The following is a 141,870-nucleotide window of genomic DNA, read 5'->3' as shown; positions in this document are numbered from 1 at the left end:
GAACTCCGGGCGATCAGGCTGTGCCTCTCCAAGTGGTCTCTGGGTCTGCAGGGCCGCCCGGTCAGGATCCAGTCCGACAGTGCCACGGCTGTGGAGTATGTCAATCATCAAGGGGGCACACGGTGCTCGGCTGCAGCAGCAGAAGTCACGCACATCCTCCAGTGGGCCGAAAAGTACGTTCCGGCTCTGTCGGCCGTGTACATTCTGGGGGTACAGAACTGGCAGGTGGACTTCCTAAGTCGCCAAACTCTAGACCAAGGAGAATGGTCACTACACCCGGGTGTGTTTCAGAGTCTGTGTCTGAAGTGGGGGCACTCCAGACGTGGATCTTCTGGCGTCCCGTCTCAATCGGGAGGTGTCACGGTTCGTGGCCAGGTCAAGAGACCCGTGGGCAGACGAGTCAGAGGTGTCATGGGGGGGGGGGTGTCACTATCGCCTAATCTACGCCTTCCCTCCTCTGAAGCTTCTTCCTCCCCTGCTGCGCAGAGTGGAAGCCGAGGGGATACCAACAATCCTGATCGCTCCGGATTGGCCTTGCCGTCCCTGGTACACGGATCTGGTGCGTCTGGTGGCAGACGTTCCTTGGCGTCTGCCTCTGTGAGAGGATCTTCTGTCGCAGGGTCCTATCTTTCATACTGCTTTACAGTCGTTGGCTTTAACGGCGTGGCTGTTGAGAACCAGGTGCTGAAGGATAGAGGCTTGTCGGACTCTGCGATCTGTACCATGCTGCGGGCGCGGAAGTCTACTTCCCGAAAGATTTACCATCGTACGTGGAAGGCTTACATCTCTGTGTGAGGAGATGAATTGGCACCCTTGTACATACGTGATGTCCCGGATTCTGCTGTTCTTGCAGCGTGGAGTAGGCTCTTGCCTTAAGTACGATTAAGGGGCAGATTTCGGCCTTGGCTGTTAACTTTCAGTGACCCCCTGGCGGCGCACTCTGGTGCGTACGTTTGTGCAGGGGGTTCAACATGTGGCCCCTCCTGTGCGTCCTCCACTGCCTCCATGGGACTTGAATTTAGTCCTTTCAGTTCTTCAAAAGTCTCTGTTTGAGGACATTCGGAAAATCCCTTTACTAACTCTTTCCCAGAAGGTGGTTTTTCTGGTGGCAATTACATCGGTCAGGCGGGTTTCTGAACTAGCGCTTTGTCTTGCAAGGCCCCTTACTTGGTCATCCACAGGGATATTCCTTCCTAAGGTGGTTTCAGCCTTTCACATTAATGAGGACTTTGTTCTTCCATCCTTATGTCCTCGGCCGGCGAACCCAAAGGAGGCCACGTTGCATTCCTTGGACTTGGTTCGAGCTCTACGGGTGTTCCTGTCTGCTACGGCTCCTTTTCAGAGGTCGGATTCACTGTTCGTGTCAGTGACTGGTCCTAAGTAGGGTCTGGCGGTCGTACTTCAGGCCTATGCCCTAAAGGGGCAGGCGCCCCCCTTCCCGGTTACGGCGCATTCCACCAGGGCAATTGGTGCCTCTTGGGCTTTTCGCCATCAAGCGTCTGTTTTACAGGTGTGTAAGGCAGCGACCTGGTCGTCAGTCCACACCTTCTCAAAGTTTTACAAGGTGGATGTGAGTGCATCTTCGGATTGTTTTAGGTTGAAGTTTCTCTGTTGAGGAACTCTGGTTTGTTTGGGGGTGAAGTTTGGTTTGCTGTGTTTTCCCACCCCTCGATTTTTGACACTGCTTGGGGACGTCCCTAAGGTCAATTGCTGCTCTCTGTTCGTCCATGAATGGAAGAGAAAATAGGATTTTTGTACTCACCGTAAAATCCATTTCTCTGACTTCATGGATGGACACAGCACCCTCCCCGCCTTTGTTTGTACTGCTTGTTTACAAACTGAGGCTGCATGATGCAGAGAGAGGGATGTACCCGAGGGACTCGCCCCCTGGGAGGTACTGTACTGTGTGGAGTGTTTTAACACTTAACATGCTGTTTTTCTACCTAGTCAAATCTCCTAAAAGGGAGGATCATACCCTAAGGTCAATTGCTGGTGTGTCCGTCCATGAACTCAGAGAAATGAATTTTATGGTGAGTACAAAAATCCTTTGTTATAATAAAAAAAAAAACATGTCAGAGTGGCCCCAATCCTCTTGTTCTGGGGTCCCTCGGCAGCTGTCTCGGCTCCTCCCTGCAATAGCTAGCCCTCTCTGGGAAGCTCTCTCCCGAGGGGGTTCGCTTGTGGGCGCATTCCCTGTCATGCACGCTGCGTCCATAGACAGTGACTCGGTTCCGCCCCCTGGCAGCCGTGTCATTGGCTGCGCTGCTATCCAATCAACGGCCAGACTCTGTGGAGAAGAGGATGCCGTGGGACATGCTAAGCAGGTGAACGGGCTCAGGTAAGTTAACGGGGGGCTGTTATTGCCAGGTGTTTTTTCACCTTGATGCATTTAGATGGTGAAAAAACACAAACCTTTACAACCCGTTTTAATGTCGCATTTATGACACAAACGTTTCCAACTTGGTTGAAACCGATGGTATTTATGCTGCTCCAAACTTTCCTCTCAATACCTCCCCATCTATTAAATGTATGCACGGGAACAAGCAGCACACAGATGCAGGCATGGATGTAAAATCCGTTTTATTACAGCACCAATTTGAAAAAAAAGGGACACCCTTTTAAAATCTACATTAAAACAAAATGCAATGATTTGCGAATCTCATACCCAACCTTTTATTTTTTTCACAATAGAAATGTCAAATGTTTAAGCTGAGAATACCATTTTAATACAAATAAAAGGTCATTATGAAATTGATGGCAGCAACACATACTCAGTCATGACAGGACAACAAAAAGCTGCCCAAATAAGTGGTACTAATAAGGAAGAACTTTTTTTTACAACTATTTTAAAGCGGTTGTATACCCCGCTTTCACATTTTTACCTATAGGTAAATTTACAGTCGGGTCCATAAATATTGGGACATCGACACAATTCAAATCTTTTTGGCTCTATACACCACCACAGTGGATTTGAAATGAAACGGAGATGTGCTTTAACTGCAGACTTTCAGCTTTAATTTTAGGGTATTTACATCAAATGAACGGTTTAGGAATTGCAACAGTTTCTATATGTGAATCCTACTTTTTAAGGGACCAAAAGTAATGGGACAATTGGCTGCTCAGCTGTTCCATGGCCAGGTGTGTTTATTCCCTCATTATCCCATTTACAAGGAGCAGATAAACGTTCCACAGTTCATTTCAAGTGTGCTATTTGGAATCTGTTGCTGTCAACTCTCAATATGAGATCCAAAGAGTTGTCACTATCAGTGAAGCAAGCAATCATTAGGCTGAAAAAAACAAACCCATCAGAGAGGAAGCAAAAACATTAGGTGTGGCAAAATCAACTGTTTAGAACATCCTTAAAAAAAAAAAACGCATCCGTGAGCTCAGCAACACCAAAAGACCACGGACCACGGGTGGATGACCGAAGAATTCTTTCCCTGGTGAATAAAATACCCTTCACAACAGTTGGCCAGCTCAAGAGCACTCTCCAGGAGGTAGGTGTATGTGTGTGTCAAAGTCAACAATCAAGAGAAGCCTTCACCAGAGTGAATACAGAGGGTTCACCACAAGATGTAAACTATTGGTGAGCCTCAAAAACGGGAAGGCCAGTTTAGAGTTTGCCAAACAACATCTAAAAAAGCCTTCACAGTTCTGAAACAACATCCTATGGACAGATGAGACCAAGATCAACTTGTACCAGAATGATGGGAGGAGAAGAGTATGGAGAAGGAAAGGAACTGCTCATGATCCAAAGCATACCACCTCATCTGTGAAGCATGGTGGTGGTAGTGTAATGACCTGGGCATGTATGGCATCCAATGGAACTGGTTCTCTTGTATTTATTGATAATGTGACTGCTGACTAAAGCAGCAGAACGAATTCTGAAGTGTTTCGGACAATATTATCTGCTCATATTCAGCCAAATGCTTCAGAACTCATTGGACGGCACTTCACAGTACAGATGGACAATGACCCGAAGCATACTGCGAAAGCAACCAAAGAGTTTTTTAAGGGAAAGAAGTGGAATGTTATGCAATGGCCAAGTCAATCGCCTGACCTGAATCCAATTGAGCATGCATTTCATTTGCTGAAGACAAAACTGAAGTGAAAATGCCCCAAGAACAAGCAGGAACTGAAGACAGTTTCAATAGAGGCCTGGCAGAGCATCACCAGGGATGAAACCCAGCGTCTGGTGATGACTATGCGTTCCAGACTTCAGGCTGTAATTGACTGCAAAGGATTTGCGACCAAGTATTAAAAAGTGAAAGTTTGATTTAATCTGTCCCATTACTTTTGGTCCCTTAAAAAGTACATATACAAACTGTTGTAATTCCTACACCGTTCACCTGATTTGGATGTAAATACCCTCAAATTAAAGCTGAAAGTCTGCAGTTAAAGCACATCTTGTTTGTTTCATTTCCAATCCTATGTGGTGGTGTAAAGAGCCAAAAATATTCAAATTGTGTCGATGTCCCAATATTTATGGACCTGACTGTACAATGAGGCTTTCCTGTAGGTAAAATGAATTTCTCTTATAGTCAAAGGATGGACACAGCTCCTTAAGTCTTGACAAGTGGGTTATGTTCCCTGTTTACAGGAGAGGACTAGGCATAAACATGTTTTTTTTTAATCGGATAGTTTTTTATTGAAAGACATACATATAAAAACATATACAACATTTTCACTTTTTTTTTTTAATAATAGGATTTTTTGTACTCACCGTAAAATCTTTTTCTCTGACGTCCATGGACGGACACAGCTCCTTAAGTCTTGACAAGTGGGTTATGTTCCCTGTTTACAGGAGAGGACTAGGCAGAAACATGTTGGATAATTAAATACATGTTACACTAACAGAGTTGAACAGTCCCTCCAGACATAACAATCCATACTGCAGCTGCAGCCTCAGTTTCATTCTGCCTAGCAAAGGAGAAGGACGTATGGCTCCCTTTGGGCCCAGCGCCCTGAGGGGAAATTTCCTTTTATTTCATTTTATTTTTATCTTTTCTTGAAGAATCTTCTTTCAACTGTCGGCTGAGAAACAGGCTGGATAAAATAGATCCTTGTAGTCTACTCAGTCCAACCAGCAAGCGTGGGTGGCACACCTTTGCAAAGAGGCTGGGTCTGCCACGCCATACCCCATGGCTCCTGGGGGGGCCAGTGAGCTTTGCTCCCAGGTCCACATATGACTGGGCTGTGGTGTTGTCTCACTCACAGTGGACTGGGCCGACAGCTACCTCTATTGCGGTTGTAGTTCTGTCAGGAATGCGTCAGCATGTCCTCGCTCGGACGGGTAAGTACAGTTCCTCCCGCTTTGGTGGGTTGGTACGGCTGGACATTCCTGGGGTCCTCTTCCCCTCCCTTCCCTGCTCCTTTCCCTTGCTGCATTGCTAAGGCACGCTGTCCGGGGGGGGGGCTTTCCTGAGGGGGCTGTGTTATCTGGCATTTTATTGTTTGTTACTGGGTTTTCCTGTGAGGGGTTTTCACTGTATAAGCCTTCTGAGGCTTTTTCTTTGTTTAAAATGCAGCGTTTTGCCGCTGTTTGGCCAACGCTGGCGCCATTTATTGGGAGGTTTTCAATTACATTGAAAACTCCCATTGCCGGCCATTTTGTCGTAGCCGCGCCATGTGCAGCGGGCGGCCATCTTTGTGCAGTCCTGACCCCTAGTGCTGTATCTACGGCGCACACAGGACGCTGCAGTTCCTTCATTGTTTCTTTCCTCTCCACACGCCATGTGCTGAGAGCGGTCAGCAGCGCTGGACAGTCTCCTCCTGAGGTGAGTACCCCAGGTCAGCGCAGCAAGAGCGTCAGTTTTTATGTAAAGACAGGTCTGTTACATACACACTATGTAAATATCTTTTTATTTGGAGTCAGTATCTGGTCCTTCCCCAACATGTGGTGGCAGCAGCAGGTGTTAGCATCTGGGATTCCCACAGAGACTTGATTGTTAGCCCTGGACACTTTTGTACCAGGGTGGGGACAAACTGCGGACGGGGGTTAAAAAAGTGCCCCCCTCTCTACGTTATCCCCTGGGGAATGCTCTGTATTATTGTAGATAAGGAAATATGTCACTTTTTTGTGTGTCATCTTTAAAGGTCCCACCCTCAGGGGGGTACTTTTGTTTTTTTCTGCTATGGAGCCACGGACCAGGTGCCTGGGTCAGTGCAGGATAAGGCATTCATGGGTGCGCTTCTCACTGCTGTAAGGGACTTTCTTAAGCTGGATAGTGCAGCTGGGTTTCTGCCGAGGGCTCTGTCTTTTTTTTTTTTTTGGATCACACAAATCAGATCGCTCTGTGAGTGAGTGAGAAACTTATATCACGCAACACATGCAAACTGAATCGACTCTGGGCTCTGTGTAGTTTCTCTCCTTCTGTGCCCTTTGATAATTTCTAAGATGCAGAATGAGAAAAGCCGCTGAGGTAGTCCCTCACCGCCTGGCAGTTCAGTGCCCCTTTTGAGGAGAGCCCTTTCAGGGGGCTTGTTCTCCGTTGGTGGACCCTCCGGGTGTCATGTATAGGTGACCATTCTCCCTATTGCGGGAGTCCCCGTTTGTATGGATCTGGCTGTTAGAAGATCCGAAGTACTGGCCCTTGCCATGTTTTTTTTTTTTAAAGGTAAATTTTTATTTTGAAATTTTTGTACATACAAAACAGACAATACAACAAACACACATCCTAGGCGAACATCGCCTGGTACATCATTTTACAAAACTTTGGTAGCTGGTACACATTGAGCATTTTCATAAAAACACACAGAGAAAGGTGGGAGAAAAACAACAGAATCGTTAATTTACTCACTTAGATCTATTCAACGGGCAGAGGTATCAGTCAAAGTTCAAGGAGCAGGAGGTATGGTGCTCTCGGAATCAACCCAAGAGCCCCAGACCTTCAAGAATTTTTTTGGACACCCTCTGGCCTCATATGTCATCTTATACAGCGGTATAGCACGATTGATGGTGGTGAGCCAGAAGGTAATGGTAGGTAAGGATGGAGACTTCCAGTGGAAGGTTATAGACTTCTTAGCATAGAACAGTACTATCCGCAGGAAGGTTTGCATATTCTTAGATATAGTCTCGTCATCAATGTGGCCCAGTAAACACCTCAGAGGATTACATATATTGGGTATCTCAGTCAGCGAGCTAATGAAGGCCGTGACCTCCGACCAGAACTTCCTAATCGGAGCACACTCCCACATCATATGAAAGAACGTGCCATCGGCCGCGCCGCATCGGGAGCATAGCGCTGAGGGGATTCTGCTGAGTTTGAACAGTAAGCATGGTGTGAAGTAGGATCTATATAACAGTTTGGTCTGTATTACCTTGTCACGGGACGAAATGACAGAAGGGACCTGGAGGGGCAATACCTCCTGCCAGATCTCCTCCGTCAGTTCAGGGATGTCGGCTCTCCAGCTAGCAGCCGCTTTGCTCAGCCTTTGAGTCGTAGTGTGCAGGAGAGACCCATAATATGTGGAGACTAACTTGGTGTGTGAGGGGTCAGTTAGTAGTCGCTCCAACCGAGAAAGCTGGATGACTATTTTACGAAGGCCAAACTGCGTTGCTGCAGTGTGGCGTATCTGTAGGTAAAGGAAGTAAGCCGTGCGTGGCAGATTATAGTCTCTACGAAATTCCTCAAAAGTACGAAACACATTGCCTGAGAACAGATGTAAAATAGTTTTTACCCCCCTTTTCGACCAGTATCCCCCATCCGATCTACGGAAAAATTCCGGAAGGTTCGGATTCCCCCACAGTGGAGTGTTCGGTGAGTATGTATTACTGCTGGAGGGGACTTGCAATTTAGTGAGTTTAATAATCCGTAGAGTCATAGCTATAATACTCGTTCCCTCCCGCCCCCCAAGGGACATACGATGAATCACATTTTGCAGGGATTCATAGGAGGTGAGGATGGCTGCCTCCAATGCAGTGGCTGCATTGTTGGCTTCGGGGTAAAACCACCAGTGTACGTGGGCCAATTGAGAGGCAATATAATACATTTGAAGGCAGGGGAGGGCCAATCCGCCCTCCAGTACTGGTAACTGAAGGGTGTCCTTGGCAATCCTGACCGCCCCCCCTCCCCACAAAAAGGAGGTGAGGATGGAATCTATCTCTTTGAATTTATTTTTTGTGACATACACTGGCGAATTACCCAAAACATACAGAAATCGTGGCAAGAAAATCATCTTAAAAATATTAATTCTACCCAGTAATGTTAATGGAAGATTAGCCCAGGTTTTAAAAGTAGTTTTCAAGCGCCCTATGAGGGGGTCTAAATTAGTCTTGACATAGGAGGCCATGGGATGTTGTATTATGACTCCCAAGTACCGGAAGGAGCTGACTATCTGTAGTGGACAAGATGGTGGTAGCCGGACCGGGCCCTTGCCATGTTTACCATGCTGGGGTCTGTCTTGCGGCCTATTGTGGCTACTACTCTGGGGTCTCAGTCGCTCTCGGAGTGAGCATTTTGCACCAGACAGTGGAGGAACACCGTCTTTCTCCCGAAGATATTAGGCTAGCGGACCTGTTGGTCCAGGGCCTCATATAGGTCTGTGATGCTTCATTGAATGCTGCGCCCTTGTTATCCAGGGCTTTTGTTTCAGAGATGGTTTTATGCATGCGGTGGTGTAGTGGTTAATTCCATTACTTGTCAGCAAGAGTCATTGATTCGAATTCCGGACACTGACACCAATCTAGCTGGAGCTTACATTGCTGCTCCCTATGTCTGCGTGGGTTTCCTCCCACCCTCCAAAGACATGTGTGCATACACTTTCATAATATACATACACACTTTGTGTATGTATTATTAAGGGGGCCGACAAGGGCTCAGCTGGGGGACTAATCCGTCCCTGGGTGCGTAAGCCGATCCCGCCGGCACCCAAAATTCCCGCCAATGTAGGTCGTCTTCCCTCCCTACTCTAGGTGGGGGGCGGCTTACAGGTTCACAATTCAGTGAACCTCCCTGCTCTCTGACCATTGGGTCTGCGAGGTGGTCTCTTCTGAGTCCTAGATAGGCTTTACACCTATCCACAGAACAGAGTTATTTTCTCGTGTATTCCTCTCCCGGCTTGTTGGTCTGCCTGGGCAGTGTGGGACTTGCTAAGCTGTGGAGTAATTTTACCTTTCCTGCAGGACGGGAGGGTTGGGGTTCTCTATGGGCCCCCGGTCCTGAATATTTTGCATGTGTCACAGAATGTCCCATTTTGCATATGTCACAGAATTTTCTGTGCTTCTCGATGAGGGAGGGCTTCTGTCAGCCTGTGGGCCTCCCTTTTGATCTGGCGTCAGCACCAAGGGTTTTCACCTAGGATCTCGCAATTATCCTAACTTTGTTGGGACAGTGAGGCTCTGCCTCGTGGGCTACTTGAACGACCTTCTTCTGAGAGCAGCTTTTGTCTCAGTCCTAGTGGATGTGTTTATAGCCATTTAGACCCTCTGAAGTTTGGGTGGGTGCTAAACATTTGGAGCCGGTCCTGGTTCCGACTCAACGGTGGAGTATCTAAGGTTGATCCAAACTCCTCGGTGGCGAAGGTCCTCCTTCCCCTGGAGAAATTGCAGACTCTTCAGTCTGCAGTGAAGGTATTAGCATCACGCTATCGGTCTTCTCTCCGGGTACATGTAGGTCCGGGACCTGCGGGTAGCCTCCTTCGAGGCGGTACTGTTCCACAGGGGAAATACTGTCCAGGTGGTAAAAATTGTCTTGTCTCTGGAATCGTCAGATTCAGGTGCGCCACCTAGTCGGAGTCTTTACCGATTTGGTGCCAAATTCCCCGGCTCTTCAGTCCGAGAAGTTGTTTTCTTCCTTCCAGTGGTCGGTGTTTACGACGGATGCAGGCCTCACAGGTTGTGGGGACACCTGGGGGGGTCCAGTTGGCCCGGAGTCGCTGGACTTGCGTGAACCTACGGCCTCAACTTCCTGAATGTGCCCGCTCTCGTCTGGTCTCAGTAGCTACCCAGGGTCGGGCCTGGTTAGTACCTGGGTGGGAAGCCACCTCGGTGCTGTGGACCCTGTCTACCGTTCATTATCCTACTATTTGGGTGATCAGGCTTTGATTCTCCTCGTGCTGCGAGGAGGTTGCAAGGTCGTCCAATCTGGATCCAGCCAACAACGCCACGACCGTGGCTTCAGTCTACCATGGGCATACCGGCAGGCGGACTACTGGAGTTACCTGATGCGGGGGCCAGGGCTCGCCTTGGCCTTTTCTACTCATGGATCTCCTGGCCGCTCATCTCCACCGCAAGGGTGTCGAAGTTAGTGGCCAGGTCTAGTGCTCTGGTACTGACGCGTAAGTCGCGCTGGTGACCCTGTGGGGGTCTGTATCGGCGGCTTTATGCCGTTCCTCCATTGTTGTTGTTTCTTCAGCTGCTCCATAGAGTGGAGGCTGAGGGGATCCCGATGTTCCTAATCGCTCCAGAGTGGCATTGGCCTCCTGGTACGCTGATTTCGGGCGCCTCATAGCCGAGGTACCCTGGTCGTCACCAGGGCGAGAGGTCCTTCTGTCTCGAGGTCCCATACTTCCTCCTGTTGTACAGTTACTGACTTGCTCAACATGGCTATTGGTAGCCAGACTTTAAGAGACCAGGGTCTGTCCGACTCGGTCATCTCAACCATGCTGAGGGCACGGTAGTCTTCTTCCGGAAGGATCTACAGTTACACCTGGCAGGCCTACATCTCTTGGAAAAGATGAGGTGGCGTCCACAGACGTACTCTATGGCCAGGGTCCTGCTATTTTTACAGCTTGAAGTGGATCGCAAATTGCCTTTAAGCACCGTTTGGGGGCAGATTTCAGCCTTGGCTGTGTTATTTCAGTGGCCCTTTTTGGGGCCCGTTCCCTGGTGGGTACCTCTTTGTGCAGGGGGGTTGTCATATTCTTTCCCCTCTTGGCCCATCTCTTCCCCAATGAGTTTTGACTCTGGTGCTCTCGGTTCCTCAGGAGCCTTCCTTTTGGAAATATCAGAGATTTTCTCTTAACACTATCTCAGAAGGTGGCCCTTTTTCTCTGTAAGGGGGTCTCTGAGTTGGCGGGCTTGTCTTGTCTTGTCTTTTCCGGTCGCGGCACCTTCGACCAGGGCACCTGGTGCTTCCTGGGTTTTTCCGACTTCATGCGTCAGTGTCACAGGTGTGCGGGGCGGCGACTTGGTCGTCCGTTCATGTTTTTTTTTTTAATTTCCTGGTTGTTGTGAGTGCATCTTCTGATGCTTCTTTCGGCCGCTAGCTTTTGCAGGTGGCCGTTTAAAGTTGCACCTCCTCCGTTGAGGAGCTCTGCTTGTTTTGGGGTGAAGTTAAAATTGGTTTTACTGATATATTTCCCACCCCTCGTTTTGACACTGCTTGGGGACGTCCCACTTGTCAAGACTTAAAGGGTCACTAAAGGAAAACATTTTTTTAGCTGAAATGACTGTTTACAGGGTATATAGACATAATAGTTAACTGATTCCCTTTAAAAATGATTAAAAACAGATAAAAACCAATCATATAATGTACCTACAGTTTAGTTGTGTTTTTGCTGTTGTTTCCTGGTTCTCTGATGTACAGAGACAAAGAGCCAATAGAGGGCAGTGATGCTTTGTAAAACGAAACTGGATTGGTGCTGACACACAGTAATCACACCTCCTTGATTAGTCACTACAGTGAGAAATCTCCCAGTACTGTGGTGATCAGGAAACAGACAACCAGGAAGTGTCCAGAACAGAGAGGAATTACAGCAACATCAAAGCAAAAACAAACAATGAGGACATGAAACCAGGACTGCAGTAAGGTAAAGGAAGCTATTTAGCTAAAAAACAAAAATCCTTTAGTGACCCTTTAAGGAGCTGTGTCCGTCCATGAACGATAAGAGAAAATAGGATTTTTTGTACTCACCTTAAAATCCTTTTCTCTGACGTCCATGGACGGACACAGCTCCCACCCCTCCTTTTTAGGTTTGTACTGCTTGTTACGAACTGAGGCTGCAGTGAGGAGGATTATGTCTGGAGGAACCACCCCTGGGTGGGGCTGTTCAACTCTGTTAGTGTAACATGTATTTAATTATCTAACATGTTTCTGCCTAGTCCTCTCCTGTAAACAGGGAACATAACCCACTTGTCAAGACTTAAGGAGCTGTGTCCGTCCATGGACGTCAGAGAAAAGGATTTTAAGGTGAGTACAAAAAATCCTATTATTTCCTAAACCTGTACAGTTTAGGAGATATTCACCCTGCATGCAGCTGCTGACGTCAGCATTGCATGCGCTCTGAAGGTCCAGCGGATACTGCCACAAAATCAGAGCTCTTTGCCATAAGGAGGACTCACTACCGTGCATACTCGAGAGTGATGTCACCGTGGCTCTGGCCACTGACAGCTTTAGAGCCATGTAACCAGAAGAAATGCAGAGGTAACATGTCAGGCGATGCCGGCCTTTCGTTCTAAGGCAAGTATTTCATAATGCCTCTTATCTTACAGGTGTTTTTTTTTTTGCAGGCATACGACCGCTTTAACCACTTCAACCCCAGACCATTTGGCTGGCCAAAGACCACAGAGCTTTTTGCGATTCGGCACTGCCTCGCTTTAACTGAGAATTGCGTGGCCGTGCATCGTGGCTCCAAAACAAAATTGAGGTTCTTTTCTTCACCACAAATAGAGCTTTCTTTTGGTGGTATTTTTTGCGCTATAAACAAAAAAGAGCGTAATTTTTTTTGGGGGGGGGAGCAATATTTTTTTTTACTTTTTGCTATAATAAATATCCCCCAAAAAAATATAAAAAAAAAATTCCTCTGTTTTCTACATATTTTTGGTAAAAACGCAATTACTAGTAATGACGACGATCATGACTGCGACATTAAAGGGTCACTAAAGGAAATTATTTTTTTAGCTGAAATGACTGTTTACAGGGCATAGAGACATAATAGTTAACTGATTCCTTTTAAAAATGATTAAAAATGGATAAAAAAACAATCATATAATGTACCTGCAGTGTAGTTTCGTTTTTGCTGTTGTTTGCTGGTTCTCTGATGTACAGAGAGCCACTAGAGGGCAGTCAGCCAATAGAGAGCAGTGATACTTTGTCTAAAACTCCTCAGCACCAATCCAGTTTCGTTTTACACACAGTAATCACACCTCCTTGATTAGTGACCACCGTGAGAAATCTCCCAGTACTGTGGTTATCAGGAAACAGGCAACCAGGAAGTGTCCAAAACAGAGAGGATTTACAGCAACATCAAAGCAAAAACGAACAATGAGGACATGAAACCAGGACTGCAGCAAGGTAAAGGAAGCTATTTAGCTAAAAAAAAAAATTCCTTTAGTGACCCTTTAAGGCGGACACATCAACACTTTTGGCGCTATTTTGGGACCATTTACACAGCGATCAGTGCTATAAATATGCACCTATTATGGTTTAAATGTGACTGGCAGTGACAAGGTTAAGTGTGTCCTAGGGATGTGTTCAAACTGTAGGGGACTGGGCTACGTGTGTCATGACACTGATCCAGATTACAAGAAGCTGTGTACACTGTCCTGTCACTAGGAAGAATGGGGAAATGCTTGTTTACATCAGCATTTCCCTGTTCCTCTCCGTAAGACCATCGCGGGTATCCCCGCGGACATGGAGCCCGTGGGACCCACGATCACACTCGCACCCACAATGCAGCATCTTAAAGGTGACGTACAGGTATGTTGATATATGCCTGTACGTGCCATTCTGCCGGCGTATATCGGTGTGAGCTGGTTGGCAAGGGGTTAAGCTAAAGAGTTAAAAAAAAAATTCTCTTATCGTCCATGGACGGACACAGCTCCTTAAATCTTGACACGTGGGTTATGTTCCCTGTTTACAGAAGAGGACTAGGCAGAAACATGTTAGATAACGGAAAATTAAATACCTTTCTGTAATTTTTCTTTCCTGGTGCCTGTCCATGGCAGCATACATATGGTTGGTAACCACAGGCACCAGGAAAGGAAAATTACGGAAAGGTAAGTGTAGCGCTACCCCCGAAGGAGCCGCTGATTAGTTCGGGATCTACTCTCTATTTGCTCAACTCGCCCCTGTTTAATTAGCTCGAACCCTCCCTTGACACATCAGAAACCTGGTAGAGAAATATTGTGACCCCTGCTGAAGTCACAATAGCAAGCATGCAATATTCAAGGACAATAATGATAAAGAATTACCTGTAATGGCAAACGGTCTCTCCAAGCAAGAAAAAGGGGTACTCCACACAATGAATATATTTGAATGCAAGGGGTGAGTTTACTGTATAAAGACTCAGAAAACAACTGGTGCAAGATTTGTACATAAACGCAATCAATAGTAATAACTCAGTCTGATTGCAGGAATCAGTAGTCAATGTAAGCTAATGCGGTTTATCTTTGAACCTAGGAATGGTACCATTCATTAAACTTAAAGGAAGTCTATGCTCACGAGTGGCCCCTCGGATAAGTCTACAGATTAGTCAATAACTGTGTTGCAGCCGGCAACTGAGTAAACAACAATGTCTAAGACAGCAGGGGTGTTGGTGAAGTGATCGCCCGCCGGCGTCAACTCCCCCCTACGGACCACTGGCACGATTTACCAGGCCTCTAAGTTTCAGCTATGGGCCAATGGGTATCTGTGGCCTGTAAAGTGGTACTGGGTGTCTATAATAGCCAGGAAGTCAGAAACTGAGCATGTACTCTCTCACCGACAGGCCGACCCGCCTGATTTCTATTTAGAAAGGGACGTGTAGAGAAGACACTGCTCCGCAGCACAAGGGATCCCGGACGAGAGTGCTCCACTGTTCCTGTAGTCAGCTGGGCTGCCCCTTCGATCTCTGGGAACACAAGTTCGATGCTGGGGGTCTTGCTTCTATCTAGATGGCTGGTCTCTCCGTGAATAGGTCCAGGCCCTGGCCTTGTGGCGCGGCTGTGGTTATTAGCAGCTCCGCTGAGGAGAGAGTGCCGATCCCAAGAGAGTGAAGTTAGCTCCTCCCCTCCCTTAATTAACTTCCCATGTCCATTCTGACTGCATGAGTGGAATCGTCACATGTTCCAATGGTACGGGGCATTGCGAGGGGCGTAGCCTGTTCTCTTCTCAGAGTCAATGGAGTCCATATCTCCTGTCACTCACTAAACGTGAATGTAATATCAGCGGGGATGACCTGTCGTGAGACTCTGACAGGATGACCCCGCTACACACTCCCCCCACCTGAAATCTTTGGTCTCCAAAGAAGACAAAAAGTATGGATCCTGGTACATATAAAAATGGGGGGAACTAATGCGCAAACCAACCTAACCAGAGCATAGAGAACTAAACAAAATAAAATAACTAATAAACCTGCTAAGCAGCAGCCACAACTAATAGTGTTCACACACTGATAATGATTAAAAGTAAGGGGGTGTAGTGGCGCTTGCTGGTATTAAAAAATGTTTAGATATAAATAGTGCTGCTAAAAAAGGGTGTTCAAAGCAATAATAAGAACAATTAAGGACAAATCCTATTAGGCGAATCCACCAAATGCTGTGTATCTAAATATGTACCACTCCAAATAAAACCCACACAGCATCAATCAATTAATGCGGAGTGTGATAGGAGTGAAATAATAATAGAAGGTTACCTGTTAAGGTAAAACAACGTGCCACCAAGAGCACAATACTGATGAAATGAACAATGAACAGTGGCCTGGATTCAGAGAGAATTTATGCCGGCGTATCCATAGATACGCCGCGTAAATTAAAATCTGCGCCGGCGTATCTTCTTTCTGTATTCAGAAAGCAAGATACGCCGACATTAGCCTAAGATACGACTGGCATAAGTCTCTTACGCCGTCGTATCTTAGGGGGCATTCTCACACTGGCCGCTAGGTGGCGCTCCCGACGTTTTCGGCGTAGAGTATGCAAATTAACTAGTTACGCCGATTCACAAACGTACATGCGCCCGGCGGTAGTTTTTTACGTTGTTTGCGTAAGGCTTTTTCGGCGTAACGTTGCTCCTGCTATTAGGTGGCGCAGCCAATGTTAAGTATGGACGTCGTTCCCGCTTCGGAATTTGAATTTTTTGCGTCGTTTGCGTAAGTCGTTCGCGAATAGGGCTGAACGTAATTTACGTTCACGTCGAAACCAATGACGTCCTTGCAACATCATTTGAAGCAATGCACACTGGGATATGTACACGGACGGCGCATGCGCCGTTCTTAAATCACGTCAGGTCATCACATATTAGCATAAAACATGCCCCCCCCCCTTCCACATTTGAATTACGCGGGCATATGCCGGCCCCATTTATGCTACGCCGCCGCAACTTACGGAGCAAGTGCTTTGTGAATACTGCACTTGCTCCTGTAAGTTGCGTCGGCGTAGCGTAATTACAATACGCTGCGCCGCCGTAACATAAAGCGCAGCTACCTGAATTTACCCCAGTATCTATATATAGTCATACACAGACATGACCATTGCAGCAAAAATATTCATAAGATAAATAATGTAAGTTGTGAATAAACAATAAATAATGTAAAGTGCTACCTCAATTAAAGTGCAATGTGCAAAATAATATTGTATAAGAAGTCCAGTGAAAGCAGTCTTTGCAAGAAAATTCCAATTAAAAATGTTCAAAAATAATGCATACGTGCAAAAAATCCAATCCAAAAAAATATATATGCAGTGAAAAAAAGTGTCTCATAGGGCCAGATTCTCAAAGGCGTTACGACGGCGCAACACCATTAGCGCCGTCGTAACACCTCATCTGGCCCCGGGTATCTATGCGACTGATTCTCAGAATCAGTTGCGCATAGGTACCCATTAGATCTGACATGCGTAAGGCTGTTACGCTGTCAGATCTTAAATGTATTTTTTTTTCCCGCCGCTAGGTGTCGCATCGTCGCTTTTCCCCGTCGTCTATGCAAATGAGGTAAGTACGGCGATTCCCGAACATACGCGAGGTCGACGCAGCGAATTAACGTCGTTTGCGTAGCGTACCCGACGCGTAAGGTTGCCCCTGCTAATTAGCAGGCGCAACCAATGTTAACGATGGCCGTCGTTCCCGCGTCGAATTCAATAAAAATTACGTCGTTTGCGTAAGATGTCCGTGAATGGCGCTGGACGCCATTTACGTATACATCTAGGCAAATGACGTCGGGGCGACGTCATTTAGCGCAATGCACGTCGGGTAATTTACCCGACGGAGCATGCGCAGTACGCTCGGCGCGGGAGCGCGCCTAATTTAAATGGTGCCCGCCCCATTTGAATTGCGCGGGCTTGCGACGAGCAATCTAACGCTACACCGCCGCAAGTTTACAGGTAAGTGTTCTGAGAATCAGGATGTAAACCTGTAGACCTGCGGCGGTGTAACGTAGATCTCATATATTCCGCTGCCCAGGAGCAGCGCGAATGTATGAGAATCTGGCCCATAAAGTATATCCACCAAGGGATCAAACACAATGAAGTGACATAAATAATAAAACCATGCCAAAGTGTCCAGTGCACAATTGTGCAAAATATAGCAAATCCAAACTTTAGAAGAAACTGAAAATAAAGTTTCAATCACTGATTTATGAGTGTATGAGTGATCAACCAATAGTCCATAATTGATGCTTCAGTGTATGATGATAAGCACACGTGCTTGTAAATAAAAAACGCCAAAGGTCCCACAGTGCAGATAGAGTGAGTGGGCCAGATTCAGATACATTGGCGCATATTTATGCCGGCGTAGCGTATCTTATTTACACTACGCCGGCCCAGCGCGGAGAGGCATGTACTGTATTCAGAAAGATATTGCTCACCAAGATGCGCCAGCGTAACGTATTTTCAACGGCGTAAGGCAGCGTAAGTGTAAGTGGGCATCACCCCATGCAAATGATGGTCCGACCGTGTCGCAGAGAGATACGTCGGGCTTATCTTAAACGACGCATGCGCTGTGACGGCGACGGATTGTCTGCCCCCATCTGTGCATGCGCACAACTGCGCCCGGCGCAACCCCTAAGATATGCCGGCCCACTGCCTACGCCCAGTGCATAAATGCGCCCAGAGATGCGCCCGTCAAGTGCAAAAGTCAATTTTGCCACAATAACAAGAGAAAAAAAACACGGAGGATTAGCAGCACCGGACATAAATAGATACTATAAAGCCACGATTATTGCACGTATGGTAGAATGGGGGAATAAAGATAAAGAGAAAGAAAGAAAATGGATTTGAATGGAAAATAGTATAAGTAAAACAAGACTGCACAAAAATGTATGGGTACCACGAAAATATAGAGTGTTGGATGAAGATACACATGGAATAACAAAAAATGTTTTCAAAGTTTGGGATTTAATTTATAGACAGAATAAATGGACTTATAATTCACCTTTAATTTCACTCACGGAAACAAATTTTTTTATCCCTGGGAAAGGGACTCGGTTGGGAACTAAAATGGGAGCAGCACAAATAAAGGACATCATGGAGCAAGGAAAAATAAAAACATTCCGAGAGATAAAGGAAAAGAATATATGGGACATTAGCGAATGGGAATATATACAACTAAAACATCTGGTAAAGTCAATACCCTCGCCTATAGAAGAAAAAAAACTAACAGCCTTGGAAAAACTATGCTGTATAAAAACCCCATTACGGCATGTTATATCAAAAGTATATCAAACCTTGACAGAATTAGATTCACAAGGAAATCCATACTTTATAGGAAAATGGGAAAAAGAAATAAACAGGAAGTTTGAAGACCAACAAGTAGAAAGAATAATAGCATCCGTATATAACACCGCAACTGATATAACAACAATCAAAATGAATTATAAATGTATCGCGAGATGGCACAGGACACCTGAAATTATGCACAAAATCAGTAAAGATAAAATGCCATTGTGTTGGAGAGAATGTGGACAGATAGGAACAACTACACACATATGGTGGGACTGTCCAATGATAAATGAATATTGGCAGGAAATTCTGGAGTATATTGAAGTGATAACTGGGAAAAAGGTACCTAATACCATACAAGCGTGCCTGTTCCATGAATCAAAAGAGTCAAATAGTAGCTATAAGAAAACATTAATTCCACCATTGATAAATGCCGCAAAGGGACTGATACTAAAAAACTGGTTAAGTATTAGAAAACCAGACATAAAAGAATGGTTCGAAAGGGTGGAAAACTATAATAATCTGGAACATCTATGTAGCTGTGATGAGGGCCAAATTTAATACATATGAAAAGAGATGGAAGCTGTGGAAAGATTTTAAATTAACGGAGCAATATCTGGAGAAAATCACAGTAGACAGCAGCTAAAGAAGAAGATTAAAAGGAAAAAAAAAAAAAAGTAAGGGACAAACCATCAGGGGTGGGGGGTGGAAGAGAGTGGGTAAGGTTTATATTAACTGAATTAAAAGAGATTATGTAAAATAACTAATAATAATGAAAAAAAGTAAAAATATATAAAATAACATTTGAAATACCACAAATGATGCAAAACCAAAAGTGGAGAAGGAATTATGAATAAAATCATGAGCAAGTCTCTTGCTGTGGTTGAGTCTGAGGTGGAAAAAAAAAAGTGCAAAAGTACCCAAGCATTTTTTCTTACTGCTAGGACTTTTGCTTTTTGTTAGAGGCATGTCTGCACCAGGTGCTAAAAGGAGGAAGCTGAATTTCTCCCCTGCTGAGAAGGCTGTGATTATAGAGGGCCTGGATAAATATGGCGCTTGCCTCTATGGGGCACAGGCTGGCACTACCAGCAAGGTGGAGAGGGATCGTATTGTCCTGGAAATAACAACCCAGGTGAATGCCCTTGGCGTTACGGCTCGGAGCACCAGGGATATCAGTAAAAAATGTAATGATCTGCGGCGTCTTGTGAAGGAGAAGCTGGGCAAGATGTATAGACATGCCAGTGGCCCAGGAGGAGGACCAGCCACCAACCTAACCCTCACTGCCGATAAGATCATCATTTCCAGGTGCCTGGATAGGGATCTGGTGGAGGGCCTGGAGGGCTTTGATTCTGTTGAACAGCCCTTGAGGACAGGTAAGTGTGTTTTTTTTTTTTGTTGTAAAAGTTTTTATTAAGCGAAAAACAGTTACATAAAACAATGCAGATAAATATGACAGAAAAGTCAGCGCAAATGTCTGCAAACATAGAGAAATTAACATTCTATTTTCAAATTACCCATACAATGAGATTGGGCAAGAGAAAACAATATAGTCGTTGTTTAAGACTGTATGTCACAGAGCGATCATAAATAAATTAAAAATAGGTATACATCACTGACAATTAGTTGATGAAGAATAACAGTCAATAGATAATGTAAATAAAATAAATAAGCCAAGATAATAATAGTCATATACTCAAGTAGAGATAAAAGTGTAATCAATTAAGGCGGAGTTGTCCGCAATAAAAAAAATTTAATAAAAATAATGACACATTATATTAAGGATTTCTAAATAAGTAAAATAAGTAAGAGAGGACAGCAATTGTGTCTTTCTGGACCTTCTCTCATTGTATACGTATGGACAAGTGAGTAAGAGTTAAAAGGTAAGTGTGTTTTATCTTCTCTCTGGTGTGTATCATGTGTGGGGGGGCAAGGGAACATGTGACAAGTATGTGGGTCCACCAACATGTGAATGTTTTGTGTCATCCTCAGATGTCCAGGAGGTAGCTGGGCCGTCGTCGGCTGCTGGGCGACCGACCCCATCCCTGGAGGAGAGTGACCCACCCTCACCTGTTGAGGAAGTGGAAGAGGAGCAGGTCACTCTGGAGGATGGGTTTTATATAGTGGAGGAGACCCCCAGACCTGTTACCTCCCCAACCTCCTCCCCCATCAGGGATAGCCCCTCAAGGGCCACCCTCCCCATCAGGGATGGCCCCTCAAGGGCCACCCTCCCCATCAGGGATAGCCCCTCAAGGGCCACCCTCCCCATCAGAGATAGCCCCTCAAATGCCACCCCATCCAGCCTGCCCCAAGCCTCCTCTGCCCCAAGGAAGGCGACCCGGAAAACCAGGGGTGTCCCTGAGGAATTGGAGGAGAATTTGGCGAGGGACAAGGCCCGCCAAACCCACCACATGTCTGCATTAGTGGGGGACCTGCACAAGGTGGCAGAGAGTCTGGCCTCCTCGGCTCAGACCCAGGCTGCCTGTGCACTTTCAGTGCAGCAGGCACTCACCGAGCAGAAGGGACATAATGTAGAATCCCTTTCTAGCCTGCAGGACATGAGTGCCAATTGCGCTGGCATTATGACATTTATGGGGGATCTTCAGGCCTCCACATCTGGCCTAGTGACAGAGGTGCGGAGCCTGGCAGAGGCAGTCCAGGCCAATACGGCTGCCATGCAGGTGGAGGGAAGGAGCCTGGCAGCTGCTGTACATGAGGAGGGGAGGCAGGCACGGCGCCACCAGCGCAATAACACCACCCGCCAGCTGCGGATGCAGGCGGTGACTAACACCTACCTCCGCCGCATTGCCCTGGCATTAGAGGGCAGCCAGGCAGCCAGGGACAGACCGGGGGATGTCCCTCCACCATATAACCCCCCCACCTGAGGCTCCCCCTAGGCGACTGCGGACCAGGAGCCTAGGCACTAGGCGCAGCCCATGCCAGGGCAGATGATTTATTTTTGTTGTTTTTCTGTTCGTCTTTTTTTGGTATACTCAGGTGATGAGTTTTGTTATTATTTGCACTCAGGTAATGAGTTTTATTTAAGTTATAATCCCCGCACCCTGGCTTGTTGGGGAGATTTTATCCCCACTGCCGTTTGAATGGTGTATGAATGTACAGCAACATAATTGGAGCCTTGGCATGGCGTTGCTGCTCCCAAGTCCTGAATGGTGGACTTGGGCTAATCCAATGTGATGTGGATGTGGGATGTGTGAGCTAGGGACCACAGTGGTGTGCATGCGTGCATTCTCCTTGTGCCATGATGAATGTGTGTGTTTAACGTGCAAAGAAGCGTTCCACGAGGCATCTCCTGACTGCTCTTCCCTCAGCAGACGGGGTAGCCTCGGGCAGGGGGGACTGTGTGGTTCGTGGGTCAGGTCTTCACGTAGGTCAATCTCCAGGCCCTTTCTCATGGCGTAGTTGTGCAGAATGCAACATGCACCGATGATCTGGCACAAGAAGTTTGGGGAATACAACAGGGTCCCCCCAGACTTATCCAGGCATCGGAAACGGGACTTCAGGATGCCAAATGTGCGTTCCACCACTGCACGGGTACGTGTGTGTGCATCATTGTATCTTCTCTCTCCTGGGGTTTGTGGATTCCGGAATGAAGTCATGAGATGGGGTCCAAGTGCATATGCAGAGTCACCTGGAAGGGAAAAGACAGGAGGATGTTAGTCGTGCATGTGCCCCTCGTGATGTCTGCATCATGGGGGCGGACAGTCATGCCTGACTCCCATGTCACTCACCAACCAGCCAGCTGTCTCCATACACGTTCTGTTCAAATTCTGTTGGGATGGTGCTTTGACGGAATATGTAGCTGTCATGGCTGGCCCCTGGGTGTTTGGCACGGACATGTCATATGAGGCATTGGGCATCGGCTATCACCTGTACGTTGATGGAATGCCAATGCTTACGATTGCAGTATATGTGCTCTGTGTCACGGGGGGGCCGTAGTGCCACATATGTGCAATCTAGGGCCCCCACGGTGCGTGGGAATCCTGCAATTCTGAAGAAATCCGCCATTGCCTTCTGCCGCAGATGCTCATGGGTGGGTCTGATGAAGTGGTGGGACATGCGTCTGAGGATTGCCGTGACAACCTGGTGCACACATCTGCTCATGGTGGATTGTGACAAACCAGCCACAACTCCACTTGTTCTTTGAAAATATTCACTTGCAAGGAAATGCAGTGTTGCCAGTACCTTGACCAGTGGCTGCACTGCATGTACGCGGTGTGTCTGGCTGGTGATGTCATCATGCAGGGTTCTGGATAATTCCAGGATGGCATCAGGGCTGAATCTGAAGATGCGATACACCTCCGAATCCCCCATGCCAAAGACGTCTATGCGCGTTCGGTATATCCTCTCCCGTGCCCTCCTACGTGCCCGTAGACGCAGTAGTGCTATGACCACGGCTGCCCCTGGCATGTTGGCATACAGATGTGTTGTCCTGCAAGTGTGGTTGCTCAGCTCGTCTGAAATGGTGCTGCTATAGCTGCTCTCCAGCTGACTTGAGCAAGTCTGGTGCAAAGTTACCCCTGCTTTATGAGGGGTAACTTTACGCCAGATATTCCACTTACGTGCACCGCGCGTAACCTGTGCCGGCCAAACGTACGTTTCTGAATCGGCGGATCTACCTCATTTGCATATTTGAATACGAAAACAATGGAAGCGAAAGATGCGCCCAGCGTAAATATACGCCTACGATACGCCGGCGTAAAAAAGTTGCGTCGGTCGGAGGAAGCCTATTTTACGGCGTATCTAGTTTTCTGAGTTTTCTGGGTACGGCGCATAGATACGACGGCGCAAATTTACACTTACATCGCGCATCTCGTGATACGCCGGCGTAAGTGCTATCTGAATCCGGCCCAGTGTTTTTACAAGCCCCTTATCTTAAAGAGGCTTAATATAAGCCTATAGTTGTGCTGATTAGGCTGGGAGTATGTCTCCCACAGGCAGTCTGCTGATCCAGCTCTCCTCAGTCGGATCGTGACACCACACGTCACTTACTCATAGGATCTTATGAGTAAGTGACGTGTGGTGTCACGATACGCGTGAGGACTGAGGAGAGCTGGTGGTGACGTCATCCGCTCGCGGCCGCCAAGCGGAGACATTCTCTGGACGATACGATACATGCTGATGACACATCTTGTGTTTGTGAGTGGAATCTGCGTTTTTTATAAATAAATTGTCGTTGGTTTTATGCTATGGAGGCTTCCCTGTTTTTTATTTGAGTGCCATCGCTGGGATCTGTGAGCGTTCAATTGCAGGATTGGATCAGCAGACTGCCTGTGGGAGACATACTCCCAGCCTAATCAGCACAACTATAGGCTTATATTAAGCCTCTTTAAGATAAGGGGCTTGTAAAAACACTGGGCTAGATTCAGGTAGCTGCGCCCCTTCTTACGGCGGCGCAGCGTATCGTATTTACGCTACGCTGCCGCAACTTACAGGAGCAAGTGCAGTATTCACAAAGCACTTGCTCCGTAAGTTGCGGCGGCGTAGTGTAAATGGGGCCGGCGTAAGCCTGCGTAATTCAAATGTGGAAGGGGGGGGCGTGTTTTATGCTAATATGTGATGACCTGACGTGATTGACGTGTTTTACGAACGGCGCATGCGCCGTCCATGTACATATCCCAGTGTGCATTGCTTAACATTGGCTGCGCCACCTAATAGCAGGAGCAAAGTTACGCCGAAAAAGCCTTACGCAAACGACGTAAAAAACTACCGCCGGGCGCACGTACGTTTGTGAATCGTCGTTACTAGGTAATTTGCATACTCTACCCGAAAACGACGGAAGCGCCACCTAGCGGCCAGCGTGAGAATGCACCCTAGGATACGACGGCGTAAGAGACTTATGCCAGTCGTATCTTAGGCTAATGTCGGCGTATCTTGCTTTCTGAATACAAAAAGAAGATACGCCGGCGCAGCTTTGAATTTACGCGGCGTATCTATGGATACGCCGGCGTAAATCGTTGCTGAATCTAGCCCACTCACTCTATATCTGCACTGTGGGACCTTTGGCGTTTTTTATTTACAAGCACGTGTGCTTATCATCATACACTGAAGCATCAATTGTGGACTATTGGTTGATCACTCATACACTCTGGAAATCAGTGATTGAAACTTTATTTTCAGTTTCTTCTGAAGTTTGGATTTGCTATATTTTGCACGATTGTGCACTGGACACTTTGGAATGGTTTTATTATTTATGTCACTTCATTGTGTTTGATCCCTTGGTGGATTTACACTTTTTTTCACTGCATATATATTTTTTTGGATTGGATTTTTTGCACTCATGCATGATTTTTGAACATTTTTAATTGGAATTTTCTTGCAAAGACTGCTTTCACTGGACTTCTTATACAATATTATTTTGCACATTGCACTTTAATTGAGGTAGCACTTTACATTATTTATTGTTTATTCACAACTTACATTATTTATCTTATGAATATTTTTGCTGCAATGGTCATGTCTGTGTATGACTATATATAGATACTGTTCATTGTTCATTTCATCAGTATTTGTGCTCTTGGTGGCACGTTGTTTTACCTTAACAGGTAACCTTCTATTATTATTTCACTCCTATCACCCTCCACATTAATTGATTGATGCTGTGTGGGTTTTATTTGGAGTGGTACATATTTAGATACACAGCATTTGGTAGATTCGCCTAATAGGAATTGTCCTTAATTGTTCTTATTATTGCTTTGAACACCCTTTTTTAGCAGCACTATTTATATCTAAACATTTTTTATTACCAGCAAGCGCCACTACACCCCCTTACTTTTGATCCTGGTACATGCTTTCAAAGTACAAGCGGAGAAAAAGGGTTGTTAGAACATGTAAGTTAAAAGACTCTGAGCATCATTCCTTACCCTATTCAAAGCTAAACAACTAATTGACTGGCATAAACTGGACAAGGGACTCTCCCACCAATCGTCGGGGGTGGCAGGCTGTCCTGTCCATTATCTGCCAACACTAAGGTGCTAGATTCAGATGTGTCAGGGGGTGAGCAGGGGTCGACCTCCACTAAAGTGGCAGCGGGAGGATCACTCAAAGCATCGGATATTTTTGAGGTGAGGATGGCTTCCTCAGAGCACTCTCCCAATTGGCTATAGGTCAGTCTCTTTGGAGGATGGATGGCTCTCTTTTCCTTGGGTTCTTCTGACACTACAGAATTAGGGAGAACTGGGTCTATATGAATGTTCTGAGGGGCAGCATTAGGCTCTGACTGTTGAGAAGGCCATAACCACTCTGACCCTATCCATTCATCCGTGAACTCTTCATCCTCTGAGTCTGGATGCAAGACTTGAGATCTAGTGATTGGCCCAGAGGGCTTGTTTCTCTTCTGAATTCAGTGTTCCCAACATATTCAAAAGGGTCCTGTTAAAACGTTCAGGTTGGGCATCTCCCTGGGGATGGTAAGGAGTAGTTCTGGTTTTAGTTTAAATTATTTTTATTGTTTTCACATAAAAGAAAAAGAACTTTACAAACTTTCTTAAATTTTTTTTTTTTTAAATCAACAACCGTTATAAAATTCATAAGTTCTTCTTACATATAACATTAACATATACATATTACATACTACAAAAATACAATTCAATTTGTGTGGGTACAGAGTTAGATCCATCCTTATAATACTATATCTATGATGGTGTTCTCCATACTATGGCACATTCCCCTCTCTTCTCCCCTCTCTCTCCCCTTCTTTAATCCCCCCCCCCAAAAGGGGGGGGAATAAAACACCCCCTCTAAATTTAAGCTCTCTCCTCTTTTAGTGAAAAAGAGGGAGCAGGAGCGAGGGAGTTCTATCCAAGTATTTCCATATAGTCCGTACCTGCTCCCCCCCCTGCACCCAACCCATCCCTTTATATATATATATATATATATATATATATATATATATATATATATATACCCATGTGTCTCTTGTCGTCAGACCAAGAAAATAATAAAAAAAAGGGGGGGAGTTTCCCTTTCTCCTCCTCCCCCTCCTCTCCTCTCTTCTCTAAACCACAGGGAGATTACCCCTTTTATAGTGCAACCCCTACCTATCCCCATATCCATATATGTGTCCTTACTAAGGAAATGAAATGGTGGACCTTCTGTCCTCCCAATCACTTCATATTATGTGAGGCAAAAAAATTAATAGAAATGGGGTAAGGGCAGCTCTGTATTCTTTCCTCTGACCTTCCATAGCATGGAATAAGCATTTCCAATGATACATTCCTATCTCCTTCCCTTCAATCTGTTTCATTAGGCCTAGTACCTCCACCCAATATGTTTGGATAAATCTACATGGCCACCAAATATGGGCATGATTTCCCTCTTCCTCACATTCCCTCCAACACAGGGGTGATGTATCATAATTTATTTTATGCATTTTAGTGGGGACATAGTACCATTTGGTCAATAATTTATAGTTAATTTCTTTCACTTTTGTATCCTTTGAGGTGGAGTGTACATAGTCCATGACCCTCTTCTTCAACCTCTCTGGGACTTTTTGGTTTAGTTCTATCTCCCATTTTTCCAGAGGGTGTGTTAACCTATCCTCATTAGAGGATATCAACAACCTATATATTTTAGAGGTCATCCCATTTCTGCTCATCCCTCCTTGGTCTATCAGTCTCTCCCAGGGATTTAATCTTTCAGCACTTCGTAAGGGTTTTGGAAGGGATTCAGTAAAATGTTGGATCTGCATATATCTCCAGCCATCCCACTGGGATGTTCCGTATTTCTCTCGTAATTCTTCTAATTGGCATAGCCTATTCCCTTTTAAGACATCCTTTAACCTTAATCTATCCGAATGGGTCCACTTTAGGTATAGTTTATTATTTTTCCCCGGTGGGAAATAATTATTTCCCATTAAGGGCATCAATGGGCTATTATATTGCCCATTCATATCCTTAGTTACTTTATCCCATATCTTCAATGTTTCTGTTGTAATTGGGGCAGAAGTTTTAGGGAGATCTCTATATTTTTTCAGAATCCAGATAATCTGACCCAGCTCCGTTTTACTCATATTCTCTTCTAGAGACACCCATTTCTTATGTGATGTATTATGGACCCAGTCTATAACTCTTTTTATTGCTGCGGCTTCATAATATTTCTGGGGATCTGGGAGTAGTACCCCCCCCCCCCCATTATCTTTTGATCTACTCATTGCTTTATAGGAGATACGACTTCCTTTTCCCTTCCAAACACATTTTTTTATTAGGCTTCTCAAGGTTTTAAAATATGCCCCAGGGATACAGATTGGTAGGCTCTGGAAGATATACAGAACTTTCGGAAGTGTCATCATTTTAATTACGTTTATCCTTTCTAGCAATGACAATCTGTATGCCTGGTATCCTTTCAGATCCTGTTTGATTTTATTCAGGAGGGGGATATAATTATCTTGATATAAATCTGTTGTTATTACTGATAAATAGACTCCTAGATATTTCAGTCCCTTTTCTCTCCACATAAAGGGAAAATGTGCTTTTAATTCTCTTTTCTCTTTTAGGGATGTGTCTATATTCAGTATCTCTGTTTTTTCCATATATATTTTAAAATTAGAGACCTTCCCGTACTCATCCATTTCTTCCATAACTTTTCTCTGTTCCCTCTTATAGAAGCTAAACGAGGTTCCAAAGAAAGCACAAACAATAAAGGGGAAAGTGGGCATCCTTGGCGTGTCCCATTATGTAGCTTGAAGGCCTCTGACAGAGTCCCATTCACCTGGATTTGAGCCGTGGGATCTGAGTACAATGCCCCTATCCATCTCATCATTCGTGATTTCAGGCCAAATCCATGCAGTGTCTGTAACATATATTCCCAGTTGACTCTGTCAAAGGCCTTTTCGGCATCTACAGATAAAAAAAGGGCCGATTTCTTTCTCTTTTTAGCTTCATGTATTAACAAAATTGTCCTTAATATATTATCCCTTGTTTCCCTTCCGGGGACAAAGCCTGCCTGGTCTGTCTCTATGCAGTCTGGCATATATAGCTTCAGTCTTTCGGCCAAAATCCTAGCGTAGATTTTTATATCTTCATTAATCAAGGAGATTGGCCTAAAGCTGGAGCATAGTGTTGGATCCTTGGCTTCTTTTGGTAAAATTGTCATATGAGCTCCTAGCGCTTCTTTACAAATTTTCATCCCCTCCCCAATGGAGTTCATATAACAGTAAAAATGAGGTGTTAATATTCCAAGAAATTTTTTATAATACAGGAATGTATACCCATCCGGTCATGGGCTCTTCCCATTTTTACTATTTTTAATTGCCTGTTGAATTTCTTCTTCGGATATCTCATATTCTAATTTATTTGAGTCTTCTTCTGATATAGCAAATAGTTTTATTTTCTTGAGATATTGTTCAACTTTCTCTTTCCTATTCTGTGTTTCTTCTTTATCCTAACTGTCGCTTACTTTATATAGAGATTGATAGTACTCAAGAAAGTTTTTTACTGATCTCTCTAGTTGTATGTTTCAGAGTCCCCTTTTTATCTTTTATTTTTGCAATATAATTCCGGTGTCGTCTAGGCTTAATTGCTTCTGCCAATAGTCTCCCAGACTTATTACCAAATTCATATTGTTTTTTAGCTGTTTTTAGGAATACTCTTTTTGTCTCCTTTTCCAACAGATTCTTCAATAATTCTTGTTTTTTTGTTAGCTCCTCCATTATTTTACTATCAATTGACTCTTTATGTAGGATCAGTTTTTTTTCCGCTGCCCAGATTTTTCTTCTTTTTGCCCCTTCTGCTATTAATCTCCCTCTCATAAATACTTTATGAGTTCCCCATAGTGTAGATGGTGCAATATTGTATATATTATTTTCTTCAAAAAATAAATTTAAATCCCTTTCCAATGCATCACTAACATTATGGTCATATAGGAGTGATTGATCTAATCTCCAGGATCTCTGCCTAACCGGAACATCTTCTAAATCTAATAGGGCCATCACTGGGGCATAATCCGAAAGGGTTATGGATTTCACCTTTACTTTCATTACCCCTTCCATGAGTTGGTGGTCTAGAAAGATATGATCAATTCTCGAGTAGGTGGAGTGTACCTGAGAGTAATATGTGAAATGTCTTCCTTTAGGATGAAGGATCCTCCAGATTTCTACTAATTGTTGTTGGTGTAGTTTTCTTTTAATAACCTTAAGAGCCTTTCCTCCTGAACGTAGAGAGAGAGGTTGAGTATCCAGGGCTGGATCAAACACAAAATTAAGATCGCCTGCCATAATCACCCCCCCTTCTCTGAATTTTTCCAATTTATTCAACACTTTTCCAAAAAAGAGACAGGGGTGTGTGTTAGGGCAGTAGATGTTAACTAGAGTATACGTTTTATTAAACAGAGAACCCTTGACAAAAAGATACCTCCCTTCAGAGTCTGATTCCATATCTTTTAACACAAAGGGGGTATTCCTATCAAATCCTATTGCTATACCTTTAGATCTTTTATTAGATGAATATCCATGAAACCATAGTGGGAAGTGTCTAGAATTTAATCCAACCCTAGAAGACCACTTAGAATGAGTCTCCTGTAAAAAGATAATATTTGATGCCTAGTTTTTCAGTTCTTGCAGTATTTGATATCTCTTGGGGGGACTATTTAACCCTCTAACATTATATGTGATAATTTTTAAGGGTGCCATTTTTCAAAAAAAAGATTGAGTATATAAAATTCAAGTATATACATCACAGAGCTTATATCCTTTGTATAATATTTTCCATAGGATGGACCATTAACTGTACCCACACAATAACAAACGTAACTAAACATCACAAAAAATACCTCTCCCTTTCCCTCTCCCCCTCCCCCCACCCTCCATTGAAAAACAATGTTACGGTCAGCCAGGTTGGGGCCTATTGCTAGACCTGGCCAGACCTTCCTAGGGGTCTGTAGATGCCAGTCCACTGCCAAGTCCTCCCCGTCTCCCCCCCCCCAGAGCAAATCTCTCTTAATGACCCAGACTCTACCTATCTGCTACCCTATTGTTTATTTTCTTCCCTATTTCCATTACACTTTATTCCATGACTCGTTCCTAAGCTTTCCCCATTTTGGCGTTTTTTTGTTAATATATGGTAATTCCATCTTGGTACAAAATTCCTTCAGATCTTTTGGGAATCGCAAGACAGCTGATATCCCTAGGTTTTTAGCTGTTAAACATGCCGGGAATCCCCATCTATAGTAAATCTTTTTCTCTTGTAGCTGATTAATCAAGGGTTTCAGAGCTCTTCTTCGCGCCATTGTTTCTTGTGATAGGTCCGTAAAGAAAAGCAGCCTAGATCCTTCGTATTCACTATCTTCAGTGTTTCTCATACCATACTGAACTTGTTGTTTATCCTTATATTGGGAGAATCTTACTATTACATCTCTCGATGTTTCAGAAGGAGCTTTCATGGATTTCTGTACTCTGTGTATTCTGTCAAAGGCTAACAGTGTTTTTGCTTCTCTTTTCCTTATTTTATTAAATACTTCTCGGATCACATCTTCTAGGTCTTTATTTTCTACCGACTCTGGTAGGCCTCGGACCCTTAGATTATTTTGTCTGCTTCTATTTTCTTGATCCTCCAGCTTATATCGGAGGTTCCTCATTTCTATCCAGTCCCTATCGGCTCTTTCCTGTAATTCCAGGATAGCTTTTTTGTGTTCATCTAATTGTGCTTCCGATTCTTCGACTCGTGTTAGTACACCTTTAATATCTGCTCTGGTTGCATTTAATTCACCTTTAATCGTACATTCCAGGTATTTCATCAGCTCAGCCATGTCTTGTTTGGTAGAAGGCATTTGGGAATTATCCATTACTTTTCTACTCTCCATCTCCAATATTTACTGTTGCTCTTCTTGAGGGGATTTTATTTCCTCCCTATTAAGATTTCCAGCTGTTAAACTCTCTAAAGGGGGGGCTAATTCTTCCGTCTCCTCCACCTCTTGTTCTGCTCTTTGATCTATTTATCTACTGTTTTATTCCGTAATTCCATGGTCTGATATTTAGTTATTAGGTTTTTTTATTTTCCTTTCCTTTTCTCTCCTTTTCTTCTCTCCTCCCTTCCCTTCCCCCCTCCTCCCCCTTCCTCTCCTTCCCTTTCCCTGTCCTATACCACCCCTACCAGTACTCAAATTAATTGGTGAATTTATTTAATCAGTTTATTTAATCAATCTCAAAGTGTGAATATCAATTTTTTTTTGTGTTTGCCTATATATCCAATCTAATGTTGTACAATATTACTTCCTTAATACCAGGTATCACTACCCCTTATCTATCTAATACCCCTTGCCCTAAAAATCTATCTATTAAGATATCTATTAAGATATCACTTACAATCCCTTTTTTTCTTTAAACCCTTATATGTATAGTTATTGCAACAATTATACAATTAAACACCCAATTATTATATTAAAAAATAAAATAAAAAAAAACTCCCACCACGTGTATGTGAATAAGATTGTGCAAGCAAAATGACTTCAAGTGAGGTAATAGTCCATATGCTCCCAGATATCTTAAAGAAAACTTCTTTAGAAGAGTGAACTTCACAGCGAATATCTTCAGAGAAAAGGATAGTACAGGGCTGACACAACCTTTTCTCTGAAGACATTTGCTGTGAAGTTCACTCTTCTAAAGAAGTTTTCTTTAAGATATCTGGGAGCATATGGACTATTACCTCACTTGAAGTAATTTTGCTTGCACAATCTTATTCATTCACGGATTTGTTTATATACATTTATATATTGTTTTCATTCATAAATAACTTTTTTTATGTTTTATTTCACGTGCATTTTTAGTCAATTGTTTGGTTTCAGTGATGCTTAGCAATTGACCTTATGATTTTGTGTCACCTTCACTTATTTGTGTCACGTATAAAAAAAATTTTTTGGTATCACATCAGAATTTTTACACAACAGAATTTGCGCTGTACCTCTTCTTTTCCTTATTTTGCCAATTATTTGTATCTATATTTTTGGTACTGGCAGCATTTTCAATTTTTGTGTAGCGCAGTGTTTTTTCCGTTTTTTTTACATTGGGGCAGCTTGTCGAGGTAAAGTTTTCCGTTGGATACACCGGATACAAGAACGGCAATATCCCTTAACCTCAGCCCTCATTCCGGGCCAGTAGAACCAGCTGAAAAGTTCTTTCAGGGCCCAAATGACCATGCTGGTCATGGAGGGCGGCCAGTACAGTCTCTCTATGCCTACTGGGCAGGAACATTTGCCACTTCTCTTCGGGACCATCAGAGGGGCCCCTTCGGTAGACCACCCCTTGATGAAGCTGCAGCTTGTCCCACTCTTTATGTAGCAATTGTGCCTCTTTCGAACAACTGGTCAGAAGTATCTTCGGGTCTCGATTTTCCAAAGCCTCCAAAACTAATTTACCCAAAGGATCTTCTTTTTGATCTTGCCTTAGTTCCTTCTTGGTTAACTGAGGCAAGTCACTCTTCTTTATTTCAGTCATGTCGCAATAACACTAAGGCCCCGTACACACGATAGAATCCATCCGCTGAAAAATCTCAGCGGATCGGTTTCAGCGGATAGATTCTATGGTGTGTACATTCCAGCGGATATTTCCGAATTCCAGCAGATAAAAATTTGTAGACATGTCTACAAATCTATCCGCTGGAATCGGAACCAGCGGATCGATCCGGTGGTCTGTACAGACTCACCGGATCGATCCGTCCGAAGGGATCCCCTGCATGCGTCGCAATGATTCGACGCATGCGTGGAATTCCTTTTATGACAGCGTCGCGCACGTCGCCGCGTCATCATCGCGGCGACGGCGCGACACGTCATCGCGAGGGGATTTCGGCGCGGATTTCGATCCGATGGTGAGTACACTCCATCGGATCCAAATCCGTGGAAATCCTCGAAAGGATTTATCCGCGGATACGTGTGATGTACTAGGCCTTAGGCACTCCTGCTGCCAGAATTCCTATCTCTTCAACTCGGGACCCTCCTTTTGTCTGTAACTCAGTCCCTTGGCACAGTGCCCGCACTCCTTCGGAGGATATTTGAGTCCATTCCTTCTCTGGGGTATTTGGACCATGGGGTCTCCTGGAAAGGGCACCGGCATCCTTGTTTCCCACAGCTGGTCGGTATTTTAAGCCGAAATTGAAACCCGAGAGTGCTGCTAACCATCTATGTCCAGTTGCATCCAATTTGGCGGTGGTAAACCGGTAGGTAAGAGGATTGTTGTTGGTCCTCACCTTGAATTCAGCTCCATATAGATAATCTCTCAGTTTGTCGACTACAGCCCACTTTAATGCTAGGAACTCAAGTTTATGAGTGGGATAATTCTCCTGCTCACATAAGCCACCGAGCGCAGGGCACCGCTGTGTTCTTGATACAACACTCCCCCTAGCCCCTCTCTGCTGGCATCCACATGTAGCTAGTAAGACTTTGAAGTATCAGCATAGGCCAGAACAGGGGCAGTGGTGAGATTTTTTTTAAGTTGTACAAATGCCTCCTCGCATTCCGGAGTCCATTGGCTGCAAATGGATTCTTTGGGTTTTCGGGGCCCCGGGTGAAGTTTCACCGGCTTTGCAGATCCCGAAGCGTCATCCTCATCTTCGGTTTTCAGTAGTTCATTTAGGGGTTTTGCGATTTTCGCGAACCCCTCAAAGTATCGCCTATAATAAGAGCAGAATCCCAGGAATGACCGCAGCTCAGTCACATTGGTGGGTCTGGGCCAAGAGGTTGCTGCTTCCAGTTTTTCTGGGTCTGTTGATATTCCGTCTGCAGAGACTATGTGCCCCAGGTACTGTACCGACGGCTGGTAGAATTGGCATTTCTCTCTGGACAGCTTCAAACCTTCGCCGTGTAGCCGCTTCAACACCTTCTCTAATCTCCGTTCGTGCTCTTCCAGAGTCTTTCCAAACACAATGACGTCATCCAAATACACCAGTACCTCGATCAAATTCATATCACCAACAGTCTTCTCCATCAACCTCTGGAAAGTGGCTGGGGCACCCGAGAGTCCTTGAGGCATGCGATTGAATTCGAAGAAACCCAGTGGGGTGATGAAAGCCGTCTTCTCTCTATCATCTGGGTGCATGGGAATCTGATAATAACCACTCTTCAAATCCATGACACTGAACCACTTAGCTCCTGACAGGCTCTGTAGTGCATCCTCAATCCGGGGGTAGTGTACTGGTCAGGAATGGTCCGTTTATTGAGGGTTCTATAATCGATGCATAGTCTCAGGGAACCATTTTTCTTTCTTACTACTACTATTGGAGAAGCGTAAGGACTCCTGGATTCCCGAATAGTTCTCGTCCTTTTCAGCTCCGCAAGTTGCTCCCTGAGATCTTCCAAATCCGTCAGGGGAACTCTTTGGACCCGCTCCCTGAAAGGCTTGTCTTCTTTTAGGCGGATTCGATGGGTGGCGCTCTTGACACATCCAACATCAAACTCAGTCTTGGAAAAAATCTACTGCCATTTACCAAGCTGAGCTTCCATCCTCTCTCTCCATTCCGGTGGGAGCTCAGCACCATCAAGCTGACAATTTTCCTTAGGGTCTTCCGTCTTTTTGCCATCCACCAGATCCGAAGGGCTAATGGGGGTGGCTTGATGTACCCGGCCCAGTTACACCCTGGCCGGCATCCGCACAGGGTTAGAGGTGGGGTTCCGGATATTGACGGACACCCATCCATGGTTTTTCTCCAGCACCTTCAACGGGACCACTTCAGGTATCACTTCCAACCCCTCCGAAAATCCCACCGGGTCGGGCTCGAGGACAAGGAACGGGCCTGGCTGCGACCAAGTGAGTTTTATTGAGGCCCTGAGGCAGGTCACTTCTCCAGGCTGTAGAGTTCTTGTGGATTTTCCCAGTTGCCAGATCCTCCCCACTCCTTCTTCAGGGGCATTCCTCTCCATCACCAGCTGGTGGAACACTCTTCTCAACATCGGGTGGACCCTCTGAATCGAGGCCTCTGCCGCTCCGGTCAAATGAGTCAAAAGTCTTCGGACTAGAGCCGTGTTTGTCCTTATAATGAGGGAGCTCTTATGGGCCCCTGGAGGCCGGGGGCAGACAATGGCCAGGGTATCGAAAGTCTCAGCGACCCCAGCAATTGAGGGGTCGCAAGTCAAATGGATCGGCAGATTCCCATCATAAGGGAAACTCTGAGTCCCAATGCCCCATATTTCCAATTCTTCTAAATTCTGCAGAGGCAGGTGAGAAAGATACTTGTCGTAGAAGTCCCTGTACATGAGAGTTACTTGTGCTCTGGTATCCAGAAGGGCCCTGGTGTAGACTCCCTCTACTTGTATAGGCACTAAGGGGGAAGGCCCCACTAAATTCTCCAGAAACTTCAGAAACATGGTTTTCTCTTTCTCTTTTCTAACTCGGACTCTCACCTTTCTTTGATGACCGTTTCTTTTGGACCCCACACAGTCACTTGGGCGGGGATTGGGGGGTGTCCTGGGAGGGGTTTTTCCCTTTGATCTTTCCATCTCATGTCTCACATTGGAGCCAACTGTAATAGGTGGGTCCCCGGTTGACTCCCTCACGGGGGCCCTCTGAAGTTTTCCGCTGGCTGGAAGGCTGGTTGGTAAACATTTGCCGGACTGGGGCAAACTTCTTTGGTGTGTCCTATTCCCCCACAATTGAAGCAGGCATTAAACCTTTTTGGCTTGTTTGGTGGATTGTAGGGCCCGTGGACGGGCTTCTCGGCCTTATCTTTTCTAGGTTGATATGGGGAAAACCCTGCTTGACCAGATAGGACAGTTATTATTTCCATCAACTGAGACACTTTCGTCTCCAGGAGTTCAACCCAAGGGTCACTATTCTCAGTGGCCACCACACGCGCTCGTGCAGGAGTTTCAGTGGCTTGGTTATGGCTCTTTTGGTCTAAAAGGTCCTCCTCTTGTCGAATGACCCGGATCAAATCAGGATATTTTAATACATTGCTTCCCTTTTGAATCCTCAATTGGAGAACAATGGGATCCATAGGCTGGGCTCCCCTCACTACCTGCTGGAAACCTGTTTCATCCACGTCCTTTGGCTGTATACCCTTCTTCAACAGCATCCGGTGCAAAATCTTATCCAGGCAAATTCAGATAATTTCTCTCCCTTCTTTTGGAAACAGTGTTCCAGCTGGCAGCGGAGCTCACTGATGTCTTCAATCCTCCCAAACACATTCTGTAAGACATCCAGATAATCTTGGGCTGTGCAGTCGGATTTACTGAGCTTGAGATTACGTATAGCCTCTAGAGCTGGCCACCGGAGGCTCTCCATGATCCTCTGTTTCTTGTTTTTACCTGGGATCCCCCACTCTTCCAGAGCTTGGGTGGCCTGGTCCATCCATTCTTCGAACCCATCTTCTGAAGAGGTTACAGGATGTCTTCCTGAGAAAGCTCTGAGTTTTCTATACCCTGTACTCGAACAGTCTGCAGAATCTTTTTTGCATTGGGCTACGATCTCTCCTAGGACCGCACACAACTCTGGATGGAGGTCTTTAAAATGTGTTTTTGCCCCTCCCTGGACCAGTTTTCCGGGGGATCCACTGGGGGTCGGGGCGCCAGAAGAGGAAGGATCATCTGGTTCCTGTTCAGGGTGGATCAGGAAAAGGTCTTTGCTATCAGTGGTCTTTACATTAGGTATTTTCAGGAAGTCTGGGACTCTAGTTCGCCATTCATATAAGGCATAAGTGTGTGGGTTTAGCTTGTCCACCTCTATTTGGATCACCCAGAAATTCCAGCCCTGGGACAGGGTTTCTAAGACGGTGCGTGCTTCTTTCCTGTCCCAAACTTCTCCCCGTACCACAACCACTAAACTTTTCTCTAATGAGACACATTCACTTTGGCACCACTTGGTTGCAGTGATTGTATCCATGGTTGTTCTTGATAAGAGCAGGGTTCAGTCTTAAAGGGGTAGTAGGTGGTTTCAGACGTAGAATCCCGGACGAGCCCCCACGTGTAGCGTTACCCCCGAAGGAGCCGCTGATTAGTTTGGGATCTACTCTCTATTTGCTCAACTCGCCCCTGTTTAATTAGCTCGAACCCTCCCTTGACACATCAGAAACCTGGTAGAGAAATATTGTGACCCCTGCTGGGCTGAAATCACAATAGCAAGCATGCAATATTCAAGGACAATAATGATAAAGAATTACCTGTAATGGAAAACAGTCTCTCCAAGCAAGAAAAATGGGTACTCCACACAATGAATATATTTGAATGCAAGGGGTGAGTTTACTGTATAAAGACTCAGAAAACAACAGGTGCAAGATTTGTACATAAACGCAATCAATAGTAATAACTCAGTCTGATTCGCAAGGGCCCTTGCAGGAATCAGTAATCAATGTAAGCTAATGCGGTTTATCTTTGAACCTAGGAATGGTACCATTCATTAAACTTAGAGGAAGTCTATGCTCACGAGAGCCCCCTAACGGACAAGTCTACAGATTAGTCAATAACTGTGTTGCGGCCGGTCGGTGCACATAAAAATTTGTAATCCATGGGTAACAGTTGGCGGAATAAACTGAGTAAACAACAATGTCTAAGACAGCAGGGTGTTGGTGAAGTGATTGCCCGCCGGCATCAACTCCCCCCTACGGACCACTGGCACGATTTACTAGGCCTCTAAGTTTCAGCTATAGGCCGATGGGTATCTGTGGCCTGTAAAGTGGTACTGGGTGTCTATAATAGCCAGGAAGTCAGAAACTAAGCATGTACTCTCTCACCCGACAGGCCGACCCGCCTGATTTCTCCTCAGAAAGGGACGTGTAGAGAAGACACTGCTCTGCAGCACGAGGGATCCCGGACGAGGGCGCTCCACTGTTCCTGTAGTCAGCTGGGCTGCCTCTTCGATCTCCGGGAACACAAGTTCGATGCTGGGGGTCTTGCTTCTATCTAGATGGCTGGTCTCTCCGTGAATAGGCCCAGGCCCTGGCCTAGTGGCTCAGCTGTGGTTATTAGCAGCTCCGCTGAGGAGGGGGTGTCGATCCCGAGAGAGCGAAGTTAGCTCCTCCCCTCCCTTAAATAACTTCCCATGTCCATTTTGACTGGCTTAGTGGAATCGCCACATGTTCCAATGGTACGGGGAATTGCGAGGGGTGTAGCCTGTTCTCTTCTTAGAGTCAATGGAGTCCATATCTCCTGTCATTCATAGCCCCGCGATGCACAACTTCACGACAATGCCTAACATATTTACAAACGTGAATGTAATTCCAGCGGGGATGACCTGTCATGAGACTTTGACAGGATGACCCCACTACATAAGTATTCAATTTTCCGTTTTCCTGGTGCCTTCCATGGCAGCATACATATGGTTAATAACTCGCTCACAGGGAGGGTAGCTGCCAAAATATTTATTACTTTCGACTATAGATCAGACAGCTCATGAAGCCCCTCTGCTTCTCTAGTTTTATTTTTTATATTATCATTTTTTTTTTTTTTTATGTCGTGGGGAGCAAGTGCAACCAGGATTAGACCATAGTAGGTCATGAATGAGGTAAAAGATGACCATTTTGTCGCCTGACAGAGAGTTTCTGGGGGGGAAAAAAGCGCTACAGTTGCCCAGGAAAAAGCAATTCACTGTGTAGAGTGAATACTTATTGATTTTTGGAACCGGAGGACCACTAGCTTGATATGTCCACCGAATGAGATAACTGATCCAACTAGCCAAAGTTGTCCTTCGTGTTTATATATTTCTAGATCGTTTAGGGATCCAAGAGGAAGCCTGATGATCTCACGATAAGTCTTGTGTTAGACTACTGCAATGTCTGAGAGTTCTTGACATATCCAGCTTGTGTAATTTTGGGGATGCTGAATCTTTCCCTAAAAGCTGAAAGCACCCATTCCTGGTCAAGGTGGTTTGTAGAGGGAATTCTAGACACGAATTGCTGAAATTTATCGGAGGAGCACCCTGCTTGGAAGAACGTAATAGCGAAGTCCATCTCCCTTAGGGTCTGGATTCCTGAGACTCTTCAGTCAGCAACGATGGTGACTAAAAGAAAAGGAATTTGCTTTGAAAGCAATGTCTTCTACAGAGCAATCTTGTGCTTATGCAAGCGGTGGAGCCGGAGCCGCACTACTAGGACGTAGTGATTCACCCAGAGATCTTAAACTGAGAACTGTTTTTGAGAAAAAAATGCTCTATCAGTGGATTTTAAACCCATCTGATGACTGGCAAGGCTAAAAAGACTGAGACCTGAACCTCCAGGGAGCTAAGTCCCCGAGTTAAATCTAACCGGGATGCACATAACTGAGACAGCTAGTTTCAGCGAATTTAAAAACCTTCTACCAAATCCTGCCATAGGTACTAATGGTGGAAGTTTTATCGGTTTGAAGCAACCTTTGTAAGACTCCATGGGAGCAACCTAATTATACTGGCTTTTCGTTGCCTAACTTCCGGACGCTCAACTCCAGGATCTCTGGAAGTGGATGGAAGAGGTCTTCCCAGGACCCACGTTTAAGCCTGCCTCTCTTGGCTCTCCTCAGGCTGACTCCTCACCGAACAGCTATCTCGCTTGGGATCTTTCCTCAGAACTTGGGGACCCAGTCAATCAATGGGGCCCAGCCATAGCTTCAGTTGCCCAGGGCAAACATGGTCCCGGAACCAAGAACACCGCGTAGCACGTGTGCCCCGGCCTGGTAGGCCATATCGCTGGGGCCCGTGATGTGTGGTCACCCAGAAGGTGGCAGCCACACCCAGAACAAGAACCCCGCCTAATGGCGTCCGCTCCAGAAGTACCCTCCCCCAGCATGCCCCGCAAGGGAAACCCCTCCCGATTGGCTGCTGGCAAGAGGCACTCCAGCCTGAACTCCTCTGCCGCCACCTGCCGCCTCGGGGTGGAAAAGCACCTCAGGAACACAGAATGAACTGACAGCACAGCCCAGCCAGAACAGAGGCCCAATTTGCACAAATCACTTGGATGAGAGCTAACTCTCTCATCCCCCTCTCCCCCGCCTGTGTACTGAAAGTACACAGGCGCTACATTTATTTTTTATATTTCAAATAAAATATAATTTTATGAGATTCAAGATAGTATTGCATTTTGGTGTTCTGTAACTTTTACACAACTTTTTGGGGATTGTAAAATGGGATTCCCAATATAGAGGCTCAAATGTCCACTTCCAATGGGTTTCATCGCACAAAGGGCTTAAAAGAGAAGTAGGGTTCCCCCCTCATTATACTACCGCTGTGCACTGAGAACCGAGCCATTGAACACTGCTGATGGCTCAGTTTGCAGATCCCTGAGTGGAGAGCTGCTGACTGTCAATCGGCAGCTCTCCTCTCTGCTCCACCCTCACTGGAGTGCTGAGCTGTAGAAGGGCGGGCTCAGTCTCATCAGCTCCCTGAGAGTGGTGTCAGTCTGGCGGATCCAAACTTTATTGCCGTGATGACGCGTTGCCTGGACTGATTCTAGTGACATCAGCGGAGAGCAGACTTCAGACCGCTTTCTGCTAAAAATGGGTCACAGGAGTGCAAAACGAATTGCACTCCTGTGACCCACAGGAGTAGCCCAGCCAAATGAGCTCTGGCTGGATTTTTAATCATGGAGACATTAAGCCTCTTTGTGGGATGAAAGCAGTTAAGTGGAAGGTGGACAGGCGAGACTATATGTTTTGAATCCTCTATCATAATAACCACTTGCAGACCTGCAGCAGTACATACACTGCAATGCCTGTTTTGGGGTTTTGGAATTGCACCCTGTGATTTGACCCAGCGGGGCTCTCAACAGATCCTGGCTAATGATTCATGCCCAGGACCTGCTGATTGGCTGTGTCATTCACAGACCAGAGCCCTGTGTTAACAATCAATATAGGGTTCTGAACAGAGGGAAACATTGCTTTGTTGTCTCTGCAAAGCAGGGGTAAGGAACAAATTCGTAGTAAAAATCAGCACACATTACACATGTTAGGCATACAATTCCCTTGATTGCCCGTAGAGGTTAACCCCTTCCTGGCCAGTGTCAGTGTAAATTATTAGCACTGATCACTGCATTAGCGTCAGTGGCAGTTCTCACAAAATGTAGATTGCCTGCCGCACTATTACACTATAGACATTTACCAATATACATTTTGGCCTAAATGTATGAAGAATTTTGTTTTTTTATTTGTTTTTGAACTCTCTGGGCCAGATTCAAATACAATGGCGTATTTTTTGGCCGGCGTAGCGCATCCCATTTGCACTACGCCGACGTAACATAGTGAGGCAAGTACAGTATTCACAAAGCACTTGCTCCGTAAGTTACGTCAGCGTAGCGCAAATGGGCCGGCGTAACCCCGCCTAATTCAAAGTAGGCATGTAGTGGGCAGGCTACATTTAAATTAACCGTGACCCCATGTAAATAAGGGCCGTTCGTACGGTGCATTCGCGCGCATGCTCAGAATCATGTCGCAAATACTCCCTACGAAACGACGTCGGCTCAATGCTTTTGACGTGAACGTAACCTACACCCAGCCCCATTCACGTACGCTTACGCAAACGACGTAAAATACGACGGCTGTTCCGTCGTCCATACCTTGCATGGGCTGCGCCATCTTTTTGGTGGTTTATCTTTACGCCGGCGTATGTCTTACGTAAACAGCGTAGCTTACTGCGACGGGCGTACGTACGTATGTACGTACGTTGTGAATCGGCGTATCTTGCTCATTTACATATTCGATGCGTAAATCCACGTACACGCCCCTAGCGGCCAGCGTAAATATGCACATAAGATACGAAGGCGTAGGAGACTTACGTCGGTCGTATCTTAGCAACAGTGAGGCGTATCTCATTTTGAGACTGCGCGCAAAGATACAACGGTGCGCATTCAGACTTACGATGGCGTATATACTGATACGCCGTCGTAAGTCTTTCTGAATCCGGCTATCTGTCTTTTTTTTGTTTGTATAATAAATATCCAGTGGTAATCAAATACCACCAAAAGAAATCTCTATTTGTGTGGAAAAAAATAAATCATAAACTTTATTTGTATACAGCGTTGCATAGGGATGAGCCTGATGTTCAAGTCGAACGTAAGTGGGGTGTGGTGAGACCAGGATTGAAAATGTCCAAACCTATCTGTGTCAAATAGACTCATTCCTTCTGTACAAACCTGTACATTTTGTGTGCCTATAAGAAAATCCCCAGAGAGAACCTTTAAAACTTCTGTATTGGCCGGTTAACCCCTTTTCTCACTTTCTTTAAGGGGCATAAGAAATCAGAATTTAAAGCGGTGGTTCACCCTCCTTAACATGATTATAGCATTAAATTTGGCATCGTAGCGCGAGCTACAGTATGCCGGTCTTAAATTTTTAATCCCCGTACTCACTGTGCTATGGATCATTGAAGATTCCGACTCCCGCGGGGAATGGGCGTGCCTATGGAGAGGGAGGATGATTGACGGCCGGCTCTGGCACGTCACGCTCCCCGAAGACAGCCGGAGTAGGTCTCGGCTCTTCACGGCGCCTGCGCACAGGCTATGCGCAGGCGCCGTGAAGAGCCAAGCCTATTTCGGCTATTTCCGGAGAAGCGTGACGTGCCAGGGCCGGCCGTCAATCACCTTCTCTCACCATAGGAACGCCCATTCCCCGGAATCTTCAATGATCCATAGCACAGTGAGTACGGGGATTAAAAATGTAAGACCGGCATACTGTAGCTCGCGCTACGATGCCGAATGTAATGGTAGTAAAAAAAAAAAAAATTTTTTTTTTTTTAATAGGGTGAACCCCCGCTTTAACCACTTCAACCTAGGGATCATTTCAGAAAAAAATCAGAACTGTCCCTGGGGATGAAAAATTAACCCTTAACAAATCGTCCCTGATTGTGAAAATTTAATCAAAAGTTTTAACCTTCCTCAAATCGTTTCCTCCCAAATGCAAGATTAAAATATCAGGTGCTGGCCACTTTAAATATAAAATACCGAACTCACTAAATAAATCTGACAAAACCATTCCGCACTTCACATGCCACGTCACTTTGAAATCTGTTCGGTCTAAACCCAAGTTCTTAGAATATACTCTCTCATCCGCTCTCTTGCTGGCCCAATGTACGAATGAATGTCCTATAATCCAGACTATTTTCTGGGGACCTGAAAGCATTCAAACAAAAGAGTTAGAAGGAACATATAATAAAAAACGATCTGATTTCCATACCTATTTTCCTGATTAAGCCTTCACTGAGACCTAGTCTAGCTGCTTCCGTTGCTGCCCCCCGAAAGAAAAAGCCTAACAAATTAAATGACGTGGAGCCTATAGGCAGTAGCCTTCACGTCTGAGCTCCCAAACCTAATTCCTTCAAAATGACCATAGCGTCCTCAAAGGAAGCATATGAAACAGACAAAATCTGGTCCTGTGTTTGGTCAATTAGGGAATCACCTGAAGGGAATGACACATGATGGATGAGCCGGTAAGAGTTTGGTTCCTTTTTGGGAACAATTCCTAAAGGGGAAATCATAATATCTGAAAAAGGGGGGTCCCTAAATGGGCCAGCTCCCCTACCCAAACTAATTTTGATAGCAATTTTTTCTAACACTATAGCTTCTACCGTTTATTGATTTTAAATTGTGATGTATCTTGCACCCTGACCCTTTAAAACTTGGTAAAGAAAAACCAGAGAAAAACCCTTTAAACGGGAGATGTGCTGTCTGTTTGTCTGGGAATTCCTTGAGCCAAGGGGCCATTACGTGTAGTTTCAGCGGTGACTCCGCCTTTAGAAAAGGATTACTTACCTGCCGACTGGTTTGAAGATGATAGTTTCTTGAAACACTTGGAGATGGGGGTGAGTACCTGCACAAAATACGCACTCGTGTCTGTACTTATACAAGTTAGGCCATCTACAGTGGTTTTTATTGAAGTTAAAACAGACCCCTTTTCTATAATTGGAGTGTGATGCTTGGTTTGGGGGAGCGGCTTGTCTGACAATTATTGGCCTTTGGGGAAGAAAAAGATTCAGCCATAGGCAAATATCCTTAGTTCCCCATTGTAATGACGGGTGTACCGCCAATTTTTGTCTAAATGATCTGTCATAAACAAACCAAGCCGTACCCCCAAAGTTTTTGTAAGCCTCCAAAATTATGTCCAAATGCTGAAAAAGATCCAGACATTTCTCCGGATGTCTTTCGCATATCACACTAACGAATATGAAAAAGGCTTGCAACCAATTTTTTTAAGTTTTGTTAATCGGCCGTCTTCTATCCTCTTCAGATTTATCATCTCTTCCACCTGACCTCTGAAGAAACTCTTTTGACGAGGGGAGTAATGATAATATATCCAAAAATTCCCCTTGCCAAATTTTCTCCTTGATGCAGATGGATAGAATGAAACCAAAAGGAGACAAGATACATGGCAACACTTCCTTCCTACAAGTTTCAGGAACATTTGTGTTTTGTAAAGGAATCTTATCAGCTGTAGAAGAAATCTGAGAATTTGTCAATGAAAAAACCTGAGAGTTAGCATTAACTCCACTAGATGGCGCCCAAACCGTAGCCAAATTTTCTTCACTAGCAGATGACATTGCAGCCAAAGGAGCAGTATTGTTCAAACAGAAGGAGAGAATATATAGCTAGATTCAGGTAGCCGGGCGCATCATTGAGGCGGCGTAGCGTATCGTATTTACGCTACGCCGCCGTAAGTCAGAGAGGCAAGTGCTGTATTCACAAAGCACTTACCTCCTAAATTACAGCGGCGTAGCGTAAATGGGGCCGGCGTAAGCGCGCCTAATTCAAATGAGCATGAGGGGGCGTGTTTTATGTAAATGTTATGTGACCTGACGTGATTGACCTTTTTTACGAACGGCGCATATACGCCATCTGTGTACATATCCCAGTGTGCATTGCTCCAAAGTACGCCGCAAGGACGTATTGGTTTCGACGTGAACGTAAATTACGTCCAGCCCCATTCACGGACGACTTACGCAAACGACGTAAAATTTTCAAAATTCGACGCGGGAACGACGGCCATACTTAACATTGACTAGGCCAGCTATTTGTTCGACTAACTTTACGCCGGAAAAAGCCATACGTAAACGACGTAAAAAAAATGCGCCGGGCGCACGTACGCTCGTGAATCGGCGTATCTAGTCATTTACATATTCTACGCCGAACTCAACAGAAGCGCCAACTAGCGGCCAGCGGAAAAATTGCACCCTAAGATACGACGGCGTAGGAGACTTACGCCGCTCGTATCTTAGCCTAATTTAAGCGTATCTGGTTTCCAGAATACGCTTAAATTTACGCGGACGTAGATTCAGAGTTACGACGGCGTATCTACTGATACGCCGGCGTAACCCTACCTGAATCCAGCTAATAGTTCTCTCAAGTGGGTATACCAAAACACTTTGGATGAATACAAAAAGACTTTATTCATTTCAAAAATTAATATTACAACAATTAAATTAATCAAAGAGTAGCAAATAGATTGTTCAAAACAAACTGGTTTTCAAAATAGGACAACGTTGTCATACAATTTAAAAACAAGGGGAGATTGCAGCTGCGCATACCTCATTCACACCAAGGATACCACATGCAAGCAAAATAATTGGATTAGCACATACAGTATTAAGGAACCTACTCATCAAGGAATACCACTGTCCCTAAACAGATGGGTGAGGGGGTTCCGACAGAGAAATGTGTATATAGTTCCAAAAGGGCTTGTAAATACGTGAAGTATTATTGTGTAATGAGTGGAATGAAGTACAATCCTCATTACAAATGAGTTGGATGAGAAGTCTGGCTATCAAGCAGTAGTGCAAGCCACAGAGGGCTCACATTGATTACCGTGCTGGATGGCATTGCAAAGGGCAGGCAGACACAATAGACCCACAAATACCACCCCCAGGTAAATCAAAAGGATATTGGACAGTTCAGAACCAATCTGCAAATTAAAGCGTGTATACATAATTGCATATGTAGCGCCCCCATGCTTTTAGCATGGGCACTACGCTTTAATTTAGTGGGGAACGGGAGAGTTACCTTGCTCCCATTCAATGTTTGTCTAAATTTGATGATCTCTGTCATTCTGGAAGTTCCACTGGGTCAGACTGTGGTCAGGAAGTGCAGTGCCACCCCTGGCCGGCAGCTGGCGCTAGAGGGGTTCTGGCAGAACAGATCTTCTCCCAGCGGCCAATTAGAGGATGTTTTCCCTCGCGGGAATGCTGGGGGAGGGTATATCTGTGAGAGAGGTCATGTGTCGGAAACTTTCCGCGGGGTCCCCGTTCCAGGTGCGGTACCCACCTTCAGGGTACGCGCATCCATGGACCCCGCCGGTGTGGCCCACCTGGCCAGAGCTGAACTTGGCAGCGAACCTCTTCCTGATGAGAGAAGGGACCCCAGTGCTCCACTGGGTTCCGAGGCCTACTGAAAAGATCCTAGTTTGGGATCAGGTGTCCGGACCACTGACCTACTGGGAGGATTCTCTGTCCTTATTTACTTAAGTCCTCTATAGAAATTGGCCCATGGCGGGGGGCCCTAGAGACAGGTCTGTGTGAGAGACCTGTTCCTCCCAGTATTATTCAGAGTGACGCTCCGGCTGCCAGGCCTATCATAGGGGTCTGTCCGGGAGCAGAGTGGCGACGTGTATACATTTAGTTTAATGCAGAGCAGTGTATTGCTCAGTTCTATATCCAGGCCTGATATTGCATGGTTCTATTTCTTCCTTCATCAACCTTGACCTTCCTAATGTATGTTGATGTTGGCCGTGTTTGGCCTGGACAATAAAGCACTGAAAACTCTTTATTGGATGTCTGGACCTCCACTCACTGTTGCTATTCTCACAGTTACACCCTTAGACGCTGCCAGGGCAACTAAGTAGGCCGGTCCCAAATCATTTAGCGGCTCCTCCGCGGGTAGCGCTACACATGCAGCCATGAAGTCTTGAAAAGGAAGGAGCTCCTAGTATATATATAATCTGGCTTCTATGGTTTTGAGGTGCAGGGGGTAGATAAATGAGTTGATGGCTCGTCCTATCCACAGCTGAGAGAGTTGGATGAGAAGTCTCACAAATTGTGGTAATACAGTCTTTAACAGATGAATTATATAGCTGGCTAGGAGAGCACTGCAATGTCCAGACACAGGCAATGATATCAAATTGTTGTCTCCTGTCACAAGCCTGGCAGCCAAAGTGTTATTTTAGATTGCTGAGAGGAACAGATCTCTCTCACAGTACTGGCTCTAGGCCTCTGCCACAGGCCAATTACTTGAATGAGCTAAATGGACGAATTGAGCGAATCCTCCCAGTAGGTTTTAGCATAGGTCACCAGATGACAGCAAAGCGTACCTGTCAGCATTCCAGTCACCAGATCCCCGATTGGTTCGTTCAAGCCCTGTTTGACAACCTGCCTCCAGGTTCTCCTTAAGCCAACCCCCCAATTCGAACGGCATCCAGCCTGGGATCCTCTCAATAGAACTGGGGACCCAGTAAGTCACATAGAGCTCCGCGTAGCATTTGACCCCTGGCCTGGAAGGCCATCGCCGGGTCCGTTGGATGCACGCACCCTAAAGGTGGATGCCGCACCTGGAACCCGTGGGAAGAACCAATAATGATGGCGTCTGCCACAGATATACTCTCCCCCAGCATGCCCCGCTAGGGAAAACTCCTCTAATTGGCTGCTGGGGAAAATTGCTCTGCCAGAACCCCTCTAGCGCCACCTGTCGCCCAGGTGTGGAAACAACACCCCTGGAGCGCAGGCTGACCTAGAGGACATTTCTGGAATGACAGCAGCCCAAATTTGACAAATTGTGAATGGGAGAAAGAATAACTCTCCCATTCCCCACTAACTTTAGCGTAGTGCCCATACTGGAAGTAAGGGGGCGCTACATTAATATAAGTTTAGAGCTACAAAGGAATAGATGCAGAAGGGAAGGGGCATAGAGGAGAGGAGAGGAGATCGGCTCAGAGCACAGACTACAGAAATGAGAGGATGGGGAAGATGCAGAGACTCTGAACACACAGCGAGGTAACAGAGAGATGTAAACTGACCACGCTGTTATGAATCGGCAGCCATGATTAGTCTGGTTAGTACACATAGTGGAACACAGGAACAGGAAGGATCAACTGGAGCATTTTTTTAGGGATTCACTGCTGTATTATCTTTAACTTGTGTTTTATTGATTTTTTAAGAAACTGTACTGGTACTTGTAAAAGATGGCGATCAGAGTCTACCCATGACAAATGAAATATCAAATACATTGGGTAAAAATATAGGGGAAGATATATACATAGGGCCAGATCCACAAAGCACTTACGCCGGCGTATCTCGAGATGCGCGGGGTAAGTGTATATATGCGCCGGCGTAACTATGCGCCGTATCCACAGAACTAGATACGTCTGAAACTAGACTTCTTCCGACCAATGTAACTTTCCTACGCCGGCGCAGCGTGGGTGCATATATACGCTGGACATATCTGGCGCTCCCATTGATTTCCTATTTAAATATGCAAATGAGGGAGATATGGCGATCCACGAACATACGGGCGCCCCGTGTAAGCTGTATGTCCAGCCTAAAGTTACCCCGCATAAAGCAGGGGTAAGTCAGCAGCAGACTTGCACAGGTCAGCCGGAGAGCAGCTGCAGCAGCACCGTTACGGACGAGCTGAGCATCCACACTTGCAGGACAACACATCTGTATGCCAACATGCCAGGGGCAGCCATGGTCATAGCTATACTACTGGCTTCACAGGCGCGTGGGAGGAGGGCACGGGAGAGGATATACCAAACGCGCATGAACGTCTTTGGCATGGGTGAATCGGAGGTGTATCGCATCTTCAGATTCAGCCCTGATGCCATCCTGGAATTAGCCACAGCCCTGCATGATGACCTCACCAGCCAGACAGATCGCTCACATGCAGTACAGTCACTGGTCAAGGAAAAATAAAAAAGAACAAAAAGCGGCGCCCTCTAAGCGTAGTATGAGGTTTAATATGGCAAACAAACAACAACAAATCATATGAGGGATTACTCACAAACTAACACTAACAAACTATAAATTTTGTATGTTTAAGCCCTTTGTTATATTAATTCTCTGTGAGATTTTCTAGAAATAATGTTCCTATTGATTTTCGTTTGCCCGCTCTTCGATTCCCCGCTATGTTAAGCTGATTTCCGGGTATGGTAACATCAACCAATCAGCTCCGTCCGAGCTGTTCTTCTGTCCCTCACCAAAGATGGCCCCTATAGAGCCTGATGAAGAGACACGCATGTCTCGAACGCGCGCATCACCCTGAGGTTTCACCCGGAAGTGACGTACGAAGTGACGTACGACAGTTTTGCGCTCCAGGGCTGCGCTCCACCGCGCCGAATGTGGCGTCTCGTCTTCCCCCAGTACTAGTGCTGTAACACCATCCGGGGATCCCCAGAGACACCCCCCACGGCCAGTATCGTGTGGATTAACCATCCCGCTGCCTGAAGCCTGCATCAAAGACCTTTCCAGCAGAGTCTACACTGCCCGGACGTCAGCCTCAGATGACACCAATATTTTAATACCTGTATTCCCTCTACTTTTGTGAGTAATCCCTCATATGATTTGTTGTTGTTTGTTTGCCATATTAAACCTCATACTACGCTTAGAGGGCGCCGCTTTTTGTTCTTTTTTATTGTTTCTCCAGAATTGCTTCTTCTTGACAGCTGGCAGCCCTCCAAGCAAGAGAGTATTTACCTAATCTATAAACTTTTGTGCTATCGTTCCATGAATTTTTCAATGGACTGAACTTCTATCACAAAAACTTTAAAAACTTTATTTTTATTTTTCATTTTTATTAATTGTTTTTAATACATTTTTTAAATTCCTCATTTTTCATTAATATCTTGATGGATAGCTGAATTGGATCATTGTCCTACTCCAAAAATCCTCTCCCCCCTCCCTTTTCATTATTTCCTCATCCTTCAGCTTTTTTCATAAGTTTCACCTTTTTAATACTCCTATTCCAAAACGTATATCTTCATCCCCTTCATTTCATAATAGTGAGCGCTTGATTTTATTTGTTTTTAGTCACTGGTCAAGGTACTGGCAACACTGCATTTCCTCGCCAGTGGATCTTTTCAGCAAACAAGTGAAGTCGTGTCTGGGATGGCACAATCCTCCATGAGCAGATGTGTGCACCAGGTTGTCCCCACATCCTCATCACATTGGATTAGCCCAAGTCCACCATGCAGGACTTGGGAGCAGCAATGCCACGCCAAGGCTCCAATTATGTTGCTGACCATTCATACCACATTCACACGGTCGTGGGGATCACTTCTCCCCGACGCTTGAGGGTGACACCCCTTTGCCGGCAGGAGTGTCACCCCCACATTCACACACCAGTCACACTGTAGCCTGCACTACTGACCGTGTGCTGGGTCTACAAACCAAAAAAACTCATAACCTGAGCATCCAACAAAAAAAAAAACACTCATCGGCCCTGTCGTGGCCCAGGTCTGGTGCCACGGCCCCGGCTCCTTAACTGCATGTTAGGAGCATCAGGTGGGGGGTGAACCAGGAGGAGGAGGAGCATCCCCTGGTCTCTCCCTGGCTGGCTGCCTGCCCTCCAACGCCAGGGCGATGCGGGTGAGGACCGCATTGGTCTCGGCCTGCAGCAGCCTTGACTGCCTCCCCTCCGCCTGGATGGCAGCAGTATTGCTCCGTATGGCCTCAGCCAGGGTCTGGACCTCTGCCACGAGGCCTGCTGTGGTGGCCTGCAGATCCCCCAGGCAGGTGACCACAGCAGCACAGTTGGCGTTGACATCCTGGACACTCTCATTGATGTTGGCAGAGGAGGCCATGCTATCTGCCACTCGCCGCATCTGGACGGCAACCTCACCCAGATGTCGGGTCTGGCTGGCCTATTTCCTCTACAGATGTTCTTGGAGGAAGTCAGACACCCCCCTAGTCTTCCTGGTAGCCTTCCTGGGGCCGGGAGAGGCTTGGGGCCGTCTAGAAGGGGAGCACCTTGAGGGGGAAGACCTGTTGAGGGAGGACCATGAGGGGCTATCCCTGATGGAGGTGGAGGTCTGAGTGGTCCTGGCCAAAGGGGGAGACTCCTCCAAGTAGAGGCAAACCACATTGTCACTGGTCACCGTCTCCTCCTCAACCACCTCCTGAGGAGAGGTGTGGCAACTCCCCTCCACCGATGACTCACGGCTTCCCAGGGGGTCAGACTCAGACTGATGTTCGGGGGATGGTGTGGAATGACCACCGGCAGCAGATGGCCCAGCTCCCTCCTGCACATCTGTGGATGACACAAAACATTCACATGTTGGTGGAGCCACACACTTGTCACATGTTCCCTTCCACCCCCACACATGCTACACACCAGATAGGAGATAAAACACACTTACCTGTCCTCAAGGCATCCTCAATGGAGTCAAAGCCCTCCACTCCCTCCACTTGATGCCTGTGGAGACACTGGGCAACCACCTGCTCATCAGGAGTGAGCATCAGAGTAGTGGCTGGTCCCCCTCCAGTGCCACTGGCATGAGTCCTCATCTTGGCCAGCTTACCTCGGACCAGGCGATGCAGGTCATTTATTTTTTTCAGGATGTCGTTGGAGGACCTGACCTTGTATCCCAGGGCATTGACATCTGCCGCAATCTGCATCAGGATCTCCGCCTTCCTTGCCCTAGTGGTGTTGCCACTCTCTGCACCATGGAGGTACACATCATACCTGGACATGGCCCTGATGATCACATCCTTCTCCAGGTCCGAAAAATTAAGCTTCCTCCTCTTCTTCCCAGAAGCTGGAGAAGACATGGCTCAAAACCAAACAGCAAAAAGTACCTTGCTTCAGGGGGGGAAACAAGTGGATGTACTTTTGCGCTCGATGGGCGCATGTCTGGGCGTATTTAAGCCCTGGGCGTATCTCAGTGGCTACGCCGGGCCGAGTTGTGAGCATGCGCAGAGGGGTGCCGGACAGACGTCAACGTCACGGCGCATGCGCCGTTTGTTCGGCCCTTCATTTGCATGGGGTCACAGTTCATTTAAATGGAACATGCCCATTTCCTTCCTACTTTGAATTACGCCGGCTTACGCCTACGAAATTACGTTGCGCCGGTGCAATGTTGGAAGAAAAAGCTCTGAGGATACGGTGCTTGCCTCTCTGAGTTGACCCGGCATAGCGGAAATGAGATGTGCTACGCCGGCCTATATATGCGCCGATGTACGTGGATCTGGCCCATATTGTACAGGACGCCAGGTTTGGGTCCTGGATGGACGCTTTGTTGCGCCAATTTTTGGAGTCTGGTCCCTTTAAAGCAGTGGTGTAGGATTCAGGAGGTCACACAGAGGGGATGAGAAATTACCGCAAATTAAATCGAATCCTGGGCTGTTCCTGAAGTTCGTACCGCTCTCCCAGACTTTTTGCAAGCACCCATCCGGGCTGTCCCTGGAGCCTGTGGCCACCCAGCTGGGCTGTTGCTGGAGTCCGCAGCCGCCCACTCAGCCTCTTCGCAGCCGCCCATTCAGTTCACGGCATGGCTGGGGGACACAGACTAGAGGTCAGCTAACTGGTGAGGAATGTGAAGTGGGAGGGGCTGGAGGAGACCTCAGATTTTGGCATAGGTGAGAGAGATAAAAGGGAAAGAAAGGAGAGCAAAGAGAGAGTGGTACATCCTAAAATTTACCATAAGGTTTTTTAATACTGTACAAGTGGAAGGGATTTAGGGAGCGCTAAATATCTGTGGGTTAGGGGCGGAAAATCCTTGTCTTTCCTTGGGTGCTGACAACCCATGCTACGGAAATAATTTTACTGTTAGGGGTCCCCACAACTTGGAAAATTTTATCAAGGGGTCACGGCATTAGAAGGTTGAGAACCACTGCTCTAAAGTGACATTCAGGAGGGAAAGAGCCTCCCCTTCTGACCCCTGTTTTTCAGGCACACAGGGGGTTAAGAACTCCCAGGAAATCAGCTTAAAGGACAGGAAGTGCTGATAGAGGGTGTGAAGGAGTTTGGGATTGAACCTGTCTGCAGAAGCTGTGCACTACTGAGAAGGACTGGAAGTTCTACCTAAACCGTATGTGCCTTTGTTTTGCTTTATTTGCTGTGCTGAAGGAAAAACTTTTTTAAAAAGACTTTTTAATTTATGCTGAAGACAAGCAGGACGTTTGCTTTGATGCTTTTCCCTGTGTGCTGAAGAAAGCGTTGTTTTGTTTGGTCACAAATAAAAACCCTTTTTTTCACTGTTTCGGTTTAAGCACTTAATCTCGCAGAGCTAAAGAACCCCCAAAGTTCACAATATATTCAACACGAATTGCCAGAAACAAGTGCCAGCAGAAATCACAGCATTGATTGGCTAAGTGGTGGTAGCTTTGGTAGAGTCCCAATCAGAGTGAACGTAGAGAGTGACCAAGGTTCAGGTTATAGTTATAGTCAAGCCAGGGTGACTATACTTTAAGAAATTTAGAGTGAGTATCTTATGGATCACGGTATCCATCACCCCTGTGCTTCAGCATTGCTGCAGTTGCATTCTTTATTTATTTTTAATGTATCTCTTACCTCATCTACCTAACTTGTAGATTGAGGATGCCAAATGAAGACCCCCTGATATTCTGATTCAACTGCATTCTGAACAGATTAGTCTCTAGGTGTGATAGAAAGGAATTCTCTTTTGACTCCATGGCAGGGCTTTTTTCCCACTCTCTACTGTTACTTGTAAACCCAGAAGCCCAGCTTCTGGGTCTACAAGTGACACTACTCCTCTCCAGGCAGCTGCACTGAACCCCCTCTGTCCTGCACAAGCTTTTAGTTTTAATAGTTTTTTTATTGATAATTCTACAAGAATAACAAAAATATATAGAACTTTGTAGGTATGCATGTAAATAAAGCAGGTCATACCAGTGGTGTATTGTGCTGCCCTAGGCCTGACTAAACTCATGCGCCCCCTAATTTAAATACGACCCACCCTTCCTGTCAAGGAAGCCAGTAGCTTCTTTGCAGCGCATTAGGAGCGGTGAATACACCGCTCTTAAATCGCCCCTGCCCACTGAAATCAAAACGCCGCCCCCCGCAAAGTGCCGCCCTAGGCCTAGGCCGAGTCGGCCTAGGCCAAAATACAGCTCTGGGTCATACAATAAGACACATCAATCATTTAAACAGTGTACACTGGCGTATGGATATCAAAATGCTAGATATGAATGTACTGTTTCAGAATATACATTGTTCGGAATATTAGTTAAAAAGTGTATGTGTCTGCGCTGTGAGTTAAACTGGTGTTATAAGTGAGCGAAGGGAAGGAGAGGGGGGGGGGGAGGGGTAAAGTGATGTGAACTTGGGAAGTGAAAAACTATACAGACAGAAAATGGAAGGGACCTTGGTGACAATCTATAGGTACAGTCCTAACTGGACTGTGTTAAAAATCCATGGTGAAAATGCTTCGGTGAAAAACCATATGAATAATGGAAAAAATTTGAAAATTTAAAAATGAAGACAAAAAGTATGCACAAAGAAAAGTCCCGAATTAGTCCAAGTAAATACAAAACAATTCCAGGTGAAATTAATGGAGTAAGTGGATGGTTAAAAGTGAAAACAAAATCCAAATGCACATGGGTGGAAAATGTGCAGTCTGATCAAATCCACAAAAGCATGCAGCCCACACCATAAGTGATCTTGTCAGCTTACCTCCCAGCTGTCACTTAAAGCCAAAGATAATTACCAATGCTCCAAATTCCTGTTAGGTAGCTGTCACTCTGTGTACTCATCGGTGATTAGCCATACATAAGGGAGAAAAAATATGAGGTGTAACCTGGTTCTCCTATCACATATGAGGAAAAAGGGTATAGCCAAGGTGGGTAAGTATACACTTACACTACTTACACAACGTGTAAGAAAAGGGAGCCTATCTCCACGAGCGCCGAGCTCGTCTCTCTGACTTCTCTCCGTCTCAGCTCCAATCCCTCAGTGTCCTCCAAGCCGATTGCTCGTGGTAAGATGGAAGAAACCAGGGTAGGGAGAAGTGAGAGATGGGGGGCACATCGCGTGAATGGTACAACAAAAGTATATGGAAACACAAAGGTGCGGTAAAAAACTCACATGGAGCAGTGATGGAACGATCGCAAATCCACGAGCGCCGCGCTCGTCTGCCGGAATATATCTCATGCATAGGAAGCATAAAACCTGAAGGGAAACACCTCCCCCATCCCCCAGGCACCCCTTCTGGGATCAAACTGCTGCACAAGCTTTTGAGAGCAAATGAGGAGGCAGGGATGTACACGCGCATGCTAGTCTGGTGGCAGAAAGTCCTGAAGTCTTTGCCCACCCCACAGCTACACACTCCACTTTTCTACTGAGGCAAGCTGTAGCTGTTCTCTTGCAGCAGCTGTTCTTTATCGGGTACCTTCAAGGAGGGGGATTTGGTTCTGGAATTAGAGCTCTGTACTGGGAGGGGAGGCAATTTGGGAGGAAAGAGGGAGTCATTTTTGGTTTAAAGTGGCCAATGAGATGTGCACTCCTGGACTCTGCACTCTGTACATTGCCCACTCCTGACCCCTGAACTCTGTACATTGCCCACTCCTGACCCCTGCACTCTGTACATTGCCCACTCCTGAACCCTACGCGCTGTAGGTAGCGCACTCCTGGACCTTGCATGTTGTACATAGTGCACTCCTGAATCCTGCACTCTGTACGTAGTACACTCCTGAACTCTGCACATTGTATGTAGTGCCAGGGCTTTTTTCAGCTCAGCTTCTGTCTACAAATGACACCGCTCATCTCAAGGATTTCTTCCTGCCCTGAACATGCTTGTGAGAGCAGAGGAGGGGGCGGGGGGGATGCACAAAGCTGAGCTAGTCTAACGGCAGATGATTCTGAAGCCTGCACCCACCCTACAGCTATAATCTCCTACTGAGGCTTCTGCAGCAGCAGGCTCTGTCAGGGGAAGGGGGGGGGGGTCATTTTTCTTTTAAATGGCCAGTGAGATATGCACTTCTGAACCCTGCACTCTGTACCTAGCACACTCCTGGACTCCATGTCCTGAACTTTGCACTTAGGATGTAGTGTACTGCTGAGCTCGGTACGTAATGCGCTCCTAGTATTTAATGCCCCTTTAAGACCCTCACACTCTCGTGCAATTTGGCCACACTTACCATTTGTTGTGAGGGAGGGGGGATTGAGTTTCTGCACCTATTCTCTGGGGGAAAAAAAGCCATGCTCCATGAAATCTATATGCCCTTAGCTAGGACTTTCCTTCTCTTGTGCTCCTTCTTTGCTTTGCAAAATCTAGGGCGGCCTTTCCGGTGGTTTTCCTTGCCCCAAAGTTTAAAGTGTTTGTTAACCCCAAAAATAGATATCCTGGTCCCTTAAAGCAGATTAAACAGCATAGTGCTTGTTCTGTGTAATCTGCCCCCCTCTAAACTGTAAAAAAAACAAAAAACTGAACCTGCCACTTCCTGTATCCCTTCTCTGTACTGACCATGTAGATCAGGGCTCCTAAACCCTCACCACCGCGGTCAGTGTGCGTTCCTCCATCATACGCAGCCCTGCTCTGCTCTAACCTCTCCCTCCACCTTATCCCCCAAAAAATTGAATGGTCACTGGCAGCCCCTCCAATATATTAAGGCAGAGCACACTGTATATAACTTTTCCAAAAACGAGCATTGTAAATGGCTATTTAGAGCTGTCTTCAGGCTGGTTATGTGACTCGTGGCTGCTGTACAGCTCTGAGATAAGGCATCTGGAGGAGAGGCCGAGCATCAGAGGGAGATCACAGCCCCTCAAGCAGAAGCCATCCATCGGAGCTGAAAAGCGGCCATGGGTCATGTGACCGGCCTGAAGAAAGCTCTAATAGGTATTTACAATGCTAGTTTTTGAAAAAGATATATACAGTGTGCTCTGCCTTAATATATTGGAGGGGCTGCCAGTGACTACTAAGTGTGCATTAACGAACACTTTAACCTTCTACCCAATGCCTCCCCTTGTGTGGGAAGTTTCCATGAAGCTTACCCCTTCTCTCCTTTGCAACTCTGTGGAACCTTATCTTGGTTTCTTAATTTCAGGAACCACCATCTTGACTCCTTTTTAGTTAATTTTACTTTTATTTTTATTTATTTTTTTCCTTGAATTGCCTCTTCAAAGTAAGTTGCTTTTGTTGCCAGGTTTAGTCCTTTGGGCTGCTCTTCAGCTGCAGGCAGTCCCCAGTTTTTATATTATTGTTCACAGTGGACCTATTAGTCCTGTGTTGCCCACCCCTCAGCTAGACTGCTTTTGGACATCCTAAAAGTAAAAAGATGGTTTGGGATGAAGTAACATTATTGCACTTTCTGCAAAATCATTTTCTTGGAGCCCAATGAGAGAGACAGGTCTCATCCCTCTGTGTTTATAATCGTAGTTTTGGTAATGTTTTGCTTCTTAGCTGAGGTATGCAAGTAGTAGGAGGGGTATCCTAAACTGGTGTTCAGATGTTGTTTGCCAGTGTCAATCCTCCTGTAGGCAGCGGTATAACGTAAAGGTGAAAGACTTTATAAATAGACCCCGCATTGGATGACACTAGAGCCCTCTGCAATCAAAATTTGCAAGGAGTTGTGCACATGTGTTCAAAATGTCAGTGGATGTAGAGATCCTTATGGGCAGGGCAGGGTGTTTGATGAAGAAGACCTAATAACAAAAGGGGGTACCAGGTTCCAATATTACTGGCACCAGTTCCATTCGATGTTTATAGAGTTGAGGCCCCCAGAACCACTAGGGGAGTAAGGCTGGTGTCATCTGTAGAAGCAGGACTGTCCCCTATGCATCTCTCTGTGGACATGTTGTGGCCTTATAGTTGTAATGCAACTAGGCTCAAGGTGTAAGGCAAGTCTCTCAATCCCAAGGCATCTGGTACCATGTATCAGATGGCTAGAGGTGACCAGGTCACTATAGGCAGTGCCGATCCTGACCTCCCTGGGGCCCTAAGCAAAATGACATGGCACATTAAAAATGAGAAGTGGGGGGCACTGACGACAGTGACATGTCACATTAAAGAAAGTTGAGAAGTGGGGGTGTTCTGCTGTCAGAAATGACTCAGCCAGCGAGTTTAGAAGCGGGGTGAGGGGGCGAAAATGACTTCTCACCAGACGGGGCCTCTAGTAATTTGGGGGGCCCTTCGCAGCATTGTAGGGTCCTAAGCGGCTTGCATAGTGAGCCTATAGGGAGGATCGGCCCTGACTATAGGTGGTCAATTGTAACAGACCAGAGACAGTGACAGAGTTCCAAAAAGATCCTTGCAAGCAGCAGGATGTTGATTCCTCTTGCAGTAACCCAGCAGATGATGTTAGCACTCAGTCTTAACCCTTACCACAGTTAACCTGTGATGGTGGGAATTTGAAATGGCACCTAATGGTGTGACTAGTGAGGCAGATCCCCATGCTTCAGCTCAACTGGCCTTACTAATTGAGTCTTCAAGAACAGAGTCATACCCGGGGCTGCATCAAAACTCCTGACCTGGAAAGCACTCCACGGCTAAAGTAACCTGTACACTCTGATCTAGAAAGCACAACATTGCAGAGCCTAGTGCCTAAAGGTCCCATTCCGCCCTGGATCACACTGGGTACGATTTGGAACGATTTGAGATGCGATTTGACATGTCAAATCGCATCTCAAATTGGCGGCAATTGTCGGCAATGGCACTGTCCTAATCAGTGCGACACCGCTCTGAATCTGCGATTTCAAAAAGTAGTTCCTGTACTACTTTTTGCGATTTCGGGCCGCGATTTACATTAAATTGCGTCCGAAATCGCGGTAAAATCGCGCATTTTACCGCGATTTTGAATTCGCAGCAGTGTGAACCTAGGCTCAAAGCTAGTCCTGCACATGCAGTTCAGCAGGGTCTGGGTATGGCCACCAAAACTAGGCTAAGAAAAAGTCGACCCAGATAGCTGCTACAGTATATACTGTAGATCCCAGCTCATGCAGCACGGTAGCAGGAAACATGGTTAAATTGAATGGAAGAGGAAAAGTGCAAAGAAAATTTGGTTTTATTACTTAGTAAGCTAGTCCCTTCTCCTGGACACTTTCAAAAACTAAGGTTTACTGGGTAGAAGCATGCTTATACTGGGGTCTGGTTTATGATTTTTCTGTTTGCCCACAAAAAAAAATCCTCCTATAAGCAGTGTGCCACAGTGGGCAAGGAAAAAATGTTCAGATTTTATAGGACCAAAACTCTTTTTACAGCTTACTTCTGGAAAACTTAAAAATGGAATTAGGTTTTCTAGCAATGGCTTCTCATCACTCTTCTGTAAATGGCAGTTCTGTGGAACATCTGGATTGTCCCATGGACTGTTTCTCCACCTCCATTGTGAATCACTGCAGCTCCTTCAGTTACCATTAACCTCTTCTCTTTTTTTTTTTTTTTTTTTTTATGTCTGAGCTTCACTATTGATTGAGGCTGCCCATTCCATGAAAGGAAAAATAGGGATTAGTGAGATGTGGATGGGAAATACTGAAGTTTAGCACGTAATGTTCACTACATATACTCCTGGATCTACTACTTGTTTTCACTGATGGGTGTTAACTTCTGCCTATCCATTTTTTTTTTTTTTAAATGGATAATGGTCAGTTTAAATTGCTCAGGCTAACTTGAAAGGAAATGTGTTTTGAGACACAGTGATCTCTGCTATTGCTAACCACCTTTTTAAATGTCAGTTGATTGGCTATTATGGAGATCCAATAAATTTGGTCGCTGAGCAAGTACCGTATTTTCCGGCGTATAAGACGACTCGGCGTATAAGACGACCCCCTAATTTTCCAGGAAAAATTTTGATTTTGGGATATACTCACTGTATAAGACTACCCCCTTCCTTCTAGTCTTTCTGGAAGCTGAGGGGGAGCCAGAACCGCTGACAAACAGGCTTTTTCAAATCTCACTGTGCCATTACATTCCTCACTGTGCCATTACATTACATGCCCAGACTGTGCCATTACATTACATGCCCAGACTGTGCCATTACATTACATGCCCAGACTGTGCCATTACATTACATTACATGCCCAGACTGTGCCATTACATTACATTACATGCCCAGACTGTGCCATTACATTACATGCCCAGACTGTGCCATTACATTACATGCCCAGACTGTGCCATTACATTACATTCCCAGACTGTGCCATTACATTACATTCCCAGACTGTGCCATTACATTACATTCCCAGACAGTGCCACTGTGCCATTACATGCCCCCACATTGCCACTGTGCCATTACATGCCCCCACATTGCCATTGTGCCATTACATGCCCCCACATTGCCACTGTGCCATTACATGCCTGAACTTGTTGCCCCCCCCCCCCCAGTGCAATAACACTCACATTTTTTTCCCCAGCGGTGACAGTCTCCATACGGCGAGCGCGAGCGTGAATGATTTCAAAGCCGCGCCTTCACTTCAGAGTGTTCTGTGATAGGCGGCACACAAATCTTCCCAGCAGCGCCTCTGTTCTGTTTCCGCCTATCACGGACGTCTTGTCATCTCGTCCGAGGATGAGAAGGCATCTGTGATAGGAGGAACACAGAACAGAGGCGCTGCTGGGAAGATTTTTGTTCCTCCTATCACAGAACACTCTGAAGAGAAGGCGCGGCTTTGAAATCATTCACGCTCGCGCTCGCCGTATGGAGACTGTCACCGCTGGGGGAAAAAAAGTGAGTACTGAGACCGTACCCGGCGTATAAGACGACCCCCGACTTTGGATGCATTTTTTTGCATCCAGAAAGTCGTCTTATACGCCAGAAAATACGATATGTCAATGCTCCAGGTCAACAGCTTGGGAAGTTTTGATGCAATGGGAATAGGACAGTCAGGCATTTGGCAAGGATTGTGCTTAAAGGTTAGAACACTCTTAAGCCCTGTACACACGGGCCAGAATCTCGTCAGGGAATTTTTTTTTGTTCTTTTGAAAAGCAAGAACGCGGTGACGTCATCGCATACGAAGAGCATGCGCTCGTCACGTTCGATGCCATCACCGCCATCTTGCTGCACCCTACCTATGCCTAGGAAGCTACCGTGCATGCGTCAAAGTCATTCCGAGCATGCGCGGGTTTCCACAGCAACAGGTAAGTATACAAACTTAGAATCATGATGAGAAAAAAGAGAACATGTTCTCTTTTTCTCGTCGAGATTTTAGGCAGTTTTCTTGACGAGAAACATGAAAGCCTCGTACACACGTTCGGTTTACTCGGCAAGAAAGCTCTGCCAACAGAGCTGGTTCTTGCCGAGAAAACCGAGCGTGTGTACGAGGCTTAAGACTCCGGGGAACACATTCAATTATTTTATTTTTTTTATGAGAGAAAGCAGTTAACAATGAAAATGGCCACACCATTTGGCCAGTAGAACAGAATTGACAGCATACAAATTTTTCAGTGTAGTTTGAGAACCAGGTATCAGTGCTTCTTGGTCGACGGATGGACATTAAGAAACAAAAAGACAGATGGTGGTCGGTCTAACAACTATGGGGGAACACATCCTTTAAACAAAACAAGTACAACTGATACCAATAATATCCAATCCTGAAATAACAAGTTTTCTGGCTCTGAATGCAATAATTTTACTTCATCCTCAGATCTAAGGTCAGATCAGTAGCCAGATCTAAGGTTATGACTCTCTAGGCTGTATGCACATTAGTGGTATAAAAGTATTAAAGACAGCCAGAAAAACAAAATTTTCAGAGGGTCAGCAGTGGCAGTATATACCATTCACAGCAGGTCTCCTTTTAAAACCACTTGACTTGGAGATCTCAGACTCCCAATTGTCCTTATATTTCCTGCTATCCTAACATCCTTTTGTACTGTAGATTCAGCACTACAGAGAGGAAACCAATTTGTTATTCCTCTCCTGAACATCAATATGCAGAGTCAATATATCCTGTTTATTAGAACAGTACCATTCTTCTCACCAGAAAAATAAAACTGCAGCTGTGTAACACCCCCCCCCCCCCCCCTCAGTTGGGTTCATGGCCTTCCTTCGCTATAGGTACCCACAGGACACTTGGCACTTAAAATGGATTTCCACAATTTGAAGATGACTTAGGCACATTTCTGTTAAAGGGAACCTATCATAATAGAAATATTGGAGCTTCTCCTAACATGGTGATTATAATAGTGCAGGCTCAATGCTGCCACCCTAAATGTACTATTTAGCCTACCACTGGCTTAAAACAAGGATCTTTGGCAGAGTAATGTAGGAGTAGGTAATAAATAGAGTAAGGTAATAAGGTTTCTGGTTTAGGTTTCATTAAAAAGCTGCAAGACCTGTTTGTGTAAGCAAGGATTATGCAAAGGCAAAATGTGGGAAAGCTAGGGGTGGCCATTGCTGACCTCTGAAAATGCTAGCTGCCAATGCAGACCCAGTACTTTCAGACATGGAAAACATGGAAATCGATGGACAGCCGCACTCCGGATAAACTTGAGAAAGTTGTCTTTATTGATAAAAGTAAGACATGTACATCCAAAGATACAGTCACATGAGGGGACAGCCGACGCGTTTCACACACAGTGCTTAGCCATGACTAAGCACTAACTGTGTGCGAAACGCGTCGGCTGTCCCCTCATGTGACTGTATCTTTGGATGTACATGTCTTACTTTTATCAATAAAGACAACTTTCTCAAGTTTATCCGGAGTGCGGCTGTCCATCGATTTCCATGTTTTCCATGTTTGCCTAGTGCATTGCCAGCACCTTGGACTCCTGGGAGGTTCCTCCAACTGTCTGCTAAAGATCCACCTGGAACGGTGACTCCCTTTCCAGTACTTTCAGAGTTGCTGACATGGACAATGTAGATCAGGGAAAATGTTGTCAGAAGTTCTAATCTGCATTATTCTATTGGATCCATGACTCAGTGTGGAAGCCAGATGATTGACATTATAACCAAGCAACTGGCATTTTCAGAAGGAGAGGTCAGCAATGGTTGCCTCCATGGTTCTACACTGATGCTTGTAAAGAAGGCATCCAGAATCTGGCTGCAATTGTATAAAACCGAAATCTAACTGAGCGCAGTTTTAGTGTTTCCAGGGCAGGATTTACATTATTTTTACTGTCTAGTTGGTCAATATAAATCTGGAGATCTCATTTAGGCTCGGTTCACACTGTTGCGATGCGGGAACCACCGCGATTTCTGTGCGGGTTCCCGCATCGCAACTGGATCACAGGCATTTCTCACTGACGGCTGCGAACTGCGGGTATCAATATAAAGTTAATGACACCCCCAAATCGGTTTGCAGAACGCAGTGCAAGCTGTGGAATTGGATCGCATGGGTTCTGAATACACATGTGATCCAATTCCAGTGTGGACCAAAAAAAGGGTCCTGCGTCATTTTGGTGCAAATGCAATGCAAATTCAGCCATACAAACCTTATGGCTGAATTCTCATCACACAGGCATCACATGTGATTTGCACAGCAATGCAGTGCGAATCGCATGTGATCTCTGGCATTGCATAAGTGTGAACTCAGCCTCAAAGAGAAGTTTTCAGGGAAGAGCTATTGGTGATACCATTGCTTTTGGGCTCCAGGTTTGTCATCTTGATCCCAGGTTTGCAACCTGTAAAATCAGTGACCTAGCACCATCCTGCTGCCAGGGAAAATGACCTGTATACATTTTCCAGGTTGGAACATATGTATTGACACAAGGGTGAAGACTACAGTTCTGGACCCTGCATTTTAGAAAATAAGGCAGATGCAGCAGCTCACAAATTTCTACCTAGGTGTCTTGCAAATTGGAGAAACATAAGGCTTCCTGTCCACGGCCTACACTGGCAGCTCCTAAACTTTAGAGTTTACAAGCTTTTGACGTTTTTTTGCCAAAGCTCCTAAACTCAATTGCATAAAAGCCTATGGGTCAATGTACACATAGGCCTTTAGCAGAGTTTCGGAGCTGCCACGTTAAGGTGAGCTTCAACCTCCCTCTCCTGAACGCGGAAGAATTGTGTTCAGGATAGGACCGCTTTGACCGCCGGCCGTGGTAAATCGTAAAACACTGCAAAATCGCAGCAAGTTTTTGCTAACTGCAAATAAGCCAAAACTGAATTTCTGAAAAGACTAGTTGCCTGGCGGTGCCTCATTTCACTTCCTGTAGTCATAGACACACAACCAATATCCGTTTCCCTGGTCTCCATTCATGTTCTCAGTCCTCCATTGGTATGTTTATTCAAAACAGCTATTTCAATTATGGGTCAGCACAATTGGCCTAAACATGTTATATCACTCAGTGACTTCATCAATGATATTTCCCTGTCTGAGTTGCCAACTTAAAGTGATTGTAAAGGTTCAGGTTTAAAAATAAATAAATAACATACTTGCCTCCACTGTGCAGTTTGTTTTGCACAGAGTGGCCCCGAACGTCCTTTTCTGGGGTCCCACAGCGGCTCCTCCCTGCAAGAGCTAACCCCCTCTGGGAAGCTGTATCCCGAGGGGGTTACCTTGCGGGCGCACTCCCGTGTGATAGTCGACGGCCATAGCCGCCAAGTGTATCACTCGGCCCTGCCCCCCGGTGTGCCGCGTCATTGATTTGATTGACAGCAGCGGGAGCCAATGGCTGCGCTGCTATCAATCATCCAATGAAGATCCGCCTCAAGCTGGGGGAAAGAAACGCAGGATCGCGCCCAGGAGATTCGGGGCTAAGGTAGGTAAAATGGGGGCTCGGGGGGGCCGGTGACCTCAAGGTGTTTTTTTTTCACTTTAATGCATAGGATGCATTGAGCCTTACAACCCCTTTGAATGAATGAATGAATGAAAACTTATATAGCGCAACACATGCGAACTTAATCGCCTCTGGGCGCTTAAGCCCCTTTAAACCCCTTTAAGCTGGGTATACACATTTCAAAGCTCGGCTGGTTCAGTATGAACCAGACCAAGTTCAGTACATGTGTAGCCTTGTCTGTCCACCAGCTTCTGTGGAATGGCCATGTTGAAAAATCAATGCTGATCAGTGTATTCTGATAGAATGGAGTCCCTGCTGTCAAAATACTGCAGTGGGAAAGATCTCAGCATCCACATGATGGGAATCTGTGAGTATTTTCTATGTTTGACAAAAAGACTAAAGCCCCATACACACTATTAGATTTTCTGCAGATTTTTGTCTTCATATTTACTAAAACCATGTAGTGCAAAGGCCTGCCTGATTGCATACAAATTGAAACTCTTAGGCCCCTTTCACACTGGGTGCAGGTTAATACCGCCCGCAATGCTCCTCTGCATAGATGCATTACGGGCGGTATTACCGCGGTTTCCCATTGATTTCAATGGGAAGGAGCGGTGTAGGAGCGGTAAACACCCCGCTCCTTCACCGCTCCAAAGGTGCGGCTAGCAGGACTTTTGGAGCGGTCCTGCTAGCGCACCGCTTCAGTGTGAAAGCCTTTGGGCTTTCACATTGAAGACTGCAGGGCATGATTTTTTCAGGCGGTATAGCAGTGCAATTTTTAGCGCTAAACTGCCTGAAAAACGTGTCAGTGTGAAAGGGGCCTAAAGGTTTGACCTCATATTATATGGTTTGGGTAAATCTGAAGATAAGCTTTAGCTACATTCTCCAAGATGTTTCTTGTTCTGGTTGCTTCATTCAACCAGGCAGACAGCATTTTTAGAAGCAGACAAGCAATAGCATGTTAATAATTGATGTTTTATGTCTGTTTGCCTTATACAGATACAGAGGGGTTATTTACGAAAGGCAAATCCACTTTGCACTACCAGTGCACTGAAAATGCACTTAGAAGTTCAGTCGCTGTAGATCTAAGGGGAATATGCAAGAAAAAAAAATCTGCATTTTAGCTTGCACATGATTGGATGATAATTTAATATCAGATTATGAGAATACATAACATCCTACAGTTGAAAACATGTATACATCTACACGTCTCTCTTATATGAAAACATTCTGTTCAGAATTGTCTTGGGAAATAGTTTGAGTAGTGTCCGGTAGCTGACCAAGCAGCAACTGTCAAACTTCAGGTGACTTTTAACCCTTTCATCTCAAGCTGAAGAGTTAGACCCAGTGTAAATTAATCTATATAAGTAGGACAATTAGCTGGATTCAGGTAGGGGCGCGCATCTTTGCGGCGTAGCGTAGCGTATTTACACTACGCCGCCGTAAGTCAGAGAGGCAAGTACTGTATTCACAAAGTACTTGCCTCCTAAGTTACGGCGGCGTAGCGTGAATAGGCCAGCGTAAGTGCGCCTAATTCAAATGAGGATGTGGGGGGCGTGTTTTATGCATATTAACTGTGACCCGACGTGATTGACGTTTTTTTACGAATGGCGCATGCGCCGTCCGTGTACATATCCCAGTGTGCATTGCTCCAAAGTACGCCGCAAGGACGTATTGGTTTCGACGTGGACGTAAATTACGTCCAGCCCTATTCACGGACGACTTACGCAAACGACGTAAAATTTTCAAATTTCGACGCGGAAACGACAGCCATACTTAACATTACTAGTCCAGCTATTTGATGGAATAACTTTACGCCTGAAAATGCCTTACGTAAACGGCGTATCTTTACTGCGACGGGCGCACGTACGTTTGTGAATAGGCGTATCTAGTTATTTACATATTCTACGCCGAACTCAATGGAAGAGCCACCTAGCGGCCAGCCTAAATATTGCACCCTCAGATACGACGGCGCAGGCTGTCGTATCTTAGCTAGGTTTAAGTGTATCTCAGTTTTAATCTGCACCGTCCTAAGTTTAAGTGTATTCTCAGAGTTACGTTGGCGTATCTACTGATACACCGGCCTTACTCTTTCTGAATCCACCTAAATATGTCTTCTCATTTATGATAATTTGACAAAATATTTCGATTTTTACATAAGACCAGCTGTGACATGTTCTCTTAAAATCTGTTAAAGATTGTGAATGGCCTTTACTTTGCCCTCATGTGTATTAAGTGAATGCAAAATCCTGCTTCGTAGTCTTAGAGAAAATGCTCAGATTTTTTTCTGCCTTGCAAGCAATTATTTTATTACCAGCACTGTAATAATACAAAGGTGACGCCTGTTTTTGTATTGACACAAGCTCATCCTCTTCCTCTTCCATCCACATATTAGCTTGCCCCTTTGTCCTGTCTGAGAACTCTCTGCCTTAGTTTCCTCTGTGTGTCACCAACCATGGGTCTCTGCGTGCTGTGGCTGTCCGCTGTCCTACTGGTATTACCAGGTAAGTGCTGCACTGGGGGGTCTTGGGAAGCATTATGTTCAAAATGTATCTGAATCTAATATTTCCATTTTGGGAAATTGCTCATCTGCTAAATGACCTATCTCATGAGAAATCCATCACAAGATCCCTGCACCTGGTTCCCAGCTCTGCCTACCCATTGCGTACGTTTTATACATTGCTCCGAATGCAGAAAAATAAATGAGACCCTTTCACAAGGAAAGCAGGGCGGACATTCCTGTGGAAAGAAATTTGAAATGAACGGGCAATTCAGATCACCATTAACCACTAGACAAAAACAGTGGCCCGGATTCAGGTAGATTTGCCCCTTTCTTGCGGAGGCGCAGGGCAACGTTTTTGCCCTGCGCCCCCGCAAATTTACTGCGCTACCCGCGATTCACGGAGCAGTAGCTCCGTAAATTGCGTGTGCGCTGTGTAAATTTGCCCTGCGTAAGGGCGCCTAATGTAAATGATTCCATAGGGGGCGGGAATCATTTAAATTAGGCGCGCTCCCGCGTTGAGCGTAGAGCGCATGCTCCGTCGGGAAACTTTCCCGACGTGCATTGCGGCAAATGACGTCGCAAGGACGTCATTTGCTTCAAAGTGAACGTGAATGGCGTCCAGCGCCATTCACAAATCATTTACGCAAATTACGTCAAAATCGAACGTCGCAACGCGGGAACGTCCGGTATACTTTAGCATTGGCTGCCCCTGCTATTAGAAGGGGCAGCCTTACGCTAAACACGCCGTACGGAAACAACGTAAATTGCGTACGCAGGGCTCGCGCAACATTGTGAATCGGTGTTAGTATGCAATTTGCATACTATACACTGAGCACAATGGGAGCGCCCCCTAGCGGCCATCGCAAGAATGCAGCCTAAGATTTGCGTGGCATTAGAGCCTTATGCCACGCAGATTTTAGGCTGTAGTCGGCGTTACGATGTTCCTGAATCAGGAGCATTCGTAACGCCGGGGCAAGTAAGCAATTGCGCTGTGTAACCTATGGTTACGCAGGCGCAATTGCTTCTTGAATCCGGGCCAGTATTTTTTTTCTTTACCAAGGGCATCATATTTATTGGTTGATTTAAAATAGAAAAATAGCTGGCAACTCCAATCCGTAAGAAATATTTATAGGAAAACAAAAGAACGCATTTCAGCTGAAGTGCCTTGGTCACTGCATCATATTTATTGCCTTTGAATGAACAGATCTAAAGTAAACACTTCGGGCCAGATTCACAGATGAAATACGCCGGCGTATCTACTGATACGCCGGCGTATTTTCAAATTTCCCGCGTCGTATCTTTAGTTTGAATCCTCAAACCAAGATACAACGGCATTTGGGTAAGATCCGACAGGCGTACGGCTTCGTACGCCGTCGGATCTTAGGATGCAATACTTCGGCGCCCGCTGGGTGGAGTTTGCGTCGTTTTCCGCGTCGGGTATGCTAATTAGCTGTTTACGGCGATCCACGAAGGTACGCGCGGTCGTCTCATTCTTTTAAGTCGTCGCTAGTCGGCTTTTCCCGGCGTAAAGTTACAGATGCTATTTCAATGGCTTATATTTAGACTAGCCATGTTAAAGTATGGCCGTCGTTCCCGTGTCGAATTTCATTATTTTTTTTTTTTGCGTAAGTCGTCCGTGAATAGGAAAGGACGTAACGCACGTCGCCGTTCAAAAAATTACGTCGGTGCGACGTCATTTCGTGCAAAGCACGGCGGGAAATTTCAAAACTGAGCATGCGCAGTACTTTTGGCGCGTGAAACGCACATAATTTAAATGATACATTTGAATTAGGCGGGCTTGCGCCGGACGGATTTAAGTTACGCCGCCGCAAGTTTACAGGCAAGTGCTTTGTGAATCAAGCAGTTGCGCTGAAAACTTGCGGCGGTGTAACGTAAATGGGATACATTACGCCGCCGAAATTGTACATGAATCTGGCCCTTCATTTGGAAGACAGTTCATAAGGCAGCAACGCACTAAACGGCATTTTGCCTATCAAAGCTGTGGTTGCTTTTGTAATGGCGCTGTTCATTTGATCCAGAAAGAAGCAATCTCCAAGTTTTATTGTGAAAATTGAATTTCATTTAGTAAATTACTTTGACACTAAGGGGGGAGATTCACTAAAACGGGTGCATACGAAATCTAGTGCAGCTCTGCATAGTAACCAATCGGCTTCTAGGTTTTAGACCCCTTTTACACTGGGGCATTTTTCAGGCGCTTTAGCGCTAAAACTAGCGCCTGTAAAGTGCCTGAAAGAAGCCTCATCTGCAATCCCAATGTGAAAGCCAGAGTGCTTTCACACTGAGGTGTCAAAAGTCCTGCAAGCAGATTCTTTGCAGCGCTTTAGGAGCGGTGACTTTTAACCCTTTATTCGACCACTAGCAGGGGTTAAAAAGCGCCCGCTAGCGCTCGAAAAACGCCGGTAAAGCGCCGCTAAAAGTATCTGCACTTTACCAGCATTTTTCAGGCGCTGGCAATGTGAAAGGGCTCTAATTGGCAAAGCTTAAGTGAACAAGCTGAAGTTAGAAGCTGATTGGTTGCTATGCACAGCTGTACCAGGTTCTGTGTGCACACATTTTTGTAAATCTCCCCCTCAGTTTTCACAGTTGAGTGCTGGTAAATGACTCTCACTTTATGGTAAAGAGCAGCTAATACCAGTGAGGGCTCATACAGACCCAATAACTGTGGTACTGCACTGCAAATTTGAAGGGGTCCTCAAGGAAGCCAGCCAATGGAAAACACAATGACTGACGTTTGTTAAATTCTCCTTAAAATGCAAGTTGCCTGGTTGGAAGGCTGTCCTCCACCCACCCTTTCTTCTTTACATTAATCCAGAAAAGACGTTGGTCATTTGTTATTTCTTTGACTTTCCTGATTTGTATTTGGTGGTTAAAGTACTAAAGCCAGAGAATCACTATAAAGACAATTAGGATTTTCAAAAAGAGGTCAGCCATTTTTTCACTTGAATACGGGTGTAAAAACACATGTATGTTGTGTTGCTACATTCTAAGTTCAGGCTAAAGAAGGTGTTCAGTGTAGCAATTACTCTAAAGCCTTGTACACACGATCGGATATCTGATGGAATCGAATCGGATTTTTTTCGTCAGATATCCGGTGAAGCCGACTTTCATCAGTCTTGCCTACACACCATCGGTCAAAAATCCGACCGTGCCAAAACGCGTGACGTAAAACACTATGACGTGCTGAGAAAAATGATGTTCAATGCTTCTGAGCATGCATCGACTTGATTCTGAGAATGCGTAGATTTTTGACCGATGGACTTCCACACAGAACAAAACTTGTTCTATTTTTTTTTCACCGATAGAAAACAAACCGATGGGGCCCACACACAATCAGTTTGTCCGATGAAAATGGTCCATCGGTCTGTTTTCATCGGACAAACTGATCGTGTGTACAGGGCTTTAGCGATGTTCTGCATATTGGGAAATCTCACTCATTATAACTGTATATCGCCTCCTTCAGAAATATCTTAGTCCTGAAACATATCTGTCCATGCTGCTAAAAGTCTGTTTTTAATAAACTTAAAAATATTATTTTGGATGAAATAGGAGTTTAAGACAAATATAGATGTGAAATGCTGGATCTAGCATCTTGCCCCATAGATATTAAAGTGTAAGTCCAGCCAACTAATAACTTTGGAGGGGGAAAATGGGTCCTCTCGTTAGGTTTGTATTGCTGTCTGTGTCCCTATGCAAAGCCAAAAAGAAAAAAAAGATTTGGGGGCAGATTCAGAAAGATACGACGGTGTATCTCCTGATACGCCGTCGTATCTCTGAGTTCTGCTGGTCGTATCTATGCGACTGATTCAGAGAATCAGTTACGCATAGATATCCCTAAGATCCGCCAGGTGTAAGTGTCTCACACCGTCGGATCTTAGGCTGCAATTCCAGGCCGGCCGCTAGGTGGCGTTTAGTCTTTTTCACGCGACTAATATGCAAATGAGGATTTCCGCCGATTCAAAAACAAACGACCGCCCGGCGCATTTTTTTTTCCGTCGTTTGCGATCGGCTTTTTCCGTCGTAAAGTTACCCCTGCTATGTGAGGGGTATCCTATGTTAAGTATGGCCGTTGTTCCCGCGTCGAATTTTGAAATTTTACGTCGTTTGCGTAAGTCGATTCAGAAAAGGGCTGGACGTAAGTTACGCTCACGACGAAACCAATGACGTCATTTGGAGCAATGCACGCTGGGAAATTTGACGGACGGCGCAAGATCCGCTCACCTATCTGAATTTGGCCCTTGGGCTGGAATTTTAAGACTATTATTTAATTGATCCCCTTTAGATGTCAAAGAATATTCCTAGCCATAAACACGGAAATTCATATAACATGAATGAAAAACTAATAGTTACAAAAATTACTTTGGGTAGAATTTGTGAAGAGTAATGCCGCGTACACACGATCGGAAATTCTGACAAGAAAAGTCAGATGTGGGCTTTTGGTCGGAAATTCCGACCGTGTGTATGTTCCATCGGACTTTTGCTGTCGGAATTTCCGCCAACAAAAGATTGAGAGCGCCAAAAAAACATGCATGCTCAGAATCAAGCAGAAGAGCCAAACTGCCTATACTTCATTGATCTTGGCTCTTTGTAGTGTTGTACGTCACTGCGTTCTTGACGGTCGAAATTTCCGACAAGATTTGTGTGACCGTGTGTATGCAACACAAGTTTGAGCCAACATTCCGTCAGAAAAAATCCACGAGTGTACGCGGCATAATAGTGGTTTCTTTAGAAATTACGTCTATAGTAGCTTCTTGCTCACAGTGAATTTCAAGACAGCACAATAAACACTAATGGCCCATCCAGAGCTCTCCACTCTTATGTGTTGCCTTAAGGCAGCCAATTACTTTTTAATAAGCTGCCAACGCACAAGAGCAGATGGATCTGCAGCAATATATATATATATATGGATCTGCAGTACACCACAATGTATGGTTGTGCATTTCTGCACACTGTTGTATGCTGAAATGCTTTTGTGTTGGCGCTATGTTGCCGTATAGAACAGAAACACCACACACTAACTCACATAATTCACGTTAATGTGCTTTGTGGTTACTACACCACATCGCATTGGTGTGTTTAGACCCTATTTATATATATAATATATATATATATATATATATATATATATATATATATATATATATATATATATATATATATATATATATATATATATATATATATATATATATATATATATATATATATATATATATATATATATATATATATATATATATATATATATATAATATATATTTATCCAGGGTTCACACATTTTTCGAATTGAATTCAGTCCTTGGTGAAAACATTTATAAATGGTCGTAATGTTGGTTAGTAAGGATTCGGCAACTCTACTGTTTTTTGACTAGAACCTTCTAGTTCACCTAAAATTAAATCTGGTATTGCTCAATCTCACAGACTTCGGAATGTTTGATTTCTTTGATCTTTAGCCTACATGGGCAATTAAATCTATCTGCTACTGGGAGATGTAATGGCTTGCCAGTGTAGCCCTGAGCTAAGTTCCTGTAGTAAGTTAATACATGCTTATCAACATTCTGAAATGAGAAATGTCTAGCCAATACTTTTTATAAATTTTTTAAAGTGGAGTGGTAAGTGTTAAAATTTCTGTTTTTACTTTTATTGCTGTCCATGCCTTTCTGTCCTGTCGATAACTGCACTCACCATTTGTTACAGTAACAGGGACAGGAAATTGGGAAAATCGCCATAATGGGGACACAGTCGAAATACAAAATGCCTCAAAATGGGACTCTTTCCTACTGAAGACAAAACTGAAAAAAAAAGTTAGGCTTCAAAAGTAACATGCCCTATTTATGAGAAAAGCTCACTTACATGTACTTATGGTTATCTTTCTTTTGCATGTCCAGCCCTAATATCAGCATATCGTGTGACCGGGATGGTGGGAGAAAGTTTGGTTTTGCCCTGCCCATTCCCAGCCAGCAAAAACCCAACCAACTTATGTTGGGGGCGCGGCAGCTGCTCAGCTCTGGGCTGTAACAGCCCCATCACCAAAGTAGAGGCCAACCAAGTGACCTGGAGAAAATCGGAAAGGTACCAGCTGAAAGGGAACCTGGGAGATGGTGATGCATCAATAGAGACCAACGATGTCAGCCTGGATGACAGTGGCACCTACTGTTGCCGAGTGAAGACCTCAGAGTATGACCTGAAGAGGGAGATAAGCGTGGAGATACAACATCGTAAGTAACTTTATTTAGAGTTGATTTTAAAATCAAGTCATTATTATTGCATCATAAAAATAAAAATAAAACTCTAAGGCCTGCTTCAAAACTTTGTGGTGTGTAAACACCAGTTAGATAATTTCTCGGAAACTGCATATCACCCTTTTTTGAGAATGTAAAACACAGCAATGCCCAGTAGTGCAATACTGTGCAATACAACACACTGCAAATGGCAGTGATGCCAATGTTTCCCCACTGCAAATGTTTTGATCTCAGTCTTGGTATATATTTGGTGTTTATGTCACTGACAATCTTTTTTTCCTGGAAAAAAAATTCTCCATGTGAACATCTGCTTCTCCCCTAAAAACATTTAGCTCTCTCAATGTCTAAAGATCTGTGAATGCTCTATGTTGATTGGCTGGCTATGTGCTATAAATTCTCCAGGCTGATTGGTTGGCAATGTGCTGGGCCTCCCCTGCTGAATTGTGTGCTCCAGTGTTACCTCTGAAACTGTATTCAAGGTTTTCACAAATACCATAACCGATCAACACCAATCCAAACCTGCAGTATCAGTCTCCTGGGTGTACACTCTGTGTTTAGGACACAGGTGTGAGCAGCAGATTGCATTAGGGTGTGCACCCCAAGCACACACATGTGTGTGCATGTGTAAATACATATGTATGTATGTATGTATATATACACACAGAGTGGAGGAGTGTGCTATGTACAGGGTATAGAGATAGGAATTGCACTATTTACAGGTTTCAGGATTAAGAAGTGCATGTACAGGGCTCAGGAGTACACCATGTAAAGGGTGCTGAGTTAAGGAGTGTGCTATGTATAGGGTGCTGAGTTAAGGAGTGTGCTATATACAAGGTGCACTACTCAGAATTATGCTATGTAAGGAATGCAGAGTTAAGGAATGCCTATCTCTCAGGCCAGTTTACCACCTCCCATTCCCCAGTACATAGCTCTTCCTCCGAACCCGACTTTCCAGTACAGAGCTGTCCTTTTATCCGCAAATCCTCTCTACCCCACCTAAGGAATACTGGACATAGGCCAAAGGGCAGCCAAAACCTACAGAAGCAGTGTTCAGGCTGGTGGAGCGGACTTTAGGAGGAGACACTAGAGCAGGGGTAATTAATTAAAATTCAGGGAAGTCTGAATGTCCCTTTAAAAAAACATAAAGTAGACCAATCACATCCACATTTCAGGTAAAAGAAAATAGAACCACCTTACATAAAGTGTCGCCATCGGGGTATTTCTTAGATCAGCTGCCCCATCAGAGTATCCTCATACATCAGATGTCCCCATCATAGTGCCCCTTACATAAGGTGTCCCCATCAGAGTGCCAACATATATGAGTTGGCCCATCAGAGTGCCCCCTTACATCAGGTGGGCCCATCAGAGTGCCCCCATAGATAATTTGTGCACACTGGACTACCCTTAGATCAGTTACCCCCATAACGGCATTCCCTTATATCAGATTTGCCCATCAGAGCACCCCCAAACATGAATTTCCCCTATGAGAGTGCCCACTTACATAATGTGTCCCCATCAGAGTGCCCTCATACATCAGATTTATCCATCAGCGTGCCCACTTACATAAAATTCCCCCATTGGATTCCCATATCAGAGCCCCCATTCATCAGATTCCCATATCAAAGCCCCTTATACAGCAGATTCCCTCATCAGAGTGGACCCATACATCATATGCCCCCTTACATCAGATTTTTCCATCAGAGCCTGCCTTACATCAGATTTTTCCATCAGAGCCTGCCTTACATCAGATTTCTCCATCAGAGCCCCCCTTACATAATATTTCTCCATCAGAGCCCCCATACATCGGATTCCCCCATCAGTCTCACAATTTACCTGTAGACTCTGTAGAGCTGGGCAAGTAGGCGGCGGGAGCTGGGAGGCCTGGGAGGAGAAGCGTGCTGCAGGATAGGGCACACATGTGACATCATTGGTTGCTATGATACCGGCAGTCCTAGCAACCAATGACTGTGGGTTTCTGAAGATTCAGAACGGCAAAATGACTGGACTGTCAGACGGTCCACCAATTAAGCTTCACTAGAGCTGTGCAAACCCCCCCCCCCTTCTGCTCTATTAGGAACGGACAGAGCATGCACCACCAGAAGAGGAGGCTTTCATTCTACACACAGAAGCCGAGCTTCCGTGTGTGTGTATGTGACAGTAGTTTCCGACCGGCGCATACAGCGCCGAAAGAAGCCGAACGTCGATGCGCAGGCGCCGTATAGAGCCGACTCGCAGTCCGGCTTCTTTCGGCAACTCGTGACGCGCTGTATGCGCCAGTCGGAAGCATGTCAATCAATTAGAAACGCCCAGTCCCGCAGATTCCATACCCCGAAAGCCGCGGTGAACATTTTTTTTTTTTATATATATATATATATATATATATATATATATATATATATATATATATATATATATATATATATATATATATATATATATATATATATATATATATATAATGGTATGTACGGCAAGGAGGTTAAAAAAAACAGCCGATTGTCATTCTAACAACTCGGCTGAATGTAATGTTAACATTTTTTTTTTTTTGGGTGAACCCCCGCTTTAACTGCAGTGTGAAGTAAATGAACGAGGCTTCAGTTCAAATCCCTGCCCATTGGTCACGCCCCTCTGACATGTCTCACCCACATGGGGCATATTTTTAAAGGTACGCATTCCCTGTAGCAGAGAGGTTATATGCACACATACATATAAACAAGGTGAAACACAATAGTTATAAAGCGTTCACAAGAATGAAGAGCTATAGATCTCACTGCTCAGTGTCAATGCAGTGTGCTAGGAAAAAGGCCCTTAACAGGCCACAAACAGAGAAGATCAAAAAAAGAGTAAAAAAATTATAACTAAAAAAGTGAGGGGGAAAAAAAAGAGAGACAACAGAAAAAAAGGGGGAAAAAAGAAAACTAGAAGGGGGAGCGGTGGGGGTTATTAAGACTGATATATAAACAAAGTTGTTGTATGCACTGTGTCCATTAATCCAATATATGCAACATATGTGATATATTTTTTTTATTTTTTTGGTTCCTTTTTACAATACTCCCTTTTTATGTATATTGGATTAATGCACACACCAATGCATGCAACAATTTTGCTTACACATCAGTCATAATGACCTCCCCTCCCCCTTTTTTTTTCTTCTTTTTATCCCTTTTTTTTTTTTTCTCCTTCTCTTTTTATTTTACTAATTCTTTATCTTCTTTGTCTGTGGCCATTACGAAGAGCCCTTTCCTTTGCACAGTGCATTGGTATTGAGTTGATAAGAAGTAAGATCTATAGCTCTTCATTCATGTGCATTGTTTAGAACCACTACATTTCACCTGGCTTATGATGTGTGTGTGTGTGTGTGTGTGTGTGTGTGTGTGCACATAATCCCTTTGCCACAGGACATGCCTACGTACCTCTACGATTAAGCCCAATGTGGGTGAAACATGTCAGAGGAGCATGACTGATGGGCAGGGATTTGAGCTGCAACCTGTCTTTCATTTACTTCACACCAGAGGTGAACACAGTGTGCGGCGATACTTGTATGCTATATTGTATTTGAGGTTTTATTTGGGATCGCTATCTCAACCAGAGCACACTGCCAAGAAAAGTTAAAGGGTGAGATTTGCCATAAAGGCTACCCATCTAAGCTTGTTTAAAATGATCATTGTTTGCATGAGTGTGACTAATGTTCTGGCAGTACATGTTTGACAACTTCTGTTTTCTTTACAGCTTTAAAAGATAATCTTGTGCGGGGACCAGTGGATAGTATTTTGAGCTTGCCCTGCAAGTACTCCGCTAAGGAAGGCAAGAGTCCCATGTGCTGGGGGCGAGGCAGCTGTGGGTTCACAGGTTGCCCCAATAAGGTCCTCAGTACTGATGGAGACAAAGTAACCTGGAGTGAATCGGACAGATATGAGTTACGAGGAAATCTAATGGAGGGGGATGTCTCGCTGACATTAAATGGCGTGTTCAAGGAAGATGAAGGGACATACTGCTGCAGGGTGGAGATCCCAGGGCCGTTCAATGACGTGAAGAAAGATGTCCAGCTGAAAGTTGAAGATGGTATTGATGTTAATACTTACTACTAGCAAAAACTGACCCATTTACAAAGTTGAATTTACACTGCTTAGTAGTCATTGGTAAACCTTTTTTGTTCACAGCATAGACAATCTAATTAAAATGTAAATAATATAAAAACAATATAAAAATTGTTAAAGCTTAGTTGCTAGAATATACAGCTGAAATACATATAAGGGACATATAATGCCAAAGAATTGCATTTCTGGCAATCCATTCCTAAGATTTATTCAACCTTACCCCAAACCAAAGCCAGCCCGGTGCCCTCAGATTCCTCTGCTTTGTAAAAAAATAATAATAAGAGAAAGTGCACTAACCTTTTGTTTGCCCTATTAAAGTGTCCTAACTGATCCCCAATCCCTTTACTGAGCTGCAGCCTCTTTGGATTGTTTGCATCAGGGGTGCCCAACCTTTTGAAGAGCGAGGGCCACTTAAGCAACTTTGTAACGTTAGTAAGGTCGTGGGCCACACTGCAGAGCAGGGGGATGGCAGGTCCGTGTCTGCTCTGCTATACTCCTTTTTTTTTTTTTTTTTTTTTTTTTTTTTTTTTAGCAGATTGGTTTAGGTCTGTCACTACTTAGAGGTAAATGAAGGGTCCAATTGGTCGGACTGTCAGGCTGACCGTGTGAAAGGGGCCCAAGGCCGTTTTCACACTGATGTGCTGCGGTTTACCCGCACCGCGGGTGCAACGCAGTGTACCTTTGGCTTTCCTGTACTTTGCAATAGACTTCTATTATATTCTGCAGGTTTGGTGCACTTTCAGAAATCTCACCAAACTCGCAGTAATAACAGAAGTCTATGGTTCAATGCAGGTAACCTGCAGGAGCATTGCACTGCACCTGCAGATCGGTTTGAAAGCAGCCCAGTAACTACTGCAGAACAGATATGCCCATATATACACTGTGATTTTACTAATTAACTGACCTTTAATAACAGTATTCTATTCTATTCCATCCCAGAGCAGGAGGTCGCATCAGAGGGCTTCACGGGCCACATGTTGGGCACCTCTGGTTTCCATTCTACACTGAAAGTCCTCTTTTTCCTGGTCATGCATACACAGTAGAGCCCCATAAAGGTCTAGGGGGCCCATTTACCTCCATCTCTTTAACAAATCTATACCTGCATTCACTGTGAGGATGGATAACAGCCTGGAAATCGGCTTTACAAAATAATAAAAATACATATGAAATGTTAAAAAAAATTGAAATGATTATTACTGAACAGTATGGCCCTTTCTATGGTAATGATCATCATAGCTTTTTAGGCTCAGTAAGTCAGGCTCAAAGTAAAGCTCAAATTCTACTATCATTTATACTCATAACTAATATTGGTTTCACTAGATATACAGTCTCCTCCTCATTGTTATATGGTGGCATTTAGGTATTACTATAATATGTCATGATTAGCTTAAATGTTGAAGGGTGGAAGCTGTAGATTAAAGCTGAACTCTAACCAAGTAGGTGAATACATCTATGAATGAGATATATGGAAACTATTTTAAATATGAAAGGAATTGTATTATTGTTCAGCAAGTCTTGTGATCCAGGCACCCCTGAAAGACAGTCTGCGATAGGACAGTGGGGGAGCAGCAGCTGACTGGTGAGGTCATCTCTTCTCTTGTCAGCACATACCTTTTCAGTACATCTGCTTCTGTATGCTGCACAGCCCAATTGCTTCAGTGTTAGTCCATTCTCTCCTAGTCTGTACAGGTAATAATAAATAAGAGTAATAGGTGATAATAAAGGCCAATTAAATAGTGACATTTGTATTTTAGACACTTTAAATAATAAAGTCCGACTGCCCCCAAAGCTATTTCTTTCAGCCATGAATTTGGTGGGCAATGGATGGAAACTGTCAGGTGTTTATTGCTGTTCTTATCCCTATTGAGGGGAGTTTCCCGCATATGTTAGCAATACTCACAGGCATCCATACCACTGAGAGCTTTGGCTATAGCTGGCCTTTAGTGTTGTTATTTGGAAGATAAGCCCTGGTGTCCAACTTGTGCCACTTTGATACCTACTATGTGGCCAGTGGTCCCCACCAGGATGTAGTACTGGCCTAGGTGCTTACAGAAGTTCAGTGAAGGACATTTATTTAACCTGTGTTCTTATAGCTACATAATTTGTGATTTATTTTTTATTTTTACGGTTATTTAATTATTAATGGATCTTGCTGAGAAGAATATCAAATATGGTGCCAGTACTGTTTTAAGGGGACTTCACGGAGCAGTGACGGCACTGATCTCTAGCAGTGTCCCCAATCTTTGACAGTCTCTTTTAGCATGCCTACTGTCTCTGTCCTTCCACGGTAGTATGTCCAGTCTTACCATTTTTAGTAGCATTACATATACTGTACATTATGCACAGCCCTTTGGTGTTGTCAGGGGCTGCACTTGATGCCCCCTATATCAAGTAAGTTGGCCACCACTATATGATCTATGGAGATTGGCCCTTGGTGTGGCAGCATTATCCCAAAGGGTATCCTTAAAAATAAACAGTTATCTTAATATCCAGCACCCCGATGATCATGGGGTTGTTTTGGAGTTACAGTAGTCTATTTTTTTTGAATGTGTCACCATTTTTTTTTTTTTTTAAAGTCACTTTTACATCCGACAACCAGTGAGGTTCAAATTTTCTTTTTTTGGGTTGCTATTTGAGGCTTTGAATTTGCCAGACTGCTAACACATACTGTAGCTAACGGTTTTTATGTAAGGCAAGTTGACAAATTAGACCCCACATGATTAAAAACTGGGTAGAGGTAAGAATACCTGAGGGAAAGCTCTGGGATTAGTGTTTCCAGAAGAGAGAGCGAGAGAGAGAGACTTGTAAAGCGCAACACATGCGAACTGAATCGCCTCTGGGCGCTGTATCCATAATGACTAACTGATTACTAACCCCCATAACCACACAGGTGAGTAGCTTAGTGTGTCTAAGAAAAGTAACACCTGGGCAGGTAGGTTACATCCCTTGTAAGTATTGCTGTTGTTCAATCGCCCGCTGATCAATGGCCCACTGTTTATGATGTCTGAATTTGATTGGAGTGCTCTTCTTACTATATACTTTTTCCTTTACATTCACAGTGAATCTGGTGAGGGGATCTCTGGGTGATAAACTGACGTTGCCCTGCTCTTACGCCACTGATTCCGGACCACGCTCGATGTGCTGGGGACGAGGACATTGTGGAGTACTTAGCTGCCGCAATGATGTTCTTAAGACAGATGGTGATGCAGTAACCTGGAGAGAAGATGAAAGATTCCAGCTAAAAGAAAACATAAAGAAGGGCAACGTATCGCTGACTATCAATAAAGTCAATGAGAATGATGGTGGAGTGTACTGCTGCAGAGTGAGAGTCCCAGGAGTATTCAATGACATAAAGAAGGAAGTCCGCCTGGAGATACACAACAGTAAATTATTCTTTTAGTGTTCAAAAGAATGGTTGATTTAAAGGGGTGGAGTCAGATTGAATACATGGTTTTAGGTTGTGATTTTAGTTCTCAGTGTCAGGATAATGTCAGTAGCAAAGACGATGGATACAGCATTCATGCCAGAAACAGGAAACTTTTTTTTTTTGCTAGCTTTAACCACTTGCTTACTGGGCACATATACCCCCCCCCCCCCTGCCCAGGTGAAATTTCAGCTTTCGGCACTGCGTCGCTTTAACTAACAATTGCACGGTCGTGCGACGTGGCTCCCAAACAAAATTGACGTCCTTTTTTTCACCACAAGTAGAGCTTTCTTTTGGTGGTATTTGATCGCCTGTGCGGTTTTTATTTTTTGCGCTATAAACAAAAAAGCGACAATTTTGAAAAAATACAATATTTGTTACTTGCTATAATAAATATCCCAATTTAAAAAAAAAAAACACTTTTTTTTTCTCAGTTTAGGCCGATACGTATTCTTCTACATATTTTTGGTAAAAAAAAAAAAAATCGCAATAAGCGACTGGTTTTGCGCAAAAGTTATAGCGCCTACAAAATAGGGGACAGAATTATTATTTATTTTTTTTACTAGAAATGGCGGCGATCTGATTTTTATTGGGACTGCGACGTTATGTCGGACACTTTTGACACATTTTTGGCGCCATTCACATTTATACTGCGATCAGTGCTATAAATATGCACTAATTACTGTATAAATCTGACTGGCATTGAAGGGGCTAACACTAGGGGGTGAGGAAGGGGTTAAATGTATTCCCTGCATTGTGTTCTAACTGTAGGTGGAGGGGGGGTGACTGGGGGAGGTGACCGATCTGTGTCCCTATGTACAAGGGACACAGATCGGTCTCCTCTCCAGAGACAGGACGCTGTCTCTGTGTAAAACGGCAATGAGAGATGATCTCATATGTTTACATGTAAAAAAATAGAACATGATTTATATTTTTCAGATGGATAAAAAAAACGATAGTAAATTCCGATCGTCTGTTTGGAACTCCATCTGAGAAAAATCCACGCATGCTCAGAATTAAGTCGATGCATGCGCGGAAGCATTGAACTTCTTTTTTTTTTCGGCTCCTCGTAGTGTTTTATGTCACTGCGTTTTGGCACGGTCGGAATTTAGTCTGATAGTGTGTATGCAAGACTTATGAAAGTCAGCTTCATCGGAATTCCGACGAAAAAATCCATTGGAATTTATTCCATCAGAAATCCGATCGTGTGTGTACGTGGCTTCAGAGATGTGGAAGCAGATAAGTCAAACCACTGGGCACTAGGTATGAGCCGAACACTCCCTGCTTTGGTTTGCAACAAAACATGCGAACAGACAAAACATTTATGCAAACACCGTTAAAGTCTATGGTACACAAAGTGAAAAATCTAAAGTGTTAATTTTAAAGGCTTATTTGCAAGTTATTACCATAAAAAGTGTCTGGGGACCCGGGTCCTGCTCCAGGGGACATGTATCAATGCAAAAAAAGATTTTAAAACAGCCGTTTTTTTTTTCCGAAAGCGGTGATTTTAATAATGACCCCAAAGCATCGAGCTCATCCATACTGAGCACAGTAGGGGATCAGGCATCTGACACTCCCTGAAGTGTCACACTGTGCACAATCAATAGTGGTCACAGGATCCTGCTGAGAGGAATATCCATTATGGTTCCATTAAATATTTTTTTTGTGGTATTCAGGAAGCATTGACTAATGGCATTGATCTCTGGCAGTCTCTTGTAACATGCCATTGGTCTTTGCCAGTCTTCTACAACATGTTCCTAAACTCCATCCAATGCCCTTTGGTGATATTAGGGGCTGCACTTTATGTCCCTTATATCAAATATGTTGACCTCCGCTACATGGTCTATGGAAGGTTGCCCCCTCTGTAGGTCATACTGTATGTATCTTGTAGTTCAGTAGTCATCAACCCTGTCCTCAGGGCCCACTAACAGGCCAGGTTTTATGTATTACCTTGGGGAGATGCAGACTAGAATACTGCAATCACTGAGCAGCAAATGATATCACCTGTCATGTATTTCAGTTATCTTGCAAACCTGGCCTGTTAGTGGGCCCTGAGGACAGGGTTGATGAGAGTGCTGAAGCAGAAGGATCAATCCATTGAGCAGGGTAGGGGACCATAAATCTCACTTCCTGAAATGTCAGATTTTGTAACCTCAACTACCACAGAGGTCAGCGGCATAGGCAGCAGGAACGGTGAGTATTCAATGTCTTCTTTGCGGGTTTATATCAGCAGCAGAGTTGCTTTAAAGTGCATATCAAGCCAAAGTTGTTTTTTTCAGTTATGAATAAAGATGCATGCAATTAGTTTCTCATTAAGGTTTTTACTGTTTTCCTGTGCCCTGTTTAGCCGCATTTACATGCAGCGTTTAGCCAAATTTAGCCGCGTTTGCATCTATTTTTGGATTGAAAACGTCTGTAAATGAAACGCTGCTAAACGCGAGTTACCGCGTTTAGCCGCGTTTGGCGCTGTGTATATGAGGGCTTAGAGATTTTAGCTTACTTATTGTTCCAACAGTTTTAAAAACAGTTTTGCCAGTAAGTAAAGAACAATCTTCAACAGGGACACAAACAGGAATCGAGAACTAGGTGGAGGTCTCACTAATGGTGCCTGGATAGCAGTTAAATTAGTCAGGGGTTATACTCCTTCCCCCCCCCTTTTTTTTCCGAAGGAGTCATCTACTAAAGAGTTCCAAGTACAGAACTAAAAGGGGGCGAGAATCTCAATCCTATTACAGTTCACTTGCCGTTTGCTGTCTGTAGAATTATTTTTTTTTTTTAATATGAAGAATCGATGGGAAAGTAAAGAACAACATTTGTCAAATTACAGACAAAGGCAAATACATTCATTTGTACTAACCTATTGAGAGTACATAGGAAGTATACAATATACAAAGTATCACAATAAATAAAAAGAGGTAACTTGGTCAATAATGGAAATTAAGGAGATGTTGTATTATAATGTGTCCAATATGTAAATATTTTGGAATGTAATTTTTGTTCTCAACTCTGGAGATTTTTATAAAAATTTGAGAGAATTTTGATAGCACAGAAAAAGGGGCTTATATTGGGGCTAAGTGAAGGGGAGAAATAAAAAAATGGGAGGGGCTTGGAAAAGGGGGTTGAGAGAAAAAAAGATTGAAGTCTGTGAAATTCTGCAGCAGAAGTTGTGTGTGGCATCAGGGGCAGAACCAGTTTGATACATTTGGGGGGTAGGGGAACATTCAATTGGATTGTGTTAGTAAAAGGGATCTGTATTCTTGGCTAGTGTAGAAAGAATTTAGCTATACAGTTAATGCTATATATTTTTTCCTACACCCTCCAAATTCAAAAATCTGAATGGAAGCGTACAACCACACAGGTTCATGCTTTCAGGATACACCCTATATTATCTAGTATGAACACTGGGTCAAAAAAATCTAGGCCTGTTAGTAGACTTTTACACCAAAACTCAATTATTTAAGCTTCCAAGTTAAACCATGATGTACTCTAATGCTGCGTACATACGATCGGAAATTCCGACACATGGTCACACCAAATTCCGACCATCAAAAACGCGGTGACATACAACACTACAACGAGCAGAGGAAAACAAAGTTCAATGATTCCGAGAATGCGTCGAATTGATTTCGAGTATGCAAGTTTTTTTGCACGTCGGAATTGCATACAGACGATCGGAATTTCCTCCGAGAACTTTTCATGTCGGAAAATTTGAGAACCAGCTCTCAAATTTTTCTTGGCGGAAATTTCGACAGAAAAATTCCGATGGAGCCTACACACGGTCGGAATTTCTGACCAAATGCTCACATCGGACTTTTCTTATCAGAATTTTCGATCGTGCGTACGTGGCATTAGGGTTAGGTAGATGGCACTGGAATCTGGAGCTGGAAGTAGGGGATGGTTTTGCGTTCAGATTACTCTCATTACTCATTGCTGTGTTCCCATTACTCTCTGTGGGACATCTTATTGGTAGATTTGCAGCTTCTGAAAATCAGGGGCCGATTATGATCACTCAAAACTTTGACCTGGAGATTAAAGCATCTCACTCAATGGTCTAAAATTATGTTTTTTACAAATATTAATTGGTTACAGCAGCCAATGCATTTTGGGGGCCCAGTATCACCCCTTCATTGGGGCTTAATAGGACACTGGGTTGGCAATCTGGAACATAGACCTAACTGTGATTAGTGTATGTACACAGAAGAGCACAGTGATGTTCTGCCGCTGGTTTGGGAACTAGTATAGAATGCAATATATTTTGTGCATTGCAGCTCATTCGGAATAATTTGGCTCCATAACACAACGCACATAAAATGCATAGTAATTCCCATTTAACACAACCCATCAGCCTGAGCCAGTCCTAAGGTTCCCATTAGAGAGATTTTTATCACTTCTTGTTTTGGTTACTGCACAGCAAGGGACGATAATCCTCCCCAAGGGGGACATAGTCAGCAGTTTCTGACCTTTTTGCAATCTATCCTTCTCTGATTAAAAGTCTTTTGCAGATTCTAATGAGCTAAAACACTGAACAGCTTTTTAAGGGTCTCAAAGATGTTGGCAAAGTGATCTCTCCCCATTCTAGTTACCAGCTTGTGTATTTTCACCTTCTATTATTAATTAAAATTGATAAATAATCCAGCAAGCAGTGTGACACTTCCCCCTCACACTCCTATAATAGATTTGCTGGTTGGTGGATTGGGAACTAAGGGGCAGAGATTTCACCTCCAAAGTCACAACTTAAAGCGGGGGTTCACCCTAAAAACTATTTTCTAACATTACATCCAGCTCACTCTCTACATTGACAGTATGCCGTTAGGTTTTTTTGAAGGAGCGTCACTAGTTGCCGAAATAAGCCGAACGGCGAGTCGGCGCTATACAGCGCCTGCACACCGACGTTCGGCTTCTTTCGGCAACCCGTGACGCTCCTTATGCGACAGGTGGAGGTCGTTTTTGTCATCACGTCAATCACCTGCTGGATAGGAATGCCAACTCCCGCGGGAGGCCCTACCTGGAAGCCGGGGAAGAAAATAGCTGTACGAGGTATGTACAGCCAAAAAAAAAAAACGACTGGCATACTGTCAATGTAGAGGGTGAGCTGGATGTCATGTTAGTAAATCGTTTTTAGGGTGAACCCCCGCTTTAATAATCGAAGATGATGGGGGATTCAGCTTGTCGGCAGTGGAGTGACTTTGGGTAAACTTTCTTGTTTTTCAAATATAACATTCTTTTAATTTTAATATAACATGTTTCTTTTCAATATTCACAGCGGATCATGTGAAGGTATTAGCTGGTGACACAGTGAAGTTGCCCTGTTCATACAATGTCACTGAAGGTACCACCAAGATGTGCTGGGGAAAAGGAAGCTGCCCCAGGTATAAGTGTACAGATACCCTTGTGTGGACTGACGGTGAAGAGGTAACCTGGACCGAGTCTGGCAGATACCGCCTGAAGGGAAACCTGGAACATGGAGACGTGTCACTTTCTATCATTGGTGTCTCTAAGGAAGATGAAGGGACCTACTGTTGCCGAATGAACATCCCAGGTCTCTTCAATGACATCTTCAAGGAAATCAGTTTGGAGGTGCAAGATGGTAAGAGTCTTCTATACTATAATCATTTCTGTTTTCTGTTGGTACCTCTTTGTTATACCTTTGTCTATAGATATATACAATCTCCCTTTCAAACTCTTGATAATGAAAAGATGGAGGCGCTAGGTCCTTCAAGATTCTAGTTTTCATGTTTTTCACTTACCTTAGAATGAATGAATTGTATAAGGGAAATTGACAAATTAATATGTAATCTGAAATATGGAATTTGAAATATGTAATCTAGAAATATCCTTTGGAAGGCTCCAGGTGAACTCTGCTTCTTCTAAAGGAGCCAGATTTACAGCCATGTCTGTCCTGGATTGTAATTGGCTGCTCTTATTGATGTGTTTGTGGGTCCTGATAAACAATGATTTGAATATGCAAAATTACGAAGGGAACTTGGACAGCCGCACTCCAAAAATGTTCCTTTTTTTTAAATAGATCACAAAATAAACATGCCACAGCAAAAATTGGAACAAAAACTAACGCGTTTCGCACTGTAGCTTCAGTGCTTAGTCATAGCTAGACTAAGCACTGAAGCTACAGTGCAAAACGCGTTAGTATTCTTCCAATTTTTGCTGTGGCATGTTTATTTTGTGATCTATTTTAATAAAAGGAACGTTTTTGGAGTGCGGCTGTCCAAGTTTCCTTCGTATTTTTTGCATTGCCGGCATCCATGGTTTGGATTCAGTGAGGAGGCTCTTTGAATACTACTGAGCGGTTATCTTTCCTAATGATTTGAATGGCTTAATGATGTTTTTTTCCCCCCCTACAGATGGGTTCAATTCCGGTACTAAAGTGAAAGTTTAAGAAGGTAAATAAAATAAAAAAATGTAGCCACCGCACAACCACTAATCAGTAGACAACCCATTGTGTACAGCATGGTCCCATGAAAAAAACAACAACCCATGGCAGCCTAAGCTAAACAATGAGTATAGCATTAACATAGCCCAGCATTGCCCAGAATGACATATAAGGCTCAGATCATAACTCTCCTGTATTTAACAGCCAAGGAATCTGCTATCTTATGCTGGCCATACACAGTTCAAATCTCAGCCGGTTCAGCAGGAACCAGTCGTGATTCGAACCTTTAGTGGGCAGGCTGAATATACCAAGTTAATCTAATAACTTGGATACAACCAGCTTGCCGGATTCGCCTGTGATTTTTGCAAGTGGCGGCTATAGTGGCTAGCAATAATCACTGTCTTCTCCCAGCCGGAGAAGACAATGGCCCAGCAGTAGGGATTCCGGAATCAACACTGTCTGTGTTGATTGGGCAATCAAGCAAAATTCGCTCCGTGTATGGCTGCCTTAAGCCTCATACACACGATCGGATTTTCATCGGACAAATCCATGGATTTTTGTCTGAAGGGCGTTGGCCATGAACTTGTTCTGCATACAGACGGCAGAACTTTTTCAGCCAACATTCACGAAACTACGTGGTTCTTCTGCTCTTTAGCGCCACCCTTTGGGCAACTTCTGTTAATGTTGTGTTATGATTAGCATTGGTTCGGAGCATGCGTGTTTGTACTTTGGATTTTTTCCCAACGGACTTGTGTACACACGATTGGATAATCTGACAAGAAACATTTGTTGTCGGACAGTTTTTAAAGCATGCTATTAAACATTTGTTGTTGGAAATTCCGACAACAATTGTCCGATGGGGCATACAATGCCCTGCAATCACACATTTGTTGTTGGACAATCTGATCGTGTGTGCGGGCCTTTAGCCTTTGTTTAATAGGAAGTTGTCATGGTGCTGTGCATGTTATCAGTTATGCTCTAGCAAAGCACGGTTACGTACACCACGTACAACGGCACTCTGTTCCATTCAAGCTCCCGTATCATAACTTGCTTCTGAGCATGCGCGGGTTTAAAACATCGTTTTAGCCCACACACGATCATTTTTTATGACACAAAAAACGACATTTTGAAAAACAACATAAAAAATTGAAGCATGTTTTTTATTTGTCGTTTTTCAGAAGACATAAAACGATGTTTTGCCCACACACGATCATTTTAAATGACGTTTTTAAAAATGTTGTTTTTTTCCATCACAAAAAACGACCGTGTGTACGCGGCATGAGACTTGAAATTTCATATCTCATTGGACTCCTTTGAAGATGGTTGTCATTCCAGCCATTCAATATCAGAATGGATAGCTGTCAGTCTAGTCTGAGTCCCGCATTATATCAATCTAATATCTAATTTCAGTGTGAATTGAAATAAGGAGTTTATAGGTACTGGAATATGCAACTCCAATCAATTATATTTATTTTTGTTCTTGATGAAATGGAGATATTGGGTGATAGTCGGGAGAATCTTTTCAACAGGAATTCAGACAGCAATAAAAAACTGAGCTGTAAATTTGAAGTTTAACCTGTTTATATTTTGCGTTCCCATTTTTTCAAGATGCTAATAAATATGCACCCTTATTTTACACCCAATGACAGCCTAACTTGCTCTCTCTGCTTCTCTATGCACCAGACCATGGCTGATGGGAGGGGCTGCCCCTAGACTAAAGAAGGAAAGGGGTAGATGATGCTGAACATCCTCCAGCCAGGAAATGAGGCGGGCCATATCTGACTTGCTGCAGCTTCTAATGCACATTGTGAGAAGCTCTCAGTGTGCAGTGAAATCAGAGTAAGCTATTTCAGCACAGAAGAGAGACAATTTAGAATGCACATTCTCATATTTTCTATCATAGCAATGGAGTGGACGTGTTGCCTACAGCAGCCAACTACATTGTGGGTTTCATTTTTTTCCTGTGCAGGTGGCAGAATTAGGCTGATTGGTTGCCAAGAAATAAAAATCTGTTCCCTTCTAGTTTTCATAATTGATTAATTATTGAATTGTGAATTTAACCAAATGTCCCTACTAAAGCTATAAGTCTTTTTAATGTAGATTTCATCTTCATTCCTGTTTGTGTAACTGAAATTTTTTCCAAATGTTGAGATCAGAACATTTAAATTTACTCTTCTTCCTTATATACTGTAAACCTTTATTTAAATTACCTATACTGTGTACAAACCTATACAGTCATCAACTTCAAAAAATGCAGGTAAAAGATCACTTGCAGCATTTTTTCTTTCAATACATGATTTTAATTTGCTTGCAATGTACCTCTGGACCTGCTAGGAAATGTGACAACTCCAGGAAGAGTCAATTCCCTAATACAGTCCTCTCCTTCCTTGCATATCTTATGGGAGTGTCCAAATACTGTCTGTGCTGGCCCAGCTCTTCCAACCCCCTAACCTCCTTACATTAACTTTTATGTAGCAGCAGGGGAGGAGTGAAGGGGAAAACTATGAGTGTCACTAGAGTAACAGCTCAGAGTTTGCTGAAGTCCTATTCCTATCCTGTCTTAAAGGGGTTGTAAAAGTTTTTTGTTTTTTTTTCTCTAAAGCTAGTACATTGTTGGTTTACTTACCCTTTCCTTCGATGTGCCTTCTAAATGTTTTTTTTCTTTGTCTGAATTTCTCACTTCATGTTTCTCCTCAGTAAGCTTGCCCCCATCATCTGGCTGGGGGTTGTGTCTCGTACACACGATCGGACTTTCCGATGGAAAAAGTCAGACAGACTTTTTCCATTGGAAATTCCGACCGTGTATATTCCCCATTGGAGTAATTCCATCAAATTCTGATGAATTCCATCAGAGATTACATAGAGAACATGTTCTCTTTTACTCCAATGGAATACAACCCCTGTAAGGCATTTGGATATCTGCACAAGGGAGGCTTGGTAAATAACATCAATAAAATGTGTTAAATGTACATATAGATAAATTGAAAGACTTGTTATTGAAATAACTGGTCTGCCTACAGGGTTGCTTTAGGAGAAAAAAAAAAAACTCCTTGTGTGGTACCCACCCAAACAGAGCCAATTGAGAGATGTTAGCCTGTAGCTCTGTTTTATTTGTCACTTGGGAACAATCAATATCCAGTTTCTCATGATAAACTAAGTTTAGGTGTAACTACAGCCATAGCAAACCAAGAAACAGTTATGGGGCCCCCACACATTTTCCCTAAATATATCGGCGTGCGCACAGGGTGTGCCAGATGTGCCCGGGCACACCCTAACCACCCCCTGTGGCCTTGGGAAGCCCCTCCCGCAGTGCTGGCTTTCCCCCTCTCCCATCAGCTGTTGCTGCAGGCACACACAGATGATCAATTTCCTTCAGCTCAACCAGTCCAAAACGGAGGTGCTGCGGTCCGGTAACATTCCGGGAGAGGTTTGGGTGTTATCATGGCCTGACAAAGGTGGGGAGTTCCCTAAATCTGCATCTACGGTGAGGACGCTAGGTGTCTAAATTGATGAGGGCCTAACCCTGGGATCCACGCGTGGACCAGGTGGTCAAAACTTGCCACTTTAAAATGCGGCTGCTTCACCGCTTTCTGCCCTATCTGACTGATCAGGCCGGGATCACTGTGGTGCGCGCTCTTATCCTTCTGCATCTGGACTACTGTAGCGGGCTGCTGGAGGTCCCAAAGTTTATATTAAAAAAGTGGGGGGGGCAGAGCATTCTCGAGGTTGGGACCTAGAGAGTGGAACCTCCTGCCGTTGGCTCTCAGGCAGACCTCAAACCTGCTCCAGTTCCCGGAAGGGACTGAAAACCCTTCTGTGGACTGAGGCTGGGTAGATGGCTGTGCGACAGGGGGTAGAAACTGACGGGGTGACAGGGGTTCTTTTTCTTCTCTGGGCTTTTTTACTGTTTTACTGTTTTATCTATTTTTATCTGATTTAAGCTATTGCTTTTTAATGTTTTAATGTTTCTCTGTTTTAACGGCTTTGATGTCTGTGATTTTACTGTTGTTGTTGTATGTACGGCGAATGGCACCTGGTCCCGTCGCCGGGTAGCGTTTTGATACTTATGTGATTTAACGCTTAACAAAAATATTCAATAAATGTTTCAGGATGACTGGGGAAAATGGTAATGCCATTTACCATCCCCTTACCTTTCTGAATGAACACAGTGAGTGATTGGTACCATGTGTTTGAGCTTTGGGGTGCACACCGTAATGCAATAGGCTGTGCATACCTATGCCTACATAGTCATTTGTGCAAGTAGCAAGAGGATTTGGCAAAGATGTACAGATAACCTGAATTAATATATCATCTTGAAACCTCTAAAAGTTTTCTATGAAATTATTTTGTATTAAGAATGTTTCTGATTAAAGAGGCAATAGACCCCTTAAAGCCCAAGTCCAGTGTGGGCAAAAAAAAAAAAATCTGGTTGTAAAAAAAAAAAAAAAAAGCAGCTCCTGGTGCAATACAGAGTCAGAGCTTTCCACTGCAATACCTTTCTTTGCCACAAGATGTCCTCAGTCTTTCAGCCTGAATGACCCGATCATATTTAAAGCAATAGTATAACATACATATGCTGGAAGGGGGTCCCCTGGGGGGACTACTTGTGGGGGGAGCATGGAGTTGGGCTTTAATGTTTTTGCTGTGGTTTTCCATCACACATAGTTAGGCCCCTATATAGGATACTTCTTTTAAAGATATATACTAATTGTTGTTCTTGAATTTCTGCAGTCTTGACGCTTTGATGGCAAATGACTCACTGATGTAGGCAATGAAGACACAAGTGGAAGAGGCAACAGAGAAAAACTTTAATATCTAGATCATATTATTCCGACATACAGTTATTTTTCCTATCGCATAAAACAAGAAAAAAAAATTTCTCAAACTCAATTAAGAAAAGTTTAATTTTGTTTTCTTGCAAAAGCTGAATCAATGTTTCAATCCTACTGTCCTGACCTATACAAAATAAAACATTAGTAATGCACCGTGACCTATGTTGTCACATATATATTTTATTCTATTGTATTCTTGTGTTTTCTGTTGTGTTCTGTGACTGTCGGTGAGTCAACAGCGGTCAGAGGAGGAGCCTTTGCAGGACAGAGACGACACTTGCTCTTTAAAAATCATGATTTTGAATTTATGACTAGATGCCCATTAGACCAAGATGAAGGGTGAGAACTGCCAGGTGATAAGTGAGCTCTGCACCTCCAGAAACTGCTGTGAATCTTTTGTTGCCACCGAGTGTTAGCAGGGCAACCGCAATAAAACATCCTTCTTTTTTCCTTTAGGTCAATAGAATTGCCAGTAAAAATCATTACTGAACTTTGTAATCATTATTATTATTTAGGTACTTATATAGCGCCTTCAATTTACGCAACGCTTTACATATACAATGTACAATTACATCGGTCCCTACCCTCAAGGAGCTTACAATCTAAAGTCCCTAACTCACATTCACATACTAGGGCCAATTTAGGCAGAAGCCAATTAACCTACCAGCATGTCTTTGGAGTGTGGAAGGAAACCGGAGTACCCGGAGGAAACCCACGCTAGCACAGGGAGAACATGCAAACTCCAGGCAGGTAGTGTCGTGGTTGGGATTTGAACCAGTGACCCTTTTTACTGCTAGGTGAGAGTGCTACTCACTACACCACTGTGCTGCCCATTAATATATCCTTAAAGTGGATGTAAACCCATAGCTCCCAACTGTCCCTGATTTCGAGAAAGTCCCTCTGTCCCTCTTTTCTCCTCATTTGGGTCCGATCTTAATAGTTGTATTATATAAAATGCACTATTTATCGTTTAAAAAGTGTTTCCCAGTGCTAAACCTTTTATCCAATTTCTAAATTTCTGCATTTGTATATTCCAAAAGCCAATATAAAGGAATAATAGTGGTAAAAAAAAAACACTTGTGGGTTTAAACAATTTTTTAATTTTTATACACAATTCTCCATTCAGGGGGGCATGGCAGGGGGCGTGTCCTATGCCTACATACTTTTGCTAATAGGTGTCCCTCATTCCCATCTCAGAAAGTTGGGAGGTGTGTAAACCAAATTCATGAAATTTGAGCTGGGCACATATATCTGCAGTGTTTTCTTATCTCTCTTCAAAAGCCTATGTCCCTGCAGTCCCTGGACAGCAGAGCTCAGAGAAAGAGAGGGAGATAGGTCACCAGTCAGTGCCCCTGATTACAACCACATATGTTATATAATTAAGCTGCACTGGTGAAAGTATGTAAAAAAAAAAAAAATTGTGAAAATGTTTATTTTATTTTTTTACATTGCTTTATTTTCCCAAAAATTGGGCAGAAAATGACAACTTCATAAAACTCGCCATGCCCCTTACTAAATACCTTGGACGGTCTAGTTACCAAAAATAGGTCATTTGGGGGATATTTGTACTTCTCTGGCATTTTCGGGTCTCAAAAATGATTTCCAGATTTATACAATAGTTTATGGACTCTATAACTTTCCTACAGAGCAGAATGTAAAAAAATAATGGTTAAAATTAAATTTTAACCTAAGCAAATCCTCAGCACCCGTTCTTCTGTACCTAATCCTGAACCTGTAGCCACAGTGCCAAAAGCCAGCAGTTGCACACTGAGAATAGCAGCACTGAAAACAGCTGATGTATATGTGGAACTTTGTATTCTGCATCAAACTGAGAATATACAGACATATTCCAATAATAGTTGGCATGGTTTTACAGAAAGACCATGAAAAAAAGAGAGTGGAATCCTTCACTGAATCTGTACTCATTACGGAGCCACCATGGGACTGTTCAAGCACAGAAGTAATTGGACTGACAGTGGTAAATGTTATTTCGTGTTATATATGAATAATGGTAACATGGGTACATAAGACACAACCTTGACTAAAAGATAACCGCACACAAAACTTACATTTCCTTCCTGAGTGTCCCTACAAGATTTATGACATGTTGGTTTTACTTGAGAAGGCCTGATGAGATCTTAGATCATATCCTAAAAAATGATCTAAGATGTCAGATGATTAAAAAAATAAAAAGTTAACCTTTAAAAAAAAAAGATGTCAGATGATTGGTGATTTTACAGCATGCAACTCATAATTCTACAGAGGAGAAAGCCAATGGTTCCTCTTTTTGCCATGTATGTGGTGCAATGACAGATCAATGTGCAGCACACAGCAGAGTAAGATATCACTCATATCACACCATGTCTCTACACACGCTCCGGCTGTCTCTATTACTGCTCTTCATCCCAGGTAAGAACAAGGTTGTTTTTTTTAGATTTTATATATATATATATATATATATATAAATGTGTGTGTGTGTGTGTAAAGGTTTGATAAAACATTGCAAATATTAGTTAGAAGATACCAGTCTGAAAACAAAGATTACTGCATAAGATGATGCTGTGATAGGGACTTGAGTGGGATACTCCACTATGTACAAATAGGAGGATACTTTCTCTTCGGTAGAACTATGAACCAGGTCCTTGCACAAGTAAAGAAATGGACAAAGTGTTGTAGCAGCAACTTGAGGAGATCAATCTTCCTCTGTGGACAGTCCAAGTAAAACCCCTTTACTGGGAATGAAATAGACTGAGCTCTTTAAGGCACTGGACACTTTGTCTCCTTTAAACACATAGCTGACTCTCTAGCACCAGAGGGGTGGCATCTAGGGTTGCCACCCATTCAGGATTCATCCGGACAGTCCAGGCTTTGAATCCTGTGTCCAGGTTTCAGGCCCAGACACATTATTCAGACTGGACTGTGCCCCCCAACCCGGGCCGGCGCTAGCGCAAGGCAACAATGGCGCTTGCCTTACGGCGCCAGCGCCGACAGGGGAACAGGGCGGAAAATTGCAGGGCTGATCCGAGACGGCTGCGCTGGGTGCAGTTCACCCAGGTGCCACAGAGGTGGGGCCGCTCAAGCGCCAGAGTGCTCACTGCCAGTGCTCCCCTCCCTTCTCCTCCTCCTCTCCTTGTTGGCGTCCTCTGGCCTTCCTGCGGCCGGACTACACTCCCCTTGATGCTCGGGGAGCCGCGGCACATGCGCAGTGCGGAGCGGCTTGCGTTTGTTCCCGTGTAGCGGCATCTGCTTTTTATTTTTTTGCGCTCCAGAGCCGCTTCTGTTCCCGAGTCTTCCTAAACTCATTGGGCTTTTTCTTCTTCACCCTCCTCCTCCTCCTCCAAACCTTTCCCCTTGTCCGTGTCCAGCCCGGTGTAGTCCCTCCTCGCTCCCAGCAGCAGTCCTGTCACACATGATCCACAAATGAAAAGGAGAAAACAATGGAACTGCATATTCTAGAGCACAGGTGACAGGCTAAAAGTAGCCAGCATAGCCAAGGACAACATCCAGCTGTTTACCTATGGACTCATCAAACTTTCCTTCCTCTCATCTAAGACAAGGTAGGGGGAGGGGGGTGCAGAACAAGTTTCTGCCATTGTATAGACTTAATGAATGGAACAGGTGATGGATGGGGCAGTGTGTACAATGTGGGTACAAATGTGGGTTTGGGGGTGATGTAGAAGTTGGAGGTGTGATCTGTGCCCTGGTGTGGGGATGGTACAGCTAACTGTTCTGCATCTATTGGGAACAATGGCCAGGTATGATAAGGGGGAGTGGCAGTCTATCCAGAGCATGCTGAAGTGTGCACACATTATTTGGGGCTTTTGTCTCTCCCTCTGCCATTGTTTGTAAAAAGACATGGATTCCACCTCCTTGTTTACTTCTATGGCTTCATCAGAAGATAAGCCGAAGCTCCACTAATGACACCGATGTAGGCCAGCCTCTCAAGAGTTGAACAGTTAATGAAGCACAGATATAATGTATGGTGTGTGTGTGCGCGCGCGCCAGGGGGCGTCAAAATGCACCTTCGCCTTAGTTGTAAAAAAAACTTGCACCGGCCCTGCCCCCAACTTAGTCTTGCCTGGGCACACCCTGATCACCCAGTGTGGGCCAGATTCCCCCTGCTGCCTGAGTGGCTCACACCTATGCTCCCCAACTACCCCAACCATCAAGAGCATAGGCCCTTTCCCTCTCGTCTCTTTCCTGCCTCCAAGCAAGTGAGTATGCTAAGGTAAGGGGGACTCAGATGTAAGGGCTGTGATGCAATTTCAATTCTAGTGTCCCCCAGTATTTTTATGAGAGAGACTTCTGAATAATTCTTGCAAGTCTAAATAGAATAACATGCTGTGGAGTCTACTGGCTGCGGAAAAAAAAAAACGCCTGAAGCCAAACACAGCAACTGTAAAAACGTCCCCTGTGCATGAGGCCTAACCCACAACTCGGCCATCAGTGACTTTTCAGATACTTTTTACCGTACTAATTAAAAGAGAAGTATGGGTGTTTGTTTTTTTGCACGTTTATACTTACCTAGGTGGATGCAGCATTGGTCCAATGCTGCATCTGTCCCGCGCCAGCTCTAACACTGAGAACCAAGCAAATCTAACATCCAACACTGCAGATCACTCGGTTCTCACAGCTCCCCGAGCAGAGAGCTGCTGATTGTCAGCCACAGATCTCTGCTCATTATTTCCATTTCTGTTGACCATTTGTATATTGTAGTGTGAGATTGTGCAGATATGTTAGTTCTTTACCAAGTGGTTTGTTAGTAAAAGCTTCTATTCTAGGTTTTCAGCTTGCCTGGCAGTGTAATATGTAAATAACCAGGGCTTTTTTTCAGGGGGAACTTGGGAGAACTCAGTTCCACCACCTTTGGCTCAGACTCTTTGGTGCCTGCTCAACACAATCACTTGTAAACACAGAAGTCTGGTTTCTGTGTTTACAAGTGACAGCTCTGCACTCTGTGTGTAACCCCCTGAACTCTGCACTCTGTATGTAATGCAATCCTGGTATTTAATGCCCCTTTAAGACCTTTCTACAGTTTGTGAAATCTGAATGGGGTCGTGGTTGAGTTCCTGCACCTATTTTCTGAGAAAAAAAGCTCTGTGAATAACCACACCTTCAGTTTGCTGCTTTCACCTAATTAGGACATTATGTACCGACTTCTGAGATGTGTTCTGTATTTTTTGCACTTGTCTAGTGATGTGCTATCAGATGTAACATCCTTTTGTGGATGGCAGGAGATGAGCTTCAAGTTTTCTGGTGCGTCCTGCACAGGGCTGTGTTCAGTGGCAGGCATACAAATTTAAACATGGGTTTTTGGGATTTGGAAGGAAGGCTTGAGAGAAGGTGAATGAACCTAAACAGTTTTTACCTGTATTCCCTGCATTAGGCTCCTGTTCCAAGCTGATCTGAGCCCGGTGTTCTGTCGAAAAGTGCCCACTATCGAGAAGTGCCCGGGATGGACTGCGAGTGCGCTGTATAGAACAGCACAATAGCTGATTTGCAGATCGGCTGGGCTGACGTAACCATGGTGCATGCGCACATCGTAGGAGGTATCTCTTGATGGGAGATACCATTTCTCAGGCACAATTTAAACCTGTACAAACAGCTGGGTGGAGACCGTAGTTCTCAGATTGTGCCTTGCTGCTGCTGGAGGGCTTTTGGCTGTGTTGAAGGGCTGGTCTTGTCTGTGTTGCAACCCACCCTTTCACATAGGCAAACCGGCCATTCAACACAGCATACCCACCCTGCAACACAGACAAAAACAGACCATCAGCATACTGTAAAGCTGCCCCGCAACAGTGAGGCACAATCTGAGAACTACTGTCCCCCCCCCCCCCCCCGCTGTTTGCATAGGTTTCAATTGTGCCCATGAAATGGTATCTCCCATCGAGAGATACCTCCTACGATGTGCGCATGCGCCATGGTTACGTCAGCTCAGCTTATCGTAAAAGCAGCTGTTGTGCTATGACGTACGTCACATGTGCAGTTTGTCCCGGGCACTATTCAATGGGGGGGCACTTCTCGACAGAACACCTTATGTATCCCATGCATCTTGGCTTTGTTAGATATTATGGCAGCTGTATTCCAATTAACAACCTCATCTTATGCCGCGTACACACGGTCGGAAATTCCGAAAAGAAAAGTCTGATGTGCGCTTTTGGTCGGAAATTCCGACCATATGTATGCTCCATCGGACTTTTGCTGTCGGAATTTCCGCCAACAAAAGATTGAGAGCTGGTTCTCAAATTATCAGACGGAAAAAATTCCAATCGGAAATTCGGATCGTCTGTAGCAATCCCAACGCGCAAAATTCCGACACATGCTTGGAAACAATTTGACGTATGCTCGGAAGCATTGAATTTTATTTTCTAAGCTTGTCGTAGTGTTGTACGTCACCGCCTTCTTAACGGTCGAAAGTTCAGAGAACTTTTGCGTGACCGTGAATATGCAAGCCAAGCTTGAGTGGAATTCTGTCGGAAAAATCATCCAAGGTTTTTCCGACGGAAAATCTAATCATGTGTAAGCGGCATTAATCATTTTTCTCTCTCAATAAGAGTTTATTTTATAAATGTAAAACAATTACAAAAACTAATCCCATTTTACAAATTTCCCTAATAACCTGGATTTCAATTCCAAAAAAAAGATGTCTAAACCAGTTACAATATATCTATATTATTAATAAAATTGTTAAACTCATATCAGAAATGAATACTAAAGTGATTATCTCAATATTACATCCTAATTCTAATATATATCCTCAGATATATTTCCCTAAATGAGGACATTTTACTTTAATTTCCCTTTTTTTTTAAATGCACCGTTTCCACTATTAAAGGATACTCAATTTGTGTAATACACAGTTAAATGTAATCTTCATTTTACCATGTTTGGAAAACAGATTCAAAAATAATTGTGATCACATTGTTTATCATTGGATTAATTAACCCGGCATATTTTGTTAGAAATGTTTTGTCTAAAAAAGAGAAATTGGACTGGTGCCCTTCCAGCTTATCACTGATCTCTCATCCCAGCTACATTCTTTCATGAGAGTGCAAAGGAGGGGGTCACATCTGCATGCATGACACACACATGAGATAGAACTAAGGGTTCCAGCATTCACACACATACATAAATATCGATCTAAAATCGGTTACATTTTTCCCATTTGTACACAACACATGCATATGATTCTCTCACTTTCTTTTAACCCTCTTTTAATATTTCCCTGCTTTAAATTCTGCTTTACTTATTTTGTTCTTATATTCTTTGCATCCCATGTATTGTAATCCCATACTTCACATACTGTAGCTTCTATGAACAGACAGGCAGCCATAGTGTTCATCCCATCTTTTCTCTCTGACAACATATAAAGTATTTCTGTTTTAACTAATTTCTTTGTTTTGAGTTTACTAGTTGTAGTGCCTGACCCCAAAATCATCCTACAACATAACATCAAAGTGTCCCTTTCTGTCTAGTGTTAATTGTCACCCGTGATCCATCCTGCTCACAACCTGTTTCTCTAGCTGTTTAATCTGTATGATTCTTAGTCCCTGCGGACTTTGCTGGTAAACCAGTTACCCATTGTGGATCCTGTCCACTTTAAGCATTTATCTAGGGGCTCTGTATAGGCGGAACCGCACCTTCGGTTCATATATTTTATAGAGCTCCTCTTGCACTGGGCATTTTTGAGAGTCTCATACCCTTCATTCCCTTACTTAATTTAATGCCCATAATGACCCGCCAGTCTTCTCTACTTGTGCCTATACCCTCTTGCCTCTTTATCTAGCAGATGTGTACTACATATACCTGTGAACAGCACTACTCTTCCCTTTCTTATCTATCACACTCCGATGGACAGTAGACAGTGACAAGTAGGGATGAGCCGAACACCCCCCGTTCGGTTCGTACCAGAACCTTCGAACGGACCGAACATTCGCGCGAACATTTAGAATCCCATTGACATCAATGGGACTCGAACGTTCGAATTCAAAAGTGCTCATTTTAAAGCCTAATATGCAAGTTATTGTCAGAAAACGGGGTTGAGAACCCAGGTCTTGCCCCAGGGAACATGTATCAATGGAAATAAAAGTTTTAAAAACGGTAGTTTATTCTGGAGCAGTGATTTTAATGATGCTTAAAGTGAAAAAAAAATATGAAAAATTCCTTTAAATATCGTACCTGCTGGGTGTCTATAGTATGCCTGTGTTTAGAACTGTCCCTGCACAAAATGAGATTACTATAAGAAAAAAGTATTTTAAAACTGCTTGCGGCTTTAATGTAATGTCTGTTCCCTGCAATATGGATGAAAATCATTGAGAAAAATAGCATGGGTTTCTCCCCACTCCCCCCAGGTGATTACAAGCCCCTTTGTCCCTATATACTTTGAACAGCATTATACAGGCGGTGCAAACAAGACAGGCACTGTAGGTTTGTTGTTAAGTAGAATCTGTTTGTAATTTTGAACTGGTACTTTTTTAAAGTGTAGCTCCAGCCATAAAATCTATTTTTAAGCTTTTCTTAAAACATAGAGAAGGGTTATCACTAGGGATGTCCCGATACCGATACTAGTATCGGTATCGGTACCGATACTGAGCATTTCCCCGAGTACTTGTACTCGGGGGAAATGCTCCGATGCCTCACCCGATACTTGGGCAGGCAGGGGAATTGGTAGTCTTCATGCTGTCTTTTCCCCGTCCGTGCAGCTCTAAACCCCCCCTGTCAGTGCCGCTCTCCGCCACTCCATTGGTGCAGCTCTCCCCCTCCTTGCCGTCTTCTCCGTCCATCCGTGCCGCTCTCCCCCGTCCATCCGTGCCGCTCTCCCCCCGATTATCCGTGCTGCTTTCCCCCGGCCCCGTCCATCTGTGCCACTCTCCCTGTCCGTCAATGCAGCTCTCACCCCTCCGTGCCATGTTCTCCATCCATCGGTGCAACTCTCCCCCCGTCCGTCCATGCCGCTCTCCCCCCGTCCGTCTGTGCCGCTCTCCCCCTGTCTGTCCGTGCCGCTCTCCCCCCCGTCTGTCCGTGCCGCTCTCCCCCCCGTCTGTCCATGCCGCTCTCCCCCTGTCTGTCCGTGCCGCTCTCCCCCTGTCTGTCCGTGCCGCTCTCCCCCCCGTCTGTCCGTGCCGCTCTCCCCCCCGTCTGTCCGTGCCGCTCTCCCCCTGTCTGTCCGTGCCGCTCTCCCCCTGTCTGTCCGTGCCGCTCTCCCCCCGTCTGTCCGTGCCGCTCTCCCCCCGTCTGTCCGTGCCGCTCTCCCCCTGTCTGTCCGTGCCGCTCTCCCCCTGTCTGTCCGTGCCGCTCTCCCCCCGTCTGTCCGTGCAGCTCTCCGTCCTCCGTGCAGTCTTCTCCGTCTGTCCGTGCCGCTCTCCCCCCTCAATCTGTCAGGGGGGAGAGCGGAGGTAGGAGCTGCTAAACCCGGCTCCTACCTTTTTCCGAATGGACAGAGTCAGTGATCACTGACTCTGTCCATTCACATAACTGAGCATCGTAACCTGTGATTACGATGCTGCAGTTTATGAATGGAGAGGAGCTTCCCTCCATTCATTTCAGCTGATGCTGCTAAGAAAGGGACTGGGGAATCTGTTTCCCTAGTCCCTTTCTCTGTCTTAAAGGGGAGATGTCAGAGGTCTGTTAAGACCCCTGATATCTCACCAAAGCCCCCCAACAGGGCTGATTAAACAAAAAAAAAAATTGCAATAAATATTTTTTTTTAAAATAAATAAAAATAAAATGTAAATAAAAAAAACACACTGACAATCCACCTTCCCCCAAAAAAACTAAAAAAATCACTGTAAAAATTTGTTTTATAAAATACCGTCACATGACATTAAAAAAAGTATCGGTATTCGGTATCGGCGAGTACTTGAAAAAAAGTATCGGTACTTGTACTCAGTCTCAAAAAAGTGGTATCGGGACAACCCTAGTTATCACCCCTGTAAACATTTGTTTACAGGGGTAAAGCATGTGGTGCCCAAGCGGGTGATGTTTTGGCCACGCAAGATACACTTTTTTTTTTTTGAAAATTTCTTTTTATTGAAAGTTTTTGTTGACATAACAAAACATACATTTCTTGGTAGAACACCAAGTAAACCTTTGGTCAACATGACCATGTGCATACAACAAGGCCATCACAGATGGCTAAACCCAGTTGAAACCACCCTCCCTCCCTCCCCCCTACTACTCAGTTCCCTCCCCCTGCGACACATCAGCGCAGGACTCCTCTGCAAGAAAAAGAGATGTACACTTTGCTGAGAGTTCATACTCATTCATATTCCCGATGCACCTGAAGTCAGTCAATTGCAGGTATAAAAATGTGCAGAATTCAGACTTTATTTACCTATTCACACTATCCAACCGTCTGGTCAGATTCGTACCAGGCCCTCCATACCTTTTCAAATTTACCCACACAGCCCCGAGACAGGTAGGTTGCCTTGTAATATGGGAGCATAGCATTCACCAGCCCCTTCCAAAATGCTATCTCTGGTGCCCCCGGACTCTTCCATTTGAGCAAAATAGCTTTTTTCCCGTAAAATAAGAGTATGCTAAGTAACGTCCTATGCGCCCTAGATGGGACCACCTCCTCCACCAAGCCCAACAGACAAACACTGATTTCTCTAGGTATGGGTACCCCCAGTACTCCCTCTATACAGGATGTGACCCCTGTCCAGAACTGCCGAATCTGTGGGCAATCCCAAAACACGTGGTGTGCGTCTGCTGGCGAAAAAGTGCACCTCCAACATTCAGGTGGCACCGACGGATAAATCACTGCCAGCCTGGCTGGAGTGTAGTAGCTTCTATGCAGAAATTTGAACTGAATGAGTCTGTCTCGAGCCGCCACTAGATATTTGAACGGACGATCCCACATGTCATCCCACTCCTCCCCTTGTGTACCAGGGACCTCATTTGCCCATCGCTCTCTGCATTTTACCAAGGCCTTAGGACTAATTTTAAACAATTCTTTGTATGTCACTGATAGAGTTTTGGGCAAATCTTCTGTCATTAGGAGGTCTTCTAGTCTTGAAGGAAAGGATGCAACCGTCTGTGTTTCAAACTGTGTCTGGAATGCGTGTCTCAGTCTCAAATACCGAAAGAATTGTGTGTTGGGAAGGTCATGGTTGACCTTCAACTGGTCAAAAGTTAAAAGTACCCCATCGCGCGTAATGTCCTTAAGTAGTTTGATCCCCTTGCTTGCCCAACCTATAGCATCATCAAATTTATAGAATTGTTGGAGCTTCGGGTTCTTCCACAGGGGAGTCGAAGGTGAGACCCCCGTGTAGCTGGGACAGGCCAATTTTTCCACCTCCACCCATGACCTAACTGTGGCCTTCATAGATTCTGTCAACGGAAGGTCCTTTCCTGTACCTCGGTGTATTGCTAACCGAAGGGTCTCATAAGAGCCTAAGTGGGCTGCCTCCAGTATAGTAGCTGAATCCCCCTCATCTGATATTAACCATCTATGTATGAAAACTAGTTGCCCCGCCAAATAGTATTTGCGCCAATCAGGCACTGCCAGCCCTCCCTGTCCCCATGGTTCCTGAAGAACCTTCAAGCCCAGCCTAGGTGATTTTGGTGCCCAGAGAAATGTGGTCGTGATGCTGTCCAATTTCTTGAAGAAGGACTTCGGTATCCATACCGGAGCATTCCTCAGAAAATAGAGAATGACTGGGAGAATCTTCATCTTTAGAAGATTAACCCTGCCAATCAAAGATAGAGGGAGTTTTTGCCAAATCAATGCTTTCTGCTTAAAGAATGTCAAAAGGGGGAGTAGGTTAAGAGACATATAATCCAACGCATTCGCCGTTACCTTCACACCCAGGTAAGTTATCTGTGTAACCCATTTTAGTGGTAAGTTGGGATCCGCTTTTGCACTAGCCCCCTTATCTAAGGGTAAAATGGACGACTTGCCCCAGTTCACTTTCAACCCTGAGTACGTAGTAAAGGTGTTCATGATACCCAGAGCAGTGACCAACGACTCCCCCGGATCTCTGAGAAATAGCAGAAGGTCATCTGCGTATAACGCCAGCCCTTCATTTATACTACCCACCCGAATTGCTTTTACCCCCTCCGACGCCCGCAGCGCCACTGCAAGGGGCTCCATCATAAGGGCAAATAAGAATGGTGACAAGGGGCACCCCTGCCTAGTACCCCTCCCAATCGAAAAATACTCAGAAGTGGATCCCCCCATACGAATGGCTGTCCTAGGCGTACTATACAAAAGTGCAATCCACTGTCTGAAGGATTGACCAAATCCCATGTACTCGAGAACTGTATGCATATAATTCCAGTCCACCGAGTCAAAGGCCTTTTCTATATCGATAGAGACTATTACCCTGTCTGCCGAATCTATATTAGGGAGCTGTAAATGTGTAAAAAGCCTTCTCAGGTTAGTGTCAGTGGATTTTCCTGGCATAAAACCTGTCTGGTCTACATCCACCAGGGATGCAATGACCAGCGCCAGCCTTTTTGCTAAAACTTTCGTCAGAATCTTAAGGTCCATGTTAAGCAGCGCTATGGGTCTATACGATGAGCATTCTAAGGAATCTTTACCTGGTTTAAGTAAAAGGATAATGTATGCATCAAGCATGGAGGCTGGGAGCACTTTTTCTTTCAGACAGCATTCAAATAACGTCGATAACCTAGGGGCCAATTGGTCAACATACACCTTGTAAAAGTCAGCCGGGAAGCCATCCGGACCCGGCGCTTTATTAGGTGGGAATGCAAATATCGCCGATACTACTTCTTTGTTCGTTATTTTAGCATCTAATGCTATACTATCGTCCTCCGTCAACTTGGGAAGGGATAAGCCCCCTAGCAAATTATTCAGAGCCTCTTTGTCATACGGTGGTATCGGAGCATACAGTGTTGAAAAGAATGCCTGGAACTCCGCTAGAACTTCCATCGGGTCCCCGACCAGTTCTCCATCACGTCCCCTCACTACCGATATGTGTTCTATGTGGTTTTGCTCCGTCACCAACCTAGCCAAAAGCTTCCCATTCTTGTCCCCTTCAGAAAACAGCGAATTAGCTCTGTGTGCAGCCTCCGTATGTGCAAGATCATTACAGTGCATTGAAAGTCTACGTCTCGCCTCCAACAGGGCAGAGTAAGAAACATCCGTCCGGTCCGTAGCGTGCACAGACGCACATTCCCTCTCCCCGTCCTGAAGTTCCTGAATGGTCGCATTCTGATCTACTCTAACCCTCTTAATGGCAGTTATTGATTCCCCCCGTATCACAGCCTTAAACGCATCCCATACTACTAGTGGAGCAGCCGAGTCCACGTTCTGAGTCCAGTAGTTGTCAACTGCTTCCAGTAGGTGATTGGAAACCTGCTCCTCCTGTAACCATCCCGGTGACAGTCTCCAGCTCCTGCCCCCCCCACCCGCCGGGAAGAGCAACGAGATAGAGAGTGGGTTATGATCTGAGAGCCCTCCTGCCAAGTATTCCGCTCCCCCTACATAAGGTAACAAAGCCTGGTTGGCAAATGCTAGGTCTATTCTAGCCGATGAGCGATGCGTCTGTGAAAGATGGGAATAGCACGTGGTGGTGGGATGCTTAGCTCTCCATATTTCAGATAAACCCGCCATGGAAACCCATGACAACAAGTCCTGCGAACCTCCCCTCCCTGGGTTGGACGAGTCCAGATCACTAAGTGTAGCATTAAAATCCCCCATCAATAGAAGCGGTAAATGAGCATGCGGGGTCAGTTTCACATATAAGTCATATAACATTTGTACATTAAACGGAGGTGGCACATATACATTTACCAATAAGATTTTCCGGTTGGCAATATCCATTACTACAGCCGCATACCGCCCCCCCGGATCAGTTATCACCTGGTGGATCTTACAAGGGAGTGCCTTGCTTACAAGTATAGACACGCCCCGCGCAAATGTGGAGTAAGTGGCGTGGAAAGCCTTTTGAATCCAGTGCTTTCGTAGGGCCAAGATTCTATTTCCATCCAGGTGAGTCTCCTGCAAGAGAACCACATGCGGCCGAGCTATTTTTAAGTATTGGAACATTGAGGCCCTTTTAAATTTGCTATTCAAGCCCCGAACATTCCAAGACACAAACCTAATCACATTAGCCATATTCCCCAGCAGAAAATAACTCCCAGGTGCATCTCATACAGACCCGAAGGTCTAAATCAGGACACAGCAATAGTATCTGACATGAGGCCCCCGCTAACCGAGGACCGGGAACTGAGTAGTAGGTATGTACTAAGTAAACCATTCCCCCTCCCTTTCCCCCCAACAACCCACCCCCCCTGCCATTATACCAGAAACAACAAAAAAATAAAAAAGAGAAAAAAAAATTAGAACCTTGAAGCAAAAAGGCTTCAAAAACACCCATTGTCTGGTATGCGGCTTCAAAACCCAAAAACCTTTTAACACCCAAAAATTAGATGATTCTGGAAGTTGCTCCGAAAGATCTCCTGTCCAACCGTGTACTAAAAGTCTTCCTGAGTTCCAGAGAGCTCCACGTCAGCAGGTTTCAAATTGGAGCTAAAAAGAGATGGCCTGAAGAAAAATATAAGAGGGACAGCCCACCACCGCCATCTAGTGGTTTCCTAACGAAAATGACCAGTATGAATATGCAGCTTTGAATAGTGTATGATAGGGCACAGCTTAATAAAACAAAATGATGAGACGCCCTGACAGCCTGTCTCAAAGCTGGGGCATTAGGTAAGGTACAGCACAAAATTCAAAAATAAAAAAGAAGGACATGACCATGGGGCCTATATTGACCGGCAGATTAGAAAAAAGAATAAAAAAACTTCATGGAAGAAGCTTTTAAAGGAAGGCAAAATACACAGGTCCATTCCTTCACTACATTAGTCAAGGTGCTTCCTAAAAAACACCGTTGCCTACCACTTCAGTAGGTTGAAAATCAAAGTAAATGGCAAAAAGCGGAGTTCCACTCAATAATAGTAAAACAACGGAGGAGAAAGAGAAGAGAAAAAACTATAGGACATCAAAACACAATACTCAGCTTGCGGTGAAGGCAATTCAGGGATTCCTATCCAACCAGTCGCAGGCATCTCTTGGGTTGTCAAAAAATTTTACATTGCCTTGATGTTGAACTCGCAATTTGCTGGGGTAAAGCATGCTGTACTGTACATTCTTATCACGCAGCCTCTTCTTGACATCATTAAAAGATCTTCTTCTTCTCTGCGTTTCCGCCGAGAAGTCTGGGAAAAGCATTATTTTTGCATTCTCATATTTCAGCTCCTGGGCCCTCCTGGATGCCGACAATATCATGTCCCTATCTCTGTAATTCAGGAATTTTACTAGGAAGGGACGCGGATATTCACCTGGAGGCCTCCTGCCCATGGGTACTCTGTGGGCCCGCTCCACAACATATGTCGGGGGTCTCTCCCCCAAAGCAAGCAGCTTAATAAAGAAGTCCTCAGCAAATGTGGTGGCCTGCGCGCCCTCTGCCCCCTCCGGTAGCCCCACCACGCGGACATTATTCCTCCTTTGTCTGTCTTCAGCGTCATTAGCGCGATCTTGTAACAGTCTCACCACCTCTTGCAATTCAGACAATTGGTTGCCCTGTATATGAGTCTCATCCTCCACACTGGAGATCCTCTCCTCTGCCTCAGTCATCCTCCCCCTAATCTTGTCCAGATCATGCCTTATCAGGGTTATTTCTGTAGTGAGGTGGTCTATGCTTACCATGACCGCGGCCTTGCTGGCAGTTATGGCCTCTAGGATCGGGCGCGTGATTGCCTCCTGGGCTGCATCCTGAGCCGGAGGGGCTGTGTGTGCTTCCCCTGCACTGATGTCCTGTGCAGTCCCCTCATGGTGTGCCATCTCCTTGGCCAGCCTCCGTGCACTCCTCGAGGAGGGAGGATTAGGCAAGATGGCGGCGGCGTGCAGGCCCGCGTCTGAGCCTCGTGCAGAGCGGGTCTGGCGCTGGGACTTTGGGGTCTGGAATCCGGATTTCGCCGCCCCCTTTCGCATGTCCGGAGGTTCCCCTACCAGTATCTGGGCCGTTGTGATGAAAAAACGGGCAGCAAGGCTCCAATAAACGGATGGATTGAGCGGATCACTGTGGAGCTCTCACAGCACACGTCTTCCCTTGCTCACATCCGGACACGCCCCCCCACGCAAGATACACTTAAGACATATGTTGCAAATAGCAGCGGTGCGATCTGATGCACTCATCTCAAAAAAGGCCCACACCATAGAACTTTTGGAATAACGCTAAGACAAAGCAGCGCCCTGCACATGCGTAGCTCTGCGTTGTGATGCAGTCGGTGTGCTGCCCTTAGCTGGCCCCTGGAGGGCATCCTGCCTCGTTGGAGATGTGCCTGTGCCTCCTCCTCTCTCCTATCAGGCACCCACGTAGAGTCAGTGACCTCATCATCCCCTCCCTCCTCATCACTGTAGAAAACCTGTCAGTATGCTGCAGCTGGGGGAACATGACTGCCAGATTGCTGTCCTTCTTGGGCACCCCCTCTCTCTGGGCTCACATTACTGCTTTCCTCTAGCTGTGTACCATCATCAGAGCCTTCAAAACGCTGCGCATCCTCATGCAGCATGTACCCAACACTGTGGTCAAACAGTTCGGGGGACTCCTCAGGAGGACATGGTGGGGCTAGGGAAGGAGTGACTGATGCCATTGAGCAGAGTGAAGAGGACGCCTTGGCAGCTGCTTTGCCAGACAAAGTACCCTGAGCCTGGGTGAGAGAGAATGAGGACGGCTTGGTCATCCACTCTACCAAGTCTTCGGCATGTTGCGGCTCAACAAGGCCAGCTGCCGAAAACAAGGACGAGCATGTCCAACGGCCACGTGCTGATGAGGATGCACAGTGTCCATGACCAGCACTATTGCCTCTAGACGCAGAGCCTGCTTGCCCTTGTGACTCTCTGCCTCTCCTTGTTGTCCTTCCAGACATACTATTGGCCTGCAGAGGACAAAGGCAGTACACACACCTCATAGCTTTAGGTGCAAACTGCAGAGGACAAAGGTAGTACACACCACGTAGCTTTATGGTGCACACTGCAGAGGACACAGGCAGTACACACTACGTAGCTTTAGGTGCAAACTGCAGAGGACACGGGCAGTACACACCAAATAGCTTTAGGTGCAAACTGCAGAGGACAAAGGCAGTACACACACTACGTAGCTTTAGGTGCGAACTGCAGAGGACACGGGCAGTACACACCAAGTAGCTTTAGGTGCAAACTACAGAGGACAAAGGCAGTACACACACCACGTAGCTTTATGGTGCACACTGCAGAGGACACAGGCAGTACACACTACGTAGCTTTAGGTGCAAACTGCAGAGGACACGGGCAGTACACACCAAGTAGCTTTAGGTGCAAACTACAGAGGACACGGGCAGTACACACCAAGTAGCTTTAGGTGCAAACTGCAGAGGACAAAGGCAGTACAAACCACGTAGCTTTATGGTGCACACTGCAGAGGACACAGGCAGTACACACTACGTAGCTTTGGGTGAAAAATGCAGAGAACACGGGCAGTACACTCCAAGTAGCTTTAGGTGAAAACTGCAGAGGACAAAGGCAGTACACACCACGTAGCTTTAGATGCAAACTGCAGAGGACACGGCAGTACACACCACGTAGCTTTAGGTGCAAACTACAGAGGACAAAGGCAGTACACACCACGTAGCTTTATGGTGCACACTGCAGAGGACACGGGCAGTACACACTACATAGATTTAGGTGCAAACTGCAGAGGACACGGGCAGTACACACCAAGTAGCTTTAGGTGAAAACTACAGAGGACAAAGGCAGTACACACACCATGTAGCTTTATGGTGCACACTGCAGAGGACACAGGCAATACACCACGTGAGAATACTGCAGCTAGCACAATCACCTGCCTGACAGTAAGTTAGGAATAGCTGATCTAGCTAAACTATACAGTGTATAAATATATGTACAACACCTGGGATACATATATATCCTCTACACACTGTAGCTTTAACTGACTAGCCTGCCTGTTCTATCTACCTAGAAAAAAATTACACTCTCTCTCTCTCTCTATCTCTGTCTCTAACCACCGCCGCAACACACTACACAAGGCCGACCTGCAGGCGGCCTTTTATAGTGTGGGGCATATACTAAACCCCCTGAGCCATAATTGGCCAAAGCCACCCTGGCTTTGGCCAATTATGGCTCTCCGTTTTTTGCGCGCTGTGATTGGACAAGCATGCGGGTCATAGTCATTTGGCGCGAACGGGCCGTAACGTTCGTATTTCGGCGAACGGTCGAACATACGATGTTCGAGTCGAACATGGGTTCGACTTGAACACGAAGCTCATCCCTAGTGACAAGATAACATATAACCACCAATCAATACAGTTCGATTAAGGGGAGTAAAATAGGTACCCTTTCTCATGAAAATGCCTTACCAATCAAGGAAGTCTGATAACTCAAATGTAAGCAAAGGGCTTACCTCAGCCGGCTGATTATCAGAAATTCCCGGATCGTCTCAAGGTCCTTGTTTCGGCTTCACAGGGTCACCTGTAAATCCTCTCCTAGGCAAAGCTCGCCACCAGACATGGAATTTTTATAGATAGGCAACTCCTGTCCTCATATTGATTAGTGGTTCCAAATTAATAATAACTACTGCAGTAGACACAAAAGATACACTTAGCATCTTTCCAAATAATTGTTCTTTTATTATAATAATGCACCTGAAGGTTTTTATACACATGATTACATAAGTATCACATTAATAGTACAATTGTACTTGTATGGTAACAAAAGGGTGTAACATAGGCAGACCAATTCTAATCAGGACTCAAAAGAATGCAAACATGTAATGAAAACATTATTAGTGCTGTGTGCACTACATACAAAATAGAATACAATTGTATACAGAGCTTACAAATTTCCTTTACACAAACCAAGAGTCCTGATTTTTGTGGGGTATGCTTCACATTTTAATATTTATCCTGTCAAAGTATTTATTGAAACTCTAAAGATTTAAGGAAACCATGATCATTCAGTGGTGTATGATTGGATGCCAATTTCCTAGACTGCTCCTATGGTGGCTGAAGTTAGATTACTCAGAGCCAGAACTTCAATGTCAGTAAAGTACAGATATACGCAGGAGAGGTGCAGGGCCGGCGCTAGCGCAAGGCAACAATGGCGCTTGCCTTACGGCGCCAGCGCCGACAGGGGAACAGGGCGGAAAATTGCAGGGCCGATCCGAGACAGCTGCGCCAGGTGCAGTTCACCCAGGCGCCACAGAGGTGGGGGCGCTCAAGCGCTAGAGTGCTCACTGCCAGTCCCTCCTCCTCCTCCTCTCCTTGTTGTTGGCGTCTCTCTGGCCTTCCTGTGGCCAGACTACACTTCCCGTGATGCTCGGGGCGCCGCGGCACATGCGCAGTGCAGAACAGCTTGCGTTTGTTCCCATGAGGCGGCATCTGCTTTTTATTTTTTTGCGCTACGGAGCCACTTCTGTTCCCGAGTCTTCCTAAACTCATTGGGCTTTTTCTTCTTCACCCTCCTCCAAACCTTTCCCCTTGTCCATGTCCAGCCCGGTGTAGTCCCTCCTCGCTCCCAGCAGCAGTCCTGTCACACATGATCCACAAATGAGAAGGAGAAAACGATGGAACTGCATATTCTAGAGCACAAGTGACAGTCTGAAAGTAGCCAGCATAGCCAAGGACAACATCCAGCTGTTTACCTATGGACTCATCAAACTTGTCTTCCTCTCATCTAAGACAAGGTAGGGGGAGGGGGGTGCAGAACAAGTTGCTGCCATTGTAAAGACTTAATGAATGGAACAGGCGATGGATGGGGCAGTGTGTACAATGTGGGTACAAATGTGGGACTGGGGGTGATGTAGAAGTTGGAGGTGTGATCTGTGCCCTGGTGTGGGGATGGTACAGCTAACTGTTCTGCATCTATTGTGAACAATGGCCAGGTATGATAAGGGGGAGTGGCAGTCTATCCAGAGCATGCTGAAATGTGCACACATTATTTGGGGCTTTTGTCTCTCCCTCTGCCATTGTTTGTAAAAAGACATGGATTCCACCTCCTTGTTTACTTCTCTGGCTTCATCAGAAGATGAGCCGAAGCTCCACTAATGACACCATTGTAGGCCAGCCTCTCAAGAGTTGAACAGTTAATGGAGCACAGATATAGGGCCAGATTCTCAGAGACTTACGTTGGCGTATCAGTAGATACGCCGTCGTAAGTCTGAATCTGCGCCATCGTAAATTTAAGCGTATTCTGGAAACCAGATACGCTTAAATTAGGCTAAGATACGAGCGGCATAAGTCTCCTACGCCGTCGTATCTTAGGGTGCATATTTACGCTGGCCGCTAGGTGGCGCTTCCGTTGAGTTTGGCGTAGAATATGCAAATGACTAGATACGCCAATTCACAAACGTACATGCGCCCGTCGCAATTAGTTACGCCGTTTACGTTAGAGATACGCCGGCGTAAAGATAAAGCTGGTCTCTAGGTGGCGCATCCCATGCAAAGTATGGACTTTGGAACAGGCCTATCTTTTTACGTCGTTTGCGTAAGTCGTACACGAATAGGGCTGTGCGTAAATTACGTTCACGTCACAGGCATTGAGCCGATGTATTTTCGGGCGTAAATACAACGTGATACTGAGCATGCATGCGCCGTTCGTTCGGCCATGCATCTACATGGGGTCAAGCCTCATTTAAATACAACACGCCCCCTACAGCCTACTTTGAATTACGCGCGCTTACGCCGGCCCATTTACGCTACGCTGCCGTAAGTTAGGAGGCAAGTGCTTTGTGAATACAGCACTTGCCTCTCTAAGTTGCGGCGGCGTAGCGTAAATACGGTACGCTATACCCGCGCAACGTAGATCCGCCGTACCTGAATCTAGGCCATAATGTATGGTGTGTGTGTGTGTGTGCGCGCGCGCTGGGGGGGCCGTCAAAAAGGCACCTTTGCCTTAGTTGTAAAAAAACCTTGCACCGGCCCTGGAGAGGTGCATGTGCAGACAAGGGGATAGGTTTAGTAAAAGGTTATGGTTATAGAGAGGGTGTTTACAAGAAGGAATATTATGAGGGTTGCCCTTAAAATTAGGGATGAGCTTGGACATGTTCGGATGGTAGTCTTAACCTGAGCGAGCCCTCCAGGAAGCTGTCACTTGACTGAACCAATCATCTGCATCCTGGCATTTCCAATCCTTCAGCCCAGTATATGTGTGGCTGTGGGGCAGAGAATGCCTCAGTCACCTATGATTGGCCCAGTACTGGTATAGCTTCCTAACGGGCTCAATCAGATGGGTTCAGACTAGGAGCCCAACATGCCCAAACCCATGCCAAGTTAGGATTTAGGCTCCATTCACACTAATGCGTTTTTTGATGCATTTTGCATTTTGCATTTTGCAGAAATGCAGGGAATTTTTTTAACATGGTTTCCTATGGAACATGTTCACATCAATGCTTTTTTGTGCCTCTGTGTTTTTGGAAAGGGTCAGGGACTTTGTTTTTCCGCACCGCGTTTTTCCCGCGATTTGCGTTTTGCGTTTTTTTTTTTTTTTTTACCTGTTTATAGCTGGTTGTTTAAGGTAATGTAAGGAAATGTAAAAAAATAAAATAAAAAACGCAAATCGCGGTAAAAACGTGGTAAAAACGTGTGTCGAAAAACGCAGCAAGCACCTCAAAAAAAAAAGTGCAAAAACGCTCGGAAGCAACATGCATAGATGCAAGCTTAGCAGGGGCTTAGTATTGGCTAGAGTAAGGGTCAGTGTACAGAGATTGCAAGTGTGAGGCCGCGCACACACGACCGGTTCATCCGATAAGAATGGTCCGACGGACCGTTTTCATCGGTCCACCGCTGAAGTGGCCTGATGGTCTGATGTGTGTACACACCATCAGTTCAAAATCCGATCGGGTCAGAACGTGGTGACATAAAACACACGACGTGCTGAAAAAACGAAGTTCAATCCTTCCAAGCATGCGTATACTTGATTCTGAGCATGCGCGGGTTTTGAACCGATGCTTTTGTGTACTAACCATCGGTTTGGACCGATCGGTCAGCGGTCCATCGGTTCGATTTTAAAGCAAGTTTTAAAATTATGGTCCGAAGGACCAAAGACCGATGGGCCGTACACACGGTCGGTTTGGACCGATGAAACTGAACTTCGGTCCATTCTCTTCGGCTTTGACCGACCGTGTGTACGCGGCCTGAGAGTTAGTATGTGTTTGTGACTTATTAGCTGCGTTATGCTTGGTTCACATCTATACAGTTTGCTTTTGATAGTTTCTGCAGTGCTTTTGCACGATTTTAACCCTACTTTGTAGCAATTTGCATTTTAATACTTTTTTTGCCCAATTTGTTGTTGGGCAGATAAAAAAATGCAAATCGTGGTAAAATCGTGGCAAAAAACACACTACATGCTTTTCTGCAGCTTCTCCATTGAAGTCTTTGACCCTTTCCAAAGACGCAGCGGCTGAAAAAAGCATAGATGTGAACTAGTCCCATAGGAAACCGTGTTAAATGGACTATAGTGTGTTTCTGCAAAAAGCGCCAAAAAAATGCATAGGTGTGAATCAGACCTTAAAAACTATACAATATTAGTTCAATGTATGCTTTGTATGTAAATGTAACATTTGACATTTCTCATAGCCTATTGTAGAATTATAGCAGAAAAATAATGAAATAAAAAAGTAATTTTATTATGATCAGTTGTTGTTGTTATATGTAAATCTCTCTTCTTTAAATTGGCAGCTGTGACATCAAATGACCATGTGAGAGGATCAGTATATGATACAGTGACCTTACCCTGCAACTATGACATCAGCGGAGGCACAACCACCATGTGCTGGGGTAAAGGCCTTTGCCCAATGTTCAAATGTAGCGATATCATCATCGAGACAGATGGCAGCAAAGTGACCAAGAGGGTCTCTGACAGATACCAGTTACTGGGGGCCATAGCACAGGGAAATGTGTCACTGACCATTAGTAATTTAACTGAGGAAGATGAAGGATGGTATTGCTGCCGAGTGGAGATGCCTGGGTGGTTCAATGATCTCAAAAAGGAAAAATACCTTAGGATACAGGATGGTATGTTTTATGTCCACCTAAATGTATATTTTCTGTGTTGTAATAAATCAAATCAGGGGGTCTATTGTTTTGGTGTATGCTGACATGTTGTAGTGGTTGAGGGCCAATAGCAACTTGTTTACTTATTGATTTGGTATCTCCCTCTCTCACCCCCTCCTGCTTAGTGCTAGTTAGTTAACCACTTGCTTACTGGTCACTTAAAGCAGGGGTTCACCCTATTAAAAAAAAAATTTCTAGCATAAAATTCGGCATCGTAGCGCGAGCTACAGTATGCCGGTCTTACATTTTTTATCCCCGTACTCACTGTGCTATTGTACATTGAAGGTTCCGGGGAATGGGCGTTCCTATGGAGAGAGAAGGTGATTGACGGCCGGCCCTGGCACGTCACGCTTCTCCGGAAATAGCCGAAATAGGCTTGGCTCTTCACGGCGCCTGCGCATAGCCTGTGCGCAGGCGCCGTGAAGAGCCGAGACCTACTCCGGCTGTCTTCGGGGAGCGTGACGTGCCAGAGCCGGCCGTCAATCATCCTCCCTCTCCATAGGCACGCCCATTCCCTGCGGGAGTCGGAATCTTCAATGTGCAATAGCACATTAAGTACGGGAATAAAAAATGTAAGACCGGCATACTGTAGCTCGCGCTACTATGCCGAATGTAATGCTAGACTGATGGTAAGGAGGGTGAACCACCGCTTTAACCCCCACCCCCCCTCCCCCCTCCTGCACAGACCAATTTTTTGTTATAAATGTTTTGTCTAAAAAACAGAAATTGGCATGGTGTCCTTCCAGCTTATCACTGATCTCTCATCCCAGCTACATTCTTTCATGAGAGCGCAAAGGAGGGGGTCACATCTGCATGCATGACACACACAAGAGATAGAACTAAAGGTTCCAGCATTCACACACATACATAAATATTGATCTAAAATCGCTTACATTTTTCCCATTTGTACACAACACATGCATATCATTCTCTCACTTTCTTTTAACCCTCTTTAATATTTCCCTGATTTAAATTCTGCTTTCCTTATTTTGTTCTTATATCCTTTGCATCCCATGTATTGTAATCCCATACTTCACATACTGTAGCTTCTATGAACAGACGGGCAGCCATAGTGTTTATCCCATCTTCCCTCTCTGACAACATATAAAGTATTTCTGTTTTAACTCTCATTTCTCTGTTTTGAGTTTACTAGTTGTAGTGCCTGACCCCAAATTCATCCTACAACATAACATCAAAGTGTCCCTTTCTGTCTAGTGTTAATTGTCACCCGTGATCCATCCTGCTCACAACCTGTTTCTCTAGCTGTTTAATCTGCATGATTCTACTGCTGGCCATACACTAGATGAAAAATCGTCCGAAAATCGTTCATGGAGACACTTCGTTCGTTTTTCGGCAAGTTAATGGGCACAAATCGTAAATAGTTTGCGACGTTTTTGTGGGAAAAAAACGAACAGCAAGTTTGGAAACATTTTGACGGCCGAACGATAAATAGTAAGGTTAATGCGTTATTCGTCCGGAAAAAAATGAATGCTTGCTACTGCGCATGTTTGAAAACGCTATAACTCGGAAGGTAAATATTTGTATCAAAGAACTTTCACGTCAAAAGGTCATGATACACTTCACCAACTATATAACCTGCAATCTCTTCAAATGTGATATACCTTTATGTATGTTTAAAGAATTCACTACACAAAATATGCAATATTAAAACTTTATTGCAAAATGTATTTTTTTTAAACAAAAATAAAGAAATCCTGTTAAATATTTGTTTTTCTTTTTTCTTTTTTTTCTTTGTATACAAGAGAACATATTATTATTTAACATTAATAAAGACAGTTTTTTTTTTTATTACACAAAAGAACATCATTTTTTATACTGAACAAGAAAGCATATATATTTTTTTATTACACAAGAGAGCATCATTTTTTATACTGAACAAGAGAGCATATATTTTTTTTTTATTACACAAGAGAGCATAATTTTTTTTAATGAAACCAGAGAGCAAAATTGTTTTTGATTATAAAGGAGAGCATATATTTTTTTTTTCTTAAGAGAGCATAATTTTTTTGGTTTATAAAGTGTGTGAAAATTTTTTATTTTTCAATTTGAATAATAAACATTATGGGCCAGATTCACGTAGAATCTGGCTACGCTGCGGCGGCGTAACGTATCCCATTTACGTTACACCGCCGCAAGTTTACAGTGTAAGTGCTTGATTCACAAAGCACTTGCCTGTAAACTTGCGGCGGTGTAACGTAAATCCGCCCGGCGCAAGCCCGCCTAATTCAAATGGGGCGGGGACCATTTAAATTAGGCGCGTTCCCTTGCCGAACGTACTGCGCATGCTCCATCCCTAAAATTACCCGACGTGCATTGCGCTAAATGACGTCGCAAGGACGACATTGGTTTCGACGTTGACGTAAATGGCGTCCAGCGCCATTCACGGACGACTTACGCAAACGACGCAAAATTTCAAATTTCGACGCGGGAACGACAGCCATACTTAACATTGGCTAGACCACCTAGAGGGCAGCCTTAGTTTTACGCAGCGTATCTCTACGGAAACGTAAACGTAAATTTAGAGCGACGGGCAAAGCGTACGTTCGTGAATCGGCGTAACTAGTCATTTGCATATTCTATGCCGACCGCAATGGAATCGCCACCTAGCGGCCGGCCTAGAATTGCAGCCTAAGATCCGACGGTGTAAGTCAATTACACCTGTCGGATCTTTGTGAGATCTATGCGTAACCTGATTCTATGAATCAGGCGCATAGTTACGGCGGGCGGATCTCAGAGATACGACGGCGTATCAGGAGATACGCCGTTGTATCTCTTTTGTGAATCTGGCCCAATGCATGTATCAAGCAATGTTTTAAAATTATCTCTCATGGTTTTCAAAGCTTAATTTTTTGGTTTAAAAAATATCAGTAGTTTTTGGCCCGCAGAATAAACATGGTTTTAGATTGTCCTTGAGGTTTGTGATGTCAGTCACCCATACTATAAGTGTATGTCAACAGATGGAAAAGTGACTGTGCTAGAACACAATATAAGTCAACTATAGTAAAAGTGACTGCCTGCTCAAATCTCAGGGACAGCTTCGCTCCAACCATGTTTTTCCATGTCAGGCCTGACTTTTAAATGTGCAAATGAGTCACGAACAATAATAAAGTGCTTGTTCTCAACATAAAAACTAGTAGAACTTTTGTGAAAACTTCTGCAAACAATTAACTAAACCAAAAAACAAAACAAAAAACGGACATGGACCAAAAATACACATCTTAAATTCTAGTTAGTGTGTCAAGAACAACCAAGAATTGGTTCTGGACAGAGGTCGAGTGATCTTTGACTTTTTCTAATTCAGATGAGCATTTCTCCAACTCTGAGGCCCCGTACACACGAGAGGATCCATCCGCTGGAATTGATCCGCGGACCGGCTCCAGCGGATAGATCCCCTGGTGTGTACAATCCAGCGGATCTGTTTCCGCGGATTTTTATCCCCTGGGATGGATTTCCAGCGGATAAAAATTTGAAGACATGCTTTCAAATCTATCCGCTTGAATCCATCCCAACGGATTGATCCGCTGGTCTGTACAGACTCACCGGATCAATCCGTCCGAATCAATCCCCCGCATGCGTCGTAATGATTCGACGCATGCGTGGAATTCCTTATATGACAGCGTCGCGCACGTCGCCGCGTCATCATCGCGGCGACGGCGCGACACGTCATCGCGATGGGATTTCGGCGCGGATTTCGATCCGATGGTGAGTACACTCCATCGGATCAAAATCCTCGCAAATCCTCGAGAGGATTTATCCGCGGAAACGGTCCGGTGGACCGTATCCGCGGTCTGACCCGGCACACAGAACGTTGGCACGTAAGATTATTCTGAGGAGAGGAACGCGGAAACACACAAACGATTACACGGACCAAAATTTCGAAAAGTCTGTACAATTGAAGGTAAGCAAACCAGTTCAATAGTTATATGGTAGTAAGATTTTAGTGTAGAATGTTAAGTAAATCATGATGTATTGTGTTTTATTACAGGAGCGATGGTGGACAAATTCACATCCCCACATTTCCTTCCCCAATTCATAGATATGTATAATGAACTGTCTTGTCTATGGAAAGTACACTCTAAAGCAGGGGTGGGCAATTATTTTTTCGATGGGGCCACATGAGAAACTAAAAATATTTTGGAGGGCCGGGCCAAAAGGCTAAACTCAATACTGCATAAAATCAATTGTATTTCTTTATAAAAAGCAGTAAATATCATTGATTTTTCACTTACCGCTTCTAGCAGATATTTGATTTTTCACTTACCGCTTCTAAGAGATAGACCACCTAAGGGTGCTCAGTGGACAAGCGTCCACGTAGGCAGCGCCAACACCCCTACCCTTACATTTTCCATTGTATGAATAATGTTGCAAGCTTGCACATGGACTGCTCACAGACTGATGAATACCATCCATATAATATACTTCTCATATCGATTTTCTGTGGTGTCTGTCATGCTTTGTGCACATTTTATCTCCTCTTTTTTGAGTTTCTGACATCAGCTGGTTTATGTAATTTTATCAAAAAATGCACTAATATATTGCAAACCATAGCTATGGTTTGCAATTTATTAGTGCATTTTTTGATAAAATTACATAAACCAGCTGATGGAAACTAGATTCTTTAGCATGCATACTAATTTTTGGCTTTTTTATTTGGTTTCTTTTAAACACAGAAAAACCCAAGAAAGCATTTAGGAACAGCACTGTGACAACATGTCAGAAACTCAAAAAAGAGGAGATAAAATGTGCACAAAGCATGACAAGGGACAGACACCACAGAAAATAGATATGAGAAGTATATAATATGGATGGTATTCATCAGTCTGTGAGCACAGCAACAAAACATCACTCACCATCACAACAGATCCAAAGTACGATGACTGTGAAGTTTTCCTGCACCGTCCTAGGAGGGCCAGTCACATCCACCATGCCGCATCATTCGCTCCTCACACGCGCTGAAAGGAGCTGACGTCATCTGACGTGATGTCAACTCCCTGTGTGCGTCTGCATGTACGGCTCAAGCCGTAGCCCCGCCCCCCCCCCACTAGCTGATGGCCGGCCCAGCCACTGACCATCATGCAGGAGACGTTGCGCAATGTAATTCGCCCTGCGCTGCCAGCTACTACATTGCCGTAACTAGCACTCCGCCCGGGGGCCGGATTAAAAGGTCCGCCGGGCCGTAGTTTGCCCAGGTCTGCTCAAAAGAGTACTCAGACAGGCAGAAGCGCAATGAAGCATATAGTAAATTGGCTGAACTGTGCACTGTGGTGTATTCTAAATCCGATGTGGCCTATGTGAAGCAAAAAATATCCAATTTGCGTACAATATTCAAAAAGGAATTAAACAAAATACACGATTCTAAGAAATCTGGTGCTGGTGCAGACCAAGTGTACGTGCCACGTCTGTGGTACTTTGAAAGTTTGCGATTTCTGAAGGAACAAGAAGAACCCAGAGCCTCAGTATCTAGTTTGGACAGTAGTGTGAGTGCTACCAATTCTGGAGATGAGGAAGATGGGACATTAGAGGAAATTGATAACAGTCAGGTAATTTAGTGTTAACCCCTTCCCTGCCAGTCACATTTATGCAGTAATCAGTGCATATTTATAGCGCTGTATAAATGTGAATGGTCCCAAAAATGTGTCAAAAGTGTCCAATGTGTCCGCCCTAATATCGCAGTCCTGACAAAAATCGCAGATACCCGCCATTACTAGTAAAAAAAATGTCATAATTCTATCCCCTATTTTGTAGGCGCTAAAACTTTTGCGCAAAGCAATCACTATAGGCTTATTGCCATTTTTTTACCAAAAATATGTAGAAGAATACGTATCGGCCTAAACTGAGAATTTTTTTTTTAAAACCACTTCCATACTGCGTCATAGGGAAATGACGGCGGCAGGAACCCCTCGCCGATCCGGGTGGACGTCATATGACGTCCTGTGTTCCCGGCGATCTAGGGTGCGCGCGCTTGTGACCCGGCGCGGGTGCCCGGCGGCCACGATTGCCGCCGGGCACCCAGCAATTGCCGGTAAACAAACAGATCCACCTCCTGTCAGCGGTGAGGAGACCAATGTGTGTTCCCAGTACAGAGGAACACACATCGGTCTCCTCCCCTTGAGAGTCCCCTCCCCCCACAGTTAGAACACACCTTAGGGAACATATTAACCCCTTCAACGCCCCCTAGTGGTTAACCCCTTCCCTGCCATTTAAATTTACACAGTAATCAATGCATATTTATAGCATTAATCGCTGTATAAATGTGAATGGTCCCAAAAACATGTCAAAAGTGTCCGATGTGTTCGCCGCAATGTCACGGTCACAGTAAAAAAAATCGCAAATCGCCGCCAATACTAGTAAAAAAATTAATAAAAATGCCATAAATCGATCACCTATTTTGTAGACGCTATAACTTTTGCGCAAACCAATCAATATACAATTATTGCGATTTTTTTTACCGAAAATATGTAGAAGAATACGTATCGGCCTAAACTGAGGGGAAAAAAAGTTATTTTTTTAAAAAATTGTGATATTTATTAAATAAAAAAGTAAAAAATAGTGTTTTTTAAAAAAATGGTCGCTCTTCTTTTGTTTATAGCGCAAAAAATAAATACCGCAGAGATGATCAAATACCACCAAAAGAAAGCTCTATTTGTGGGGGAAAAAAGGACATAAATTTTGTTTGGGAGCCACGTCGCACGACCACGCAATTTTCATTCAAAGCGTGACAGTGCCGAAAGCTGAAATTTCGCCTGGGCAGGAAGGGGATACATGTGCCCAGTAAGCAAGTGGTTAAGAAAAAAGAGGGTGGGGAAAAATGCACTGGACTGCATCAAAAACGCACTAGAACGCACCCGGGGTGCGTTTCTGTGATGTGAACTGGCCCTCAGTTTTGCATGCAGCATTGTGCTTTGAGTTCCAGTGCACAGCAAGTGAAATAAGGCAATGCTGCCTATATGTGCAGTACACCTCCTGTACAGGTGGGGAGAATATGATGAAAATCATTAAATCTGAAAAAACTGATAGTGTCTAGACTGACTTTTAACATTGTATTAACTTTCTTAGATTTTCCTTTCCCAGTTGAAGAATGCCCCGATGATTTGGAATTGAGCACATAATAAACATGGCATTAAAAAACAGGTAATTTTTTTTTTATGACAGAAAAAAGTAAGCATACAATAAAATCTATTTGGCTGTCTTGCCGAATGCAAGGGGGTTTTATTCTCTAAATAGGTTCCTCTAAGCTAGTGCATTGTTGGTTCACTTACCTTTTCCTTCGATTTCCCTTCTAAATGTTTTTTTTCTTTGTTTGAATTTCTCACTTCCTGTTTCTCCTCAGTAAACTTTCCACCATCATCTGAGCGGTGGAAAGTCATTTAGAACAGCTTACTGAGGAGGAACAGGATGTGAGAAATTCAGACAAAGAAAACAAAGAGAAAAAAAACATTTAGAAGGGAAATCGAAGGAAAAGGTAAGTGAACCAACAATGCACTAGCTTAAAGTAATATGTTTAGAAAATAAAAAACAAACCTTTACAACCCCTTTAAAGTGGAACTCTAGAAAGACAAATACACAACCGAATAACATCTGCCCAAAATATCTGTCTTGTAAATCACCTATTCTTGGGAAGATGACACTATTATTTTATTTTCCACGTGTTTGTGTGTTAAAGCGGAGTTCCCGCCACAATTTCACTTTTTAAATATAAATACCCCTGTAATACACAAGCTTAATGTATTCTAGTAAAGTTAGTCTGTAAACTAAGGTCCGTTTTGTTAGGTTGTTACAGCATTTAGACACTTTATAAAATAGAAATTGACTGGGGCCATCTTAAGTGTGGGCATCATGAAGCCAGACTGTATGACTTCCTGGATTTCAGCCTTGCAGATCTCGCACATGCTCAGTGCTGCACAAGCAGTGTCAGATCAGGTTTCAGCACCTGTGCTGTCCAAGTCACATGATTCTTTGAGACTGGGGAGTGCACAGACTCCTGGAAAGTTACACCCACTACATTCCCAGGAGTCTGTGCGGTGTAGGTTAGGAAGCATTAAGCACCTAGGTGCAGGAAGTGGGAAGATTAACTATTCTGCCTAGCAACAACACTTTGAAGGCATCTAAAAAAAAAAAAAAATTCGTAAAGGACTAATGACATTTTTTTAAAACTACTGATGTAATGTTATATTTATGGGTGGAACTCCACTTTAAGGGTCAATATATTTATATATATATTAGACATGTGCACAGAATTTTTTTTCGTTTTTTTTGTTCTGTTTCGTATCGTTCCGTAGGTTCGTTTCCGTTCGTTTTTCGTAAGACGCCCATTTTCCTGTTCGTTCTCGTTCGTTTTTCGTACGACAAGATTTTTTCGTATTCCGATCGTTTCGTATTTTCGTTACCGTTTTATTTTCGTACATGCGGGATGGTTCGTTATTCTGTTTAATTCATGTTCGTTACTTGTTAGACAATAATTTTCGTGAATTTTCGTTAATGATTTGCATTCTGTGTTTTGGATTCCTTTTTCTGTTCGTGTTTTCGGTCGTGTGTTCGTGTGACATCTATGACAATTTGTTGTGGATGTCATGTGGGCATGCGACTGAAGATACGAACAGAAAAATAATTTTCGTCATTTTGTACTTTCGTAAATATATCGCGGGATTCGCGGCACTTTCAACACGCGGCTCATCCATATTAACGATTGTTAAGCCCCATACACTTGGTCAGACTTTTTTAACAACAAACATAAAAATGATTGTTTTCCATTCGTTCTCAGAAAATGTGTTCGTTTTTAAACTCCATCAGAAAACCATTTTTAGTTCAAAAGTCTGGCCAACTGATCTCCCTTCAGATGAAAATCCACAGAAAAGTGTATTTTGCTTTACTGTACTACTCAGCACAAAAGAGAAGCTGCTTTACTAACTACACTCACTGCCCATTCAAAAAAACGAAAATTACATCTGTGGCAAGGGATTTGCATTCTGTGTTTTGGGTCCTTTTTCTTTTGGTGTTTTCGGTCGTGTGTTCGTGTGACATCTGTGGCAAAAGATTTGCATTCTGTTGAATCCAAAATACGAACATAAAAAAGGAATTCAAAATACAGGGTGCGGGTCTTTTGTTGTGGATGTCGTGTGAGCATACGACTGAGGGTGCGAACAGAGAGGGAATTCAAACAGGATACAGAATGCAAATCTTTTGTTATAGATGTAATTTTCGTTCTTTTGCCGTTTTCGTTTTGTCATATTTTCGTCAGATCGTTCGTTCGTATTTGCAGTTGTTCGTTATGTGGCTCATTCGTAATCCCGTTGGTTGTTTTCGTATTTTGGTGCTTTAATTTTTTCGTATGTACACATTATTCTGCGGGTACGAAAATGAACATTTTCGTACGAAAATAACATTCGTACGAACGGGAATGCACATATCTAATATATATATATAGATATAGATAGATAGATATTTATATATATTACTGTATATTAAGCTGTTTGGAGATCTTTATCAATGGTTGCTAGTTAAATTATTTTAGAACGTTACAGTAAAGCTCTAGGCTAATTTGTCTCTGGCGCTTACCTAATTCACACAATATTTGCATGTATTCTTAACCACTTGGAGCCCCGGCATTGTACTATGACGGCCACAAGGTGGCTCTACAATGCCGGGAGGACGTCTATTGACATCCTCGGCTCCTCTGGCCACTGGGGGGCACGCGACCCCGGCGCGTCACTGAGGCCTGGCGGCCGCGATGTCCGCCAGGTACCCGCGATCGACCGTTACACAGACAAGGACGTGGATCTGTGTGTGTAAAGTCCTCCTTTAAGAATTATGTTGCACCGATTATGAATTTCTAAAAAAAAATAAAAAAAAATAAAAAAAATTGCAATTTCCAAAAGGCACATTTTTATTTTGTATATTAACTTTAGGAAATCAGTGTAAAGAAATCATAGCCAGCCCACTGGCAATATTGGAAAAGATATAATATTTCAGATACCTTAGCTTATATACAGTATTATTAGGTAGAGCAAAAATATTGCAATGTTGACTAGTACTTGACACTCATACTCTCTAACGATTTCTCTTTCTGCAGGGTTTGAATCATTAACAAGTGAAACGTAATAAGTGAAAATTGGAGGAAGAAAGTGTTTGAAAGATAATGTTTATATATTAAGTTTTCAAACCCATAAAAATAAGTATTTTTGTGCTATAATAAAGGTTATTGTTACAATTTATTCTGGTGTTACATAAAATAATATGGTTGGAACTGTATGTTATGTTTTATACTTTTTAACTAGTCATATCAAATATTTAGAGAGGTATGGCTAAATCTTTTTTTATTATGGGTCATAGGAGTAAACTTATGTCCCGTACACACGATCCGAATATCGTCATACGACTTTTTTCACTTAATAGTCGCAAGTAGAAATTAATTAGGTTATTAAAGTCACGAAAATTCTTGTGCGAAAAAAAAAAACGGAAGTGATGTCATGTGTTGTAATGTATTTGTGTTGTATTTTCGGACGGCAACTGTACTGACCAAAAGAAAATCGTACGATCTGGTACCGTACGAGAATTTTTCGTGCTTGTCCGATAAAATAATATCGGATAAACTGTCATGATCGGCTCTTGAAAGCTCTGTACCAACGATCCGATTATCATACGATTCTTCCTCGGACGATATTTTTCATACGATATTCAGATCGTGTGTACGGGCCATAAGGCTCGGGTCACACTGCTGCGCTGTAAATTTGTTCTGTTTTTTTGTCCTGTGTGAGGTGCGAATTTACCGTGATTTTACCACGAATTTCAGGAGTTGGACATAGCTGCGATTGATGTTCTAGCCAATGGATTCATAATGTAAAAAAAAAAAAAAGGTATTGACTTCCTGTTTTTTGTGGAGAGTAGTGTGTTGGAATTTGCACATATGTGAACCATCAATGCAATTCCAGAACAATTTACATTGATGTGTATGGAGACTAAATTCGCAACGCAATGCTGTAAACTCTCACAAGACCCTTTTTTTTTTATCGCATTCGTAGAGGAATCGCAACCCATGTATGGGAACGACCGTCATTGAAAACAATGACTTTATGGATGACATGCAAATTTAGAATGTTTTTGATGCATCACATTCGTTATGAACTCGCATCAGTGTGAACTGGGCCTTACAGGAGTCGGCTGATAGTGGGCCATAGTCCTCTATCAGCTGATGTCAGAGAGTTGCTCCAGGATCTTAACAAAATTGTCGGGATCCACCCAGCTGTCTATCAATGACAGCTGGCTCTGCCTCTCAGCACATGGTTGAGAGCTGAAGACAGCTGGCCTTAGATTGTTGCCCCTCAGGCTGTAAAGTCTCTGTGCAAGGTGAGACTAGGAGTGCGATCGCCATACCCATTACCTTCTGTGCCTGTGACAATGGGCACCACTGAACCTCCCCAGAGGGAACACAGATAGATATAAAACCTGGCAGAAGGTATTTTATCTAAATACAAAATACAAAAAAAATAAGGCTTTGGCTTTTAACACATTTTTGGTCACCACAAGTTTCACCATTGCTATATTTTTAAACGATCAGTGAATGTCTTGTTACAAGTTCCTTGTTTCACACTTGTATCTAAAATAGAATAAAAAAAAATTGTCAATGATCAGATCCTTGATATTTTCAATTGCTGACTATGGTATGAAGTCTATTGTTAAATGTGATCACTCTTACGGGTAATGTTGGCCATGGATTTTGAATGATGCTTTTACTTGCAGGCATAATCCAACTGCCCTCCATGCCCATCAGTTCTAGCACCAGGAAACCATCATGTGTTTGTTCATGAACTAAAGCTTATTGATAGAAACCAAATAGCAACTTATGCAGATTTTTCTACCTAATATATAAAGAGTATGCAGTATGAGATGGTGGGTTATCTGTCAACATCCTTCCGCTTATCTCACATTAACCACCAAAAAGAAACTTCCTTTTATATACAAAAAAAAGAATGTGTGTGAAATGAGTCCAGTTAATATTGCTAAAGGGGTTGTGGCACATTAGACTATAAATATATGCAGAATATAATATACTGTATATCAGGGGTGGACTGACAACTCATGGGGCCCCCGGGCAATAGAAGATTATGGGGCCCCTGGGCTTACAGATGGCCACCACGCCAGGAGGCAGTGCAGAGGCGGGGCAGCTAAAATCTTGGGATTTTCTCATCAAAAGCATGCCGGTTTTCTACATATCAGGGACAGATGTAAAAAAAAACATAGATTTTTACATACTGTCCCTGGTTTTACTGAGTCTGGCAACCCTGATGGGGCCCCCTAGTGGCATGGGGCCCTCGGGCAGTGCCCGAGTGACTCAATGGTCAGTCCGCCCCTGCTGTATATACAAAATACAAAAGTGGCTTTTCAACTAAATGTATTAAATCTTTAGCATCAGTTGCTGTAACTAATGATATGTATAGTAGATTGTGCAGTCTGTGCTTCCCTCCTATGTGGCCGCTCACTTACCAGCTTCTATAGACTCCAATAACATGCTTTGCAAATCATGTTAGATGCTGTTAGATGCTGGGATTAGTAGTCCTCCAACGAGGCCCCTTCTTTGTAGATAAAGATCTTCCTCATGCAGTATAATGGCAGAAAAAGGGGATGACCCGGTGACCGCGGGTGGTGATGTCAGATTCGGCCGGTGACTGGCAAGTGGCGGCGGACTTCCGGTTTCGTTTTTTTATGCTTGTTTTATTTTGTACAAAGTGAGTGGAATACTGTGTTTTATACTACCATTTTAATAAACAGAATTACACTATATACTTTTCTTTTTTTTTGTGCCATACTACACTTGAGGAAAATCATTATCTACAAAGAAGGAGCCTTGTTGGAGGATTACTTATCCCAGCATCTAAGGAGGGGAACACGGACTGCACAACGTTGTTTACAGCACTAATATTTGAATAAGAATATCACCAATAATGATGGACTTTATTTGATTGAATTTCAAATTTCGGACAGTTAAACAATTGTATATAATATGAGTTTAATGTAATTGTCTATATGAATTGATATCAGGATTCACAGTGAGAGCATCCTTTTTTTCACACACATGATTTAAAGGCACTACAAGTGGTAGTAAACCCCCCTCCAAAAAATAACCCTGCAAGACAATAACATAATGTGCTAGCAATACTAGCACATTATGAAATATTTACCTTAGAATGAGGCTCCCGCAGCTCGCCCGGTCACCGCTGAGGGGGCTGACATGTTCTCTCTGCATTTCTTCCGGGTTCGTGGGCCCTGGTGCTGTGAGTGGCCGGAGCCGCGATGACATCACTCCCGCACATGCTCCGGCAAGTTCCTGCACGAGCTGTCGGACCTTCAGCACGCATGCGCCGCTAACGTCAGCGGCTACATGAAAGGTGAATATCTCCTAAACTGTGCAGGTTTAGGAGAAGTTAATTTTACCTACAGGTAAGCCTTATTATAGGCTTACCGTATTATCCGGTGTATAAGACGACCTTTTAAGCTTAAAAATATCCCCCAAAAATCGGGGGTCGTCTTATACGCCGGGTATTATACAGAGTATGCAGAGTCGGTCTATTGTTCAAAAGCCACTCCTCCTCCTATACCTGTTCCGTGATAGGCGGCACACTCAGTTTTCCAGCAGAGCCTGTGTTCAGTGTTCCGCCTATCACGGAGGTTCTCTCATACTCGGCCTCAGACGAGACGACGTCCGTGATAGGCGGAATACTAAACACAGACTCTGCTGAGAAACTGAGTGTTCCACCTATCACGGAACAGGAATAGGAGGAGGCGCGGCTTTTGAACAATGGACGCCCGCAGTCTGACTCTGCTTGACAAGGGATAAGGTATGGAGATCGGCAAAGTGAGGCATGTAATGGGCACAGTGAGGTGAGGCAAGTAATGGGCACAGTGAGGTGAGGCATGTAATGGGCACAGTGAGGTGAGGCATGTAATGGGCACAGTGAGGTGAGGCATGTAATTGGCACTAGTCGGAAAGGGGGGTCGTCTTATCTGGCGAGTATATCCCAAACCCAACCTTTTAGCTGGAAAATTAGGGGGTCGTCTTATATGCCCAGTTGCCTTATACACCGGCAAATACGGTATCTCTAAGTAAAAATAACAAAGCGGGCTTTACTGCCACTTTAAGCGTGCAAACTTTTAAAATGAACCTCTGCCCCCAAAACACAAATGTAAAATGCAACTGAAGTACGCATGCCAGGATTTACAACCTCAATGGCCACCGAAGGGGCAAATAAAGTACATAACGTTAGGGTCCTTGTTTCCATACCTGGCCAGGACACTAATTGAGTTTCCTCCCACACTCCATAGACATGCTGGTAGGTTAATTGGCTCCTATCTAAATAAGTAAGGGCTTTCAAGGAGAATTGAAGGCAAAGCTTGTCTAGCTGTACTTCTCCAGGGCATCACAGGAGTGTAGTTTGTTCTGCACTCCTGTGACTCGCTTTTAGCAGACAGCGGGCGAAGATCATGACAATGGAGTTGGGATCCACCCACATACTTGTAAAATAGATAGTGCAGCGCTTAAAAGTCCAAAAATAGAAAGTCCAAATAGAATCTTTTCTAAAGTGACTGGTGATGAGTAGAAATCATGCAGGTGCTGTAGCGTGGAAATAAGTAGAAACACCTCCACCAATGGTAGTAATGGCCGCTCACCTCACAGCTATGACCCTCTGCTAGATAAGGTCATAAACAGCATTCCCATAAGGGTATCTCCAAAAGGAAATCCAGCAATGATACAAATGGTCTCCAAAGGAAGGTCAGCAATCAAGCATCAGATCCAGATATATAAAAGAAAAACAGCACATAGTGTTTCTCCGTGGAGGTAAAGCAGTAAATTTTAATAAATGAAAAACGCACTTACAGAGCAAGGCACTCAGTCCAGTGCCAGGAAAAACAAGCGTGTGTGTAGCTATGATCGCGGGTGACGTCACGCTCTCCCTACCGAACGTTGCGTCCCTGGGGCGGGACTTCTTCAGCGGATGTAGGTGAGAAGAGACAGTCACCCTATTATGTATGCGTCGCTATGGCAACCGCGACGCCGACTGCAGCTACGGTATGGCAGCAGGAACAAAAAACAAACAACAAATGGTGATCCAATCAACATGGAGGGGGGAGTGTGACGTGGAGCTCAGGGGTCACATGGTAGTGATAGTTACCATGCAGAGAAGCACAGCGTCTGCTACAGTGCGGCAAGGGGGACAAAAAACAATGCCACACAATGCAAAGACAAACAGCAGTGACACAACAAAGGCAGAGTAATATGCACACTGGGAGTCCCTGATCTCCATACTCACCACCCGCCATGACAGGAATAATTAAAAATTAAAAATAGAGGGGGAATATTATAAAAAACTGCTAAGGTTTAAAAACCCCTCATAGGAATATATATACATGATTCACCTGAATCAAATAGAATATATAAAAACGTGAGGTCAACCGCGATCATTATAATAAACACACAAATACATAATAATACAACAATCAATATACAGACAGTAACATATAGATATCTATATTAAAATGCATTAAATAAAATATCTGTATATATATAAAAATAAATTATCAATATATATAAAAAATATATATAAAAAAAAAAAATACTTGATAAAATCAACGGTCAGAAATAAAACAATTAATATCAAAATCTACGTTAAGGCCGTCTGGAATCAAAACATGTGTCTCATGGATCCAATACGATTCCTTCTTACTTAATTGCCGGATAAAGTTACCCCACCCCTAAAATGACGGTTAACTTTCTCTATCCCCCAAAAACGCAGACCCTTCGGGTTTTTTGTGATGGAATTCTTTAAAGTGACGTGATACATTATGCATGGTTTTTCCTTGCTTAATGTTATTAAAGCGGGGGTTCACCCTATCAATGAAAAAAAAAATATTTTTTTTTCTTTTACCATAAAATCAGGCATTGTAGCGCGAGCTACAGTATGCCTGTCCCGAATTTTTTACCCCCGTACTCACCTTGTAATCGTTCATCGAAGATACCGGGGAATGGGCGTGCCTATGGAGACGGAGGATGATTGACGGCCGGCTCTGGCGCGTCACGCTTCTCCGGAAATAGCCGAAATAGGCTTGGCTCTTCACGACGCGTGCGCATAGCCTGTGCGCAGGCGCCGTGAAGAGCCGAGACCTACTCCGGCTGTCTTCGGGGAGAGTGACGTGCCAGAGCCGGCCGTCAATCATCCTCCCTCTCCATAGGCACGCCCATTCCCCGCGGGAGCCGAAATCTACAATCTACGATTACAAGGTGAGTCCGGGGTTAAAAAAATCGGGACAGGCATACTGTAGCTCGCGCTACAATGCCTGTCTCGATGGTAAAATCGTGTCGGGGGGGTGAACTACCGCTTTAACATGCTCAGCCAGGCGGACATGTAGGGGTCTAGAGGTCCTCCCTATATACTGCAGGCCACAGTCACATTCAAGCATGTATACCACGCCTATAGTATCACACGTGATGAGCTGCTTGATGTCATACTCTCTGTTGGTGGCAGATGCCAGAAATGTTTTTCTCTTTTTTAGATTGACCTTGGAACTCTTGCATGGCACACATCGTCCACAGGCATAGAATCCCCCCAGAAATTTGAACAGTCTATTGTCAGAAATGACTGGGGGGTTAAGCACACTAGGTGCTAGCCTATCTCGGAGGGAGGGAGCCTTCTTGTATATGAATTGAGGCTTTTCTGGTAATACTGGGCCCAACACTTTATCCTGTTTTAGAATAGACCAATTCTTGGCAATGATCCTTTCGAATTTCTTATGTTGTACATTATAGTCCAGGATCATTTTAAAATTATGCGTAACATTAGTGGACTCGCCAGTGGGATTGACCCGATCAGACACCAGAATGGTTCTGTCTAATTTTTGGACTTGTCCCATTTCAGCTTCCAAAATCTCACTTTTATATCCTTTTTGGACAAATCTATCAGCCAAAACCCTAGACTGGATAGCATAATCCGTCTCTGAAGTACAATTCCGACGTAGTCGAATAAATTGGCCCGTTGATTTTATCAAGTATTTTTTTATATATATGTTTTATATATATTGATAATTTATTTTTATATATATACAGATATTTTATTTAATGCATTTTAATATAGATATCTATATGTTACTGTCTGTATATTGATTGTTGTATTATTATGTATTTGTGTGTTTATTACAATGATCGCGGTTGACCTCACGTTTTTATATATTCTATTTGATTCAGGTGAATCATGTATATATATTCCTATGAGGGGTTTTTAAACCTTAGCAGTTTTTTATAATATTCCCCCTCTATTTTTAATTTTTAATTATTCCTGTCATGGCGGGTGGTGAGTATGGTGATCAGGGACTCCCAGTGTGCATATTACTCTGCCTTTGTTGTGTCACTGCTGTTTGTCTTTGCTGCGCTGTGGCATTGTTTTTTGTCCCCCTTGCCGCACTGTAGCAGACGCTGTGCTTCTCTCCATGGTAACTATCACTACCATGTGACCCCTGAGCTCCACGTCACACTCCCCCCTCCATGTTGATTGGATCACCATTTGTTGTTTGTTTTTTGTTCCTGCTGCCATACCGTAGCTGCAGTCGGCGTCGCGGTTGCCATAGCGACGCATACATAATAGGGTGACTGTCTCTTCTCACCTACGTCCGCTGAAGAAGTCCCGCCCCAGGGACGCAACGTTCGGTAGGGAGAGCGTGACGTCACCCGCGATCATAGCTACACACACGCTTGTTTTTCCTGGCACTGGACTGAGTGCCTTGCTCTGTAAGTGCGTTTTTCATTTATTAAAATTTACTGCTTTACCTCCACGGAGAAACACTATGTGCTGTTTTTCTTTTATATATCTGGATCTGATGCTTGATTGCTGACCTTCCTTTGGAGACCATTTGTATCATTGCTGGATTTCCTTTTGGAGATACCCTTATGGGAATGCTGTTTATGACCTTATCTAGCAGAGGGTCATAGCTGTGAGGTGAGCGGCCATTACTACCATTGGTGGAGGTGTTTCTACTTATTTCCACGCTACAGCACCTGCATGATTTCTACTCATCACCAGTCACTTTAGAAAAGATTCTATTTGGACTTTCTATTTTTGGACTTTTAAGCGCTGCACTATCTATTTTATATTTACTCTCAGGAATTTTATTAATTGAATCCCAGTGTTCAGCTGCTTGTTTCATGTGGTTTATTGCGCTGATTATATTTTCTACTTTGCACCCACATACTTGGACCGGTACCCGGCTCAGCCTTTCAGTGATTCGCTCAGAGGCTGAGCTGGCCACTCCCGCCCCCTCCACAGCCCAGTGCTCCAGTGAGCTTGCGTGCGGGGGGCTCAGAACAGAGTGCTTCGAGAACAAAGCAATCAGCGTTGTTTGATCGATTGGTTCTCAGGGTTAGAAGCGCCAGAGGTAGGGTTGCCACATCATACCTTTAAAACGGAACAGATATTAATTACACAGGTTCTGTGGCTGATTAATGTGATAGTATAAGTGCCTTTTCTGCATTAAATTAGCCCCAGAACCTGTGTAATTAGTATGTGTTCAGTTTTAAAGGGATGAGGTGGCAATCCTAGCCGGGGGACAGATGCAGAATCATACCGATGCTGCATCCACCTAGGTAAGTATGATTCTAGAAAAAAAAACATACTTAAATTGCATGCCATGGGGGCAGGGACTGATGGAAATGAATCATATGTAAAGTGCTGCACAAATTGATGACTGTATAAATGCCTCTAATAAATAAATGAATGATAAGCAGTGAAGATGACAGAAGTGGTAAAGAGGAGGGATGGGAAGTGTGGACCTCTCAGCACTGGAGGAGGGCAAACCAAGAGCTGAGACTGTCATCACTAAAAAAAAAAAAACATACAGTAGTACCTTGGATTACGAGCATAATACATTCCAGAATAATGCTTGTATAGGAATCAATGGAAATCAGATAATTTGTTCCACAGTGACTGCTGGTGTATGCAGTACTGTATGTGGCCAGAGGTGCAAAGGTGCCAGTGCATGCAGTACCACATGTGGCCAGAGGTGCGGGGGCACTGGAGACACTCGGAAAACCAAGTGTTTCCGAAGCATCTCTGAGCATCACCGGCGCCCCCGCACCTCTGGCCAAATGCGGTACTGCACACCCTAGCGGCTTGACTCCTGCTCGTCATGTGAGACAACGCTCGCAAACCGAGTCAAGATAAAACAAAAAAAAGCTTGTATTGCGAAACACTCGTAAACCGCGTTACTCGCAAACCGAGGTTTTTACTGTATTTTGAAAAAGTCCCTATTGTCTGGTCCCCCAAAAATTGGGGAAAATGACATGTCTTGATGAAAGAGTGGGCAAACACTGCCAAATCGTGGAGGACTTGATTAGTTTAGGATGATATATTAGTGAGGTTTGATGTTTTTTTATGTTATATTGGAATTTGGGAACTATAACGTCTCTGTTGTTAATTTCGTATGGAGGACTCCAATGAGCCTTCCATTTATTGAAAAGTATTTTCTATTATTTACACCTAAGTCACAATAAGTAGCATACATTACTGTTCTTCATGTGTCAGGCATGATGATGTTATGATGGGGGCGGGCAAAGATACTGCATAATTCCTTTGATGCTCAGTAATATTAAAATCTGGTACAAATACCAAACTATTCTGGATGCATAGAATATTTAAGCATATAAACACCACTCCTTGGTTCATAAATTGTAAAAATATGATCCAATAGTAATATTTAGGCTTCATTCAGATGATTGTACTTAAGTGTACAACTGTGTGAGGGTCATGTTTTGCCTGTATGTGGCATGCAGAGGTGTTCCATGCATTTGCATGTACAGTATCTCACAAAAGTGAGTACACCCCTCACATTTTTGTAAATATTTTATTATATCTTTTCATGTGACAACACTGAGGAAATGACACTTTGCTACAATGTAAAGTAGTGAGTGTACAGCTTGTATAACAGTGTACATTTGCTGTCCCCTCAAAGTAACTCAACACACAGACATTAATTTCTAAACCGCTGGCAACAGAAGTGAGTACACCCCTAAGTAAAAATGTCCAAATTGGGCCCAGTTAGCCATTTTCCCTCCCCAGTGTCATGTGACTCGGTAGTGTTACAAGGTCTCAGGTGTGAATGGGTAGCAGGTTTGTTAAATTTGGTGTTATCGCTCTCACTCTCTCATACTGGTCACTGGAAGTTCAATATGGCACCTCATGGCAAAGATCTCTCTGTGGATCTTAAAAAAATAATTGTTGCTCTACATAAAGATGGCCTAGGCTATAAGAAGATTGCCAGGGCCCCTGAAACTGAGCTGCAGCATGTTGGCCAAGATCTTAAAGCGGTTTAACAGGACAGGTTCCACTCAAAACAGGCCTCGCCATGGTCGACCAAAGAAGTTGAGTGTACCTGCTCAGCGTCATATCCAGAGGTTGTCTTTGGGAAATAGACATAGTGCTGCCAGAATTGTTTAGGCTACGCCGCCGTAAGTTAGCGAGGCAAGTACTTGATTCTCAAAGTACTTGCCTGCTAAGTTACGGCAGCGTAGCCTAAAGCGGGCGGGCGTAAGGGCGCCTAATTCAAATGTGTGTAAGGGTGCATGTTTTATGTTAATGGAGCTTGACCTTACGTTTTTGACGTTTTTTTCAACTGCACATGCGCCGGGCACCTACACTTCCCAGTGTGCATTGCGGCTAAGTACCCCACACGGGCCTATTGATTTCGACATGGACTTAAACGACGTAAATCCCTATTCACGGACGACTTACGCAAACGACGTAAAAATTTCGAATTTCGAAGCGGGAACGGCGGCCATACTTTAACATTACTATTCCATCTATTAGATGGAATAACTTTAGGCATGATAATGCCTTACAGAAACGGCGTAAATGTACTGCGGCGGCCGGGCGTACGTTCGTGAATCGGCGTATCTACTAATTTACATATTCTACGCCGACCGCAATGGAAGCGCCACCTAGCGGCCAGCCTCAATATTGCAACCTAAGATAGGACGGCGCAAGCCGTCCTATCTTAGATATGTTTAAGCGTATCTCTGTTTGAGAATACACTTAAACATAAGTCGGTGTAGATTCTGAGTTAGGTCGGCTTATCTACTGATAAGCCGGCCTAACTCTTTCTGAATCTACCTAATGGACTACTGGTTTCAAGCGTGTGTGGTGGCAACCAGGTAAGGAGGACAAAGACAAGTGTGTCTTGCCTACAGTCAATCATGGTGGTGGGAGTGTCATGGTCTGGGGCTGCATGAATGGGGAGCTCACATGCATGTGTAGCACTACCCCTGCAAGAGCTGCTGGTTTAGATTTTGGGTGGCACGTTACCTCTATTCTCGCTGTCCAGGGTGAAAGGAGAGTCTGAAGAATTTCATGTCCGCAGAATGTCCGCACACAATGTACCTCTTTTCTCTTTGAAATTATTTTGAAGAACTTTAGTAGAAAAGAGGAGTAAGGGGGTGGAAGGGCAGGTAGGTTCAGGTGTACAGTAACAAAGTAAGGAAACACTCCTGTTTCCAGCAAACAGTTCCCGTCGTCACTCTAGCCAGAGTGGGTATTGCTCACCCAGATAGGTCCCTCTCACTGGCCTAGCAGCCGGGATGACACACGAAAATAAAGTACAGTCTCTGCCACAGACCTTCCTTTCCCGGTGAGATATTTTGGTCCGGAATCCACCCGGATCTCTTTAGCTTTTCTCACTAGAACCTTTAGACCCGACAGGCGACACTGTCAGACCTCTCGGTGTACGGTGCATCCTTAGGTGAGGTTTCCAGGCCTTCTCCTAAGGTACCAGCCTCTTGCATGGTCCTTACCAGGATAGGTCCTCCACTGGTCCCCTTCATCAAGTGGCTTCCTCCCGCAGGACGGACAGCACAGGATCACCTCTGTGGTACGGGCCCCAGCCAGACAACTGGGCTCACCAGACTAAGACGCAGCCCTGGGCCAACATGGTCACAGAGCTAGGATTCACAACACGCACCCCGGGCCAGGCGGGCCACGAGGCGCAAACGAACCCCCCACCAATGGCGTCTGTCCCTTAAGTACCCCTCCCCAGCATGCACAGCGGGGTAACCACTCCCACCAATTCGTTGCTGAGAGGGACACTCAATATACCTTGACCTGACTGCTGCCACCCTTGGCCTGGGGTGGTAATAACACTCCCAGGCTATCAATGGTGAATCACTCCCAGCACAGCAGCAGGAGTGTTTTTTTGAAGCACCTGATTAGAGCCATAGGCTCTAATAGGCTTAAAAAAAGGTGGGCTTGGAGCGCAGAGCATTGAGCTTGCAGTCCACCCAGGTGTGTTAGAAAAACAAACTAACGGAATGGAAGAAGAGACGCACGGGAGGACAGAGAAGCATGGAGGATGTAGGAGCTGTTGCCTGACCCACTGCATGTCCCACAGCTCGCCACGGTCACCCGCTGCCTGACCCGCCACCAGGATGGGGGGGGTAAGTGCCGGTCAGACAGTAAGCGCGGGGGGGGGGGTGTTACAGTGGCTGCATATGATGGGCACAGAGGCTGCATATGATGGGCACAGGCTGCATATGATGGGCACAAAGGCTTCATATGATGGGCACAGAAGCTGCATATGATGGGCACAAAGGCTGCATATGATGGGCACAGAAGCTATATATGATGGGCACAGAAGCTGCGTATGATGGGCGCAAGCTGCATATGATGGGCACATAGGCTGCATATGATGGGCACAGAAGCTGCATATGATGAGCAAAGAGGCTGCATATGATGAGCAAAGAGGCTGCATATGATGTTTGTTCACTCCTGTACATACTGCCCACTATAATACCCTCCGCACTCCTCTCCTGCCCACTGTAATAACCACCACTCCTCTCCCAGACATACTGCCCACTGTCATACATTCTGCACTCCTCTACTGCACAAATTGGCTACTGTCATACACTCCCCACTCCTCTTCCATGAAAATTGCCCACTGTCATACACTCCACAGTTCTCTCCTGTTTATACTGCCAGCTCCCATACCTTCCATACTCCTTCCACTGTCTTCTCCTCCACACTCCACTCATGTACATGCGGCTCCCTGTCATACCCTTCACACTCTTCTACTCAGGGGTGCTGATAGAAGCTATGGAGTCCCATACAGCCTACCTGACAGGGACCCCTCCTTTGAAAATATCAAATTTTATTTTTGCTGATGAATGAAACGTTTACAATGCTATTCCTTGCAGGAATTATACCCCCTTTTAACAGTAGCCATTCAAGTGAATAGCAGCATGGAGGCAATATCTGCACCTCCACAATGAGCGATCAGTAGTGATCACTCAATGTGTTCATTCAGGGTGATGTGTTCATTCAGGACAGTGAGCCCCCTATCCTGAAAAAACCTGCCTGTGTGCCCTCAGCACCTGCCAGCAAGACAGAAAGGAAAACATTAGCACTGCGGAGGAAAGGAGCACACAGGGGTCCCAGACAGCAGGGAGAAGGGGGCGTAGATACTAGAACCGATTCTCCTGCAGTGCAGCTGGAGGAAGAAAAGAAAAGTAGAAACCAGAAGCACTACACAAGAGTCACAAGTGTCAGCAATAAGGCAGTACAGCTGGCCTCCTGCTTGGCTGGTGCCCGGCCCCATTTTTGAACTGATGAGGCCTGGGCCCAGTACAGGAGGGCTGGCTGTACTGCCTTATCAGCGGCCCTACTGCTAGTGCACATACTGCCTCTTATATACTAACATATGCCCTTTCTTGTTCTGGAACAGGCACACTTTTGTTTGGTATAACAGAAATGGAGAGGCCAGTGTCATCTTAAGAGCATTATAGGCCCCCGGGCAATACAGTGCACTGGGGCCCTGTCTACACAATCACGAACGAGAATTTACTGACAAAAAATCATAAAATTTACTGGCAGAACCACATTTTTTGCTGCCACTGCAAAAAAAGTACCTAAAATTACAGTTTCCAGTGCCGAACAATGCAAATGTCAGTATTTAAACTATAAACATATAGCTAGTGCTATTAGAAATGTGTTTAAGTTAAACAAAAGTAAAAAAATAAAAATTTCTTCATTGACGTGAAGGTCAGGTTACTATAACCCAGCCAGCACAGAGTTTCCTCTTACATCAGAGTCTGCAGGATTCCCCCTTACAGTGAAAGGGAACTCTTATGTAAAGAGGAACGCTGCAGATCATGATCTAAGGGGGGAACTCTGATGTGGAGGGGGGCTATGGTGACCAGAGACCACCTTATATCAGAGTCCACTGCTTTCTCTTTCCCACTTACATCAGGGTCCGCAGACTGAGTTCCCCCTTGCATTGTAAGGGGGAATCCTGCAGACTCTGATGTGGGGGGTACTCTGGTGACCAGAGACCACCTTCCTTAGATTAAATACACTAAGGTAAGGGGGGTCACTAATATAGGAGGGGGAACCTTTATATCAGTGCCCCCTTACATTTTTGCATTCACTCCCCCCTTACATCAGCAACCCCCCGCACTCGTGGAGGACCGGATCTTCTCTGTGATTTCCGTGAACTGGGCATGGGCAGTTCTAACCCGTCACTCTCCATAATTTTTTACTGGGGTTGCTGGGCAGCCGGTGGGGCCCCCCAGGCAAGCGGGGCCCCCGGGCAACTGCCCAGCGTGCCCAATGGAAAAGATGGCCCTGGGAGAGGCCCAATCAAGAGTGAAAATAAATTAGGGATGCCCTTTTCTCAGAGATCCCCTTGAAATGTGTCTTATCTGTGCAGGAAACAACTATCTATTTTTTCTTAAAGATGACAGAATAATTAGTCATAATGGAAGTTCAGTGATGGTGAGAATACAAAGTCAGTGGTCTCTTGTGTTTCAGTTTCTTCATATTTTGTGGTCCACTAGCAGAAGTAATCTGGAACACTTTGTCATGCGATATTTGTAGGAGGGGGGACCTGTCCACAGAAAGAATCAGACCTGCAGACGCGGAAAGTGAGTTCAGACTACACAAAGCTTATGTGTGGCGATCTGTGGGGTCATCTGAGAACCTGCAATGATTGTTTACGTAATTTGCGTCTATCTCCTTCATGTGAATGGTGAGTACTGGATTTTTACTAAGCAACTAACATTGTATATAGGCCTACAATAATATTACTAATATTTACATTTACTGATGACGATTTGTATCAATTTCTTTCGTGATTCCCTGTAAATGAACTTATTGGACTATTTACGCTTCTTAAGTTTTAACCCTTTTTTCTTAAATGCAGAAAGGAAACGTCAACACCAGGCTTTATCAAATTTTTTATATCTTACCTGACCTAAAGTACAGCATTCTTCAGTTTCAGTTCACCTAGTTTCTTTTTTTCCATTGTAGTGAAGCAGAAATAATTGTCTATTCTTTTTCCCAGCAACAATATATGAAGGGTTTAAAAAGGAGTGAAGCATAGGTGTGCGCAGCCTATTGCATTAGGGTGTGCACCCCAAAGTTAAAACACATACTACCGATCACTCACGATGAAATAGAAGGGGCCAGCAAGTTACATATTTACCGGCCCCTTCCCCCATCCTTAAACATCCCCGCAGCAACAGCCAAATGGAGAGGAGAGTAGGGAAGCCGGAAGCACTGCGAGAAGAAGGAGGGGGGGGGGGGAACCAGGACATTAGGGGGAATCTGTGCTGCACAGTGTGATTAGGGTGTGCCTGGGCACACCTGGCACACCCTGTGTGCACGCCTATGGAGTGAAGACTGAATGAACATACAGTAGAAGCATTTTTAAACACAATAATGGAATCAATAACGAATCAGTAACGGATTGCTTGCGCAAACACACATATATATATATATATATACATCAATGTGGACAGGGTCAGTAGGCAAGAGATTGTTATTATTATTATTATTTTTATACAGTTTTTTTAGGAGCTACACTGGGGAGCTTTGGTGAGATATCCGAGGTCTAAACAGACCCCCTGATGTCTCACTTTTAAGACAGAGATTACCCAGTCCCTTCTTTTGCAGCCAAGCAGCAGAGGGAATCTGTGCAGCACAGCATGATTAGGGTGTGCCCAGGCACACCCTGTGCGTGCGCCTATGCATCTTATACTGTTATAATAGTTCTGCCACTAGTTATTGCTTGTGTAATGTAATGATCTTTGTAGTAAAACGTCATGGTTATGATGTAATTTACTTTCTGTATGTTTCTGTTGTTGCTAATGGAACAAGATGGGTTACAGACATGTGTCCAGCAACTCTTGACTGGTAAGAGTCATATCTGCAGCAGC

General features: G+C 44.4%; 2 protein-coding genes across 3 annotated transcripts; both read left to right on the top strand.

Moving 5' to 3' along the window:
* The first annotated feature begins 67,434 nt into the window (after nucleotides 1-67,434).
* Nucleotides 67,435-92,723, top strand: LOC120932954. 2 transcript variants are annotated; one of them, XM_040345839.1, is made up of 7 exons: nucleotides 67,435-67,543; nucleotides 73,449-73,778; nucleotides 77,532-77,864; nucleotides 80,959-81,282; nucleotides 86,587-86,910; nucleotides 87,683-87,721; nucleotides 92,443-92,723. In XM_040345839.1, the coding sequence occupies exons 1-6, from the start codon at nucleotides 67,495-67,497 to the stop codon at nucleotides 87,715-87,717; spliced, it is 1,395 nt and encodes a 464-aa protein (XP_040201773.1). In that variant the 5' UTR covers nucleotides 67,435-67,494; the 3' UTR covers nucleotides 87,718-87,721; nucleotides 92,443-92,723. The 2 variants fall into 2 exon arrangements, with proteins under 2 accessions (XP_040201773.1, XP_040201774.1); XM_040345840.1 differs by lacking the exon at nucleotides 87,683-87,721.
* Nucleotides 92,724-94,802: 2,079 nt separating this feature from the next.
* On the top strand, nucleotides 94,803-125,848 carry LOC120932953 (hepatitis A virus cellular receptor 1 homolog). The gene is made up of 4 exons (XM_040345838.1): nucleotides 94,803-94,952; nucleotides 115,242-115,577; nucleotides 122,709-122,768; nucleotides 125,707-125,848. Exons 1-3 carry the CDS (start codon nucleotides 94,850-94,852, stop codon nucleotides 122,744-122,746), a joined length of 477 nt encoding a protein of 158 aa, XP_040201772.1. The 5' UTR covers nucleotides 94,803-94,849; the 3' UTR covers nucleotides 122,747-122,768; nucleotides 125,707-125,848.
* The last annotated feature ends 16,022 nt before the right edge of the window (nucleotides 125,849-141,870 follow it).

Source organism: Rana temporaria, chromosome 3, assembly GCF_905171775.1.
Source record: "Rana temporaria chromosome 3, aRanTem1.1, whole genome shotgun sequence".
NCBI classification, from domain to species: domain Eukaryota; kingdom Metazoa; phylum Chordata; class Amphibia; order Anura; family Ranidae; genus Rana; species Rana temporaria.
The sequence above is the reverse complement of the archived record's forward strand: the minus strand, read 5'-3'. Positions and strand labels throughout refer to the sequence as shown.

Excerpts from the sequence above, each read along its gene's own strand:
- LOC120932954 (XM_040345839.1), top strand. The coding sequence starts at position 67,495 with ATGGGTCTCTGCGTGCTGTGGCTGTCCGCTGTCCTACTGGTATTACCA. Across the intron at positions 67,544-73,448 it reads TGTCCTACTGGTATTACCAG|CCCTAATATCAGCATATCGT; the intron begins GTAAGTGCTGCA and ends TTGCATGTCCAG. Across the intron at positions 73,779-77,531 it reads AAGCGTGGAGATACAACATC|CTTTAAAAGATAATCTTGTG; the intron begins GTAAGTAACTTT and ends TTTTCTTTACAG.
- LOC120932953 (XM_040345838.1), top strand. The coding sequence starts at position 94,850 with ATGACAGATCAATGTGCAGCACACAGCAGAGTAAGATATCACTCATAT. Across the intron at positions 94,953-115,241 it reads ATTACTGCTCTTCATCCCAG|CTGTGACATCAAATGACCAT; the intron begins GTAAGAACAAGG and ends TTAAATTGGCAG. Across the intron at positions 115,578-122,708 it reads ATACCTTAGGATACAGGATG|TTGAAGAATGCCCCGATGAT; the intron begins GTATGTTTTATG and ends TTCCTTTCCCAG.